The sequence below is a fragment of the Ipomoea triloba genome, chromosome 2 (assembly GCF_003576645.1).
Source record: "Ipomoea triloba cultivar NCNSP0323 chromosome 2, ASM357664v1".
Lineage (NCBI taxonomy): Eukaryota > Viridiplantae > Streptophyta > Magnoliopsida > Solanales > Convolvulaceae > Ipomoea > Ipomoea triloba.
This window is the reverse complement of record NC_044917.1, coordinates 6,900,961-7,013,330: the sequence shown is the minus strand read 5'-3', so window position 1 is coordinate 7,013,330 and position 112,370 is coordinate 6,900,961. Positions and strand designations below refer to the sequence as shown.

General features: G+C 34.2%; 11 protein-coding genes across 14 annotated transcripts; 4 read left to right on the top strand and 7 right to left on the bottom strand.

The window, feature by feature from the left end:
• The first annotated feature begins 12,887 nt into the window (after positions 1-12,887).
• Positions 12,888-19,239, top strand: LOC116010261 (MLO-like protein 14). Of its 2 annotated transcripts, none has more exons than XM_031249580.1 (16): positions 12,888-13,235; positions 13,428-14,063; positions 14,431-14,451; positions 14,595-14,830; positions 15,072-15,188; positions 15,856-15,916; positions 16,193-16,287; positions 16,410-16,484; positions 17,135-17,220; positions 17,414-17,463; positions 17,620-17,660; positions 17,788-17,958; positions 18,039-18,074; positions 18,223-18,290; positions 18,374-18,434; positions 18,640-19,239. In XM_031249580.1, exons 2-16 carry the CDS (start codon positions 13,985-13,987, stop codon positions 19,051-19,053), a joined length of 1,611 nt encoding a protein of 536 aa, XP_031105440.1. In that variant the 5' UTR covers positions 12,888-13,235; positions 13,428-13,984; the 3' UTR covers positions 19,054-19,239. The 2 variants fall into 2 exon arrangements, with proteins under 2 accessions (XP_031105440.1, XP_031105439.1); XM_031249579.1 differs by having other exon boundaries at positions 14,394-14,451.
• On the bottom strand, positions 19,073-23,644 carry LOC116010259 (choline transporter protein 1-like). Its single transcript, XM_031249578.1, has 10 exons — positions 23,303-23,644; positions 22,290-22,648; positions 21,906-22,051; positions 21,400-21,583; positions 21,191-21,264; positions 20,994-21,107; positions 20,470-20,823; positions 20,103-20,363; positions 19,640-19,867; positions 19,073-19,528 (listed from the first exon to the last, which is right to left on the bottom strand). Exons 1-10 carry the CDS (start codon positions 23,476-23,478, stop codon positions 19,343-19,345), a joined length of 2,082 nt encoding a protein of 693 aa, XP_031105438.1. The 5' UTR covers positions 23,479-23,644; the 3' UTR covers positions 19,073-19,342.
• A 10,583-nt stretch (positions 23,645-34,227) lies between these two features.
• LOC116011201 (putative F-box/kelch-repeat protein At1g15680) lies at positions 34,228-36,061 on the top strand. 2 transcript variants are annotated; one of them, XM_031250731.1, is made up of 2 exons: positions 34,230-34,345; positions 34,505-36,061. In XM_031250731.1, exons 1-2 carry the CDS (start codon positions 34,318-34,320, stop codon positions 35,812-35,814), a joined length of 1,338 nt encoding a protein of 445 aa, XP_031106591.1. In that variant the 5' UTR covers positions 34,230-34,317; the 3' UTR covers positions 35,815-36,061. The 2 variants fall into 2 exon arrangements, with proteins under 2 accessions (XP_031106590.1, XP_031106591.1); XM_031250730.1 differs by having other exon boundaries at positions 34,228-36,061.
• Positions 36,062-45,804: 9,743 nt separating this feature from the next.
• On the bottom strand, positions 45,805-47,122 carry LOC116003784 (expansin-A12). Its single transcript, XM_031243711.1, has 3 exons — positions 46,928-47,122; positions 46,523-46,835; positions 45,805-46,277 (listed from the first exon to the last, which is right to left on the bottom strand). The coding sequence occupies exons 1-3, from the start codon at positions 47,070-47,072 to the stop codon at positions 45,968-45,970; spliced, it is 768 nt and encodes a 255-aa protein (XP_031099571.1). The 5' UTR covers positions 47,073-47,122; the 3' UTR covers positions 45,805-45,967.
• Positions 47,123-51,810: 4,688 nt separating this feature from the next.
• LOC116007703 (E3 ubiquitin-protein ligase RMA3-like) lies at positions 51,811-53,952 on the bottom strand. Its single transcript, XM_031248458.1, has 2 exons — positions 53,720-53,952; positions 51,811-52,889 (listed from the first exon to the last, which is right to left on the bottom strand). Exon 2 carries the CDS (start codon positions 52,882-52,884, stop codon positions 52,135-52,137), a length of 750 nt encoding a protein of 249 aa, XP_031104318.1. The 5' UTR covers positions 52,885-52,889; positions 53,720-53,952; the 3' UTR covers positions 51,811-52,134.
• Positions 53,953-55,854: 1,902 nt separating this feature from the next.
• Positions 55,855-58,758, bottom strand: LOC116010170. The gene has a single exon (XM_031249447.1). The coding sequence runs from the start codon at positions 58,756-58,758 to the stop codon at positions 55,855-55,857; it is 2,904 nt and encodes a 967-aa protein (XP_031105307.1).
• A 1,390-nt stretch (positions 58,759-60,148) lies between these two features.
• Positions 60,149-65,216, bottom strand: LOC116010422 (probable ubiquitin-conjugating enzyme E2 26). The gene is made up of 8 exons (XM_031249828.1): positions 64,774-65,216; positions 64,602-64,698; positions 63,838-63,927; positions 62,723-63,745; positions 62,578-62,641; positions 61,664-61,803; positions 61,276-61,587; positions 60,149-60,759 (listed from the first exon to the last, which is right to left on the bottom strand). The coding sequence occupies exons 1-8, from the start codon at positions 64,818-64,820 to the stop codon at positions 60,454-60,456; spliced, it is 2,079 nt and encodes a 692-aa protein (XP_031105688.1). The 5' UTR covers positions 64,821-65,216; the 3' UTR covers positions 60,149-60,453.
• Positions 65,217-77,068: 11,852 nt separating this feature from the next.
• Positions 77,069-84,314, bottom strand: LOC116010289. Its single transcript, XM_031249626.1, has 9 exons — positions 83,266-84,314; positions 82,852-83,097; positions 82,444-82,657; positions 82,220-82,329; positions 81,466-81,665; positions 79,249-79,352; positions 78,740-78,927; positions 78,462-78,661; positions 77,069-77,506 (listed from the first exon to the last, which is right to left on the bottom strand). Exons 1-9 carry the CDS (start codon positions 83,516-83,518, stop codon positions 77,285-77,287), a joined length of 1,737 nt encoding a protein of 578 aa, XP_031105486.1. The 5' UTR covers positions 83,519-84,314; the 3' UTR covers positions 77,069-77,284.
• A 4,489-nt stretch (positions 84,315-88,803) lies between these two features.
• Positions 88,804-95,862, top strand: LOC116010149 (protein SPA1-RELATED 4). 2 transcript variants are annotated; one of them, XM_031249423.1, is made up of 7 exons: positions 88,811-90,705; positions 90,787-90,944; positions 92,395-93,355; positions 93,438-93,584; positions 93,725-94,036; positions 94,575-94,634; positions 95,173-95,862. In XM_031249423.1, the coding sequence occupies exons 1-7, from the start codon at positions 89,854-89,856 to the stop codon at positions 95,362-95,364; spliced, it is 2,682 nt and encodes an 893-aa protein (XP_031105283.1). In that variant the 5' UTR covers positions 88,811-89,853; the 3' UTR covers positions 95,365-95,862. The 2 variants fall into 2 exon arrangements, with proteins under 2 accessions (XP_031105284.1, XP_031105283.1); XM_031249424.1 differs by lacking the exons at positions 94,575-94,634; positions 95,173-95,862 and having other exon boundaries at positions 88,804-90,705; positions 93,438-93,637; positions 93,725-93,824.
• Positions 95,863-98,048: 2,186 nt separating this feature from the next.
• Positions 98,049-101,190, bottom strand: LOC116011427 (beta-glucuronosyltransferase GlcAT14A-like). Its single transcript, XM_031250988.1, has 5 exons — positions 100,971-101,190; positions 99,485-100,241; positions 99,331-99,406; positions 99,126-99,241; positions 98,049-98,772 (listed from the first exon to the last, which is right to left on the bottom strand). The coding sequence occupies exons 2-5, from the start codon at positions 100,026-100,028 to the stop codon at positions 98,273-98,275; spliced, it is 1,236 nt and encodes a 411-aa protein (XP_031106848.1). The 5' UTR covers positions 100,029-100,241; positions 100,971-101,190; the 3' UTR covers positions 98,049-98,272.
• Positions 101,191-102,836: 1,646 nt separating this feature from the next.
• LOC116010169 lies at positions 102,837-103,838 on the top strand. Its single transcript, XM_031249446.1, has one exon. The coding sequence runs from the start codon at positions 102,837-102,839 to the stop codon at positions 103,836-103,838; it is 1,002 nt and encodes a 333-aa protein (XP_031105306.1).
• Positions 103,839-112,370: the final 8,532 nt, after the last annotated feature.

Sequence of the window (112,370 nt, the reverse complement as noted above, 5' to 3'; positions counted from 1 at the left end):
TCCATTGCTGATTTTTCTACTGCGTCGCATGCAGTCCAGTGAAGGTATTAACGGAGGTGGGTTTATTGAGGGTTTGGTCTGTCTTTACTTCTAAAATTACCCCTATTGGCTATTGGTTGGTTGCTGGGTCGAGAAAAGTCTGTCTTTTTCCAAGAAAATCCAGGCAAGATTGCAATCCAAATGAAAGAATTGAAATATAATGTACCGTACCTGTGTCTATGTTTTGTGTCATTAATCAATGCTTTTATGGGTAGAGATGATGTTGAGGCATAACTGATAGGATATGTAGGTCTCGAGGGACCACAATAATAAACTTATGAACTAAGTTATCAGATTATACATACGGTTGTAGACTTGTAGTAATAGGTCTAAATAAAGTTGGTCTTTAATTGTAATTTTTAAATAGAATGATTAACTTAGGGTGTGTTTGGTTTGGAGGGTTTTGGTATAATGTATGGGTATCAAAGTGATTATTATTGTTTGGTTGATAGGTTTTGAGAATGTTATTATGGGTTTGGAATACCCCATTAATGAGAAAATCCATATCCTTATTAAATAAGGGTTTCATTTCCCTTCTTCATTCTTCCCCAACTATTAATAATGATTCTCATTCCACCCAACTACCAAACATGCTAAATACTTCTACCATAACCCATTACCCTTACCAAGTATTTGATACCCATTCCGATTCTGATTCCCATATACGAACCAAACGCACCCTTAGAGTATATTAGATTTTGACATTTTGTAGAAGAATGAAGTAACTCAGGTTTTAGAAAAACAAAATTCACCACCATCCTTCCGTTGCTTACCTTTTTTACTACAAAGAGTTTACTTTTGAGAGTTGAGACATTAAGAATGTTGGCTAAGGATGGATTGTCAAATCACAGCATATTGGGAATTTGGAAGGCTTAACAGAATGGTGAAGTTGGAACCAACATGGTAAGAACAAGTGGGGATAAGAGGTAAAAGCAGCATTGCAGAAGGATAACCACAAAACATATTTTATAACAGATAGATACTTAGCATAGGCACCTGATCGATATTACCTAGCAAGTAGTCGGACTCAGTATTCGGACTTGACAGTTATCACCCGGATCGTGATTAGTCGGCTCCCTAACTATCCTTCCATAACCCGCAATTTATTACACAATTAATGTGCCTTTATTATCCAATTATTACCCCACTACCTCCCATTTATCACCCATTAACCACTAATTCATTGCCTATTATTACCCATAAACACTCCATTATTAGGGAATAATCACTCACCATGTGCACCACCCTCTATTCTATTATAAAACAAGAAGAAAATCAGAGAGCAAGGGGGCTTCAACACTGAGAGACTAACATTTTCTTTAGACTAGTACACAACAAAACAAAATATGTACAAGGATTCTATCAATAAAATAGTGAGTTTCGGTTTGGTACCGCCCAAAAAGGCCTGTGGTTTTTACCCTTTCGGTTTCCACGTCAAAATACTGTGTCTTACTCCTATTTTTGTTGATTTATTTTTACATTATATATATCAATCGGTTGTGTTGGCCCGCCGAGTGACCACCCCGGGGTCACAAAACCATCAATAACCATCAACCAACGAAGCTGTTTTTTATTTCTTTTTTTTTTTAATTTTAAATAATTATTGTTTTAAAATTATTTTTAAATTGTGGTAACTTGTTAGAAAACTGTAAATTGGACTAATTGAATGAAATGTGTTAGTTTATGGACTCAATTGTAACTTTTTTCAAGTTCAGTGGCTTAATTGCATTATTGTGTGTAGTTCAATGGCCTATTTGACCCTTATTCCTATTTATTATGAGAGAAAATTTTACTTTTTGTCTCCTTACTATTATATACATGAATCACATTTGATCCTTAACTATTAAAATTTTCTAATTAGGCCCATACTATGTAATTTGTACTCCGTATCACATTTGGTCCTGCCATCTAATTTTCCAGTCAATTGTTGGTTCTTCTTCCGAAATGAGCTCATCCGGCAATAGTTGGCTAGAAAATTGGACTAAAGGACCAAATGTGATACAAATTATATAATCATTGACCTAATTAAAAAATTTTAATAGTCAAGAACCAAATGTGATTCATGTATAATAGTAGCCGATCCGAAAGTGAAATATATTCTATTTATGAAATTAACTTATATTTTTTTTTCTTAATTTTTAACCATTTGTAGACGGATAGATCTTATTAGTTTACAGATTCTTAGGAAAAGTCTAATTTTCATTTCAACCTGAACACACACATATATATACCCAAGCGGGTTCTGGCCTATTTGTGACTGAGGTACGAAATAAGCCTAAGTTCTCTTTGAAGCCCAAACCTTAAGAATAAGAAATGAATTCTGCAAAGTGAAAAAGTAGGCTCATAATAAAGAATTAATGGTAGGCCCAACACATAAAATTAAACCTATCTTGTGCCCAAGTTCATTGTTCAAATCAGTCTCATGAGTCATGAATAATAATCTATAAGATCATCTTACAAAAGTTTTGGCAAAATATATTATGGATTCAAGTTGTTTTCAAAAAAAAAAAAATATTATGGATTCTAAGTTCATTATAATAATGACAAATTATACTATGAATCATGGTTCGAATTATAATATGTATCACTAATATAAATTTATTTTTAATGTACTACATGTTCATTTTAGATAGTATACTACAAATAAATTCATATCACAACATAATGAATTTACTGAAAATGAATTTGTAATACAGTAAAATAAATGTGTATATCAGTACTATGTCTTGTAATGTGGATCGCTAGAACCTCAAGCAATAATATTACTATATATTTTTCTACAGATATTATATACATCCATATCCATTAATGGTGGACATGGTCTCGATAAAACTATCAATAGAAATACTGAAGGTTGATTAGAATAACACCAATTAACCAATTATCAGTTAAATATATTATCCTCTTTTTTTAGATATATAAATAAATCAATGTATAAAACAAAAAAATTTGTTGAAATTTTTTAAATGACACCAATACTATTATATTTTTTAAATATATCGTTTCAATAATTGTGTGATAAACTTATAATATTGACTTGCATAATTAATTAGAATTTTAATCGTTTTACAATAATATTAATTTATTAATAATTCTTTTAGCTTATTTAACTAAGCATTTCAAAATAACCTAATCGATTACACACAGTTTATTAATATCATAGTTTATTAAATATTAATAGGGAGTAATTCTTTTAGCTTATTTAAACACACATTTTTGCAGTATTTATTAGTACTTACGGAACCTTAGCTTGAAAAAATACATTGGGGCAGCAAATTAGGGATCAGTGTAGCGACAAAGGGACAAGAAATGCATGGCAGAATATGGCTCTTGTCGATCTGGAACTCTAATTTGATCAAAAAAATTGCAGCACCTCTGATCCAGCGGTTATTGGAACTTGGAAGAAGACATTGGCAGTGCATATCAAGCATTCTTGCAGGTTCGTATGGTACTGCTGACAGGTATTCACGGATATATCAATTTTTAATCTATTTGGCATACTAATTTATAAACTAGTTTAAAACTGAAAGTTTAAAAACTAGTCGCTACTAGCTTATTTTGAAACGCTATTTAAAATTGTGTTTCAAAACGCTACTTAAAATTGCGTTTCAAAATAAGTTTTTATTTTAAATTCTTCATATATGTTTTATTAAATAGAGCTTATGATTTACTTGTAGTTTAAACTAAAATAAGTTATAAGTTATAAAATAAGCTCTATTAAACACAATCAATGTTTGGTACGCTTAGCAGAAAGTTGAAAAGCTAATAGCTACTCTATAATAAACTAACTAATTGAAATTAAAGTGTTTGGTAAAATTAATTATTGAATTAGCTGATAAGTGTAAAAAGACATAAAATGATAAACTAAGATATAAGATTTTGATTAATGAATGGGTAAATAGTGTCATTTTTGTAAATTAATAAATATTAAAAAAAATAAAAACTAATAGCTTATTTTTAAACAAAACTTGAACATTTGGGGTAACACTTTAAAATAAGCTATTATATTTTTTAAGTTCTCATTTTTACCAAACAGATATTATAGTTTATTTGTAACGTAAAATAAATTATAAGCTCTACCAAACAGAGCTAATATGTTAATTTGTATGTACACAATCTGATGAATCATGGTCCACAACAACATAATTTGTGCAAGATAATGATAACTAACGACTAACATAATAGCCCCCACCAAAAAAAAAAAAAAAAACGACTAACATATAATAGACTAACATTAAGAATATATATTGCACAACTGATCTGTTGCTTCGCGTTTGGATTGCTTGCCCTCTTTATACATTGATGGTAATGTGGGTTAGGAAGCTAGCTAGTATGCAATTGTAAAGTACAACTTTGCATTGCATCTAATAGGAAGCTAGTACAATGATTCAAAATTTATCCTTGGATAAGAATGCATATGAATTGATTTATCGCCACCTTTTATATAGGCTTCCAAGGTGGTTAATTGCTCAACTCAACACTCCAAAATGTGGGACATGCTAACCAACTGCATGATTAACCCACAACACATGGCACACACCAAGCATTGCTCAAAACTAGTACGCAATTGTGCACGATCGTTGCACAAGCAGTGCACAGTACCTTTACTTCTTCTTTTTTTTTTTTCTTTTTTTTTTTTTTTTTTTTGCAATACAATATGGAGGGGGAAACCCCAGGCTGAGTCTCATAAACAAAACAGCCTACACCGTCTCAAGAATGAGACGATCGCAAACAGCCCCTAGTTGATCGTTATACACAAAGTTAATGCATTCGGGAGGGGGTGAAACAAAAAGGGTCATGATCTCTCTAGAATTGCACCCATGCTTTGCTAAATAATCCGCAATAGTGTTTTGTTCACGGAATATATGCACCCCACTTTTCTAGATGAGATCTCTGCATTTAATCCCCAACTGCCCCATGTTGTTCCCTCCCCGACTGTTCTCATTAAGACACTTGGTCAACTCCTTACTGTCACTTTGAATCTCCATGTCGAGGATTCCTTTAGGTGCTGTCCATTGCAAGGCTAGATAAAGTGCAGTGAGCTCAGCCTCTAGTGGGTTACTGGCGTGAAAAGAAAAAGAGCAGCCTTCCATCCAGTTTCCTTTATGGTCTCTAAGAACCGCACCTCCTCCAACAGTCGAGTGATTTCCTGTAAAGGCACCAACAGTACCTTTACCTTTGCCCCTAACCCCAATCATCATCTTCTAGACCTAGGTATAATCCCTCCATCAATATATTTCACAATATACAATTGAAATAGATAATGAGTGAATAAGAAATTAAATTGATTCTCAAAGTATGTCTATAAAATTAAAAAAATAAAGTTTGATAAGTCTTTAAATTAAAGTAGCATTTGTCACATATTGAAACAGTAAATGTGTTTACACTACTATAAATACATTTCAACTTTATCGTTACTTTCTCAACCAAATGAAGCCTCCAGTAAGGCTCGAACCCACTCCATCCATGTGGGGTAAACCGAGTGTCACTAGACCACAAGGTCTTTGGCGAGTTAAAAAAGTGTAGTTAAAATATTCTCTACCGATAATGCAGATAGTGAAAGTCAAAATTTAGGAAAACCTAATCAGGAGATTATGACATGGTAGGAGTCACAGCTCGTGATATTGATGGATGTGATGAATGAATTGAAGTTGAATTCATAATGCATGTATGAGAGTACTGCTGGCTGCACCTATATATTTCTCTTCCATCTGGGATTCGGTAGATTAATTAGTACATTTCCAATTGCATGTGCATCTCATAAATGCTCCTTAGGCCTTAGTTTACAAGGACCCCATTGCCATTGCCATTCCAACCAACATTGCTATATGTAATATGTGGTTGGATTTTGTATTGCTGGTGGACTGTATCTTTCATACTTTCATTATCCTACTGTTCATGCCAAACTATTGGCTAGCTTCCGGATTATTGCCATACTAGAATTCAAACTAATAATTTGTCTGTCAAATATTTGACCAAGCGACGAAAAAGAATCGTATCTATATTTATCAGCAAACATGTCAAACTTATCTTCAAAATCAATAATGCACGACTTAATTATAGTACTTACCACTACATACTATGTTATTTTTATATTTGGTCTTCAAGTATTATTTTTACTACATTGGTGTATCGATTTCGTTTTTGTCACATTTAGTATTTCGAACAAAAATTTTGACAAAAAAATGGCTCCCATTCATCAACATTTTCAACTGAAATTATACCAACTTAAATATTTTGATGTAATCTTATGATTTTCAACTACAAATGCAATAAATTCTAATTATTTTTGACTAAAAATTTGATTGAAAGGTTGAAATGTGACAAAAATAAAAATTATGTACTAACGTGACTTGATGACTAAACTTAATTGTTGTAAATTTGGAGATGTAATTTGTGGTGTCGTGAAAGTCGGCAGCTTCTATGATATAACATTACAACCTCTCCATTGATGGATGCGAAATAATTCAAAATCAAATCGATATGATATTTAATTCTTCTACATTCTAAATTGAGTGATTACAAATCACAATGTCGTGTCTAATGTCTTCCCCTCAAATTTAATAATAATAATAATAATAATAATAATAATAATTATTATTATTATTATTATTATTATTATTATTATAAAAACTTTATTCTTTTTCAAAAAAAAAAAAAAACTTTATTTAGCATCCTGTTTTACAAATAATGTCTTCAAAGTCGGCAGGTTCTATGATATGATCTGTCCATTGATGAAAGCGAAAATATATCCATATATGATATGTATGTAGTTCTTCTACATTCTTAACTTGGTGATCACTAAGGCCAGGCCTAACTTTGTTTTGACTAACTCTCCCAATCACCATCATTTTATGTGATATCAATAAATAATAAAACTCTCCATGGAAGGCGACCAACTGCAATCAAAGCAAGTATTGCCGAAGATGGTAAAATTGTCGCCAAAACTTAATGACCTGCAGGTTATTTATTAATTTTTGAACTTCACTACTTCAATATAACATATTAAATGGTGTAATTGCATTTTTTAGAAGTCTATGAGTTTAATTGATTTTCAGGTAAAGTTTAGAGGCTTAATTGACTCATTTCCTAAAAATAATTATAAGTGGTAGTTGTAATGTGTAGTATGGTGAGGTGGTGGTAGTGGTACACTGGTGTGTGGTGCTGGAGGATGAGGTGGTAGTGGTAGTGGTGGTGGTGGTGGTGATGGCGGTGGTAGTGTTGGTGTGGTGGTTAATTGTAATAATTATTCAGAAACTTGATTGAAGAGATCAAGATAAAAGAGAAGAAAGAGACATGAAAATAAGGACTTTAGAAAATGTCTTTCGACTAAAAATCTATGAAGACATTTTCCGTCAAATTGAGCACTTTTTCGTTGACCAAAATAAATATTTTTTTACCTCATTTTCTTTGAATATCACATACACAAAAATCCAAAAAATGATTTTTGTAAGTTATTTTCTACGTTTCAAAACAAACCCTTAATGAATCATATTTAATTTGGTCTGATTCGCATCAACATTGGGTGTAGCACCCACACTGTGGCTGCTAAGGCTCTCCTTGCTCACAATCTACAATCTAGGAACCAACCAATCAAGTTGCCCGTGTGGGTAAATGTATGGAATCTCAATTCACACAGATTTTCAAATTCAAATTTGAAATGAAGGGACTTCTAAAAAAAAGTTATATATGGTAAAGGGTAGTAATGCTATTCACCCCTTTTGAAAATTTTCACCTCGAATCTTCCCCTTTTTACATGTTAAATTTTTTTTTAATTTGACAATTATCTTTCTTTTTAACTAATGATGGGATCGCCCAATTCATAGGCACCAATGATTTTAAGCCACATCATATAGAGAAATATTAGGGAAAATTTTTGGAAGGGAAAATATCTTTTTTATATGATAAAAATCATAAAATATTACATGTAAACTCGAGTTATACTTGAATAGATATGAAACAATGTCTACTAATAAACACAATAATGACAATAGTATTAAAGCAAGCAATAAATTTTGTTAATTTTTTAAAGTCTCATGTTACATTATTTACTAAAAGCATTTTAGAAATGCTACCATTGTATTAAAATATTGCATGAATCTCTTATTAACTTATGGTGGAGTACCTTAAAAAAAATCATGGTGGAGTGATTACTTCATAAATAACTAATAAAAATAAATAGCCTTCATTTTTTAAATAAATTGCAACAAGGAAGCACAATATGACAAAATGAAATCATTTAAATTATTTTGAAACTTTAGGCAAATAAAGATAAAAGGAAAACAAATTAAATAAGCTCCATAAGTTGAACAAATAGAGCAATTGATCTTTAAATTGAAAAACAAAAAAAAAAAAACAAAAAAAAAAAAACCAAACATTCAAACNAAAAAAAAAAAAACAAAAAAAAAAAAACCAAACATTCAAACCCCATAATTCGACAAAAAGTGCAATTGAAACTTAATTTTACATGTTTAATAGGTTTCCCTTAATTTGACAGTATATTGCTTCTATGTGTACTTTTATTAAAATGTAGCACTGATTTGATAAATTAACTGAAAATCTTACAGTTAAACAAATAATGAAGATTATGATTCAACTATACTTTTTGTTAATTTAAAGGTTTGGGTGGATCTTATTAGCTAAGGGTTAGATCAACTACATTATTTATTTGACTTGAATTTTTTCTAAGATAATATTATTTTGAATTCAAATGAAAAAAGAAATTATGATTTTTAAATTCACGAGAAAATTTATGCTCCTATGTAAGGAAGATCATGTGTGCGAGGGCTAATGACAGAAAAGGAATTCATTGGCCAATAATTGACAAAAATATGAACAATTTGAAACTGGGACAAAAATAGAAAAAATTCATTTGGGACATGAACATGCGTTTGAAGTCAGAAACGCATGTCCCATTTGCATTCTATTTTTATTTATTTTTTTGAAATACCAAATCTAAACGCAAGTGGGACTTGGTTTGACATATAATATACGTCAAACGCAAGTACCACATGCGTTTGACGATAAAAAAAATTAAAAATAAAAAATAAAAATTATCACCGCCGGCGATCATGGTTGCCTTCTCCTTCGCAGGAAAAGGTAACCAGCCTTCTCCTTCAAATGCATATCTCAAATGAGTTTTTTTTATTTTTGTCTTAATTTTAAATGATTTCTATTTTTGTCAATTATGGACCAAGGAGTCCCATTTTTGTCATTAGCCTCTGTGTGACAACTGACAACGGTAGCCAAAAACGAGATGTGGAAAAATGTTAAGCAATATATATAGAGCCAATCCTTTCTATAGTCAACAGAAGTAGAGAACATTGAAGAATAATATTTAATGGAGGAGAGTACTTTAATGAATATTCACTATTCAGGTCGTCTTTGTCTTAGGGCCCAAATGTCATGTTCTCATAAGTCATAACCACTCAACCAAAGAAGTTTGCCATGGAGGCAGTTTAAGAGAAATTATAATATATTGCTTTTTTTTTTCTTTCAAATTTTAAATAGAATGGCCCACCAGTCATGTGCAACTAAGAGACTCAATTTTTAAGAATTTTTTTTAAAAAAAAAAACAAACAAACAAAGAAAAGAATTGGACACTCCATTTATTCTTAAAAATTTGCCCTCCTATTGGGTTCTCAATTTTTTTTTCTATAAATAAATACAATAACATTTATAACTTATTTATTAAAAAAATGTGTACTCTACATTTATTATAAGCAAAAGTAAGAAAGAAAGTCCATTTCAGTTGTTATGACAAACAAAAACGTAAATATATATATCACTTAGGGGCGTTTGGTTCAAGTTATATAAGATAACTGAGGTTATATTTGTTTGGTAATATAAGATTCTCATGTTTGGTTCAGGTTATGTAAGATTCCCAGGGAATGTAACATAACCTCCCGATAAAGTTTTTAGCTATTGGAAGGGAATGTGAAATACACCCCGATTTCTTAGGTAATCTCACATTCTCTTATCTTATTCCTAATATTGAGCTTTTGAAATTTTAATCAATTTATCTTATTTCCGTTGTCTTATTTACCTACTTCAATTTTAAACCAAACACAGGAATCTAACATTCACAGTTATTTAACATTCTCAGCAATCTAACATTCCCTAAGGTAATCTAACATTCCGTAAACCAAACGCCCCTTATTAGTTAATACATTAAATATACTCTCATAAATGATAAATCTATGTGTCCAATCAAAGCAGACAATACTTTTAGAATGAAGGGAGTAAGATTAAAGTTTATGTTTGTTAGTATATATACTTTTGTTTTAGTATAACCGTGTTATTGAATTTATAATTATTTTATAAAAAGTCTATTATTTACAAAGATATTAATTTAGTGATAAAGATTATAGTAAAAGCATGAGGATATTAAATTGTATTTTTAAGCAAAATTATATATATATATATATATATATATATATATATATATATATATATATAAAGAAACTGAAAATAAATTATTAAACCAGACTTGTTCATGATGGATCTATCCGAAAACAAATTATAGTATTATACTCCATAATAATCCTAACAAGAATGAAACATCATATCATGAAATGCGCAACATGCATGGAAGATGGACATGCATAGTATACGCCATTGTTGACTTATAATAACTAATCAGTGAATTCCCTTATCGATCCAGTCGAGAGTGGAGTTCTGAAATTATATATGTTAATTATTGCAGAAATATGCAGTTTTAATATCTGTTTTAATTTGCAACATATATATTTTTATATTATTGGATTAATCTATCCTACCTGGCTGCCCAGAATTTAGATAGTGAATCTTGTTTTGTGTGTTCATCCACGTTCTTGCACGCATGGATTGCCATTTCCACGTGCGTCCAATATTGTTCTACACCTACATATCCTTAGAAATAATATCACATTAGAAATACTACAATTAGCTCCTTACGTACTAGTTTGTCGTGCCATGCTCTAATTGATCTTAAAATAAAGATTAATATGTTTTGTATGATACCGTTTTATTATGTGAGATGTGTAATACTTTTTAAATTTAAATATAATATTTTTTTATGAGTCCATAGAAAATCATTACATTTTACTAGTAGTTAAAAAGTATTGTATGTTTTACGTAGTTGGTCTCACATAAGACCTATTCCAAAAAGATTGTTTCAATTTCTTTTTCTTTTTCTCCAATATAATTTGTACATACAATGAGATTTTTACTCATGAGAGTACATTTACAAGTTACATTTCTAAATAAATATTAAGAAATAATTTTTATTTTCAAAAAAAAAATAAATGCAATAAAATTTATATTGTGTCATGTATACTAAATATTGCCCACTCTAACAAATTTTACTTGTCATGTTTATTATTCATTGGCCATATATATTAATATTTTCTTCGCTTATTTTTTATAACTTTATAATTTTAGTTTTTTTATTTAATACTTCATATTACTTTTGACGTAAATTTTATATATTAATACTAAATTTAATATTAAAAAAATTAAATCATAAATAACTCCAATCAAACATCAAACTCATTAATTAAAACATGTACACAAAATGGGATGTAAAGAGTAACAACTTGTACATTGCATAAGAACTTATGGCCTTACATGGTCTCGTATAATTGGTCGGCTCATGTTCGCGTAAAAACTTATAAATTATAATATTTAAAAAGAAAAAAAAAAAAAGTAACACATTTTTTCCTTTTTTCTTTTTTTTTTTTCTTTTGGATGTAGTCAAACATGACACGGGAGCTTCATAACTTTTTTCTTTTTCTCTTTTGGGTGGAGTCAAATATGGCCTTAACAGCGTTAATTACGGGATGCAAAAATTAAATCTTTTGAATTAATAAGCTCACATGCTCCCAAAGCTTTTAATAGTTTTTGACTCTCCAACAATTAGACAATCCACATTATTGACGTTAACTTTTATGTACTTATTCAACCAATATAAATCAAATAAAGATTGAATAACAACTGATTATAACAACTTTTATTAATTAAAAATGATGTAAATTGTATGCAGTAAGTCGTCAAGTCGGTAATAAAAATTAGTATATTAGAATTGTAATAAAAAAAAAATTTAAAACAAGGCTAACAGGTTTTATATACTAATAATGTTTCAATTCAAGCACCAGATCTAAGTCAATTGTCACGCTACATCAATACTCATCACCAATCCTTTTTGGCACACTAATGTGTTGTGTTTTTCCATTGCTATCGTGCCTTGATTGTTTAACAAGTTATATATTTAAAGTGAATAACATCTTTTGAACAGAAAAATTAACTTCAAATTCTAACACACTATTGTTACACATTAATCAAAACACACCTCTATCAACTCGTTCCACATGAGGCTTACGGCTCATTCTTTCACTATGCTTAGCTAATTAAACTTGGCAAAACATACACATAAATTTATTTCGCTCGCCCCTAAACAAAAACTCACTTACAAAATTTTGAAAAAAGATGTATTTAGCCCGCACGAGCAGTAATGAATTATAAGACAATAACGCATGATCTATAGTTGACAATTGCAATGTAGAATTTACACCTAATCTGGAAAAAATTGTATTGACACTTGCCAGTTGAAAAAATAAAAGATTGGTGGTCCTAATTAATGGATCAAAATGTTTACACCAAACAGTTTAATACTCCAAATAATAATGGAGTAATAAAGAAAAACGACTGGTCGCTCCAAATTTGCCAACCTAAAACAAAGGGTGATGTACGTGTCTACCGAATCAATGCAGTGATATGGGTCCCTACTTTGAAGTTTTGGCCTGACTCTCCGCTCTCCAGGCTCCAGCATTTATTTACATCACAAGTTTCAAATTCACCACTCCGACGGTCCAACCCCGACAGCAAAGTGTGCTTATGCTTGGGAAAGGGAAAGGGAAAGAGAAATGGTGTAAATCTGTCCGGGTGAAGGTTCCATTCATTGTGTGGCATAAAAGCCAAAGCCAAGAAGCTACGTAGAAGCCCCATTTTTCTTTTACTCCAGGAGGTTTCAGGCTTCCAGCTCATAGCCTCATACATTTAACTTAGCCCCGAGAATCTTTGATACCTCTGCATTTTGCTATTCGCAATCCTTTCTGTCCCCACCTGCAGAACCTTTGTACCTGTAAAGTTATGTGAATCAACTCCAACCCATATCGTCCTTCATCACTCTAGTTTTCTGATTTCTCTGCTCCAAAAAGGTGGGTTCTTTTTGTTTTTATAGTCTTCTGTCTCTGTCGGAAAGCTATACACCATCAACATTTAGTTGTTCTTATGCTATATATCCAAGGAGTAACAGTTTCTTCTTTTTTTTTTTTTTTTTTTTTTTTTTTTTTTTTTTTTGTAAACCCGGGGATTACTGATTTAGTGAGATTTTGATTCCGTTATTATAGGTGTAGAAATCCAAATGTTGTTAGAGGAGCTGGGGATGTGCCAGTGAATGTGAAATTGGGCTAATGAAGGAGAAGAATGGTCTTATTTCTACTCTGGGTCTAATCAAGAATACCCCTTTTGCTTGTTCCACGTTTTTTGATGGTCCAAGTTGAAGTATTCTTCTTAAAGATTGGATCTTGGAGCAGGGTCAACTGTCAGTCCTCAGTCATGTTGCAATACTAAATTAGGGCTCCGAAGCTCATGGAGTAAAAATTTTAGTTACAAACTTTGCGTGCTACTAAATGTGAAGGTGTATAAAAGATTCACAGTGCAACTCCTGGTTGGTCATACCATCCTGGCTTTGTTTTTAGGTGGAAGTTTTGATTTTTGGGGGCATGAGTTGTCAGTGTTGCTTGTACTGACATTGTGGAGTTGTAGAGATTGGTTTAAGTAAGGGTGAGGTTTAGTTGAGGGTGTGAAGTTTGTGATAAGAGTCATTTGTGAAGATGTCTGAATCCAAGTCATCTGAAACGCCAGAAAATTCTATGGAACTTCGATCATTGGCATTGACACCAACATGGTCTGTTGCTACTGTATTAACTGTATTTGTCGTAGTTTCACTGCTCGTGGAGCGATCCATACACCGATTGTGCAATGTAAGTGATAAGCTTTTCTCACTATGAGCTATTTTTCTTGCACGGCTTGCTGGCAAGGATAAGTAGTCCTAGAGAGACTTGACATATTGAACCATGGTGCTGAAGATTAACATTTCTGTATATTAATAGTAATACATTTCGTTTGTATCTTCTCCTGTTTTTGCAAAGTTGTTCATTTTGACAAATTTGTATTTTTACATATTCAGAATGGAAACTGGTAAAAAAACAAAGCAGTAGCTTACCATACCCTGCATATTTGCCTTTGTGTTAATGGTTTTCATTATGGTTTATATAAAAGAAAATATCTTAGAAGAAATTCTATTTTGTCAGTGGCTGAAGAAAACTGATAGAAAACCTTTGCTTGCAGCTGTGGAGAAAATGAAAGAAGGTACTTCCTATTAATTTATATTGCAATTACTGAAGTAATTCAACTCTTTGACATCTCCTGTCCTCTCTCCTTCATCCCATTCCCCTTTTAATATTTTTTTTTGCAACTCTAATCCAAAACCTTGTTTGAATGTTTGTGAGCAGAGTTAATGCTACTTGGCTTCATTTCTCTCCTACTTACGGCCACCTCAAGCATTATATCCAATATTTGCATCCCATCGAAGTTTTATGATGGTGTATTTGCTCCTTGCAAAAAGTCCGAAATTGAAGAAGAAAATGAAAATGAAGATTTCAAGGAGCGAAAACTTTTGATGGACCTTGTTTTCGATCATCCATTAAGAAGAATGCTTAATAGCTTGAACAAAAATACCTGTCCAGAGGCATGTCAATTTTCCTTCTGAAATTATAAGTCTACACTCGTTACGATAAATTTTATGTTATGTTATTCACTCGTGCTGCAATAACATGAGTGAACAACTAAATTTGAAAGGACTAGAAACTGATTCATTAGTTCGTCTGTTCGTTGCATCTTTACTCCACCCTGTCTTTCCCTCTATCCATACTTTTTCTTGCTTCCAAACAACCAAAGGAGTTAAAGAAAAAAAACTTCTTTTTCTGCAGAGTCATGAGCCATTTGTATCATATGAAGGCCTAGAGCAGCTCCACCGTTTCATCTTTGTCATGGCCATTACTCATATATCTTACAGCTGCTTAACAATGCTACTGGCGATTGTCAAGGTTGTATTCTTTGTTTGGGTACACTAGCTTAAGTAAAGTCTGCTTCTGAGTGTTATCATGTCATTCCAATGTGTCAGATTTTACTGATCTTAGTTGCTTGGTATTTGAAGGGGATGCTATTTTTTCATGTATTCATTTCAAAGGAGGAGGTTAAGTAATGGAAAGAATGGTGGTCCTATTTATCATTCTAAACATTTGTTGTTTGCATGACAACTTTAAGGCTAACTTTTGCTTTGTTGCAATCTTTTGCTTGTGTTATTTATGTAAAGAGTGAATGTAACTGCACAAATGTATGATGAATGCTTTAGGGTAGAACTTGCTGTTAGTTCTTGGTTATATGGTCTTTGTGATACTCTATTTAATGAGATCTTTCTGCAATGAATGAAGTTCTTAAGTAGTTAAATTTATAATTTACCTTCTAGTGTTCTTCCCCAGTGAATGAGCTTCTTTGTGAAACCAGAATAAGTAGATAGGGTGCTTAGTCTCTATAATAATGCCACGGCATATACCTGATAAATAATTTGACTCATTCTTGGGATCAAACTTTTGCTGCTTCTACTAGTTACCCGATGGAATTACCATAATTGTTCTCCACCTCCTGAGGTTAATTGATTTTTGTTCATGTACTCGATGTTGCTTGTCTTTTGATGCCTAAGATTCTTGCCAGATTCACACTTGGAGGGTTTGGGAGGATGAAGCTCACATGGACCGACATGGAGCATTAACTGGTAAGTTATCACTGCGAGGTGGAACCTACTAGTCTCCAATTTCTAGACCATGCCTCATCTGTAAGGATATGCATTAATTCAATTAATTTAGACTCTGAATTTAATATACTAGCAAGATTAGCAAGCATAAAGACTTGTAAACTTAATTCCTGATTTCTTGTACTATTCATTCCTTTTGGTAGGACCAATTTATGTGTTTGAGCAAAGGAAACAAATGCTGATACTCTTCTTATCTTTTTTGTTTTTGTTTTGTATTTTTTTTTGTTGGTCTTGCAGATAGGACAAGAGCAATGACAATGCGAAGGCAGTCAACTTTTGTTAGAGTCCATACATCAAATCCTATGTCTAGAAATAGTGTTCTCATTTGGGTGGTATGTGTAATATATGTCACAATATTAATACATGCATTTCCATTGCCAACGCATTTGACACACACACACACACATATATATATTCTAACACATTGCTTTGGTAATACATATACATTCTGCAGACATGTTTCTTCAGGCAATTTGGGCGTTCAGTTGTTCGTGCGGATTACCTTTCACTACGGAAGGGTTTTATTATGGTATGCAAACATTATAGCAGTATGGCTAAGGCATCAATGTACTTTATGTTACTGATAGTGCACTCTGGGCAACAACCTTGATGTGGTTTTATTTGAGGAACTGCATACATTACACTATCTTGGTTTCAAGTATGCAGCTAAAGATGGGTAAACATGTTTCCTTCAAACTCAATAAACATCATACTTTCGCACAAATTCCAAGGAAAAAAATGTTAGACTTGTGTATCTGTGTGGGAAAGAGAGAGACACTACTTCCTCGAAATGGTTAGGTTCAATGCCAATTTTTTATTGCTCCTGAAGTTTGGACAATCTTCTACTGAGATTGATGGAACTTAAATATGCCATTGCAAGTTTATAAACGGGGAAGAAGGTCAATGGGTTTGGATAGTACATTTTATTGGAACTAGTTTTAACAGGCGTTTATTTGTTGTGAATCCGTTAGAGCATCCTCTTAACATTAACAGCTTAATCATTTTCCTTATTCTCGAGCATCGTCCTTATATCCATCATCATCCAGACAGTTTGTTTTATGCTCTACTTTTATTTTACAACACAAGCTTTTGTTTCCTCGTAATTTATTTGTACTGTAATTTCAAAGTTATGTTGAATTATTGATTGTTATAGGCTTTGTTTCTTTGAATTCCTGACAGAACCACAACCTTACATCAAAATATGATTTTCATAGCTATATGATTCGATCCATGGAAGAAGAGTTCCAAAGAATAGTCGGTGTCAGGTAAGCATAAACATCAGAAAAGCCGACATTTATGTTGTATCTAGAAGACAATTGCATTTCTTATACATTTTTCCTCCTCATACCTAACCTTTGTGTAATATGATACAAACAAAATGATATAGTGACAGTATTTTGATAATATTGGAGATTTTGCATAGAATTGTTTTTGATACTCTATCTTGTATTTTTGTAGTGCACCACTCTGGGGATTCGTGGTTGCTTTTATGATGTTTAATGTCAAAGGTATAGAACATTACTCCATATCATTTATCATGAATATTCAAGTTGGAAGAACTGTTAATTCATGCTGTTTTAAATTAATAAGGAAAGCTCCCCGATCCATTGCTGTAGAAATTAGACCTTGTTGATATGCTCATCCTCGTTTTATTTAATTCGCAGGGTCGAATCTTTATTTCTGGATTGCACTATTTCCTATCACTGTGAGTTCAGATCCAAATGGACCGTCTATTACCTTTGTCTTTTTGCTTGAAGTGAAAATGCAGCACTTGCGCCATACATCGTGCCAATTTCATTCAATATTCTCCTGATTTCGCCATTTCTTGGCAGCTTGTTCTACTGGTAGGCACAAAACTGCAACACGTGATAGCAACATTGGCATTGGAGAGTGCTGGAATAACTGGCTATTTCCAGGGAGCAAAGCTAAAACCGAGGGATGAACTTTTTTGGTTTAAGAAGCCAGAACTACTGCTATCCCTGATTCACTTTGTCCTCTTCCAGGTTGATACTAATTTATTCCTCATTTTTTCTTTTCGACCGTGAGTTTTTTGTGCTGAAATGTATTGTGTCTTTCTTTGCAGAATGCGTTTGAGCTAGCTTCGTTCTTCTGGTTCTGGGTAAATCCCTTACTCCTATTTCTTTTAGTTCTGAGATCAAGATGAGTTAGCATTTGACTGATCTTATTTTGCAGAGTTATCAATCTACTTAGTATATATATTTGTAGTTTTTGGCTATAATTCTTAATGAAGCTATTTCTTATTGCAGTGGCAGTTTGGCTACAATTCTTGCTTTATATTCAACCACACACTAGTGTATCTACGGCTAATATTAGGGTATGCAACATTTTCAATCTTTTTCCTCGTGACACGACTTTCTTCATGGTAGTCTGAGCCTAATTCTATCGTTCACCACTCAGGTTTGCGGGGCAGTTTCTATGCAGCTATAGCACCTTACCACTCTATGCACTGGTTACTCAGGTAAAGACATGAAAATTATGGTTAAAAATTGAAATTACTTTGAAAATAATTTGAGATTGCGAGAAAATGTGTAAGAGCAATTGAAGTATGTGCTCCATCTTAACTAAAAGCCTAAGCTGATAGTTGGACTGCACATTTATGTTTATATTATATTTATGCTCAACAAGAACGAACTAATCGCGAGGTGTATTGCTCTACTCACCAGATGGGAACGAACTATAAGGCGGCCCTTATCCCACAGAGAATAAGAGAAACTATGCACGGTTGGGGGAAGGCAGCGAGGAGGAAGAGAAGGCATCATCATCGCAGCATGTATGATGATTCGACAACTGTGCACACTGATGCAAGCACGGTGTTGTCTGTTGAGGAAGACGATGATCACGGGTCGCTTGATAGCCCTCGAAAGAGCTATGGCCCGAATGCAGGGATTGAGTTGCAGCCTCCCAGTATTGTCACAGAAGGTGCTTGCATGAACGTTAACGAGGCCTCAAGTCGTGCTGTTACACCTCTCATTCGACCGTGTGCTTCTATCTCTTTCACTGATCCACCGAGGTTCCTTACAGAAGTAATTTCGAGATCCTCTTCAATGCCTATAAGAAGAGATCTGGAAAAAGATTGAATGCGACGAGAAAGAGATGGAAACTGGAATGATTCCCACTAATACTTTGATAGATTGTATGTATGGTGTTGAAAAGAGAAACCTACTAATGTACAAGAGTAGCTCATAGGTACAACATTTCTGCCTCCTACTCATACATATACTTCTAATATTTTTGTTCAAGGAATATAGCATTTATTAGAAGCAGTTTACCTCTAAAATGCATACATTTGAGCACAACATGGTTATAACCATTCCATTCCATCACTCCATATTTTACCTGACATGATGCGGTTTTGCATCAAAATGATCATTCTGCAAGTCCTTGCATCTCATTTTGGTCATTTAAAGTCTGAATTAGCAAAGGATGGGCGTATTGGGCAGTTCCATGGTGCAATTCAGAGTCTTGGCAAAACGAAAGGATGATGGTATCGATTGACATCTCCACCACTGCAAAGAAAAGGGAAGCCACAACATACCCGAGGCTCCAGCATACCTGTTCAGATCACGAAAGACCATCAAAACACACTCACAACATCTATACCTCTTAAATCAGCGTTAGTTATCTTTGGAATGCGATTCTTGCAAGGGAGAAGCATAGATGTACCAGCACAGGAAATAGCGGGGAGGAGATCTTGTGATGTGTGGACTTGTACTTGTGAGCATCCAGCATGAGAAAGCCGAAAAGTGCACTTGCAAGACTCACGCATAGTTTCCCGAGAAAGAGGACAACATCACCAATAACATTCACCTTTCCTATCTGAAGGATGTTACCTATAATGAGTTCTGTGGCTGTCTCAGAAGCTTTAAAGAAGCTCTTTCCCGTAATAGCTATCTGTAAGAATCAGGTAAAATTGCAACTCTCATGCACGTATGCTAATAATTTTACTTTTCCACTTGAAGCATGAGTTCTAATATGTATAATGATGGCAGAAGATTCGGATTATATTAGGCAAAGAAAAATCTAATGCTCTTGCTCAAGCATAGAGATGTGGTACCTAAGGTAAATATCGTTGGCTAATATGTAAACACAAAGTGAATTATGAGTAAATGCAATAATTCCTACTTACCATTACATAAGCATTACGGTTCACAGATTTGACGATCCAGCTAATGCACTTTAAGCAACCCTGAGAGGTATAAAACACCATCCTCCCCGCCCAGTTTTCTGATGTAGAACTAGACGCTTTAAGTTTGCGACGAAGTGCTTCAAGTATGAACCGGATAGACTCAACTAAGGATACTATCAAAGAACCAAGAGCAACAGACCCAATGCTGTAGCGTAGAAGCTCCTTCGTTGAGGAGAAAACTGAGACAAATGGACTCTCTGGCTGCATTAGGAAAGGAATTAACGCGAAGGTTAAACAATCATGATCCCAATGAAAGAGGGCTACTGAACTTGGGCTGCATAAAAGTCATAAACAAAAGACGCCTCACCGATGTTTTGCCTCGAGACCAATAATATGAAGCAACTGATCCTGCAACAATAGCAGAAGAGCATGCCACAAAAAACTGTGTAGCCCAGTAGCAGCCAAATACGTGGAAAAGAATTGCAGCGGCAATATGTGGAGTCTGTTGGATGCTATAGCCACAGCAACCATCACAGCTCACCCGTTTTGCTTTAAGATCATAAGCACAGCAATTAGCGCTACATTCATTCTGGACAACCCGCCCAGAACTGAAAAGATGGAAAGCAGCCGAGAACCAAAACGTGTAAAAGATTGCAAGGACAGCATATGGAATTATGGGGAAGATTATTAGCGCTTTTACTTCAATGACTTTTGCAGCAACCTGTAGGACATGTTTTGAAGCATCACAATAAGGTACTATGATCCTAAACCATAAATTAACTCTAACTTTTGACAACAAGATATGTTCTGTCACTACTTGCAGATAAAAAAAAAAAACAAAAAAACGCAATATTTATTTACTGCTTGGGAGGGAAGATATGATGAACTTGCCTTCAAAACAGATGTTGCCATAAGTATACGTCGGACTATGGCAATAGATGATAAAAAGGCAATAATCATGACGGCAGTCATAATAATTGCAGCAACATGGAGATGAGTTACCTCCTAAAAAGTTGAACAACCAAATAAATAGCAGAGGAAGATAATGAAAAGCAATTAAAGAGAAATCAAACAGAATCCATGTATACCCTCGCAGATACATGATAATATGGATCATGTTGTCCAATTATGGGGGATATCGCATCATTTCCAATCCATCCCGCTGGAAATAAGAAACATGAATACACATTTACTACACTCCATGAAAGGCATTTACTGTATTCAATCACACAATATATATATATGCAGGGAGCTATCCTAGATCATTTACCGGTAAATACATCTCCTAAGTCCTAACCTTTTAAGTAGTAGAACATTGTAACTGATATAACGAGGATATTGAAAAGGATAACTGTTATCCATGGCATAGCAGCAACAAAGTGATGGATCATCAAAAGCCATATAATTGACAGGAATACTGGCAAAATTCCTCCACAAACAATCAAGACAGGCCATGATTTTGCAACATCAGCTATATATCTCTGCAAAGAGAAATCAAATAAGATAACATCGAAACTTTATTAACAAATCCTGATGAAATGAAGAAGCAGCATATGTGTTTCCTTAAAATTCAATATTCTATTCACTCTCACAAACACCACTTATATTTTGAGAGTAGTGTTAAATTAACATGAAGAAAAAGAAGAGCACCAAGTTTAGGGGCAACCCATTTATACTTTCTGTTGATTATTAAAAACAGAAAAGTGGAAGGAGATAAAAAAGAGAGGTAAAGATCAGTAAATATTTTAATGTAATATCTTTTGATAGAGCAGCAAAGATGTACACGGCGTTAAAGTAACTTACCTTTAGGACAGATGACAGCGAGTTTATGGAATTGTGAATGTATTTATCTATTACAATTTCTTCTATAATGTCTACTCCACCCATCTCCTTCCAATGCCGCAAAGACACATTTGATGCACGGGTGATAATTTGACAGCTCTTATAAACTGGCATGGCAAGTAAAGGGTTACACACTACTTAAACTTATATTCTAGTACAACATTCAAACTTCCCTCCAAAATTAAAGGAAAAAAAAAAAAAGAGTACAATTAAAATTAAACCAATTAGAATTAAGAAGCAGGAGGAGCCCAGAGCCAAGAGATTTTCTGAATGAAAACTGACAAAATAACCTTAGTTTTTAAACATTGAATGATACTTTCTGACCCAAGTAGGTTCTTAACTTACCATTAACAGTAGGAAATAAGACTGGGTAGCAAGGACCCTGAAGCAGAAGAGAAGTGTTCCTTAAATCAGGAGTAAGGTCCTCAAAATAATCATAGTTTCTATCAATCCAGTCATCAACAGAGAGATGAATGTCACCCTCTGGATAGTCACAGACCCAAAATAGCGAGTCTTCTGAGGGATTAGGGCAGTCCATCAAGCAAATACTTCGGGCATTGGCAAGCTGGACATGGCTGCCCTTCAACCCACTTTGAAAAACCACATTCGGGTTTAACCAATATCTGAGTTCCAACTCACGAAGGTCAAGTTCTGCATGTCTGTCATTGCAAATGTTGCCTTTATAGTCCAGGTCATAAGTTAGCCTGCCAAACCAAACAAAGCACAAGCATGAGTGATTACATGCCCAAGCACAAGTTACAAGGGGCACATACATGCTATACATGCCTACATATACTGATATACATATACATATGTGTGTGTGTGTATAGTATGGTTTGAAAGAGCAAGCAAAACAAGCTCTTCAGCACATGGATCAATCTCCAGACTGCCAAAAGATTTATAGATTTCAAACCCAGAAGGTATGATTTTTTGAATTCATCAAATTTAGACACCACCAGAGAGCCCATTTTAGGCTTATGTAGGTGCCACTCCACTCTTATTAACTCAAAATGTACTTAGTCTTGCGTACACACTGTGAAAAAACAACCACACTTAAAGTAAATTTGTCTAACATACATAAAGCCCAACATTTGAAAACTACTCCGTACTTTAAAAAAAAACAACAGAAACTGACCTGAAGATTTTTTTTAAAAATCATAATGCATATAAAGGAACATCAACTCACCATTGGACTTATAAAAGAATAAACAACACAACTTTCTTACAAGAAAGACTATAATCTAATAGTAAATGATCAAAATGCATACAGACAAAAAGCATGAAGGATTTCAATAAATAATAGTACAACAAAAAAGGAAGAATTACAGTAAAAAGCAATCAGCTTTGAGTTGTTATACCTCAATGGGTTTCCTTGGTTGAACCCAAAGCTGGAATTGACAATCATAGCCACCCAGAAGGCAATGAAGATGACCAGAAACGCCACATCTCTGCATTTCCTCTTGCCTTTTACAATACCCCCACTGCCACCGTCCACTTCACCATTCCCTACCACTGCACCAAATGGACCTTTCATCCTCTATAGATCCCCCTCCCCACCTCTACAAATCAAAGGGTCTTAAGATATATAACCATATAGGAATACACACTTGTAAAAAGAGAGAGATGGAGAGTGAGAGTGCAAGTCTGGAGCGGGACAAAAGCTGAACTGCTGAAGCAGGAGAGAGGGAAAGGGGAGCCAAAACCCGGCAGGGGTTTATGCAATCACTATGCCTTTCAGAAATATATATTACTATTTTTTTTTTTTTGACATTATAAAATTGTTCGTATTAATATATCTTAGTAAAGAAAAAATGTAATTTGTCAAAAGCTATTTTGCTATTAAGACAAAGATGTTGTTGGATATTCTTTCTAGGAAATAATGATGGTATGAAGTATGTAGGATAACAACGGCACCTCTATGACCTCCATATATTGAAATTCCCGTGAGGCATAGATTTTTTTTTTTTTTTTTTACAAAAGTCATTATCACCTCCACTAAAGGTTGAATTCACCCCTTTTTATATAGGGGTGCAATCGAATGTCACTAGACCACAAGATTTTTGGCAATGTGTTACATAGATTCTTTATGCTTCAGGAAAAAGTAATACTACATCTGTCCCAAAATAGTTGTCTGGTTCGTTTAATGAGGCTTGACTGAAGTAATTTTTAATCCAATTTTTCATATTATTAAGTTTAGCATTAATATATAAAATTTATATATTTAGAAACTACATTAAAAGTACTATTAAACACAAAAAAATAAATTTAAAAATAATAAAAAATTACTAAAGAAAATAAACAAAGAAGGAAGAATTGGTTTGACCAATGAATAGTAAATATGACAGGTAAAATGGGACAGAGGAGTATTAGATTATAATAAATTCAATAGTACTACACCAAGCAAGTCATTATTACTACTCAATAGATTAATTGCATTTTCAATGACCCTATCATAACAGCTTAACAAGTCTACTTTTTCATAATAATTCTTTTTATTTTTTAAAAAGATGGCCTACACTTTCATAATGATAATGGAGTTTTTATTTATATACTTAAAAAAATGAGCAGGTATTAATAACCAATATCATGAGACAACATCAATAATAATAAAATCAAAGAAAGTAACATGTGGTCACAATCTTTTCTCAATCAAGTTAGTTAAGGTATTTATTTGATAACTACAAAGTTACAAGTTCCACTCTTAATGAGAGCGGCTTGAATTGCCATTAGGACGTCTATATCACAATTTTATTTTATTTTGTTGAAAGGACACAATTTTATATTTAGTTTTGAAAGAAAATGATATTTATTAATTTAAAATTAAAGGATGTCCATTATGGCATTTGGTAAGAGAGTCAAATAAATTCTTGAATTTTATACGAAAAAAATAATTATATCCGTAATCTTTAAAAAATTACAATTAAACATGGTCAAATAAGTTGTTTACCAGTAGCTGGCATGATAACTGTGCAATTAAACATGGTCAAATAAGTAATTCTGCATCTATATCAAGATTTTAGATTTAATTTTGAAAAAAAAAAGAAGATGGAATTTGCATATATAAAATTGAAGGAAAAGAGTGAAATAAGCTCATGAACTTTGTACGAAAAAACGATTAGATTCATAAACTTTAAAATAGTTGCAATTAAACATGATCAAATAAGTCATGTTTACCGATTATCAATAAGTTATGATGACTTAGCATGATAACCACCATTGGTAGTCGTTTAACGCAACTGGTTGATAACAAAGTCGTCACCATTCACCGAAAAAGGTGCGACCAACTGGTTGCTTCTTTAGTGACAATGACGAATGTTCGCCGATCACCGATTTCATCATCAAAATCTTTATGACTTATTTCATGTGGATAAGTGACTATTGGGTCTATATGCATTAAAATTACAAGAGTTTAATTAAGTTTTTAAAGATCAATAAGTTCATTAATTTATCGTATAGAGTTGCATGGTTCATTTGACTTTTTCTCTAAAATTGATTCTAATTTTAAACATTTAAATTTAAGTGAGAGAAAAAAAAAAAAAGGGGAGAAGATATCACATTATTGAATTCTTTTTAAAAAGTTTTAAATGTGTGTAGTATTAGGCCTATTTTAATCATAATGTATGCAATATTATATTATTTATATTGCGGTGTAAACTTTGTTTGACAACTAGCAATACAATTGTTGATTGTGTGAGTCAAATAAAGTTTGTCTTTACAATTTACATAGTGCAAATGCATATGTTATACATGACATATATACAAAGTTATAAATAAATATCATTCGAGCAAATATCTTATGTTTAAGTCTCAACGCGATTGGTCAATAATTTTTCACATAATGTATAATCTAGGTTTTAAAATTTAAAGTGTGTTTTATACAATGAAATTTTTAATTATTGGCTAGTTATCCTTTTTTTATGCATATCATTTTATGATTTGTATGGTCAAGTAACGTAGGGAAGACAAGTTGAGTACATGCTCAAAGCACTATGCTGGAAACAGTGGAAAGGGCCTTATTATGGAGTTGTATTTTATTTTTTAATAAAGTTTTAAAATTTATTTTATATACGGAAATATTTAAGTCATTATCATAAATTTATTGTTTAATACCGTTTCCATATAATCATTACACTCTTTTGAAATAATAATAATTCAATTACAAAATATATATGAAGAACATTGGAAAGTTTATAGACCCAATACTTGAAGGGTTCCTTGATCCAAGCTAGTCCAAGAGGTTTTTTTCTTTTTTTTTTTCTTTTTTTTTTTAAATAATATAGTCTTAAAATATGATTTTTATTTAAAATCATTTCATATATTAAAAGCGGATAAAAGCTCATTATTTTTATTTTTCTCTATACATGTAAAATGATAAGATCTGCCTTGGTGGATGTAACTTGTAAGTTAGTAATTTAAAAATTTAATTACTTATAATTTAGTGATGTAACTTCATAAATCTTTGATGAATAATTTGACTTAACGTAAAATTAAAGTTGGAGTTCGGCTCAAAGGGAATGAAGTTCAAAAAAGCCCAGAACTTAGCCCAACATGGGGTTGGCCTAGCTCCTTAACCCACCACACTTAGGCCCGCCGACACGTTCAAGCCCGTAAATTATGATATGGAACTATGGCAATCGTTATACCCTGCACCACGGTGCACATGGCAATGTGCACCACGTACGTTAAACGACGTCATTTTGGTGTTACTGGACACGGACGCGAATGACTCCAAGGAATTCATTATCTATAATACACATAATCATTATCTAGAATACACAGAATATTGACACACAATACACAGAACTCATCCTCCTAACATTTGAATGCACAAACACATCACAACCTGTGTTAATAACATGAATACACAGAATATTGACACAAAATACATAGAACTCATCCTCCTAAACATTCGAATGCACAAACACATCACAACATGTGTTACTAACATGAATACGCATAACGGTTGCCTAGAATACACAGAACGGTTGCCTATAATACACAGAATGATTGCCTGGAATACACAGAATATTAACATAAATACAGATATCGGCCGAAACGGGAAACGTGATTTAAAAAAAACGGACGATTAGTTTACAATGCTCAAAACGACGTCGTTTAGGTATGTGGTGCACGGTATAATTTGCCGAACTATGGAAGGTGGACCATATATGTGTTTACAATTTTAAAACTTTATGTTTATACTTTCAAAATTTTATGTTCACAATTTTAAAACTTTATATTCACAATTTTAGATCTCAATATACAAAATTACATTACTTAATATTCATAATTTTGTTATGTAGATTCAAAAATTGTGTTATACTATTGAATCTAGAGTTATAAAATTTTGAATATAGAGTTTCTGAAATTGTGAACATAGAGTTCTGTAATTGTGAGCATATAGTTCAAAAATTGTGAACATAGAGTTCAAAATTTGTGAATATAGAATTCTAAAATTGTGAACATGGACCTGACCCACCTTGCATGGTGGACCCGTCCATGGCATAACAACCGCTTCAAGCCTTCAACCTTAAAAAAAAGTGCAATTGAAAAATCACAAGTCTAGTTCATGACAAACCTTGAGTCTAGTGCATAAGTAAACATGTGGTTCTATTACCAAGATAGAAAATTGAGAATTTTGAGTACGTGATTAACAACATCATTTTAATGTTATTTAAACATATTTGTTAACGGATGACCAAAAATGGTCATGTCACACTAATGTTAGGATCAACATGGACGTTTTTTAAAAAAGAGTTAATTCCAGCAATGGTCCTCCGACTATGTTGATTTTCTAAAATTAGTCCCCGACTTTTAATTTGGACAATTTAGGTCTCTTGACTTTCAAATTCTTTCCAATGTTGGTCCTTTCGTCAAATTTTGGTTAAGTTGAGGTCAAATGAATGGGTAAAATTGTCCGTTCACCTATTTAGTGTATTATTACTCGTATTTCTTCTGTTCTATACGTTGTATATATGAATATAATCTCAGTGAAAGTCTCAATCGAAGCCATATAATCTCAGTCGAAGTCTCTTCGACTGAGATTATATTCATATATATAGTGTATAGGACATGAGAAATACGAGTAATGATATAGTATACAGGTGAACGAACAATTCAACCCCTTCATTTGATCATAACTTAACCAAAATTTGATGAAAGGATCAACATTATAAAGAATTTGAAAGTCAATGGACATAAATTGTCCAAATTAAGAGTCGGAGACTAATTTTGAAAAATCAACATAGTCAGATGACTATTTCTGGAATTAACTCTTTAAAAAAACAAGCTAAGGACTAAAAATGAAATGACACATAAATGATAAATCAATGACCAAAAAAAATTGGCTTAATACTTAGTGTCATTTAAGTGGTTTTTGTTGACGGATGACAAAAATAATTTTTTTTAAAGGATGAATGTTTTAAAAAAATAATTATACCACAATAATATTAGGATCAAATGAAAATGTTTAAATAAAATGATTAAAAATGTATTGACACTTATAACTTTAGACTATAAAAAATAAAATTAACTATTATTATTATTATTATTATTATTATCTGTTATTGTCGGGTTATTGTCGTTGTTCAATTCCTAGGTTCATGTACTTGTAACTTGTTTGTAAAATCTTAAAGTCCAAAGTCCACGACAAAGCTTCAAATTCCTTCCAAATGTTTTCCTTAACTTTCACTAATTGCGGCCTAAGAACATGCATGCGTGTATCATTGATTCATTGAATGCCACACGTAATCACGTATTACTTGCCTTAGCCCACCGCACAACTCGCCGATTCCCAAATTTTAAATTCCTTACCGTGTAAGAGACCAACCCAAAGAAAGGTCAATTGTTATACGGTACTTTACATTTAACAAATTTTATATTTTTAAATTGTAATAGAGTTAATTGTATTTAAAAAAAATAAAATTACAATGCATATAAATAAAATTGAATTTGTCTCATATATTGTGTTTATATTATCAAATGAAATTGTAATTGAGTTGAAATGATGCTTTGGTTGTGTTGAAATGAAATTATATTATGTATAAAAAGAAACTGAATAGCATGTATCACATATTGAATGTATATTGTCAAATAAAATTGCAGTTGAATTAAAATGATACTTTAATTGTGCTAAAATAAAACTACATTATATATAAAAAGAAACTAAATAACGTGTTTCACGTATTGAATGTATATTATCAAATAAAACTGTAGTAATATCAAAATAATATTTTAGTTATGTTATAATTAAATTACAATTTGTATAAAATTAAATTGAATAACAGTTTGATATATTTGAATGTATATATCTAGCCAAAGAGAGTTAGACCTAAAATGGGTAGAAAAAATGGCGGTCAAATTATTTAATTAAATGGATGGTTCAGATGAATTATTTAATCAAATAGATGGTTAAGATAATTCAGATTAATATTATTAATAGAGATTACCTAATTTAACCTTACTTTTATGATTATACGTTAAGTTTTCTGTTAAATATTCTCTTCTTCGTTAATATTCCGTTAACTTTTAACTTACTCATTAATTTCTATAAGAAAGGTCTTAGGTTCGAACCTCATCTCAATCAAATTTGACATAATTAAGTTTCTCACTCTATTTTACTCTTATTAAATTAAATAAATTAGTAGCTACAACAAAAAAATGATACATATGTATTTCTTTAATTTAGAATTATGTGTCTACAATACCTTTATTTGAAAAAAGTATTCATTGTCAAAAAATTAAATTAAATAAGAGAAATAATTTCATTAGTTATATTGTCTTTATTTTCTCTCACGTAAAGATTCTTTACATTCAAATTTATCAATTGATATTCATTACATTGTCCATTATCTTATTTTTACAATATCTTGTAATTAAATATCAAAGTTATAGGCCCTGTTTGGTAAATAATCAGCCTATCAGCCAATTTTGGCTTATTTGATAACTATTAGTTGTTTGGTTAATAAGCTTTTTGTAACTCCAAAATGCTAAAATTCAAAAGGCTACTCAAAGTAGCATTTTCAATTAGCTTTTTGAGAAACAAATTATACCAAACAGCTATCAGCTAACAGTCAACCCAATCAGCAAACTTTTTACAATCAACTAATGTTATTAACAAATCATACCTTCTAACCCAAACAACCAACCCAATCAGCCAACAACTATTTACCAAACAGGGCCATAGTACAAAATAATGTTATATATTTGTTTACCAAGTATTTTATTAATACTATGAAAAAAAATTTAGAATAATTTGAAGCTAATTATATTAACTACTTGGGGATTAGTTGACAAAGAGAGTACTCAAATAATAACCCAACAAATTGAAGCGGAATCACTCTATTTTATTCTTATTGAATTAAATAAATTAGTAGTTAACCAAAAAATTATATATATGTATTTCTTTAATACCATGAAAAAAATAAAAAAGAATAGTTTGAAACCAATCATATTAACACTTTGGGGGATTTGTTGACAATGAAATTACTTAAATAACCCATTACCCAGCAAATTGAAAACAAGAAACTACCTTTTAATATCTTTGGAATACATAATATTTTAAATTTTCAAATTTTTATTAATTTATTTAATCTTTTTTCTTAAACTAGGAATTTCTTTATCCACAATAACTCATTCAATAATAATGGTTGAACCAAATGAACCCCAAGCAGAACACCTAAAGGAAAGTCCATAGCTCTTATATCATAATTTCATTGCATGACGTTGTCATCTATGCTACCAACAGTAACCGAATTGCGAATAACACACTACCAACAAAAAGGAAGAGAACAAATAGTAAAAATGAAGACAATGACAATGTTACTCAAAAGAGAATTAAGAACACTTAGAAAAATTCAAATTAAAAGTAGTATTTATTTAGACTATCATTTTTAGATCAAATATTTAGACTATCGATTTTACAAGGTTACAAACATTTATTTTAGTAATAATTATAATGAATTTTCTATATTATCTTGGATTCATATACTTTGAGTTAAATATTTAAATAAAAAAATTCGACATTCAATTACTCATGTATAAACTTCTCGTATATAATCTTGCATTGATATACTTTCAAATATTTATTTAAATATAAACATTGGGCATTAACTCATTCGCGCAATTGCGCGTATAAAACTAGTTATCCAATAAAACTTAAAAGATGAATTTAACTTTTTTCAATATAATAAGAATAAGGATGCTTCAAGAATTGGACTAAGCTTAATCAGTGGCGGTTATGATTGGATAACTTTCCGTATGATATAAAATTCAAACGCGTCCCAGAAAAATTCATGACGCTTCCGCATTTGGTTACTCGCTAGCGTTTTGGCGGTGAATGATCACGTATTTTATTTCCTCGGTTCATGTGCTTCTTCATGTTAATGTGCACAGTACACAACAGAGCTTTTAGATTCCTTAACTTTCACTAATTGCGGGCCTCGGAACATGCCTTTATTATTGATTCTTTGGTATTACTTGCCTTCAATCCACAACTAATCATTATAACAATAAAGGACCATAATTCACTTTATAAAACATCTACAAACATATAATTTCATTTTCAAATATACTAAATATTTATTTTTAATTTATTACATGTTATTTTTAATATATTATTTTAAAATAAATTTTTAATATATTACAAATAAATATTTATTATTGCTCTGTTAATTTTATCCACGCTAATACGCTATAATTTGGCATCCACGACAGTGCGACACAATTAACTCACCGATTCCAAGAGACCAACCAAAAGAAAAGGCATCCAATTCATAATATCACAAAGCATTAGTGCTATACAGATACTTTCTACTGTATTGTTATTTTTTTTAATCATCAATCAAATTAACTTTTTTCTATCATCTTCTTTAATATTTTTTTTAATTTTAAATTATTATTTTTGTTTGAACATGACTTTTAAGGTAATTTGAAATGTATAAATTGTATTTATTAAAACAAAATTATTTATTAAGAAATAGTTGTAAATTGTAAATAATTTAAAACAAATAATTTAGTTATCCAAGTAATATATATATATATATATATATATATATATATATATATATATATATATATATATAGTGTCGACAAATATATCAAAAAAAAATTATAACTCAACTAAGCACTTGTTGGTACAATGTCATTCATTGCTTAAAAAAACTATTTTGTTGAAAAAAAAATATACATACATATTTAAAAGAATATATTTGAAGTTTTCAAAAAAAAAAGGAATAAATTTGAATAAAATATTTATCTTGTAAATAGAGTCGATAGTACTCAAAAAAATTATTCATAAAATCACATTTTTCGTCTTCTAGTTATACAATGGTATACACTTAGTCCCTGGGTTAAATGCGTGACTATCTTTAATCTTTAAGTTATACATGTGGTGACGATTTTAGTCTTTGAAAGACGAAATCAACCACTTTATTAAATAACAAATTGGTAGTGAAAATAGTCTTCGAATGACTAAATCGTCACTACAACTTAAAGGTTAAAGATGGTTACACATATAACTCAAGAACTAAGTTTGTACCATGAGCACAACTGAATGAGCAAAACTACATATTTTCCTTAATTTAAAAATAACTATATCTTTAGGTTTCTTTGAATTGAAAGAATAACGTCGTACACGGATATTGATTAGCACGAACGAATTTGTTAAGTATACGACATATACGATTAGTTGTGCCGAACTGCCGTTGTATCATGCATGATGCATCCGTTGTCCAATTGACCAATTTGAATCAATCAATATATGGTCCATGCTATAAACAATCTCCAATATAATATTATCCCCTTCTATTTCTCAACCATTTGCAATAGGAAAATATTACATAGACTCTCATTTTTACTCTAAATTTCTATTTTCTTATACAAATTATTGATATAAACATTTTTTATGATGAAACCTACATAATAAAAAAATAGTTATCATTATTTATCACATTATAAAATTAAAATGATGACTTAGAATTTGAGAGTAAATGTTCATATGGAGTAAAACTTGAATAGGATTGATTGATTGTGCCATCACCTTCAACCATTTGGCAAGTGGTTCATTGTTCTCTTTTTCTTTTTCTTTTTCTTTTTCCAGGAATGACAACTTGTGTCAGCTAGATGTTGAGATGGCCAAAGAAAAGTAAGAAACAGTTTCAATCAATCTAACTGCTCCATTAAAGAAATTTTAGACAAGTGACACTTTTTCATCCTTCATCTTAATTCTTCAACAAAATAAGTCATTTAATTATGTTAAATAAATGGGTCACACTTGTGTGAGACCCTCTCATGGATCATTATTCGTGAGACGGGTCGGGTCGGGTCAAAGCACCATGCAAATGTCATACTTATATGTGCAAATCTCATGCTTAGATGCTCAAATATAACACTAATCAAAAATACAATTTTTGTTACTTATAAAAGAAAAAGTAATACATTTTTCATAATAAGTAATGTTGACAAGTGCCTCTCACTTATAAGGGCAAATATAATACTTTTGAGGAAAAATGTAATACTTTTAAATCGAAATGTAAAAGTATTGTATTTTCCCTTAAAAGTATTACATTTACCCTAATAAGTAACAAAAATTTTATTCCTGATTAGTATTACATTTGAGCATATAAGTATGACATTTGTGCATATAAGTGTTACATTTGCATCGCGACCCGACCCGACCCGATTCGTCTCATGGTGAGACGGTCTCACACAAGTTTTTGCCTAAATAAATTTGCAACATTCTTCTCTCTCATTCAACTAACTTTACAAGTTAAAAAATGTAACCAGCGATACTTTGGACAACATGAGCGGCTCAGTTGGTCACAAAAATAAAATTTGAAAAAAAAAAAATCAGAGATTAAGTTTCATTAACGGCAGTGTGAAAACAATATCTCAAAGAGACCATGATTTCTTTTGAAAAGCTTGACTCATATAAAAGCTCCATATCAACCTTTTCATAATTAAAATTGTTATTTTTTAGACAATATTACACCATCAACATATTTCGATAGTAAAATTCTAAAATGTCAAAATATATTATTATGCTTATTACACCACCATCAGCATATATTGATGATTCTTTTTATTTACAAAAATGTAATTATATATATATTTTTTATTTATAGTAATAGTCTAATAGATAAAGTATCTTTCAATATTGCTGAAAATAAAATAAAATAGGAAATTATAAATTCTTTTTTTTTTTTTGTTTTGTTGAATCAATTGTTGCACGTCACTGTAGAATAAAAAAAATAATAAATGGAAGGAAGATACTCATTAACCGCCCACGGCCCACCGCCTGGGCGCCACCTGAACGGTTGAATCTGAAGAATCCAACGATACACTTACTGCATATTAAATATTAAAGGGCTCAGGAATGAACTCTGTTCCATATCAATATATAGGTATTATCCACCATTTATTTTCTTCTGATTTTTCTCCACCATATACTAGTCTTTGAATATCATCTTAGTTTCCTGTATGTCTTTGGTTTATTGAGTCTATGGCTGTTAAAAGCATGGAAATTTCCAGAAAATTTGATGTTCTTGATGTTGGAAAAGTAGTTTCAGAGGGAAAGAGAAGCGGGAATCTTGTAAAACTGGAATCCGAGGTTGGGTTTAGGAATGGGTACATTCCAGAATGGATGCTGATTGAAATTCTGTGTAGATTGCCTGCCAAGTGTGTTTTCAGGTACAAATCTGTTTCAAAGCAGTTGCTTTCTTTGATTTCCGATCCTTCCTTTGTTCGTTTCTATGTTTCTCGATTTCGAGAAAATCCTTGGACACTTCTTTCTAGTACTCTCCATGTCGACCCCTCCGGAAACTCTAATTTCCCCAAACATATGTTGTTGTCGGCCGCGTTTTCCGGTGACGAGAACTGCCCTACTCTCTCCGCAATTTCATTCCCCGGTTCACCGGAGGTTTCGGCGGGGCAGAGCTATAACGTCGTGGCGGTTAGCGATGGGTTTGTACTGTACGCTCAGCGCGTGTATTTGGAGTGCGGCGTTACCACGCTGACTAACTACACTGTCTACAGCCCCACGACGGGGCAATGCGTGGCGCTTCCGCCGCCGTCGCGGCGGTTCATGTTGAGCACCGCCGGTTTCGTGACCCGAGTCGAGGGGGGCGCTCTGAGGAGCTTCAAAGTGGTGAGGCTCGGCTGCTGTCTCAGCCGCTGCCACGCGCTGGAGTTGGAGGTGTTCTGTTCCGAGAGCGGCGCGTGGAACGACGCCGTGGTTCGCACGGATCATGAAATCGAAATCGCCTGGCGAAGAACGCCGGCGTCTTTCAACGGGAATTTGCACTGGGTCGATCGCCGGTTAGGGATTGTTGCTTACGATCCTTATCACGCGCCGGATCGTTGCCGCATCATCGCGTTTCCGGGCGGGATTGATGAGCAGTGTAACAACTCCATATATAACGGGATTCCTAGTCTCTGCGTTGGACATCAGGGAAATTTATGGTACCTCGAAGTCCTGGTTACATCCGAGGATGATTTTCAGTTTTCAGGTTTCTGTTCCTGGGTGCTCGGGGATTACGAGGACTCCAATAGTTGGTCATTGTATCAGAAAACCAAGATCAACGACATCTCATTTGACGAAAACCTGGATATTGACGTGCTAGTGGGGTTCATCCCTGTTCCAATCGCCTTCCATCCATTTAATCCGGACATGATTTACTTAGGATGGGGCGACATCCTCGTCTCTTACAACATGAAGACGAGAAAATTGGAAGCTGTTGATATCCCAAACGGAGAAACGCTTCGGAACGGTGGCCTGAAAGGGGAGCCTTGTTGGTGGCAGACATCCCTGTTTGTGCTCCCGACATGGCCGACATCCATTGCTTATGATCCGAAAAGTGAAGTTATATATTAATTCTTTAATGATCCTTAAAACATTCATAATATATATGTGAATTGTGATCATATATTTTGTTTATGACTTTTAAAGTTTGGTTGGTAGCTTATTATGATTCATGTAACAGGATTTGTTATATTATGTAGTTTACTATGAACTCTCTACGGTTTTGGTTTTCCATCTAGTTGTATTGCAACTTGCAAGGCATAAACCGTGATGGTATTTTTGTCTGTAAAATTAAATATGTAGAAGTAGCTTTCCCAAAGATTTGTCTGGGGTCCAGCCGGGTCTGATACATAAGCAGGCCATTCAAAAGGATAATTATTTGTCTTAAAGATAATGAATAAACAAAGTATTGCTCACATAAAGTGAACTAGTGGCATTTTATTATTAATTTAGCAAAGTATTGACCCAATTTTTATTTTTTTTTTGACAAAAGTATTGACCCAATTCAATACATTAATAAATTAATTTATAGTATTTATAGATTACAATGAAATGGCACCCAATCCGGTGCAAACAATAATAGATAAAGACACAACTATGTTGATAGCTACCTGTTTTCAAAAAATGTTGATAGCTACCTATTTACGGATATTAAAAATGGAGATTATTGGTGTCCTAACTATGAGGTAGTCTGTCAGCAGGTAAACACAATTGAATTAGCCGACAAGTAAAAAGAATTTTCTACTTCTCTAAACTAATGAGTTTTCAACGTCTTGCAATGTGTCGTGCTTAGGACTTCTATACACGAATAAATGACTTCTAAAAGGAAATAAATCACCTCTTTTTTTAAAACAAAAACAACTCATATTAAAGCATCAAAGTAATCCAAAATACAATCTGGCGGATAGTCACGACTAACAAAATTAAAACTATTGCAAAGGTTTAAACAATCAGTCTCCAATATGACATTATCCATGTTGCGTCTCTTGATCCAGCTGAGTACTTCCTTGAGAGCCATTGTTTCAGCAATATATGGATCCTTACTACAAAACAAATGACCTCCATACGCAGCCACAAAACGACCTGCATGATCACGTAGTACAACCCCAAACCCAAACATATCTCCAGCCAAAGAAGCGTCAATATTGCATTTAAGATACCCAGCTAGAGGAGCACACCAGACATGCATTGCAGCACTTGGAGAGGCTGACGTCAAAGAAGGCAGTAGACCATAAGCTTGGGACCACGAACTAACAGAGCTATCTACATTCCTCTTTAAATCATCAAAGCTCCCAGCCTTGGCATTCCAAAGCTTGTCGTTCCGCGCCGACCAGATGGCCCATAACCGTGCCGCCATTTCAATAGCTTTGAGCGGAATAGCATCACACAAAAATCTCTCCAAAACAGACAACACGGTATCGCCCAAAAAGTCTTCGAAACCAATCCAAAGTTGCGACACTAAAGGGCAATTGCAAAATAAATGATCAATGGTCTCAGCAGCTGCCTCACACAGGCAGCAGCCTCCGACAGCCTCCACTCCACGTGATACAAGAACTGCTCTAACAGGGAGGATATTCCGTGCACAGCGCCATAAAAAATTACGAATATTTGGCGGAACCTGGAGCCTCCAAAGTCTCTTCCACTGAGCGAAAACCAAATTATCTTCTTGACGCATCATCTCTCTTATATAGAAGATTATATCCGTGCTTGACAGTGTAATGACCGCGCAAACCTCCCTTCCAGTACCATTCATCAACAAACTCTGGAGAAATAGGCGTTTTCAGAATTTTTGCAACATCCTGCTCATCAAACAAGTCATGTAACGAGTCGTGATCCCATGCACCAGTGTTATCTAAAAGGTTAGACACTCGAGTCCCTTCCAACTGTTATGGGCAGACAGTGCGAATATACGGGTCGTCCCGATCGGCAAGCCAAGGACAATTCCAGACTAGAGTCTCCTTACCATCCCCTACTCTACGAGCAATGCCCTCACGGAGAACACTTTGCCCAGCTAGAATACTGCGCCACATAAAGCTTGGATTGTTGCCTAGGGTAGCGTCCAAAAAAGAAGCATTAGGGAAGTATCTCGCCTTTAGTAGTCTGCTTACCAAAGATTGAGGATTGGTAAGCAACCGCCACCCTTGCTTGGCTAATAAAGCAATATTAAATTCACGGATACGCTTGAAACCCATGCCACCATAGCTCTTCGGAATAGCCATACGCGACCAAGAAAGCCAGTGAATTCCCCTTGAGTCGCTAGCACTCTTACTCCACCAAAACCGATTCATAAGTTTCTCAATATTATCACAAACACTAGATGGAAGAAGGAATACAGACATAGTAAAAATGGGCATGGATTGTGCAACACTTTTGAGGAGAATTTCTTTTCCGGCTCTAGTCAAAAACCGCTTCTGCCACATACTCACCCGGTCACGAATTTTCTGCTCAACATATTTAAAGACCGCCACTTTATTACGACCTAAAAAAGATGGTAAACCAAGATAGCGTCCAAAGTCTGGGGTTTGTTGCACTCCAAACATATAAGACACATGAGTGCATATCTCGGGTGATGTATTGGGACTAAACATAATGCTGGACTTGGTGTAATTAACTAGTTGCCCCGAAGCATTGCAGTAACTTGTAAGACATTGTTTGATTTCTTGAGCTTCATTCGCTGTGGCCTTAAAAAATAGTAGACTGTCGTCGGCAAAAAACAAATGTGAGATAGGCGGAGCCCCTCTAGCTACTCGAATACCATGAATACTGCCTCGTGCTTCTCTCCGTTGTAACAGAACAGACAAAACTTCTGCACAAACAATAAATAAGTAAGGAGACAGAGGATCTCCTTGACGAATGCCTCGGGAAGGCAAAATAGTTCCCACATATTGGCCATTAACCAATACGTTATAACTGACTGTAGTAACGCACAGCTGAATAATATTGACCCAGGTACTAGAAAAACCCAAAGCAATAAGAGTACCTTTCAGAAAATTCCATTCCATTCGGTCGTACGCCTTAGCCATATCCAGCTTTAACGCAGCCCAGCCTACATTCCCCAGTCGCTTCCTTCTCAAAAAATGACCAATCTCTCCTGCAATGATTATATTATCTGTGATCAATCTATCCGGAACAAACGCACTTTGTGACGGAGAAATGATGGTGTCCAAAGCTTCTTTCTTGCGGACCGCAATTACCTTAGCCAGGACTTTGTATGCAACATTACAAAGAGCAATCGGACGAAGGTCCGAAACCCTCTCCGGTTCTTTCTTTTTCAGAATTAATACAATATTAGTGGTATTAAAACCCATAGGCAAATGGCAATTGTTAAAGCAATCCGAAACAAAATGAACAAGATCAGTCCCAACAATCGGCCAAAAGGACTGGAAAAAGGAAGGTGACATACCGTCCGGGCCCGGGGCCTTATCTGCCGCCATAGAAAACAATGCACTTTTAACCTATTTCGGCTCGATCGGACGAATCAGCATAGCATTTGTTTCCTGGGAAATACGAGAGCGTACAGCCTCCAGAATATCCAAATTGCAGCTTGAAGATTTAAAAATAGTTGAGTAGTATTCCAGGATTTCCCCATTCAATAGCTCACCCTCCACCCATTCATCCGAAGCATTTTTAAGGCGTTGGAGGTGGTTCGTCCTCCTTCTATGAGACGCGAAGCCATGGAAATATTTAGTATTCAGGTCACCCTCCTTGAGCCACAACTGTTTCGAACGTTGACGCCAATATAACTCTTCTTGACTCAGAAGAAGCCGAAGTTCATCCTCCACAGATTTAAATAACCTCACATCTGCCGCTATTCGACTATCTCTGAGTGACTCCAACTTGTCTCTAAGGCGTTGAATCTTGCGTCCAAAGTTGCGGAAATATTCACTGCCCCACTTCCAAAGATCATGGCTACATTGAGTTATCCGATGTTGAAAATCCAACGAAGCAGAAAGTCTCCAAGAGGATTCCACAACATCTTTACAGTTCACATCAAGTAACCATGCAGCTTCAAATTTAAAGCTCTTACTACCCCTGCGAGCACACGAACCATGCACATCCAAGAATAGAGCACTATGGTCAGACGTGGTGGATAGCATATTCAGAATTGAGGCATTGATGAACAATTCACGCCAATCATTAGAAGCAACCGCACGATCCAATCGTTCTTCAATCCAATGGTCAGTGCCTCTTCCTCTCTCCCACGTGAATCTGTGACCCGTCATTCCCAAGTCAAATAACTCACAATCAAGCAGAGCCTCATTGAAGCCATCAATTAACACGTTAGGATGTGGAGTGTATCCCCTTTTCTCAGAATGACATACAATGTCATTGAAATCGCCAATGACAAGCCAAGGAAGATTTGATCTGCTCTTTAACTCACGAAGCAAAGCCCATGACTGTTGCCTTCTTGACCTTTCTGGGAAGCCATAGAAGCAAGTAAGTCGCCAAGGGGGTTTACCATCCTCTGTAACATTCACATCAATGAAATTATCGCCATAACCAATTAATGTAGCCATGTTGGAATCCCTCCAGAATAAAGCTAGACCTCCTCCCAACCCCACTCTGTCCACTGTGAACAAACCTTCGAACCCCAACCGCACTCTAATTCTTTCCAACTGCAATGCACGAGCCTTCGTCTCCATAAAAAAGACAAAGTTGGGTCGCTTTATGGACACATAGCCCAGTAACTCTCGAACTGTCCGAGGGCCACCTAAACCCCGGCAGTTCCAGCTTATCGTACTCATATGGATGGGCGGGTCTGGACCCCGGACCCGCCAAAGACAAGTTTTTTGGAACCTCATTCATATCAATATCAGTAGCTAAAGAAGGTAGAGCATCATGGTCATCTTCCCGACGACGCTTCAACTCCCCATGCATAACTGTAGTATTCTCCGCCAGAGTAGGGTTTGTCGCTGGGATAGCTGGAGTAGAAGGCACATAAACAGCTTCATGAGGAAGGTCAGCAAGGATCCATTTAGCTCCCACAGGTTTTGGTGGGCGGCGGATACCCGCCCTCATCCAAGCCCCATACAAGAAATCCTTAGGTTCGATACCTTGTTCAAATACTTTCCGACAGAAGCGATCCGAATGGCCAATGAGACCACAACAAAAACAAAACGTGTTCAACCGCTCATATTTGAAGGAAACCCATTGGCAAAACGTGTTCAACCGCTCATATTTGAAGGAAACCCATTGGAAGGATCCGTCTCTCAACCTCAGCTTCATGCGTCTCTTCAACGGCTCAAACAAGTTTAGACAAACACGAATACGCAGAAAGCTCCTCCACGTACCTCCAAAATTGTTGGGGTCTGACGATTTGAAGACACCGACATAGTTACCGATCTTCTCCACAAACTCGCTGTTCACGAACAGATTAGGAAGATCGTGGATTTGAACCCAGAAGTCCAGAGTATCAAGAGTCACCGCTTCAGGTCTCACCCCGGGAGGAATCTGCTTGCACACTAGGGTGTTGTTTTCAAAAGACCAAGGGCCCTCATCAATCACACGCTTCAAATCTTTAAGGTGCCAAGGGCCCTCATCAATCACACGCTTCAAATCTTTAAGGTGCGGGAATTGGAAAACAAATAAGTTATCCTCCAAAGGAACCATGCGGACCCCCATAACCGGACGCCAAACCGATGCCATTACCTGTAGCATGTGCTCAGCTTTAATGGTGCGATCCGTGAGAAAACGTCCGATGTGCTCAGCTTTAATGGTGCGATCCGTGAGAAAACGTCCGACCAACTCATAACATGTTATCCTTCCACTTGCTTGATAAAGGACAGGAGCATCCAAGCCACCCTCATCTTCATCATCCAGAGAGAGTACGACATAATTGGCTTCTAACGTATGAACATCCATTGTTCAGACAACAAGAACGACGGAAACGGAACAAAGATCACAGAACGAAAAGAAAAAAACTGTCGGAAAGCTCAGCGATAAACGAGGGAAGAGGAGAAACCCTAAAACCAATAGGGAGAAAGCTCTCTAAGGAAAACCCTAGAGAGAGGGCCGCTAAAATTCGCGTGGCGTTTTCAATCACCTCTAAATCTGCCCAAAAATCTCTCCCTCATTTGTCTCCTTAATTACAATTGAATTACATTCTATAAATAAGATACATTCTCAATTTATTAAATAAAATTGATAAATTTAATTTAATAAACAAGTGACTTTGTAGTCCAGCGGCATGAAGTGACTCTCCCAAGGAAGGTAATGAGTTCTCGCCTTAGTGATGGCGATATTACCTCGTTGGGCTTCGGTAGATTGAGAAAGTATATATGAACATTTTGGTGTTCCTTTTTGTCCTTTTTGTATGCACGTCCGGTTGCTTACACTGACCAGCTGAGCCGACTCCATCACCTAGTCAAGTATATTTCTACGGCCATTATCTAGCCCTCACTTTCCTACGACTCACCTTATTTTACCCATCCTCCAACCTTTTCATGCTTTTATTTCCTCTTTTGCCGACTTCTTTTACCAAGAACGGTGAGTTGACCATGCACTGACTCCCTTTTATGCCTCTGGCCAATTGCCTAACTTTCAAGTTCCAACCTAATATTTTATTTTTGCCAACTTCTTTTTCAAAGAGGGGTGAGTTGACAGAGCGCCGACGCTCTTTCCAGACCTTTCGCCGAATTTTCAACCATTTTCTTTTTGCTGATTCCTTTTTCAAGGACGAGTAGGTTGACCAAGTGCCAACTCTTTTTTCAGGTCTCTAGCTGCCTTACTTCCAACCTTATATCTTCTACATCCTTACAATATGCTCTTACTTTAAAATATGATCTCACTTTCACATATATTATAATATAATAATAAATTAATAATAAAATAATTTTTTTTAAAATAGTAGCCTTTTGCAGGCTTTGAAAGCTTTCTAAATTACAATACTTGCAAGCCACATGGCAAATAAAATAAAAATAAAAATAAAAATAAATCCACATAAATTTCGTAACATAAATTACTAAGTAATCGATGTTAACAACGATTAGTGATATAAATACTTGAGTAAAAGATAATAAATTATAAAGAAAGTCTTGGTCACTGAAAGAGTGAAAGTGAACTAACGACCTTTTATTATTAATTTAGCAAAGTACATTAATCTATTATTTTTAATTTGAAATGAAATCTAAATGTCGAGTCACAGGCAAATGGCTGTTGATCTAACTAAAAGAAAAAGTATTTATAGATATGATATCAATAGAGAATATGTATGATTTATAATGTGTTTTCTATTCGAACTATTTTATCCAATTAATCAAGTTTCATATTTTGTTATGAATATCATTTATCACGTTTTAAAATATTTTAATTTATTTCTCCTGGTAATTAAGATTTCATGCTCAATCTACTCTTATTTGTAATTAGTTGTGTATTATGTTTTTTATTAATAAATACTTTATTATTTATTATAAGAACAATGTGATTGTTTATAAGCTTATTTCGTTTTAAATTGTCTATTCGTTTTTATAAACTATAATTCTTTATTCATGAAGACACATATATATGCCCTTATTGAATATTTTGTATTTTTTAAGCCAACAAAGAAAAATTCATTCGTAACTAATGAAAGCATGCATCTAGAGTTGTTTTCATTATTATTATTGTGTATGCAAAATTGTTAAAAACTTATAAATCTTATTTCAAATATTAGTTTTATTCCATGTAACCACACACACACCCATATATATATATATGGAAAACACTTGTGTGAGACAGGTCGGGTCGAGTCAGGTGAAGATGAAAACGTAATACTTATACGCACAAATATCATACTTATATGCTCAAATGTAATACTAATCAAGAATAAATTTTTTTGTTACTTATAAGGGTAAATGCAATATTTTTAAGGGAAAATATAATACTTTTACATTTCCATTTAAAAGTATTACATTTTTCCTCAAAAGTATTATATTTTTCCAAGTAAGGACACTTGTCAACATTACTTATTATGAAAAATGTAATACTTTTTCTCTTATAAGTAACAAAAATTGTATTCCTGATTAGTATTATATTTGAGCATATAAATATGACATTTGCACATATAAGTATGATGACATTTGTATGTTGCTTCGACCCGACCCTACCCGTCTCACGAATAAGGATCCGTGAGACGGTCTCACACAAGTGTAGCTTTATATATATATATTAATCTCATGTAGGGCCCATTTTTTATGCTATGCCCCGGGCCTATAAAATGATAGGAACGGGCCTAATGTTAGAAGTGCATTATTGCCTGCTCGTTGGGGTGGCCGGACTATTGCTTAATGATGTGTACGTTCGACTATATATCTCTAATTTTTTTAAAAATATTCAGTTGACTCATGAAAAATCATATCTATATCTCTGATTCTTTTAAATATTCAGTAGAGTAGTAGACCCACGGAATGACGAAAAACCATATTTTTTACAACAATTTTTACTATTTCTCTCATACTTTCTTTCTCCGCCACCTTACAAAAATCTTGAACAAAAAAATCCTCTTTGGGATGTTCAAAGGAGGCCATTGTTGGATGGTTTGGAAGTTGGAATCCTGGAGTCCTGGACTTGATTGCGTATCCGGCCATGCAGTGGAACACAAATAATACACAATAGTAGGTAACATCAATAACATCATGATTATCCTTGGGCCAAGACACTTATATTTTGGGCTTTGGGCTAAGTAGTTTAAATTTAACCATTTTAATTAAGTAATCAGGTCAGCTGAATGTTTTAAGATAAATTTAATTAACCAAAGAAATTCAAGTAGTACTCTAAATTTCACTTTTAGTTATCAACATTACAGCATTAGTTTTATTTTATTTAGAATTAATATCACAAATGGTCTTTTGACTATTGAGCTAGTACTCCTTTTAATCTTCAACTTTCAATTCAACCAAAACACATACCTTGACTTTTATTTTTGATCACAAATAGTCTTCTGTTAAAATTTATGTTAAATGAGTGTTAAATCTAAGAGTATTATTGTCAAATCAGTTAATTTGATTATGATTACCTCTTCTATAGATTATATGGATTAATTTAATATGAATATGATCCATGGATTGCTCCTTTAGCCTAATGTCACGCTTATGCCGAATCCAAGTATCCCAACACCATCAATTATAATTGTTAAATAAATGCATTTTGGGGAAACTCTCAGCTGGATGGATTGGTTAGACATTGACTTGGTTGATAACGACAAGCTTTCAAGATTGATTCTCAGTAGGAGCTACCTTTTCAATTTAGGGTTGGTGAAGGGAATGGCAGGTTTCTGAAGTATGAGATACTTTTTCAATATACTCTTTTTTTCTTAACTAAAATTTTGATATATTTGATTGGAAAATACTATATGTACTCCATTCTCTACTCCCAGCCTTTCACACTTAAAATTTTGATGTAGATATTTTTATAGGGACCCACATAAATAAGATACCTATCAGCGCCCGCTACATTATGGGGTAAATTTGAGAAAGTAAGATTTGCGAGTACATATAGTAAAATTCTATTTGATTATTGTAATTTTAAGATTATTAAAATTAAGGATAAAAATGAACACATTAATTTAACCTAATAATCATATTAACTTGTTAATCAGCATAGCACTGCCATACAAAAAAAAATATTAATGTGGTCATATTATGTTTTCTACTTAGATTGTTTATTTAATTTTTATTATATATTAATTTGATTTTATAACTATTAAAATATATATAAAAGTTGAAGTAGATCGCTTCGCCATGTGGTCCACGTCAATATATATTTTCTAAGTAAATAAAACATTTTGATTTCCATACGGTAGTATTTATTGAAGGAAATTTTGAGAGGACCAATTCTAATATTAACATTGACCAAGCCAATTCTAATATATATTTGTAGCAAAAATATGAAAATGGAAATATATATATATATATTTTATACACTTAACATGTTTATAATATACGCTCAACAATTATGTCAAATTAGGTGAGATTGCAAATAAAAAGTCAAATCATATAACTAGAAACATAAATTTAAAAGAACTTAAAAGATTACACTGGCTTTTGGAATATTTTTTCCATGTGGGATTATATGATTATGGCAAATAATGCTTTAACAAATTTACAAGCCCACAGACCAGCCATAAAAGAAACTGTATAACAATGATTATAAAAGAAAATATATAATGCATCTTTCGGAACAGATAATGCATGCATCAAAATAAAATGTGTGCATGCATGCATGGTGTTTGTGGTATAAGCTTAGGTATCTAGAACTGGTTGCGGGAGGCAAAAGTCTGCCCAAACTTCCAAGAAGAAGGTACAACGTTGTAGAAGGCCATGGTCTTGCCACTGGTCAAGGTTACTCTGAAAGAAAGGGTTTGGCTTCGAATGTCGAATCTGGTGCTCCAATTGGCTCCCCAGTTTCTAATCATAGGCACCCATGTTCTTGTCCCAGATCCCCTCATCCATGCACTCTTTATATCTCCACTCCCTCCCACGTTTGATATCATCACCATGTTAAAATTGGATTGCCCTTTCAACGTAAATCGCACTCCCCCTCTCCTCCTACACCCCACCCTGCACCAATAATAAATAACTCTTCATCACAATCTTTTCACCATAATACAATAAAGTTTAAATAACTGGTAAGGGTAAAGTCCAGTGTCCAGTACCATGTGGCTACTGGAATTATTGGACAGAGCCCAGTAAAGGGTCAAGTCCAGCACATGACTTTTAATGAAAATGTGATGACAGTTGATAAGTGAATAAAATTGTACATTGGCTATTAGTTATAGTTTTTGGTATAAGTGGTAAGGGGTTACCGTCTGTAAAGGACGGGGACAACGCCTTCGTTGGCTTGTCGGGCGATGCGGAGGAAAGCGGGCAAGGACATGTCGAAGTGGTGGCGGGGGGAGTCGCACCAGCCGCCGTTGCCGTTGGGGGGACAGAAGTTGGTGGCGGTGACGGTGACAAAGGCGCGGGTGGGGAGGCACCATTTGGGCGCCACCCTGTAGTTGCACCTCACTTGGTAGCACGCGCCGCATGCTTCCCCGTTTCTGAACAGCGCAGCGCTCAACGCCGTCGTGTGTGCTCCAAATCCGGCATGATACGGATTATCATAACCACACGCGCCACCTACATATACATACATTATATTCATTATATTCATTAACCATAATAGAGATGATCATTGAATCGTAAAATATATTAATGGACAATTTATTTACCGAAGGTGGAGGGATCTTGGTTGACTCCATAGAAGGTTGCGTGGCCATTAATCCAACGGTTTGTTTGGCCGTTTATCCCATGGATAAGAACACTAATAATACTTATTACTGTAAACTCAAGAAATTGCCGGATCGACATGCCCATTATAATACGGAGTATCTAATAGCTTGAGACTGAAGCTAAGTGACGACTTATAGGATGGTTTGTTGGAGAAGAATTGAATTGATGAGTACTATATCATAAAGCTGAGTAGTTGAGCTCCATTTATAATGAGCCCATTCAATAGCATCATGTTTTTAAATTTTAATCATGCAAGGTCGTATAGGTACAGTGGGACGCGGTTTGTCGGTGATTACACCCAAAAAGAACCAAAAAAAAAATAAAAAAAAATCAAAAGTAATCCTGCATGACTGCATTGCATGTGCCATGATGTTTACTCAAGTCTTTTACTTTCTAATAGTGTAACATGTTTGATTGATATAAAACACAAAATGAATTGTCAAATTTTATTTATTTTTCTTTTATAAACATTAGAATATAACACATGCATGAGTTTTCTCTTTAAGATCGCACACCTAAACATGTAACCTAGCCAAGCAGAGCCCGAGCTCTCACTGCTTAAAGCTTGATTCAAAAAATTGAAGTCTGACTCAACTCAAGCACGAGCCTAGCTAGCTCAACTCGAATGAGCTCAAATTTTATATTTCTAATACAAAATATTATAATAATAAATAAATTATAGTCAAATATCATAACAAAACTTAAGATTACATCTCATGATGATTTTATACTATATAATTAAATATAAATGTATAAATATATTAACTAAATTTAGGAAAAAATGGTCATAGGCCATCCAACTTTACAAGAAAAGACAATTATGTTCCTAAATTTTTGAAAGTTGCAATTAAACACTACAACTTATTAAAATTGGTCAAATAAGTTCAACTTATTAGAAACCAACATGTTACTGGTTTATAGGCTAGGCCATCATTGATAGTGCCATTGATCGCCGACGTTGACAACAAAGTTGTGGCCGTTTACAAAATTAAAAGTCAACTGTTGATCGACCGGACTGGTTGCCTTCTTTCAATGGTTGAATAATACAACCAGTTCGGTCGCCTTGTTAGTTTCATTCTTTAGTAGATCGATGTCGTTGACTTCTTGAAGAAGAAGGTGACCGATGGTTGTCTTTTCTACTTAAGGCAACCATTCCAATTGCCCACTTCACAGACAATGGCAACCAGCGATTGTTTGTCGATCGCTAATTTTACTGTTAGAATCTTATTAACTGGTTAATCTAAGTGAATAATTGGTTATTAGGTCTAAATGCACCAAAAATTCTAGTGAAGGTGACCTTCTAGCTGCCAAATTCACAGGTAATGGCAACCGACGATTGTTCGCCGATCGCCAATTTTAACGTTAGAATCTTATTAATTGGTTATTCCATGTGGATAATTGGTTATTAGGTCTAAACGCACCAAAATGACAAACTAGCTAGAGTATATTATTGCAACTTTCAAAAGTTCAAGGGCTTAATTGATTTATAATTTCTCAACTTGTTGAGGCACAAAGAGTCAATACGGCCTCCATTGAAGCTCGATATCATGACCTCCCATTTGTGAGGCTTATTTATAGTTCAAATTGTATTTTTTTTTATTTGTAAATTTGGGATTTTTTATAATGTAGATTGAAGCTAAGTGTGATTCATATCAAAGTTTGAAATGTATTTCTATTTGAGTAATTTACTACTTATATTTATAACATGTGTTATTTTTTTAGTTTTATAAATGAGTTATGTATGGTAAAAATTATTTAACTTGATTAATTAATTTATATGATACCTATTTTGTGATTCAATTGTAAAAAATATTTTAAAAGATAGTTTATTTTGTATGAATCATCTAGTCATCAACGTAATTTAGAAATTTTTATTGTATGTCATTGTATTGAAATTAATAAAAAAAATTAAATTGATATAATATTAATAGAGAAGATTTATTGTGATTTATAATGCATTTTCTATTCAAATCATTTTATCAAATTAATTATATTTCATATTTTGTTATTAATATTTTATCACATTTTAAAGCTCTACTCATGTTTGTGGGTTTTGTTTTATAAATTTTTATTAATAATTAATTTATTATTTATTATGATAATAACAATGTGACTATTTTTAAACTTATTTGATTTTAAATTGTTTATTCAATTTTTATAAATTATAATTGTTTATTTACGATGAGGTTATTGATTATTTTGCACTTAGGAAAGCACATAATTTTTTTTTGTTATTGTTGTTTATGTAAAATTATCAAAAACTTGTAAATCTTATTTGATATTAATATTTTTTCCCCACAGAAAATAATAGACTTGCACCGCTCGTAAGCCTATCGTTTTCTAAAAAACAAAGTCTAAAACAATGTAGTATTGAACTATTGATTAATGTTTTGAGTTTGCGCGTTATTTGGCGGTACGGAGGCGTACGTAGAAGGACATGGAGCACCGTAACATGTTACGTTGAAAATAGAAAGGGCAAGAGCATGTGATAACGCAGTTTCATATGTTTCTTAACAATTTTGTTTGTCGGTGATAATCTTCCGATCCCTTGTGGAAATGTGGAATATAATCTGTTTTCATATTATTTATTGAATTTTCTTAGGTTGACAAAATAATTTTAGCATATTGCTATACTAATTAATTCAAATAAAATATTTCTCATATATATATCTATCTGTATGAGAAGTACTTTTTTTTTTAAATAAAAAAAACCATGTGCAATTAATGATATTTGCAGAATTTATAAAATTAGACTGTTTCTAAGCATTGATAATTAAGATATAAACAATATTACGGTGATTATAAAAAAGTGAGTGCATGTAATTAATTAAATTGAAAAAATAAAAAAAAAAACTAAAATAATTATAAAAAGAAGTGCATCATTCAAAGTAGTATTAAGCTCGATGATGAATTTAGAGCATCTTATAATAACACAAGTTAGATTTACACTTATAATTCCAAAAAATAAAAAAATAAAAATTCAAAGCATAGCTAGAAGCCTAGAAGTGAAACTTTTGATATCCAAATAATATAATGTCATTATAAGATTTGATGATATGTTTGAGATATATAGCTCCCACAAGAATATTGTACAAAATGTAAAAATGACACAATAATTGAATGATTAAAAATTACATTGTAATTACTATATATGGTATATTTTTTGGGTTAACTTAATTTACATGTAGAGATTTATAAAACAATATTAAATGTTTTTTAAAGGCATTTTTGGTGTGTGAACAAAAGTATAGTGTCTATAATTCACAAAGTAGTCACATAATACATGTCCTAGAAACTCACAACCATAAATATTGAATTTTTGATCATCTAAAAATAATACGGAGTAAAAAAACATATGATTTTAACAAAACATAATATTTCTGCCTTCTAAAAGAAACATAAAAGGCGCGCCTGACAAACTTTAGTTTATTAATTTCTTTTTCAAATTTCTTTTGTTTTGTTTTTTGTTTTCTTCCCATCCCATTTTCTCTATCATAATCACACTTACAAAAACTTTTCAAGAACCGTGAATAAACTCCATTGATAAGGATGATACTCTATTACTCTTAGAAACAAACAACTTGTTTTATTCCTTTTAATAGAAACTCCTTTTTTTTTGGTTGGGGGCAAATAATTTCTACTAAAAAGTCCTTGGTTTCTCCAAAAAAAAAAAAAAAAAAAAAAGAAGAAGGCCCTGTTTGATAAATGGCTGTTAGCTGATTGGGTTGGCTGTTTAGGTTAGAATGTATGATTTGTTAATAACATTAGCTGATTGTAGAAAGTTGTTTGAATAAATTAGCTGTTAGCTGATAGCTGTTTGGTATAATTTCTTTTCTCAAAAAGCTAATTGAAAATGCTACTTTGAGTAGCCTTTTGAATTTTAGCATTTTGAAGTTACAAAAAGCTTATTAACCAGCACTTATATTGATTTTTTAACCAAGTCAAACAACTAAAATAGTGATCAAATAAGTCAAAATTGACTGATAGACTGATTATTTACCAAACAGGCCGAAGACTTCTACAAGCCGGCTTTACTATCTTAGCTTCCTCTACTACTACTTCTTCATATTCTTTTCCTTCTTGTTTTTCCTCTTCTTCTCTTTCTTTCTTCACTATATACTCTGTATAAATAAACAAATAAATTTCAAAATTTGAACCACTTTCATCTCAAACCTACAACTTACCCACCAATCTATCACTACCCCTTGATAGAAAACAACGCTATTTTCTACTACTCTGATCTGTGACTTTGCAATGAGTTGAGTCTTTTTTGAATTGGTTGTTTTCCTTCGATGATGCAATATATATCAACTTACAACAATCTATATGAAAGGAGAAAATGGGGATGAAAATGTTCAGAGGAAAAATGATTAATTAACAAATTCTGCTTTCTTTCTTTAATGCACCTTCAACTTATAGAAAGATGAAGGGAAATAATATAGGGAATAAAAGTTCTCCGAACAAAAATGATGAATTGACTTAACTGTGCTTTCTTGAAATTGAATACAAATACATGCATGGCATAGGGATGAAGAACAGATATGTCACTCGCTAGTATATTCTCAACTTTTATTCTCACATTATGCAATCACTCACACAAATGGAAAACTTTTATTCTCACATTATGCAATACTGCTCATCTTCAACTGCGATCCAACACTTATTGTGTTTTTTCTTTCTTTCTTTGGAATATTATCACACTAATATTTTCTTCTCTTTAAGGGTGAATTTACCCAAATATTGCAACTTGTAGGAAGGCTCTTTGTACAGATTGCTTGCACAAGATTAAAAAACAATTAATAGTCGAGAGACAAAAATAATAAAAAAAAATGTATATTTATAAATATAATATAATATAATATATTACACATAACCACCCATATAACTGGGCGTCACAGAGAATTTGAGAGCAAACAACTATTTACAAGCTTTGACGTTGATAAAAGTGTCTGAATGTAAGACGTCAAACAATCGAAATCAGATCACAGAAGAAAAAGCAACCTTTTTCTTGAACAATGTCTTTGTTCACTGTAATCTCTCCTGGAAAGCTAAGCTACATATATATATTTCAGTAATATCTACGCTGCAACTGTTGGCAAGCTCAGATATGGAATTTATAGTGGAACGACTGTACAAGGGAAAGAACTTAGAATAGGAGAAGGCATACGAGAAGGCAGCAGAGGAGAAAGATGTACAATCTGTTCAGAGACTTGTCCACCTGCATTTCTTGCCTCCTCATTCTAGGGGTGGTACCATTGGAATTTGGATAAGCAAATAAAGTTGTGTCCATGCTTCCAGACGTCCTTGCAGAAAACATTTCTCCAAACATCCCAATGGTGGGGCTGAAAAAACCAGGTGCCGTTGAAGCATAGCTGCCAAAGGTATGGGGGAAGTATTGCTGATGGTACAATGATGGTGGTGGCCGAGGATGAAAATGGTTGGGCTGAAGTTGTGGATTTAGGATTGAGTTCGGAGCTGAAGTGTTTAGCAGCATGTCCACACCAAGAGCTGGTGGCCTTTGAGGAATGGGCAAGTCTAGCTGAAACTTCTTGGAATCGGAGTCTGATGATGATAAATCATGGCCATAAAGGGGGACAAAGGTGGATTTTGAGATACATGCCTTACAAACAGGACATTTAGGTTGCTCCGCAGATTCTGAGGAGGAGCTCTGGACCTCGAGCCATTTGTAAATGCAAGGCCAGCAGTACAAGTGACCACAAAAAGTAACCACAGGATCATGGGCAGGATCTAGACAAATGTTGCAATCAAAATAGCTCTTAACATCTTCTGAGACCATTTTTGGAACAGAAGTTGCATCCTTCTTTAGTTTAAGGGAAACATCTCCATCACTTCCTGAATGCATAATGGGCTCACGAAAGCCTTGTTCAAATGCCATGATATCTGCTCAAAGTAAGAAAAATAGCAAATAGATCATATACTTGGCAATTGGCATATGAAGTATATACTGAATAATTTTTCTTGTCATTTATTGGAAGCCAACAGGTTGCAAATGTGAAGGAATCTTGGACTGTAGCTATGATGTTCAAAGAGAAACTTGAAGCCAAACAATATAAAAACAAGGGTAGTCGTAAAAATCACAAAATGCCAAAGACAGACAAAAATGGCATACCCTGGGAATCACTTCATTTGACAATTTTATCAACTTCAATCACAGGCAATGGCAATGCACCAGCAACAAAGAAATCAACTTATTCATAAACTAAAGGCAGATTTTTCAGATAACAAATAAAGCCTCAAACCGCCTGAATTTATTTGGTCTAACACCAAGAACATGTGAACAACAGTATCCCTTCCAAAACTCTATTGAAATTGGCCTTGAATCAAAACTTGTGATATTCAAATTCCATTCTAATTACTAAGCTTCTAAGTTAGCAAATATAGAATGAAAACACCGTTGACAATAACCTCTATTAACAAACAATGTTTTTCCTGTTCTGGTTAACGCTAAATACAACGGAGTAATATTTTTCCACCAGCTCAAACATCAATTCCACGTTTCAATTGCTTAAATCTTAAAATCTTTCATTTCGATTATACCAAAACCCTAAGAAGCAAGACAAATGCAACAATAACAAAGGCATCCAAATAATCAGAGACGAGATCAATCAATCATCGCAATGTCGCGTTTTTGCTCAATTTTAGAACGGGAAGCGGATAAATAAAACAAATACATAACATGAATGGAATGAGAGAGGAATTGAAGAACGTACCTGTACAAGAATCAACTGGAAACGATAGGTCGAACGGAAATCGGCAGAGGTCGTAGAAAATTTTGTTTCAACTCCGGCTAGTCCGAGAAGGAGAGAATCAATGGCGATTGGAGAATGGAGAAAGAGAAGAGGGTGAATGAATAGGAAAGGGGAAAAAGATTTAAAGGATGGAAGCGTTTTAATTCTTAACCCCGCGTAGCGGCGAGGAAATTGGACAGAGATGGAGGCGCGTGTGACCGTTTTTTACTCTCCAACTGACAGTTGGACTCAACGCCTCAACCCACCCGCGCGTGGAGCTATTTCTTTGTATTTTGATTTTTTGAATTTTGATTGCTCCCTTCAACTATTCATAATTTCACTTCCGCTTTGTTACATGCCCCCTAAAGATCTACCAATTTATAAAAAGTACTGGAAGTAAAATTTTAGCTATGTATTCTTATTTTATTTGAGAAAGAAAGGATAAAATAAAAATTGTTGCATAATAATTTGTATAAGAATTTTGAAAAAAAACCCTAATGCTGCCTCCCTTTTCTCTCTAAAACCAAACACCTTTCTGTGCTGCTCAACTTTAGCTTCCACCGCCGGCCTCCGGCCGGAGCTCTAATGGAGCTTTGAGCCGGCGGTTTTGGTCACTTTCTATGTTTGCTCTTGTTCTTCTTCCGCCCCGACCACCGTCGCAGTTTCGTCCGCCTCCGACCACCGCCACAGATCTTCTTCTTCCGTTTTCTTTCCCTTTGAATAAAATAATAGTAGGTAGGTATTGGGGTTTGTGTTGGTAGTCTTGAACTCCCAACCCTACTTTGACTTTACCCACTTTTTATTTTCTCTATTATTGTGTTTTCCTCTCGTTACTTTCACGAGCATTTTTCCTCTTTTTACTTTCACGAGCTTTTCGTATTCATTAGCATAAATCGTTTAGTTTGGTTTCGACAATTGTTGATCTTATCCTGGACGAGCAAAAAAGAATGATGACGAAGACCCAGATCTTTGATGAAGCTTTAAGCTCCCTGAAGGAACATAGAACATAGCTTCATAGTTATGAAACAGTCTGCGATCCAAGTTTTCTATAGCATAGTTAGAAAAGTTGTTTCTATGTCTGACTGGAAGGAATGATTTACCATTTCATTGATTGTTGATTGATGTAAACGTTTTATGTTATGAATTAATGAAATAGCTACGTTTACTTTCAAAAAAAAAAAATTGTTGCTAACTTTTTTTTAAACCTTTCAATACATTTCACGGCAATTAAATAAAAAACTAAAAAGTATAAAATAGAGTAAAAGAATGAGTCAATATAATATTACTTTACAATGTTTACCTATATATAATATTACTCTTCTTCTTTTTTTTTTAATAAAAATCTCATTTTGTCAACATCACCAACACAAAAATCATTAACAATTGAAATCAAGATGTTAGGATCTTTGGTTTTTGAAAATTCCCTTCATCCATTCACCCTTTAACAAGTATAAACAAAGGAATTTTCAAAAAAAAAAAAAAAGTATAAACAAAGGAAAGCTTTGAAGAAATCCGTTAATGACTTCTATGACAATCGCTAAGATGGATGATAACAATCTTCCACTGATGATACTCTAATATTTTTTTTCTTTGTACTCTAATTGTGTTGACAAAAAACTATTTATGAGTAAATTGTTTATAAAGTGACTTTTATTTTTGTCCAAGAGTTTCTAGAATTCAATATGATCACTAGCAAACAATTGAAAGATGATAAAAAAATCGCGCAGATAATATCGTTAAATACAACCAATTCCAAATACTTCAGAAATAAAAAATTGTCTTTTCTCAAAAAGAAATAACCAAACTATTGATGCTTAATCAGGGAAAAACAAACATAATGGGTGTTAATTGACAAGCTACGCTGTTCATGGTCACTGGAAACAGCCAAACAGGTGGAAAATTATTGTTTCTTCTTCTTCTTTTCTTGTTCACAAAAGTTTGCCAAAGTGAACTAGTTAGGACTAACAACACAATATTTATATCACTGCAAAGCAGATAAAGTGCAGGTCTAAACAGTAAACACACAACAACACAGTCAGAGCCAGAAAAATGGCTCTGATATTGAAATGAGCTTTGTAAAGTCCTAAAACATCATAGGCAGCTTGAAATCACCACAACTATGCCCTGCTATCATCATCAGCCACTACTTTCTCATACGCCACAGAATCTCTGAACCTCCGGGGAAGCACACACCGGCCACCGAACCGCTGCTGCAACCAAATGATCACAGCCAACAGCATTCCCAGGCAGGGAATGACGATATCCCAAGCCGTGGAGTAGAAATCCGCCCTCGGGTTCGCGTACAAGTACGAGCCTTCTACTTCCATGGCAGCATAGTTGTGAACCCTGTAAAGATCATACGCGTGTGGCAGCAGGCGCACTAAGGTGGTCCCCATGTAGAACCATCGCGACAGCGCCCCCTCCCTCGAGCTGTGGAAGATGTTGAAGAGGACCTGTGGGAACAGAAAACCGTCCAGGATGAATCCCGCGTATGACCTTAAACCGCCCCAGGTGGAAGATTGGGGATTGCTGTCCTGATAGGGGGAATAATAGTAATTTGGAGAGGATAGTGTTGTCCCTGACAGGTTTCTGTTCCACATCCATTTAACCAGGATAGTGAGCAATCCACCTGCAATGTACATAGGGAAGGAAACAAACACTGTTTTCCTCTCTGATAGCCACAGCCCTATTCCATTTCCATTTCCAATTTCCCATTTTGCGCTCCATGCTAGCTGCAGGAGGCGGGCTTGAAGGAGGAAGGCTACCATTGTAATCACCCTCACAATCACCTCGTTCACTTCGATCCATCCATCCGCCCCAAACATGGACCGTCGTCTTCGTTGATGGCTGCTCAAGAAGAGGGCTTCAAAGTTGAGCACCAGAGGGATCATGTGGCCCAGGGTGAGGACAACAAGCATTAGCAGTGACATGAAAGGGAGCATTTCAGGGTGGCGTTTCGCATAGAAAAGCTGTAGCGCGATGAAGATGCAGGCGAGGGTGTTGGAAATTAGTACCATTATGATCTCTAAATCCATCCTCCATATCGATTCCCTGGCGTAGGAACTGTAGTAAGCATTTGAAGTAATGTTGAGCTGGGCAAAGTGGAGAGGATCAGACGCCTTTCGTGTGCTTCGTATGCTTCCTTTCATGATTCTTCTCCTCCTGGCGTTTACTGAGGGGAAGTCGAATTCAACAAGAATCTCACAGTCCTGAGAATCTTGTTCTGGTTTCTGAGTCTGAAATTCCAGCTTTCTGCAGCCAACCATGCACAGATGCCCATTTTTGCCATGGTAAATCCCCTCAGCAACAATCTCTACTTGACCTATAGAATTCAGAGATAAATTTAGCGAGGCAAACTCCTTTGTGAAATTGATATAAGATGCCTCGAAGTTGATCAAGTAACTCATGTTCAAAGGGCTGCTAGAATTGACTTGCTTAGAACTTCTGTCAGATTCAGAAATTTCAGCTCCAAAACCGCCAATTTCATAACTTCGAACATAGTTATTATCTTCAGAGAGTTCATCACCAGCAAAGATTGGAATTGCATTGCCCCAGGCCCAGGCATTTTGTTCTTTAGAATATTGGACAGAGATATCAAGTCTCATATCACGAGAATTCCCATCTGGGAATTTCTCCCCCTCTTTCACGGAGGCCTTGGGTGGCGGGCATTGCTTTGTTGCTCTCTCTATTTCTGTGTACTTGTAGCTCAGACCTGGAAGAGAACGATAATAATATCCATTCATATCGTGGTCAGTGCTTCTGAACTTCATCATCTGGAAGTATCCAGAATCCTGGGCTGTCTTGTTTGTCCAAATTTCTCCAACACCTCTGTAGGCATTTCTGATTGTCCAGACAGCAGGGTACCTCAAGCTCAACCTTAAAGAACAATCCCCCACACCACCATCTCCCGGTAGATTCAAGATTCGACAAGCCACGATGCAGAACTGATTCTTGCTGTCGTCCCATGATCCCTCTCCAACAAACGTTGAATTGGGATTAAAGCCTCGGTAATAATCAGTATAGCTTGTGTTTTGGAACTTTACCATGAATCTCACCTTTCTTTCTCCATCAGAACATTGAATTAGATTCAGGGACATGAATCGAGGCGAGTATCCCAAAACCCCATCCACAGGGCTGCAGTTCTTTGAAGGCTTACAATCCCCGGCATGCTCCAACTCAAAACTAGCGTAATTCTCCCGAATTGCAGAGCAAAAGCTTCTTCGCGGCACGCTAAGTGATTCGCCCTTCTGAGTGGTGATTCCGCCTTTACAGACAGCTCCAAGATCCTTGGTGGCCAGTGAATACTTGTAGGATTCAACATCAGTGAAAGCAAATATCTTAATTTCCTCAAAATACCTCGAATCATTCCTCAGGCTCTGCAGGCTTCCATTAACAAAACCGTTGGAGATGTTGGAATTCTTCTCTGCAAAAGAGAGCCTGAGAACGGCTTCAACATACTCAGGCTTGCCTTCCTTGGAATACCACGAAGCTGAGCCCACCATACAAAGCTTCCCAGAACTCTCCGAGAAATAGCCGCTCAAGAGGAACGACAATTGCTTTGGCTCACTGTAATTCCCACCAGCATAATACGACCACCCATAGGATCCATATCTGGAATATCTATAAGAATCATCCTCCACATAAGAGGGTCTGAGCGTTAAGTACGCTTTAAGTTTAAAAATTTCAGGATTCTCTGTTTGGTAAGCGGATTTCTGGGTGGGCTGGAAGGTAAGAGAATTGGTGGAGGTATTAGACAACTGACCAAGTGATTTCCTGGTCCATAAACTCTCACCGCCATGGTAGTAGCTACTCACAGTGGATAGGTAAGGTAAAATGTCAGAATGATGAACACGTTGAGTCGGGGTAGACTCAGATACATATGAAGAGCAGTGATCAGAGTATGAAATTTCAGGAATATTGGAAGAAGAAACTGAGGCTAAGCAAAATATTGAGAGAAGTAAGAGAACAGGTAAAGGAAAGATTACAGAAGAAGAAGAAGAAGAAGAAAGGTGTATAGCCATAATCATGCAATGGAGAAAGATGAAGATTCCTGCAATATACCAAATGGAAATCTTTACTTTATAGTGCTTGTTCTACGCATCCAGCAAGACTTGGCAGCCCCAAGTCAACCCCACAGTTTCCTTCCACTTTCTTCCATTTAATTTTGGATTGAATGAATATGGAAATCAGTGGCACATAATTTTCAACGTTTCTGTGTCTCTATCATTGAAAAATTCGCCCACTCCCGGCGGACCAAACAAAAGCCACCCCAGGTAGCATAGAGCTAAGGTTGCATTATATTAGCAATTTATATCAATGTTGGTTTTATGATTTTGAGTAGTCAAAGCCAGGCCAACACCACTTGTTGGAATAGCAAGAATATAGAAAATATGTAGGAAAATATAACGAGAGAATATAAGTATTGTATTGCTCGGGCCTCGAGCCCTATATAAGGAGTAAGAATCCTGAACTGCCTCATATTGGGAGTCCGTGTTATATTACAACTAATAAGCCCTAATCTTGCTAACATTACAAGTGCTAAGTCCAATCCTTATCCAACTCTTTTGTAGCTTTGGGTTGAGGGTCTTTGGGCTTTCTTGATCCAATTGCTCTCTTGGACCATTCAATGTAGCCTCGGCCTAGTGTATTATCCATCATCCAGTCCTCTACTTTCTTGGAATTTTGTGAATACAAAGTTTCTGGAAAGTATAATTGTGATTTTCTATCTGCAAATAAAATTATTTTTTTTTTGCTTGCCTATAAATACACAAAAAGTCACAACACGTTATGTATTTACTTATTTTTTAAATCTAATTTGCGTATATAATTTGTTTCAGGCAACATAAAAACAAATACACATGCACCAGAGTCCACAATGCACTGTGAACCTGATGTATAGTATAAGGATTGCATTATAGCTTAGTGATGAAACCTATCCTGGACTTTTTATCCTTTTACCCTAATCTTAAGCAAAATAGGGTGCACCAATTATAGCTTAGTGATGAAACCTATCTTGGACATTTTATCCTTTACCTTAATCTTAACCAAAATAGGGTGCGCCAAAGTCCATACAGGATTAGTCCACAATGTGGAAAATAATAAAAGACTTGACTTGGGCAACAGACAAGTAAATCAAACGGCACATGAGGACATTTTTGTTCTTTTCCAGGGGAACAACATACTGAGAATCTTCAATTTCCACTAATCTTTCTTTTCACATCTAGTCCGCATGACAGGTTTGAATTTAAAAACTCCATTCGTGGTGGTGATAAATCTTCAGGTTTTAACGCATAACAAATAATTATAATTAAATTAGATACTCATGACAAGTATGAGTATAAAGTGGTGCCTCAGTGAAAACTGAAAAGTAAATGTAAAAAATTTTAACTCGAGGTATGATGGATAAGATGGTGAAAGTAACACCTGATCAATTGAACCGAGATAGATACAACTTAGAAACAAAAAATGCAATATCAAGAATACCCAAGAAGCATCTTTCCATCATGCAACTAACCATTCCCATACACGATTCACTATGAGTAAATCGATTAACTTATAAACAAAACATCATATACAGCTTCAATTCAAAAGAGAACAGTCAAATCTGATTTGTAATTATCAACATCAAGGCTAGGCTGTTAACCTTAAATTTCAAGCTGTCTTTCTGTGTTTAAAGACCAATTTCTCAGCCCCTCTACTCCCTTTAATCAGGTCAGTCAGTAATAATGATAACCATAGGAGGTTAGAGATGCAGAAACAGGCACGGTCGCTTTTTCTGCTAGATATAGAAATTTATCACAATCCTTAGCGCCAACCTGGGTAAATGACTCTACAAGTGTCTTGATGAGGCCTACTACAGAGTTCTTGAAAACTTCTGAACAGCTTTTGTCACCTTCATCAACATCCTGCACCCCTCCACTAACTAGGCTACCTACTTGAGCACCATCTATATATGTTTTGCATGCCACCAGAATATCTTGAGCATGCAGAACAAAGTGCCCCGCGACAAAATCCTCAAAATGCTGCCAAAAACAAAAAACAAAACAAAAAGACGAGCAAATCCTAATGAGTACAGCGATTAAACCGAAAACTTGAAAAAGGCCATCACTATCACAATGAACAAGTTACAGATAACAATTACAAATGCTCAATTCCTCCAAACTCTTGATTCCTTTCCAGTTGTTGGTATGTGGAATTTCTTCATAATTATAATTCCTTATCCCTACTCCATTTGTTAAACCCATACCCTTTTCCTCATTAACTTGTGAAGGAAGTAACCAAACTATACTTTCTTGCAAAAAAAATTAAATTTGATAATCTATTGAGAGTTGAGACATAGAAGTACACAACCTTTCCTCTTCACCCATAAGCTCATCTAACATTTTATCATATTCCCTTTTTATTCCATTTGAATTTGTTATTCCAGCATACCAAAGACAGCCTAAGACACTCAATTAGACAATTACACTTACAGAATGCAAAAAAAAAATATAAAATATCAAAGCAAAATTTATACAAAAGGAAAACATGTAATGCACCTTCGGTGGCTTCCGTATGGAGTAAAGCATTGTTCTCAGATTTGAGATATATGTGTTCTCATTGTATTGTAGCGAGCTCTGCTCCCCTGGAACTGTCCCTTCAGATCCAGCAAATCCTGGCTCATTAAAATAGGGCTTTGCATTCAAAATCAGCCCTTGTATAGAAACCAAAACCTGCAGCATGGTTGATTCACGAGGCATCCACTTCTCCTTCCCTTGGCCACTCCAAGTGTTGAGGAGGCTCAAGCATACTTTTCCACAGTTGTACAAATTTGGATTAATACGAAGACCACCAGAATGGTAGTACACTTGCTGGGAACAGTTTTATTGAAAACTGTTAGTCATAAGATAGTGCATAAGAGAATAGACAACATACCATGTGACGTACCGGTGGAACATTAGGATAGCTGCTAGGAAAGTAAACATCAAAGAAGAAAAGCCCATCATGGTAGGGAGTTCCTGCAGCTCCAACTATAACTGCTCTCAGAAGATCCATTCTTGATTCATAGACTCTAACAAAGATCGAATCTGCTCAATAAAACATGATTTTGAGTAAGGTAAAAATCAAGGCAACTGCAGAATATTGAAGGTTACCAAAATTATTATTGATTCCGATTCCAATGTTTATACAAAAAAGATGGCATATACTAAAAGTCATAACAATTACTAAGTATTTGATTCTAATGATCTTTTCAAATTATATGCCCTTTGATAGAAGCTTTGTGCCAGTAATCTGTATATTATTTATCAATTTCCAATCTGTAGCTTTTGCAGGAAATGTAGTTTCCCTAAAGCTAAAATTGTCTTTCCCATAATGTAGCTGCAGCAAAATAGGGAACCAAATTGATGGCTTCTGAACAGAATTTCTTACAAAGGACTAAAATTGGCATTGTTGCGATAGTGGAGTACCAAATCTCATTGATTTTAAATTCATAGACTAAAGGTGGAAAAACCACTACCATGCAACCAAAAGTTGAACTAATTCTTCTAGTACATAACCACCAACCATTATATTCTATGATTGAATAAATGCTAGACCAAACCAAACTGATTTTTAGTAACTTACAGATTTTTCTTTATACATCAACCCAAACTTAAATTTTGGGGTTTGAGTTTGGCACTCAAACCAAATCGAAATATTTGGTTCAGTTTTGGTTTGATAAAAATGCCAAACCAAAATATTAGCCTCCAAACCAAAACAGACCACTAGATGACTACTCCTATTAATGAACTTCAAAAGGCTCATAACTGGAATTCCATCTGCTAATATAAGGAATTTTAAAGAGTGAAAATCGAGGTTACCAGGCAGATCTTTCTCCAGAATCTTCCACTCCTCCTGTATTCTTTTGACCCAGGCTTTTGATGCCTATAACATGAAGATTAATAAATATAAGAAAAATTAGAGAACATATATTGAAATGGCTTCAAAGGACAAAGATAGACCTACCGCGTTCACTTTTCTGGAAGCATTTCTAGAATAATGATGTCCTGCATAATCCTGCACAGTGTCAAATTTTTTGAAAGCATGGAATCTCTCAACAATTTCATCTATATTTGTAGACTGAATTGGAGCTGGTGCATTTTCTGTAGCATTTGTATTCTTGTGACTTGTGACAGGATCTGGGTACAAGGAGACAAATCCTACAGGAGGCAAAAGACCATCAGGAAGAACGTGAGAAAATAAACTTGGAGAATCTGCAGTAGAGTGGTTTGTTGAATTTGGGAGGACATTCATCCAATCAGCCATCCAAGACTTTGCTGTTACTTTAGGAAAATAAGGCTCCAGAGGAGTAGATAGGTTATGTGAACCAAAAGAGGTGGTTGCACGTGGTGACCTCTTTTTAGATTGAGAGAACCCACGAAGACCTAACTTCTGCCCTTGCCCCTGGATTGAAAACTCTAAAGAATCTTTGTATGTTGAATCAGTGTCAATTGAACTACCAGTTGCAGCTGATCTCTTCACCCCTAAAGCAGGTTCTACAAATGGCACAGATAGCCCAAGCTTCCTGGTCCTACCAGACCTATCCCCAAATGTGGAGCCACTTCTTGAAGTTACCTTCTCCTTCAGCTTGTGAAAGTTAACTGACTCAGAAGGGTGAGTGGACATTTTCCCAGAAGAAATGCTTGCAGCTTTCATCTGCCCAGGAGACAAATAAGATGGAGTGCTGCTACAGATTGAACTCAATTTATCCCCACTAGGACCAGGCCACCAGGGAATTGATGCCTCAACTCCTGGAGGAACATCCATTCTATCAAGGTACACTTGCAAATTTGTGTACTGATCAAGCGTTGACTCATCATAAAACATGTCCATATGCTCATTATCTCCATATAAGTCATCAGAGTCCTCTAGGTTTATTACATTTTGTGGTTCAGAAGTGCAATTCTTATTTTTAGTCAGAAACCCCTTGACTGTTGCAGTATTTTCTGAACCACCACCGGTACCAAGTGAAAGATCGACAAATATCTCCTAAGAAATAGTATTATTGGACAAATGTAAGGCCCATAACTAAGATTATTATTCAGCAATATATCCCTAGTAAAACAAGAAACTAAAATTACCTTCCCTTTGCCATTTGGTATAAAACTCCCTTCTCCAAGCCGAGCATCATTACAATCTTCTTCGAGGTCAACATCAATTATATCATAAATCTGGAAAAATGGGTTCCATTATTCGTGCCACCAAGAGAAACAAATCAAATGCTAAGGGGGAAAAAAAGATTTAATGTCATTTTAAGATTCAAAAAATCTTTAGCACTTAGAGTTCCTTTCCACAACTACTTCAAGAAAAAAAAAATGTTCAGGACATTAGTGGATCCATATTATAGGGGATTCTCTTAACAAGCATGCTTTAGATGACAGGTTTACAACATTACTCAGTTCCTAAAAATATTGGGTTTTCAAAATATAAATGAAGGGATGGCTGAGAACCAAAGTGAGGAAAAGCACATTCTGATTTTTATCCAAGAATAACTTCATCTAGTGCCAATTGCTAAAAGAAGAAAAAGACCTCTCAAACCTTGATTACAAGAGCCAAAAAAATTTCTTCCTCCCTATTCCCATTTCAAAGATGCACCAATATCAAATGATCACACCAAAACAATAAAAGCTAAAAAGAAACTAAACCCAGTCATCAACAACATTATAACAGACGAATTTGTGGAGCCATAAAACAAGATAGTTCCAACTAAGTCCCATGCTTAATAATCCACTACCAAACATATAACCAATTCTAAGAGAGAAACTGGGGAAGAAAAAATCTACATAGCACGATAAGATATAATAAAGTTTATTGTTTTGAAATGGCGTGAGTGAGCATTTCGTACCTCCTTCCGTTTAAGAGAATTCGAAGTCCGATTAACCGGCGGCGGAATTTCAACCACGTCCTCTTCCATTGAGCTCCCGCCGGGAAACACTCTTTTCCTGCACCAAAACCACAACACCGATAAGTATATAAAATAAAATAAAATTCAAAGACTGGGTTGTGTGCGCCCTTACTTAGAAGTGTGGGGAACGTATCGAGCGAGCGGCGGCGGAGATTCCATGGGGTGATTTCTAGAGAACAAAAAGAAGAGTTCCGAATATAGAAGAGGCAGTTAGGGTAAGGAGAGTTTTTGGGCTGTGTTTAACAAAACAATCTCTCCCCTTTTTCAGATAATCATCAGAAAATAAATTCCCGAGGATCCCTGCATACATAAAAAAAAAAAAAACAAAAAAAAAAAAACAAAAACAAACAAACAACCCACAAAAGAGAAGCCCGGAAATTTCTCACTCCATCCCTACCCTACCCTTTCCTTCTCGGGAGAATCTTGATTTTCCGACAGTGGCTTCGCGCCTGCTAAGTAGAGGCGGTCGAAGGTGGCTTATTCAGACTGAAAAATGGGAATCATTTCATTTCTTTATAAAGGGAGACTTTCCTTTGTTTGTTTTGGTTGGAATTCTGATCATTTTCTACACTCTTTTGTACAGTTCTACTCCCCCCCGTCCATCATCTATTCTTGCTGATTAAGTAAAAATTTATGGAAAATGTGCTTACTTTAAAAATTTATCAAATTGAGAATTATAAGATCTTCGAGGGACTATTTTGGGATCTCAAATATAGTATTCATTTAACGATTTTTCTAATTAGGAACAATTACAAATGAGCAGAATAGGTAACTTTTAAAGTCAACGATAGAATTATGTAATTGTGCATGAATAGATGATTAGGTGATGGATCAAATCGGGTATTATTGTGTACAAACTCAACGAAAGGTAGGTTAGATTTGATTCCATTTTGGATTGAAAGCTATAATACTCACAAAACACAAATGTTTGATTTGTCAAATTTTAATATATATGTATAATTGAGTATAATTGTCACAAAACACAAATATTTAATTTTTTTATCAAATTTTAAATATTTCGATATAAGTATCACATTACAATGGTTTTTTTACCAAGCTAAATGTTTGGATATAGTTGCTACAATGTATAAAAGTTTGCTTCTTTTTTTTTGCGCCTAAAATTTATTTGTCAATAATATACTTATATTATCATTATTATATAATACTAGTATTTTCACCCGTGCGATGCACGGAATGGATTTGTTGTAATATATTAAGAATATTTGGATCGATATAGAATTATATAAATTATAACATCAAATATTATATAGTGCAATTGAAGATATGGTTTGAATTGATTATGTTTTCTGATGTTATCCTTGTTTGAATTCCAGTAAATAATTGCTTAATTAATAGCTAATGTGTAGATGTACGCATGCGGTGTTGGAAGTTTAGAGATTTTATATATCATTGTTTATAATTTTATGAATTGGGTAAATATGCTCGTTCTCTAGTAACTCAGTTATATGAATCAATTGTTATTCTAATTCATATGTATGGAAGATATATTTTTGTGTAGATATATAGCAATTTTTTCATCTTGGAAAAAAACATAATATCACCGGTTGTATTTACACATTATTGAAAATCTCTTTGTAGACAACATTGGTAGTAACAACACAATCTTGTCCATCCCTGTCTAGAACTAATTAGCACTTTCAGGATATCATGATGGGTGACTCAAGAGAAAGCCATGTACAATTGACTGTGATTAAAAACTGATTTTTTCAGCAATAACCCAACGTGAGTTAGTGTTCGACCCTGGCTTTTGTTGATAGTCATGGCATATGCAAGCATCAGTGAGAATTATTTATGCTGGAACTTAAAGGGAAATCTCGTATTAGAAGGAGTGAGAGACATTCGAGGGATAAGAACTTTGGTTCCATCATGTGTCCCATTTACTATTCTTGCTTCAACAATGTGATCTTCCAATTTTGTGATGATGAGTCGCGTACTGTTTTAAAGACCAAGAGAATGGTCTATTTTCCGCAATAACATAACATGTGCACCGACCTTTAATTAATGTCAATGAATGATTAAGAAAATCATACAATCTCAAACTATTAAGAATTTATGTGTGTGTACTTCTAATAGATTTTCACCGTCAGGTTCTGCCTTACACAAAGAGCTACAACTTAAATATGTTCATCCTTTTGCAATATTCATGTCGCACATGTACTGATTAATTTGATCAACGACATCTAAAGTCGGCGAGCGAATCACTGACTTTCGAGCTGCGACTCATCAAGCGTGTCATATCTTGAGTTTGAAATTTTTAAAAATCACTTTTAATGTAATCAAAGCATTGAGTCATAACGATTTTGACACTGAAATTTTAATTTTATAATCTACATGTATATATTCTGTGATTTTTTTCCATAAAATTAGTTTTGATAATCAAACTGTAAAATATATTGATTTTACCAATCACTAAATTTCAAAATGTTTCAAATTCTCATGTATATATAAGTAAAACTCACATCTAAAACCTAATTGTTTTTGTCAATATTTCATACATATAAAGCAAGTCTCTGACTATTGTGAGAAGTTAGTAACCTTGAGTCTAACATACAACATAAAGCATTGTGTGATAGTGGGTAGTAACTTTGAGGTACGACAATTCAAGCATATAAGCATGATTCGAGCTTGTTTCTATGCTCTCAAAATTCAAATCATCATATTGGCATCAGACAATAAACAAAAATATATCAAAATGTATGAATCATATATCTAAACTGTTAATCAAAACTTCACTCCAGATTACCAAATGGAGTGTATGACTTTTTGAAATGATGTCATCCAAACTGTTGAAATGCGATGTCCATAACCATTGATTGACATACTACTCATGCTTCATATTTCATCAAAGTATCCGTTTCTTATGATATTATGATTTATAACATATAAAAATCGACAAATAAACTATAGTATGAGTCTTCCTTGCATGCAACAAATATCACAAAAATTCAGTGTTCTAAAATAAGTGTATAAATGCAATATGTAGATAATTTGCATTGCATTATATATCATTAATTTAATTACTTTTCGGTTAGTTATTGCAAGATCTTGAGGTACGCTTATATTTTGATATTCAGTAAGTATAACTATATTAGAGAAAAATTTACATGGGAATAATGGGATAATCAGTTGAGTGATTGTTGGTTGACCGTAGAGCGTTGTGTTGGAGGAAGAAGATGATATATATTGAAGATGATATTGCCCTTCACTATATATCATCTTCTTCCTCCAACACGTTGATATTCTCTGGACAAATAACTGTTGGAAAAAATTAGCATAAAATGGCATTTTAGTGGCAATATTGTGGTACAAATATATGTGGGGTCCATTTTTGATTTGGGTCGGGTCAAAGTAGATTCGTGTTCTTTGTAGTTAGACGAAAAGATTGATATATTGTACGCTCAAAACTGATAATGGGTGAATGAGAAATTGGTACTCAAAGTTGACCCATTTGAGTTAGAAAAATGGAGAGAAAAACCTTTCAAGTAGCTTTTGTCCCACATTGATTTGATAAGTGGTTTGCACCACTACTTATACAAGAGTTTTTCTAAGGCTTATTGAATTGTATAGCATAGAGGCTCTCTCTCGCGCGTAGGGGGGTGCAAATTAAATCCCAAAATGAACTTAAAAAGGCTTGACTCATGTGCGCCGACACCTACATGCACGAATATCGTTAAGCAAATTGGTTGGCCTTGCGTGTTGAATTATGTCAAATTTTGTTTACAATATTACGCAAACCATAATAGTATGAGTGTTTTGGGCGTGAAGTTTAAACCGAGAATATTGTTTTTATTAATAGTATAGATTGCATCGCAGAGAAATATATATACTAATAGTATAGATTGCATCGCAGAGAAATATATATACTAAATGATTACGATTAGTAATTTTAATCTAGAATTGTATTACGAATAGGAACGTAGGGAAGAATATATATATTTTATTAGGAATTTTATTTTAAATTACAATTGTATTACGAATAGGAATTGTATTACCGTATTTTACAATATAACGCAAACCATAATAGTATAGGAGTGTTTTGGGCGGGAAGTTAAAATTGAGGATATTGTTTTTATTAATAGTATAGAAGTATAGATTGCATTGAAGAAATATATATATGCTGAATTATTACGATTAGTAATTTTAATCTAGAATTGTATTACGAATAGAAATGTAGGGAAGAATATATATTTTATTAGGAGTTCTATTTTAATTTACAATTGTATTACGGAATTTACAATTGTATTACGGATAGGAATTGTATTACCGTATTTTACAATATTACGCAAATCATAATAGTATAGGAGTGTTTTGGGCGGGAAGTTAAAATTGAGGATATTGTTTTTATTAATAGTATAGATAGATTGCATTGCAAAGAAATATATATATATTGAATTATTACGATTAGTAATTTTAGTCTAGAATTGTATTACGAATAGGAATGTAGGAAAGAATATATGTGTTTTATTAGGAATTTTATTTTAATTCACAATTGTATTACGAATAGGAATTGTATTACCGTATTTTACAATATTACGCAAACCATAATAGTATAGGAGTGTTTTGGCGGGAAGTTAAAACCGACGATATTGTTTTTATTAATAGTATAGATCAAATATTTTTTTTCCCTTGAGAAGTATCCGATATATTAAGCTAGTTAATTTAAAAGTTACATATTTTATACTTAGTAAAGATTTGCAAAGGTTAAAGTGATGCCTTCTTATTATATAATTATGTTGCTCTTTAAAAAAAAATTGTTTTTAGGCGAGGCCATGAAAAAGGAACAAAAAACAACATATATAATGGAATTAAATAAATTATTTATTAAGAAATTATTGTTTCTATTTCATTTTGTGTAAAATTTATTTTAAAACAAAAAACAAAAAATAATTAATGAGTAGTTTATTCAATTGACATTATTATTTTTTAGTTTGTTTTGTCAATTGAAATTCACTAAAAACAAAAAATTCAAGTAGTCAATGTTGAACCTGTATGTGACCTCCATTGAGTGAGCCATAATAATTATGTTTGATTATATGGTCTTTAGCAAAATTTAATAATTTAATTTTTCTATGATCTTTTGAAAATACTATTTCAACTTTACTAAATTTTATCTTTAGTAGTTAAAATATGGTAAAATATATAAAGTTGAATCAATGTAAATATAATATACTAAATATTGAGTTTAATAATCTAAATTATACCTTAAATTATTTCATTTATTTGTTTATCACTAGCGACCTAATACATATTTCTAAATCTTATAAAAAATTGTGATACATAAACAAAAATAAAATAATTCTTTTTAATCATGAGCGGAAATGCGTAATAGAGAATCTTATACAATTCAAACTTCTAGAAGAGTTGAATTGTATTTATACTATAATGCAAACTCATATCTATCTCCAATGTGGGAGGCAAATTATACAATAAACCAGGGTCTACCTTACATTGTAGACCTTTGTTTAAAAATAATTTTAACATGGCGTTTGGTTGGGAGGAATTACAATTTCATTCTCATTTAATTCTCACCTAATTTCAAATGCAACAAAATTCTTCGTTTGGTTGGAAGGAATTACAATTCCTTCATTTTCATGGAATTATAATCTCATGCCCCCCTAGGATTCTAATTCCATGGATTTTAGGAAGAAAATAAGGTATTCCTGAGACAAAATTACCCCTCCTTTTTTTTAACCTAAAATTGATACATGACCTTCCCTTCTAAATTATAGCGTGTATTATTCTTCGATTTCCCTTTGTTTATTTAATTTAAATCTTTATATGCAACAACTATTCAAAATTTGCATTCTTTATATGCGTTATTTAGTTGAACACATTCTATACCCAGTACATACAGTTGACAGTTTTTGTAGATGTAGCTATCATAATATGTGTTAGCAATTATCAAGTTATTTGTTTATATGTAAAGAAACTGTGAACTGTAATTACAAAATGTGTTAACTGAATGTACATAATTTTTTTTATCAAGGTTTACAATGCAATATGAACATTGGTCCATGGTATAAGTGTATAACAATTGAATGTGAGAAAGATGTTACTTAAAATCCCTTATAGGGCCCAAGCTCTATTTTTTCAACTCAATTGATATACTTTGAAAATTAATTGTTTTTATTTGATCATTATCTGTTTTGGGTGTATAATATATCAAATTAAACATCCTACTTATAAGAACTCAAATCCACTTTTGATCGTACCCAATTTGAAAGTAGACCCCATATTACCTTAAAATGATTATTTAAAATGTTATTTTAGCTAATTTTCTAATATTATTAAATAAAATCAGTTAAATTAGGGGGGAATCATAGAATAAAATCAATAAATACTCACATTTTGAGATATGCACCATTTTTGCATTCTAACAAGTGCAAACAAGTGGGGTGGGGAATTGATTCATTCTATGAGGAATATGCTGACCTAATGCGCCTCAAAAAATTCATTAGAGAAAAATTATAATATAATAAGTTGATATTAATTACTTTGAAAAGTGAATATTAGATTATCAATATCATCCATTTACCCTTCATAAAAATCATATTCCAAATTCCTCAACTTCACATAACTTGAACAACAAATATTAGAAAATCTTGTGAGGTTTTACTATCCACCAACAATAAAAATCTTTTTGTAAAGGGTCAAACATGATTCCCTTCCAGTAGGATTGCCTAAAAGAATGGCACATAATGACCTAAGAAATATTTGTCCTATATGAAATGAGAAAGGGGAATCAACTTTTAACTTCACACATACACCTTTGTGCTTATTCTAGGTATAAGTTTGGACATTGACAAAAGTAGAAATTGATAAAAGTGTTTTTGATTGACAATTGTGACATTTGGATTAGAATTTAGAAATCAACTGCAAAGAAAGAGTGAGGAAAGACTTATTAAATGTGCTTTAACCAATTTGTGGTTGTGGAATAACATGCAGGAACCAAAATCTTTTTAATGATTCACTATTGAAAGAATTTGGAGCATGATAGAGGATTTTACTAAAGTAAACAAAGTTTGTCACTGTCAGGTGCTGAAAGCATGAATTGATGATAGTTTTGTCAATTGCCTGAGTTTTCAGGGTTTTTTTGGCTTACCAATTGGTGTAAGCTTTGGGTTCCAAAATGCTTTTGCTTCGCAACTTATAATATAAACCATGGTTTACATTGCATTGTCAGAGTCTCATTTAAAACGACATTCAAATTATGTACTTGCAATTAACATATTATGTACATTTCGCCAACATATTATATACCTGTAAATAATTTTTACATTTTATCTTTGACGTCTTTTTTTTTTTTTTTTCAGATATGAAAAGGCCATTAGCATTTTGGTTATATCAACTAAATTATTTTTAAAAAATCAACATGCAATGTTACAAAAATTATTTTTACTATTTTTTTTAGGCAAAAACACACTAAATATAAATACATTATAGAAGGCAAGCGACGATACTATATTTTCTTATTAAAATCAAAATGAATTGAAATTTATTACAATTAAAAAATCATGTGAACTAAAAATAAACTTGTAGTTTGTAGAGTTTTACCTACCCGTTATTACATGACAAATTTTATGTGGATCATGATCTCAGTAGCAGCATCAACCAGGTAGAAAAACGACGTTGTTTGAAGTTCTTTCCGTTAACAATGATAGAAGGCAAACTCCGTTATGGTTTATATAGCAAAATCTCTTATTATTCAGTTTCATTTCATTACCACATGATACTGTAAAATACAAACACCAAGGAAAACCGGAAAACACGATCTTTTATTAGCTCAAGGATCCAAACCCGGTTACAAGTCAAGATGTGCTCAAAGTGCTCGGCAGGTCGGCAGTGGGCTTCCCTACTGTCCGAGCTCACTTTAAGTCTTAGTTTAGAAACAGCCAAACAGATCCTCCTCTCTCCTCATAAATGCACTATTTATAAGGGAGAGAAAGTGCGGTTGCCGGACCTCCGGCATGGCAGGAACGTGGCGCGCATGCGCCCGCCTCACTCTTTGCCCAAGCGGGAAGGAGTACGTGGCAGTCCTTGGCACGCCGCGTCGTGAGCCCGTCGGGGGCACTATTCGGCCCGTGACGGCCGAGCCCACGTCAGCCTTCCAACCAACCGAGTCCCCGACCGCACAACCTCTGACCGGCTCCGGAGTGCATCCGACCGGTTCAGGAGTATATTCACTATCACCACACTACTAAAGTATCATTATAATTCAACTACAATTTTATTTGACAATATACACTCAATATGTGAGACATGTTATTTAATTTCATTCTATACACAGTTTAGTTTCATTACGACACTACTAAAGTATCATTCTTCTTCAACTACAATTTCATTTGACAATATACACTCAATATATGAAACTTGCTATTTCGTTTTTTATACACACTATAGTTTTATTACAACACCACTAAAGTATCATTTTAATTCAACTACAATTATATATGACAATATACACTAAATATGTTAGACATGCTATTCGATTTCATTTTATACACAATTATACCAAAACTGACTTGGAGGTGATGCTTGCCCAGCATTCATAATTATCCTTATCTCACTATTAATATCCTGAAATGCAATATGATCTAATCCGACCTTTTCTACACAATGAAAAGACATTGCATTATATTGCTACCATAGTCACCTCTGCATTATTCCTAAGCATCTGCTATAAGTAATGCAGATCAATGTATGTACGGGCCCAACAAATCTGAGCAATTTCGCAAAATTTTATGGTGAAATCAATCCTATTGTTAAAAAACTAAAAAACTGTCAATTGCATAGTAGAGGTACTTCGATTCAATCTGGCATATGCTTCTGTCACCCAATTTAAACATTGAAGCCTTCCGCGCGAAGGCATTTGCGATGAGCCTCTATCCATTTCTTGCAAGCAGATTCACCGTGCTCCACTATGCATTCATCCCTTAACTTCTTAGTGTCGGGGCAAGCACAACATATCTTCTTTTTTGGCTTAGAATCAGGCCCCGTGGACGTTGCTGGGCTCTTGTCTTCTGGTGATTTTGGTAAAGCTATTTCACATGATGAGCTTTTTATTTGCACTCCACCCATTGTGAAGATAGCCTGAATGATATCGATATTTAATAAGAAAATAAGAGCGATGCCTAAACAAGTGAGGTTTTTCAAATAGAAGCACAACCATCGAATGCCAAACTAACAAGTAACAAGCAAACATCTATAACAGTAAACAGAACAAGAATGTATTTATACAGGGAAACCAAAAACACATATTTGAATGTATACTTTATCTTTCCAGCATCCGAATCTTATATCTCTTTTGTGATATTTGTATGACTTTTTGAAACTTCAATGCATTGTTGATAGTAACCAAAATGCACTTTCATTCAAAGGAAAAATCAGCACTTATTCTGGACAGATTTGAGTAAAGATTGTTTTGAGATCGTCCGGATTTACTCAAAGGAGCCTTATGAGTAACCCAGTTAGAGAAAATAACTGCCAGTGGTTAATCTGATTCTAGAACATCAAAACTCCTCATTGCCCGGGGATGAAATTAGATGCAAATGTAGTAGGTGTACATGGCGACAAATGGTTCTGAAAGCAATCGAGATCCTATTACATCCACGAATTCATCTTTTGGCATTACAAAGATAAGTGAACTTCTTAAGAGAAACCGAGCCTAACATTAATAAATCTACAACCACCAAAAGATCACAAATCCACAATCCCTGGGGTGTGAGTGGGGGAATCATTGAAAAGCACCCAACTTTTACCATTACTTCAACTATCAACAAAAAAGGATGAACCTTTAGCCTTAAGAACTCAAATTGTAACCCAAGAAGATGCATGGTACTAATAGAAAATAATTTACACTTGCTTCAACTTCATCTTACAGAGACTACTACTTTGTCCACCTGTTCTACTAAGATTCATAGATATTCTAAAGAGAGTGGGTGTTATGTGCTTTTACAGCATTTTATTGACTATGATCTAAGCACTAATCTCAGCATCAATGTTAATCCTTTCTTCCCAGCAAGAAAGTAACTAGACAAATCAGGAATTGCGCAGAACTACAATCATATTATTTGATTTTTATCCTGTTTTAGTATATGAAGCATTGAAACCATCAGCAAAACCAACCTTCAACAAAACCATCTTTTGCACCTCTGCTTTGGAATTCCATGCAATAAAGTAGGAGTTCAATAAGCAGGAAAAAAAATCATAACTTCAACAATAACCTTGTGCCAATGACCTTGTGGTCTAGTGGCAGAAAGTGTCACTCCAAAATGGGAGAGGTCATGGATTCGAGTCTCGGGATATTGACTCTTTTTGCTAGGTTAAGAAGGTAGTATGAATAGGTACTACATCTCAAATAAAACTTCAACAAATAATTTAAATAAAAAAAAAAAACAGTATTGCATCATAATTTCAACAAAATTACAATATCGCAATGCAATTTCGAGGAGGAAAAAAGAAAATCAAATCCGGAAAAGGAAAATTTCAGGTGAATTAATAGAATGGGAGATACTCCAACAATTAAAAGAAAAGCAGTATGCACAAATAACTCATGTTCTTCAGATTAAAAAATAAATAAAAATATAATTAGAAAAGGACCAAAAAAGAACCTTCTTTGATGTTCTGCTTCAATCTTGCTGTTCTTGAGTTGATGGATGGGTCGACTAATACAGCGTACGAGCGAGGCGGAGAAAATTTTATGGTCAGAGGCTTTACATACAAGGTTTCTACTTTCTAGGGCCGACTAACCGACCTTTAGGCTTAAGTGTGAAATGTCATATTCGCCCCAACATTTGTAATAGGAAATAGAAAATACATTTTTAATCTCTGAATTGTTTTCTGTTTTAATTTCTAATTTATTATTATTATAATTTATAATATGCACTCTTAACTTTTAAAAATTTACAATTTTAACTTGTGAAGTAACAAAATTACTAAACTTTATTAAAATTGATAATACATGGACAAAATGCATGCATTTTTTGTTTTATATATAAAAAAGCATTAATAAGGAGCTTTTTTCTCCTAATATCCATAACCATTGTTGTTAACCGTCTTCTACTCTTCGTATGTTTCCTTTTCAAAGCTCTGCTCTTCTTTATCTGTATCAAGTGATTGCAAAACCAATTTCTATCTCCATCACATATCAATTGAGGATTATTTTCTAATATGTATTCTCTGAATCTAATTTTAAACTGTATAACTTTACACCTTGATGTATATAACTTTTCACATAAAAGTGCATAACTTTAGACCTTATGTGCATAACTTTTCATTTTGGAGAGCATAACTTTGAAACTTCAGATCATACCTTTAAAACTTAAGTTGCATAACTTTTCACAGTAGTGCATAACTTTAGACTTTAGGCTGCATAGCTTTGCATTTTGGGAGCATAACTTTGAACCTTTAGGCCAGGTGTATAACTTTAAAATGTAAAGTGCATAACTTTGTATGGTACGGTGCATGAATTTAACTCATAAGGTGCACAACTTTGATTCCTTGATTGTCTCATATTAAACCTTAGAAATAACGACTTTCACCCTCTGGGCTCTGCTCGCTCGTATACGCTCCGACCCAGACATATGAGCCTTTCCTTACCAGCATTACGAAAAAAAATTGAAATAATGAATCAAGATCTAGATGGAGGGTTGGTTTGGTCGCAATACTTCTTCGTGAATCTCTAAACAAAAATTTTATTTTAAGTCCAAATACTCATAAGTTTAGGGACGCCTCTCGTTCCTCTTCGCCCATTTTAAAAACGTTTCCCCCCCCCCCCCCCCCCTCCCAGCATTTCTAGAAACTCCAGGTCGCGATGCTGTTTCTCCATAGTTTTCGTGGTGCACAACTTTAAAGCTTAGGGAGCATAATTTTTCAGCTTAAGGTGATAACTTTAAAGCTTAGCATAACTTTGATCAGGGATGGTTTGGAGGAGATGACTTCGCCTGAAGTATTAACTTTCTTCTTGCTTGTGAGTTGTGAGTGATCGAAGATGGTTCGAAAATGCAAAGACAGAGCATGTAGCAATGGGAGACTGAGTGGAGAAGATGACATAATGGAAAAGGTTGCTTAGTTTTGCTTTAGATTTTTTTATTACTTTTTTACTCCTCAGTGTGCGAAATTGCTTTGAATCAACCGCCACTTTAAATTCACAATCAACGGATGCTTTGATGACCATTAGATAGATGATTGAGATTCAAGCTCATGTTTTACCTAGGACAATAACCACACCTGATCTCTCTCTCTCTATATATAATTTAAATTCGATTCCTCAATAGTTTTCCAAGAACCAAGCATACAAGAAATTAACAGATTTCAATGGCAAGGCATACCACTGTATGTCTGTATATCCTCAATCTGTTTGGTAAAATTTTAAAAAGGCAGCACCATTTGCAAGAGGAAAATCAATGAACCTATTATTTCAATTAATTGGTATCTACAGTGTAAACAAATTGATATTCACATTTCACATCATCAAACAAAAATTAGAACTAATGTCTTTTCCGTGTAAGAATACTCTATCAAAATTGTTCTTCCCTTGCTGCTCAATATAGACAAAAAAACAAACAGAGCAAAGATTTGACTTTGCACAAAAGAAAAAAGAATCAAATTGATGTGTTCATTGTGTTGTTCCTCTTTCCAGCTCCAATTTTCCGATGCCGCCTAGAACCAGACTTCCTATCACCTCTTCCGCGCCTGGGGCTTTTCCTAGCTGAAGATTTCACAGCCACTGCTGACCTATCACGAACCAAAGCTGGTGGAGGATGAGAATGAATTCTTACGGTTGCCTCTTGAGCCCTTTGCTCCAGTAGATCTCTATGATATGCCTGCAAAAGTTTGAATGCAGAGACTGAAATTTCGGAAAGATATAGGCATATAGCATTGCACTGGAACGAAAGTAGACACAATTTCACTTCTGAAACATATAGCTCCAAGGACAGCATAGAAAGTAACTTACAGTCGAGAGAATTCAACAAACATGTTCTACTCCTTGATCAAGTTTACAGGACCAACAACCTCATTGTCTATAAATGGTTCTTAGATTGAAAACAAGTTCAACCAGAACACTGACAAGTCATTTGTGTGTTGTAAAAGAACATACTCTTATACTAAGAAATGCTATCTATGTACACTTTTGACTCCAAAAAAGAAATATTGAATACTTCCAAATCATTATTCATTAGTAGTGCTCCTCTTACCACTATTCCTAGATACTGATAGTTAATTATCTGGTTCTAAACTGGTAAACAGAACAATCTAATAGAGCCAACAGTTAAAAGCATCAATAATCTGGGGGGAAAAAAAAAACAAAGAGCCACTCCTCTAGTAGTCAAATAAATCTAACTGTGCCATTCTCACCCTATTCAGTATCATGTACACAACAAATGTGCATCTCCTTCCTTCTGGAATCCAGACAGGCATTTATGCCTCAGAAGTATATGTGTTGTATATATAATATTTATATAGAGTGGGGTGGGGGTTTGTAAACATCAAAAGGACAACTGAACAAGCAATTGTACAAACATTTAAATAACAAATTTCATAAAAAGTGATAAGCGGGTAAAGCATTAGAATATACTTACTCCCCCTCCCCCAAAACACCTGCCTATCTCCAAGGTTCCAGTGAGGGAAGGAGAGCAGGATGGATGACTACAACTCAGATGTCCCATACTAGGCCTGACAGAAACATCAGAATCTTTCCACACAGGTCTAAAGAAAAGGGAAGAAAGCTAAAACACAAAGGAAAGAACTAATTTCCATTTTGGGATAGAAAAAGATTACCTGTAGCACAAAATTTCGCCTTTCACAATCCAAAAACATATTGACTGTCCAGTTTGTTTTTGCCATCACTCTATCCCTTACAATGGAAAAGCTCAACTGGTCCCGGGAGGTAAATCTATCAACCTCATTGAACCATAAACAGGTAAAGAGATTTGTAATAGGAATATGCTCCCTAATGATTACACATCCTTCAGGAACATCTGCAGAAGTTGGATAAGGAAAGAGTAAGTTTTGAGACACAAATAAACTGAAAAATAAAAAACAAGAGAGTGACCTACCACTTGTTATAGGAAGCTTAGCCTCAGAATATCGCGTTAAACCCTCCCGTTTATAAAAATTGATCTGGTAATCAATGGATTCATTATTGTACTTTCCTGCAGCTTTATTAGCTTCAGCTTCTTCAAATACATCAAACCGTCTATAATGCCTTGAAATAGCAAAAGTAGCATTCTCTCTCCACAAAAACCTGAGCATCAAATGAAACAAAAAATTGTTAAAAGCAAATGCTTTGGAACAAAAAGAAAAGGGGGCTGGGGGAATGAATCTGAAAAGTTCCTGATTCAGCCTTCCGTAAGTACTGCAGGACGGAGAATCCAAGAATGTGATATGCATGAAACTTTACAGTAAAAGCTTAAACAAAATACTGTATAAATTGAAAACAATATTACTAAAATTTTAAAAAATTATAGATGCCCTAACCATCACACACGAGCTCTACCAAACCAAAAGAACACTCTTCAGCACATATGAAAGATGAAAGGCAAATCAAGTTAAAGAGCTGACATGCCTCTCAAGAATTTGGTATGGATCCACCACAAGCTGAAGCTTTCCATCAATCCAAATCGAGTAGCGGACATTTGGAAAGAGCCTATGAAGTAAAAGTTTTGGTACCTGCCACACACAAATGCTCTGTCATATGCAATTCAAAGACCATAAATGCTTATCTTTTTCCATTCAGTTGATTTTATAACTTAATACATTCTGTGCTGAGCATCCCCTGAAACTTTGGATCACCACCTTTTCTTTGCCCAAGCCTTTTCCAGTCAGATATGACACAGGTCCTTTTATTCAAAGAAGTTCACTTGAGTTGGCTTACAAAGAAAACTAGGACTCAAACTGGCCTTCAGATGACTTTTTCTCACTGTGGTTACTATAAGGGGGTATTTGGTTCACAGGATGTCAGGTTATCTTAGGAAACATTAGATTTATGGGAATGTCAGATTTCTAGGAAGTAGGAACATGCTCAAATTGTATTTGGTTAAGATTGGAGGTATAAAATATTAACATGTTAATATATATTCCTTTGTCTGTGATTTTTAAAATTATTAAAATAAAAAATTTATACAAAAAATGAAAAAATAAAATAATGTCTCCACCTGGAGACAAAGAGTGAGAGAGGTGGAGACAAATGGAGACGCACAGTTTTTTTGTTTTCTTTTTTTGTTTTTTGTTTTTTTTTTTGGGTAGAGAATGAGGAAAAAAAAAAAAAAACTAGCTACAATGCAAGGTAATCTTAAATAACCTTAGAAAACCAAGGGAATCATACACCCTAAAGAGAAGAGAAAAAGTTGCGTGCCGCATTCCCTTGGAATATCAAATAACATGAGCCAAACACTTGTTAATTGTTGTATAATCTCATATTACTTGTTATAATCAAAGGTTAGGCCAAGGTCACTCAATTGGGTTATAATGCACATAGGCCAAACCACACTAAAAGACTGAATCCAATCAATTAGCTAGTCTAACCCGTGGCCTTATAAACCCATATGTTCTCTCTTATTTTTTCAATGTGGGACTCTTAACATTACTTAAACAAAACACCCCTTAAATTTGTTGCTTCTTGTGGTTTCTAATATAAAGGTTATACGGTATTCGCCCACTCTGGCTATTCTACTGACGACTTTTCATAAAAGATACAGAGAATTCAAATACATGGTAGCATCTTGCTAGATCATCAATGTAGACCCTAAGGCTACCCTAGTTACAGTTTTGTAGCTCTTTCGCTGCAGTGTCATCCCCATGTATTATTCACTATTATGTTTTAGCTTGAGAAAAAAAAAATTTACATACAAAAACACTAAATATTACAGGGTTTCAATAGAAACACATCAACAACGAAAGAACAGTCACTGGATCTCAGGATTGCTATTCATCTAATAGCATGTGAACAGTAATATCATTGAGCATTAAGGGTGTGTTTGGTTGACAGGTTTAGTTATCAGGAATGGATATCAAAGTCATTGTTATTGTTTGGTTGACAGGTTTTTAGAACACTACTATGGATTTTGATTACCCCATTAATTGCAAAATTCATTCCCTAATAAAATAAGGGTTACATTTCCCTTCCTCCTCCTCTTCCCCAACTATTAATAATCATTCCCATTCCACCCTACTACCAAACATGCAAAATACTTTCACCAAAACCCATTACCATTACCAAGTATTTAATACCCATTCCAATTCCAATTCCCATGTGCGAACCAAACACACCCTAAATGATTATTGACTTTGGCACAAGAAAAAAATGTGCAGAGGAAAAGTAATTGGGTGCTTCTTCAAGGTGATTAGAGTCTTAGACAAAAATGCTATAGTAACTAATTTGAACAGTCAACACCAATACGACTTGTGTTGTCAATTAACTTATGAAACAACATTTGTTCTAAAATGGTTAACTGATAGAGACCCAAAGCCAAAACAATTTCATATGCTCACTGTAAAAGGATAAAGGGTCCATTAAAAAGAACCACATTTTCTTTCCCTATGAAATTCAAATGTTCCAGGTATAATCACATCTTGCATACTCTTTTCACACCAGTAGGTTTCTTGAAAAGTGATTCAAAATAAAGCAATAAGATAGCAACAAGGTATTTTTCAAAAGAAGTTATCTATTTAAGATCCATTCTGTAACCTATCCTTAAAAAGCAGTGTATGTGCCAGGCTGCAAAACTTAGCATTTTGAAATACATTGAAGGAAGAAAGAAATATATGAAATAAGTGGACAAACCTTCCCATTGCGTCTTGCATCAGTGTAAGGCACATTGCGAACTAGAATTATCCTCCACAGTCCAATCCTATTGTTGCGGTCTAAATGACTAGAATTCCTCAAAGATGCTTCTGTCTCTTCATCAACAAACATGTAGAAGGGAATGGTTTTTCTTGCAATGTGACTGACATTCCTTGGTTGTTGAATCACATCATAGTTTCCTGTGGACAGTTTATGCCAGCACGTATAAGCAAAAAGCAAAGAAGCAAACCATTCCTCCTGTGTTTAAGTCATGTCAGGCATCTTATGCTTCACATAAGTACCAAAACACCATTTGAGTGATTTGACTAGAGTAAAACAGAAGTGAAACTTCAATTACTATTTACTACTGCTTAACAACTCTAACAAGATCTTTACAAAAATATACTGTTCAATAAGTGATCAAGCAAGATTATTAGATTTACTCAATCATCTAGTTGTAGAGGACACCTAAAAAACTAGGAAAGAATTTCCTCTTGGAATACAAATATAGCATGACATTGAAAATTTGGACCTTTGCCAAAAATGAAATCATGACAAAAGTAATAAAAGGTAGAAACATTATGCGTTGTAGAGCATCACTTTTTAATGTGTTTACATTTTGGTTTTCATATACCACTCCATTTAGCATTTTACTATTCATTAGCATTTTAGGTGTTCATTACACCATCAATTCCGAAATACCATAAACAATTCTACAATGAGACTCTCAAGTACATCTTCTGATCAACAATACCAAATATGGCCGATGCAACAATAACTTCATGGAACTCCTCCATCTCCCTTAGATCAGAAGCATCAATGTCAAACCCAGTTCGATCTCCAGGTTTACATCCTTTGACAAATCTAACAAAAAATAAGTAAATAATTAAATAAATAAATATAGAAACATATTTTGCAAATATGGAAAACAATCTTGAGAATATCAATTTATAATGAGAAGAAGGGTGCATCTTTTACCCACAGTGTACCGTCATTGATTCTTTTATGTCAAAAGAATCGTTCCTCTGCATCAAAGAAGGATACCCACCAAAGTCTGAACCTCCATGAGGCTCACTCTTTGTAGGATTTATTTCATGAAAATAAGTTAGATGTTGAAGCACAGATGATGGTGAAGGAGCTCTAGGCATTCTAGCTATAGCCTGGTCCACTGGGAGATAGCATACAGGGCATGCTGAAAGAGAGAGAGAGAGAGAGAGAGAGAGAGGGAGGGAGAAGAAGAAGAAGAAGTGAAGAAACTATTAGTCACATTTTCATACAGTGCATGACGCCAAAAATGAAAAGGGGATGCAAAATTTAGAATCTAATATTTGTATGTATCAATGTCATTGCAGCATCATTTACAGCAAACTTCTAGGTAAAACTTACGGCGTGGTCCAATCCGCTTCCTCTCACCAGGTGGAGGAGGAGGAAATGCAAAATTTCTGCATGGATGAGTCATAACAGCAGTAGAGCCAATAGAAAGCAGTGCGACAGATGCATTGGAAGAAGGCATCTGGCTCTTATTTTCAGCACAGGTCACAGCCTTTCTGGTCAACAGTGAAGATACATAATATGTTTTACTCCAAAACCTTTCTTCGAAGTCTAAATGTGAGCTTCTTCTCGATACATCCTCTGTAGCAATACATCATGCACAGCTTATATGAATCAATTGCATAACCATTAAGAAAAGAGATAATAAATTAACGTTAATAATTGCGCCTTACAAAAACTAACTGTTGAATCAAGTAATAAGGAAATGAAAAGGAAAGAAAAGATAGTCATTATAGTAAGAATTCAAACCTTTATTAACTGTCAAGAATCCTGTCGTAAAAACCAAAAGTGCAAATGTAATCAAAATTACCATCCCCACTTGTCTTCGAAGTACAAGTCTGCAAATGTAGGGAAGAAACCTCTCCTTCTCCCGGGAACCAGAGAGTGACATCTTTGGAGGCTTCCGCAAAACAAATCCATGTTGAGCATGCAACACCCCATTTTGTGCCTGTGGCAATGATCCATAGCTCCCAGTACGAACACCCAATGATCCCCCAGTCATTGTACATCCGACCACAATATATCACCCTTCATTTTGTTCTTCCTTAAAATACCCCTTCATTCACTAAAGCCCACAAGTCTTCACGATCCTAAAATATTCCGGAGTCCAAACTATCCACTAACAAACAGTATCTCAAACAAAGTACCACCAAGTCAATGCTTAAACTTGAAACAGCACTTCAAATTACCATTTTTAAATTTGATCACATGCTATCCAATGGTACTCAATGGAGGAAGAGTTACAAAAAAGATTTAACCCTACACTCTTCACCTCGTCCTCTAAAACATAAAGGACCATAGCTGAGATTTAATACACCAACATTCTCTCAAAATCGCGATCTCAATGTGAAGTGACTAAATACGAAACTGAATCACCAATTGAACCCCACATTCAAAAAATCGAAACTCGCTTCAATAATGCACAATCTAAGCTACAAACACAAGGCACTCTGGATTTCAGCAGTCTAATGCACTAAATTCCCATCGAATGAAAAACTCAGGCATCAAGGCAAAGCTCAGCAGGTTTCATCAGCAAATTTAATACAAACTCCGAAGCCAACTCCAAATCTGGGCGCAAACAGATCAAGCCCCGGAAAATCAAAACACAAGCAAAAGAGGAAAATTGAATCACCTGTATTGCAAACTGATTAGTGAGCAATCTGAGAGAATGCTATTTTGAAGATTTTACGGGAATCTGGCAGCCAGCGGTTTCTTCGTCTCAAAAGGGAAATCCTTCGGATAGTGTTTGCTTCCTAATTCGGGCACTGTTTGCACTTCGCTCCTAATTGGTGCACTGTTTGCACTTCGCTCCCTGGGCTTTTCCATTTTTCTGTTTTGGCATACAATATAGTAATTTCCTTTCCTCGGGACCCAACTCCCCGTCTCAATAATTTGCCGTCTCCCAGCTGGAGTTCCCGGAGGGAGAAATTTGAGAGGGAAATAGGGGCTTTAAAACATTATCTACCAGGGAATATAAAACCCTAATGCTGCCTCCCTTTTCTCTCTAAAACAAAAAGCTTTTATCTGCTGTTCAACTTCGGCTTCCACCGCCGTCCTCCGGTCGGAGCTCTAATGGAGCTTTGAGCCGGCGGTTTTGGTCACCTTTTACGTTTACTCTCGCTCTTCTTCCGCCCCGACCACCGTTGCAGCTCCGTCCGCCTCCGACCACCGCCACAGATCTTATTCTTCCGTTTTCTTTCCCTTTGAATAAAATAATAGTAGGTAGGTATTGGGGTTTGTGTTGGTAGTCTTGAACTCCCAACCCTACTTTGGCTTTACCACTTTTTATTTTCTCTATTATTGTGTTTTCCTCTCGTTACTTTCACGGGCTTTTTCCTCTCGTTACTTTCACGAGCTTTTCATTATCATTAGCATAAATCATTTAGTTTAGTTTCGGCAAGTGTTGATCTTATCATGGGCGAGCAAAAAAGAATGATGATGAAGACCCAGATCTTTGATGAAGCTTTAAGCTCCTTGAAGGAACATAGCTTCCTAGTTATGAAACAGTCTGCGATTCAAGTTTTCTATAGCATAGTTATAAAAGTTGTTTTTATGTCTGACTGTAAGGAATGATTTACCATTTCATTGATCGTTGATATAAACGCTTTATGTTATGAATTAATGGAATAGTTACGTTTACCTTAAAAAAAAAACATTATCTACCAAGCCTTGAAGTTGCAAAATATATCAGACCAACACATTATAGAGGCTCAATAATCCATTTGGGCCCAAGTTTAATGAGCATTTTTTTACAGTAACGATTTTTTTCATTAAAAAGGTCGAAATAAAATACCACTCAATAGAACCAGGCAAAGAAACGACTTCCCTAGCCACTGTGGGAGGCACGGTATGCTAACCTCTTAACAAAATCAAAGCTCACGTCAACGAAATCACTGGAAGTTTCCTTAATATCGGTGATGATAGCCCCAAACTGACTCTTCTAGCGGTTGGCTAACTAAAGCATTAATCACCCTCCGCGAGTCAGTCTCCATATCCACCATGTCAATCTCCAAACTTTTCAATCAGCTAAGGGCTTCCTTAATACACACAACTTTGACTTTCTTGGCTTGGAAGACTCCACTACAAGGTACCCCTTTCGCCCCGATAAAATCCTATGTTAGGTTTCAAACCCTTTAATGAAATAAGAACCAAATAGGCATCAAACATAATAAACACTACTATCCAACCCATAAACTACTTTACTCACTCGTAATATAAGAACAAAGGACATGAACATTCATCAATAACACAATCCAACAATGTAATAAGCAAATAAAGATGGAAAAATAACTTCAACAAACTAGAATCCGAAAAGATAAACACAATAACAATATAATATAAGCTAAAGCAATAAAAAAAAATACTCAAATGTAACAATACAATGGCAATAAAATAGTTAAGGAAGATAGAAAATACCCTGCAAAATCCCTACAACTACAATACTCATATGGCAGCTCTCTCAATGCAAAAGGAGAAAAAAAATCTATTTATAACATATCTCTAGGGTTTCAGCGCATGTGCACCGCATGGGCGTGCCACTGCACGTGAGGTTGCATGGGCACGGCACGAGCATGATGTGTATGTGTGGATGACAAGTCGCGCCTGTTGTATTATGCACAGGCGTGTCATCGCCTATGCGTGACTTTGTCTTCACGCCACGTCCTTTCTAGATCCGCTCATTTGGTCGTTTTCTTCTATAAGCCTCTCAACACTAGTCAAACAAATTGATGAGTTTTAATAACTCGGGTGGCCCGAATTGATAAACTCGAATATTTTTGTAGGATATGGCAAAGGTAAGAACTGGACAAGAAATATGTAATCGTAGGGCAATAAGGGTATATCACGGAAATAATCTTGTATTAATAATAAATAATGCTATTACAACTGGGAGAATCGTGTAATAACAAGACAAGTATGTTATTGGGACAAGATGTGTAGGTCTCTCCCCTCGAAGTGATTTTATACTCTAAATCGGCCCTAAATATCCCGGAGAAGATGGTGGGGAGTTACAACCGTCTTAGACCGAACAAACGCTGCAAGACTCAACCAACGCGAAAATCCTTCACTTGGGTGACTAGGTGAGCATGGGGCTCGACCGAGTGCTAACCTCGGCTGAGGTGGTCCACCACGTGGCCGATCTCATGGCCAAGCACGGAGCTTGGCCATGCCTGGGTCAGTTGAACTCGATTCCGAGTTTCCTCCCGTGCTTCGGACTTGGTCTGCTTCGTGTTGTCCCGCTCCGAATCTGTTTGTAATTATTCTATCACAAATAAAAGTCAATTATGTAATGACACAAAATGTAGGACTAAATGTGACAATGACACAATAATAATAACTAAAAGTGAAATTTGCTCATTTAGATTCTCAACTAGCATTTCAATATATGAGATTTGTTGAAATTGAAACCTAAACTTTATAGGGGATGTTTGGTTCCGCTTTACAAATCGAATTACATTGATATGCATTTCTCTTCACAATTAATTGGATTTTTAGACACAGATATATGTCATGTATTTATGAATTATGACTTATATGATCTGGCGCAAAACATGCGGTCACGAATGAATGATGTATGCTCTAGTGCATGCATTGTAGAAATGGGAATTGTTCTGCATCATTTTCTTCACTTAAAGGAGCAAATTAATGTTTTATACTTTTATTCTAATCTTTCAAATTGTATAACTACTCTAGCCGGCCCGATCAATTTAATTTAGAGATGATGGCTTTGGTTTTGCCATAATGTTGCTTTATCTTCCTTTGAGTGTCATCATCATCATCAAGAAGTTGGACCAGAAATGTGGATTGCATTTTCCTTATTGTAGCAACCTTAGATATACTTCGAAGTTACTTTTGTTTATACTTTTTTTTTTGTTTTTTTTTTTGGTTTTTTGTTTTTTGTTTTTTTTTTTTTGGATTCAATCATTAATTAGTTTTTCTTAGACAATTCCTTGGTCCGGATCATTAAATCTTCAACTTGTGATTAAACAAAAATAATATGATAATGATTTTAGGTTGTAATTAGTTGGGTGCATGCAAATCAAATTTAAAAATGAGTATGAAAAAAACTTGACTCACTTTGTTAATTTTAATCATTTTATTTTTTTAAAAATCAATTACGTAATTGCATGTGTTATTTTCAAATTAAATAATCAGTTATGATGAGGGTTACAACCTGATTTTAAATAAGATGTTAATGACATTTTAATGCTATTAATTTTATCGTCCTCTATAAATACTTGTTTTGGACATAATATCTTTGTAGCTATTTTTTGAACAACCTAAAACCTATGGTTTTACTTTATCTAAAAAATTTCCTTTCTTCCTTGAAGAAATTCTACCAATAATTTGATCTAAATTTATAAAGTGCTCACTTTGTTTTAGTTCGTCGAAAAAATTATATTTGAGTGATCAAATATACTATTGTAATCCATTTTATAATGTGATACTAACGATATAATGCCCCTAACATCATTGAGAAGTAAAAAATTGATTTTAAAGATAATGTGTGGTACACATGACTTGAATTTTTGTTTAGAATTATTTGTCTAAGAAATTCAAATCCCGTTATTATAATTTTTTATATATAAATTTTATTGACATATCTCTTCCCCGGGACTTAGAGTACGTAGTTGGTTCGCCGTTAGACTTAAAGGTTATGAACACAGATGGCTGTGTGGGGTTCGAACTCAAGGAACATGTATGAGAAAAATGTTCAAGAATGATAAAAAGTCATGAGGATTTGACTGGTGGGTCGATAAAGTTAGAATTACCTAAATTTTAATAAAAATTAATTGATAATAGGAAAATGAACTTGAAAAAAAAAATCATTTACTAAATATATAGAGTAAGCGTGTTGATAACAAATTATAAATTATGTTATTTCTAATGAATCCTTGTTAAAAGCCAAAAAAAATATTTACAATAATTTATTTACGGAAATTATTGTTCTCGTAGTTTTAATTTTCTCTAGGTATTTCTCACTTCTCGAGTAAGATTGCGATGTTCCACAAGAAATTCCAGAAACATTATACTATATAACTCCATAAATACATTGGCTAGATTAGGGTTTTGATAAGAACTAAGAAAGATTTGATGGTTTTGAAGATTAATTTATTAATTATGATGTAAAGAGGTAAAGGTGGGTGCTTTTCATGATTAAATAATAATATCTCGTAATGGTGCCATTTTAATACTACATCTATCTCTATATTTTATTCATTAATCTCAGTTTCTGAGCATTATTCTCACATTGGCAAAAAGTTTTTGCTTCTGATTCTGATACCGGAATTGGAAATTGGGAATCCTTCACGTATACGGCCGCCTGCTGGTAATGGGTCCGAAGCTAAGCTGAATTTACCATTTTGCCTCTGGGTTTTCATGAAAGAGCTTTGAGGATGAGAATGAGCCACGTTACATGCGATGGAATAGGAGCGGGAATGAACGGGATGGAGATAAAAAAGAAGCCCACTAGGGTTTCTGAAAATAAAATCTTCGTCACAGTGTTACTGCGACCAATACCAATGTAAGTATAGTTTATACATACAGGCGGCATACACGAGTATATGACTACATGAGGGGTCCTGTGTTTTCTGTGGGATTGGAAAAAAGATTGTTATTTTTTTCTTTTGAGTATATGACTATATGAGGGGTCGTGTGTTTTCTGTGGGATTGGAAACAAGATTGTTATTTTTTTTTCTTTTGAGTTAATGCCCTAATAATTTTAGTCTTAAATAACTATTAGCGTTCATTCGAATTTTTTATCGGGTTTCACAGTTGTAGGAAATATATATGGTAATATGGGAAATTCGTGAGGCTGCGGTGCATCCTCGTAATAAAAGCAGTGTTTTATTTTTCATTTTATATTTTTTTGAAAAAGTTGAAGTATTGTTGTGTGGTTCTTGTTCTTTTGTTTGCTCTGGCTGAAATAGGAGCAGCTGGGCTCCTTCTCTTGTGTAGGAGATACTCTGATATTGCTATAACTGCTATCTCTCTCTCTTTCTTTCTTTCTCTCTCTCGCTCTCTCTATAAACACATATGAATGTGATCAAGAGCATTACAGTTCAGTGGTTCATTGGTTTTTTTTGACTGTGGGGTTATTTCTGTTTTCTTGAGAGATGAGATTAGCGTGTTCTCATTCTTGTTGCTTTCACAAGGTCGCTAGTGATCTTATGGGTTTTGTGAGATGATGGGATTGGGTGGTTTTTGATGTTAAAGCTATTTTCTTTATTAGACATCGCTATGTTGCAAGTGAAAGAATGTTTTAGGAGTCTGAAAATTCCCCAATTTCTTGATTGTGTGAGTGTGCATTGGGTTTCTTGCAATTACACGTAGATAGGAATGGAGGGTTCATCTGAGTCTGGTTGGCAGAGGTCTGACAGTTCCAGAGGGCTGAATTCCTTGCCCTTCAGTGATAGAAATCTGAGATTGCTTCATGGAAGCTCTATAAGGTCATCTAGTAATGCATCACTTGATTCTGGGATTATACCAGCAAGAAAGGGAAGGGAGAGAGTTCTGTTACCTCAAACAAATAGACTTAGTGCCCATACTGGGTTTTCTGAGGATGGGCTAGCGCCTGGTAGAGTTAGCAGTGGCTTAGATGGTAGGGAGGTTAGTTTGAGAAAGTGGTTGGACAATCCAGAAAGAACAGTTGATGCACTTGAATGTTTGCACATATTCACCCAAATTGTAGAAATTGTTAACATGGCACATTCTCAGGGAATTGTTGTTCATAATGTACGGCCCTCGTGCTTTGTTATGTCCTCATTCAACCGTGTTGCTTTTATTGAATCTGCGTCCTGCTCCAATTCCTCTTCGGATTCACTTGAAGATGGATTAAACAGCCAAACCGCACAGTGTAAGGGTTCAACTTCACCTCTGCCTCGTGAATCTGTACAAGAAGGAAGGCAGTCGCTTACTCAAAGATTGCAACCTGGGAGGAATACTACTAATCCTTCTCCCATAGTGTCTGAAGCCATTTGCCAACAGCAACAATCAGGCCATGCTATGCCTTGTTCTGATGGCAATAAGAACCAGCAGACGGAGGAGGTGGAGGAGGAGAAGAAGCATCCATTCCCCATGAAACAGATATTGCTTTTGGAAACTAATTGGTACACTAGTCCAGAAGAGGTAGCTGGTGCTCCAAGTTCTTGTGCTTCAGACATTTATCGACTAGGAGTCCTCCTCTTTGAGGTTAGTAGCTAATAGAGTGAATTTGGTCTGGTCTACATATTGTTTCTTAGCCTCATAGATGAGTTTTTCACTTTTGAGCAGCTATTCTGCACATTCAGTTCACAAGAAGAAAAAAGTACTACTATGTCTAGTCTGAGACATCGAGTGCTCCCACCTCAATTGCTTTTGAAGTGGCCCAAAGAAGCTTCATTTTGCTTGTGGTTACTGCACCCTGAGCCCAGTAGTAGGCCAAATTTGGGGTGAGCCTCTTTTTGCCTCTTGTGATCTTAATATGCAGTTCCTTGAATTGTTTATTGCCGTATGTTTCTTACTCAATGCCTTGCATATCTTCTTATCCACTCTAAATTGTGTTATATGTTTTGGTCAGTACTAGAGTTTGTTGGAAAGTAGTGTCATTTGTTGCAATGCAATCTTCTGTTCTGATTTTTACCATATATTTTTAGTTATGGGATACTAAATTGCTAGGTGAAGTGATGTCTTCTTCTGGCAAACTTCAGTGAATTGCTTGTTTGCCTATTGTGCATTACTGCTGTCATGATGATTCAAACTGTATTTGGAAGGCTAATGCCCACAAAAAATTTAGCCTTTTCTTTCTCTGACTAGTTACCACACTAGTTACCACACGCTCATTGCGCGAATAGTCTGATGCCTAATGCATATTTTTTAAATTAGTGTTTTAGAATTTATCAAAGTATCATTCGGTATCCTGGCGTATATCAATGCAAGATTATCAAATTTTTTCATAAAAAGTAAATATTTCAAGAATACATAACTATGACTTGTGGCAGAAATGTTGGATTAACTGGTGCAATAACAATTTTAGAGGGAAGCACCCTCATCGATAGTACCCTAAGTATAGTTTTTGCAATACAAAACCTTATTAATTGATGTGATCCATGCTTCCTCTAGTTTCCACTTCCGCCAAAAATGAATTATTGATTTGATCTAGTCCCATGGTGTGCTTCATTGCAATTTTAGTGCCTTGGCGCAGTGCATCTTAAAAAACAGAACCAAATCCTCCTTCCCCAAAAAGACAATGATAATAGGCATATTTTCTCATGTGTTGAATATATACCATAAATTAGGTGTACTGTTTCATCAATGCCCAATGTGTGATTCTAATTAATTGACCAAAGTTTTAAATTTTATATTGTATTTTTTTAATACAATCTAACATATCCATAGTATATGTTTAACAATTATTCCAATTTTGATTGGGATGGGGTTCAAACCTAAGACTTTCCTTATGAAAATCAATGGGTAAGTTAAAAATAATAAATAGTTAATGGAATATTTTGTTACTAAAGCTTACACTGACGGAATACAAGGGTATTTAGAAAAAGTAAATGATATAATAGAGGGCAAAATAGGAAAAAAAATAAAAAATAAAAATAATATGAACCATTCATTATTTCATTTCAACAAACAATTACACCAACATTTTTTAGTTCCCGTCAGGGTTTAACTTTATTGGCTCTTATTAGGTTTGTAGATAATATGGGACAAAATGGATTTGCTATGTGACCTGTCAAGCTCATTAAACTCCCATGATCCATGAATTTTGAATTGGAATTACATTGAAGGGGATCTTAAGAGATTCTATTGCATGCAATTGTTTTATATTGAACTTTTAATTCCACCCATGCCTCCATATTTACATTCTCACACTCTCTTTACCAATAATAACAGTGAGTTGCTACAAAGTGAGTTCCTTAATAATCCAAGAGAAAATTTTGAAGACCGGGAAGCAGCAATAGAGCTTAGAGAAAAAATAGATGAGCAGGAACTGTTGCTGGAGTTCCTTTTGCTGACGCAACAGAGAAAAGAAGAGGCTGCAGATAATTTGAAAGAGACAATATCTTTTCTCTCTTCTGATATAGAAGAAGTTACAAATATGCAGACTGCCCTGAGGAAAAAGGGAGGATCTAACATGGAAGTAGGCAAAGATCCAGCCTCAAACAGGACTAATAAGACTGATGACGATGATTCTGGGAACTCTGGTTCTAGAAAGCGATCCCGGCCAGGCATTTGTACTTGCAATTTGGAAGAGTCTGGTGACCATCCAGATAAGTATCAGATATCCAAGACAGGTGTTGAAAATCAAGGGAGCTTTCTCTCAAAAAGTTCCCGATTGATGAAAAATTTCAAAAAATTAGAGTCAGCTTATTACTTGATGAGACGCAGAGCAGTAAAGCCTACAGATAAACCATCGAATAGACATTCTCAAATAAGTAGTGATGGCAGGGGTTCTATTGTAGCAACTGAAAGAAGTTCTGTTAGTAATTTGTCATCAAAACCCAACTCTGATAAGGAGACACCAAGTGGATGGATCAATTCATTCTTGGAGGGCTTGTGCAAGTATCTCTCTTTTAGTAAGTTAGAAGTGAAGGCAGACTTGAAGCAAGGGGATCTTCTAAATTCTTCAAATCTTGTATGCTCTCTCAGCTTTGACCGTGATGGTGAATTTTTTGCAAGTGCTGGTGTAAATAAGAAGATTAAGATTTTTGAATACAATTCAATCTTAAATGAAGATCATGATATTCATTATCCTGTTGTCGAAATGGCTAGTAGATCAAAGTTGAGCAGTATTTGTTGGAATAGTTATATTAAAAGCCAAATTGCTTCAAGTAACTTTGAAGGTGTAGTGCAGGTAGGTCAGATTCCTATGTGTCATGTTTGCTTTTCCCGTTGAAATTACACAAAAATGAATTTGTCTATAATCTATTTTCCAGGTATGGGATGTCTCAAGAAGCCAACTTTTCATGGAAATGAGAGAGCATGAGAGGAGGGTTTGGTCTGTGGACTTCTCAGTAGCAGATCCAACTATGTTGGCCAGCGGCAGTGATGACGGTTCTGTTAAACTTTGGAACATCAATCAGGCAATTCTACTTTTGAACTTGGTGGATTGTGGATATCATCTTTGAAACTAAACGTACTACAATTACTAGATATTGTTGCAGTATAGACTGAATTCTCGATTTGGAGTAAGTTATTTTTCTTGTTTGCATTGCTTTTGCAGGGCGTTAGTGTTGGAACCATCACAACAAAAGCAAATGTATGCTGTGTTCAATTTCCTTTTGATTCTGGCCATTCTCTTGCATTTGGATCAGCAGATCACAGGATATATTACTATGATCTACGAAATGCTAAAATGCCTTTATACACTCTAATTGGGCACAACAAGACGGTGAGCTATGTCAAGTTTATTGATTCAACAACACTTGTCTCTGCATCAACCGACAACACGATAAAGCTTTGGGATTTGTCAATGTGCTCATCTCGGATTCTTGATTGCCCTCTTCAGTCATATACTGGACATATGAATGTAAAGGTATTTTTTTCCACCCACCCATAATTTTCTAATTTAAGTCCTCCACAATCCAAATACTAGTTAGTTAAGCAAAATGGATAAAATTGGGTTTTTTGAGACAAAATTTGCTAAATATTACTTATGCTTAAATATTCCCTGTGATTCTATCCTAAATTCTAGTCTAGTAAACATAATTGGCAACTCCAGATTATGAGAAGAGAAAAAGGATCTTGTTATGACACCTAATATGAATTGTAAATCTAAAACCACTGAAATCGTGTTTTATATTTATCAAGTACCATTTTTTTTTTTAACTGAAGAAGATGGATTCAAAAATTCGGATGATGAGCTGCTCAATGTGTCATCTCATGTGTTTTCTATTAATTAATTAATTAAGTTATTTATTTATTTATTATTTGTTGCAAAACACTGAGGTATCTGTTTCTTTTCCTCCTACAATATTTGTCTTCTTATGCCACTTATAACGATCAATTACCAGTTAAAGTAAGATATATTTGAAATATGCTTCAATGCTAATGAGGGGCATTCCTTGTTTCAGAACTTTGTTGGCCTGTCCGTATCTGAAGGTTTCATTGCAACTGGATCAGAAACAAATGAGGTATCATTTTTATTCTATACATTGTTTTAGAAAGTCATTCAATAGAAAAGCCTTCAACGAAACCTGGTTTACCATTTACCATTTTTACCATATATTTTTTGTTCTACTAGCTACCAAATGTTGAAACAAATTCTTAGCTGCTTAACATTTACCAACTAAATGTCCCCGAACATAAACCTGCACAAAGTTGTCTTTTAAAAGAAACTCAAACTGCAGTGGATGGTATAGAATGAGAAGGGTCGAAAGGGTACATTGGGTTTTGAAAGACAAAAATAGTACTCTTGTTTAGATTGGGATCTTGGTGGAGGTTGTCATATGATACGATGTGCTACGGAAATTCAACATATCCAACTACAAAGATTACAAAGCCTAACTTGTGTAGACTAGTTTTGTTTTTTACCCATTCAACTTCACGTTGAGCTAGCTTCTTGTTCTTCCATCATTTTGACATTTGTCTATGATGACCAAAACTATTCATTTTCTCAAATCAAGAATTGTGACCAGCACTCATATGCTTCTTCTATGATACGTGGTACAGGTTTTCATATACCACAAAGCATTTCCAATGCCCGCATTTGTATCCAACAAGTTTACAAGCACAGACCCGCTTTCTGGGGACGTGGTGGAGGATGCTGCGCAATTTATCTCATCTGTTTGTTGGCATGGTAAGTCATCCACCTTAGTTGCTGCCAATTCAATGGGTAATATCAAGCTCTTGGAGATGGTTTAGATCTCTGGAGGCGTAAAATGGACAGGGATTGACTGGGACTGTAAAAAAAAAAAAAAGAGAAGTAAATGACTGCAACCAAAGGTATTGTGGCACCTGAGGTCAAATATAGTAGGAACTGTAGGCTACAGCAACACCAGAACAAAAAAAAAATTGTGATTAAAAAAAAAACTGATTTTTGTAAGTAGTTAATAGCGGAAACAACTAAATTGGGGTACGAGAGTTAACTTTTGATGAAATGTATTATAGATAACAGTTAGGAGAGGGGTGAAAGAAGATGAATGCTGAATATGCAGTTTTGTGCCCAAGACAAACACATTATTGTTGCCTGCCTAGTGCCTATATTCTTCTTATATTTGGTACTATTGTACTAATATCAGTTGAACTGCCTCAAGATGACTTTTATTTGTACTAAGATCAGTTCAACTGACTCCAACATGTCAGAAATTTGTTGAAGGTAAACATTTATATACACCGTACATGCCATCATTTTTGCCAAAATCATATCCAAATCCACTGTTCTGATTGAATATGGAGCAGAAATGCTTTACATAATGGCCTTGTTTGGTAACATAACTTGATTAGTCACTTTTGATTTGTTTAATTACTATTAGTTGTTTAACTTGGTTAAATAGTTAATATGAGTGTTTGATTAATTAGTTTTTTGTAACAGTTTATTGATAAAAACGTTAAAATTTAAAAATTTTAAGCAGCTTTTTCGATAAGCTTTTTGATAAAGTTATTTTGCATGTAATTAGTTATCAACTAATTTACCAATGCTATGTATTAACTAATCCAAGCAGCTAACAACTAATTTGCATGTAATCAACTAATGTTATGAATTAGTCAAACGCATTAACCCAAATAGCTAACAACTATTTACCAAACACAACTAATGTATATTTGTATTATAAAAAACATAAAATATGTAATGAAGTTGGTATATTAATTTTTTTTTTTTTGGTAAATCCGCAATGGAGGAGAATCGTTACTTGTGGGAATTGAATCCTGATTCTTTTGAAAATCTTCCACATAAAAAAAGCTCACTCGCCACTTGAGCCATTCCATTAAATTCAATTGGTGCATTATTATTATTATTATTATTATTATGAAATTAGAAACTTTTAAGGTATAAGTTGAACTTAGTATATACAACTATACATGGGTAAGTTATAGAATCATGGTTCATTAAAAAATATGTACTCCGTATCAAATATGAGCATAGAATAACAATTTTGTAGCTTTATTAAAATAACATCACTTCACTAATTATCACTTAAATATATTATTCTCTATTTTTTAATAAATAAAATCAAGGTCAATAAATAAATGAAAATGTCTGACTTAAAAAATGAGAGTACTTTAAAAAAAAATAAAAATTCCCCTGCTTCATTTTTCATTCCAAAAAACAAAAGTGAAATTTCAAAATGGAATTACTCTTTTCATTCCTTCATAATTTGAATCCATTTCAAAGAGAAAAAATAATGAAATAAACAAGATAATAGAATTGATGTCGGAAGTCTAATGACTTGTAATAGCAGGTCATGCATTTATCAATTTTTAAACTTCATTACCTTTCTTTTCAAAAAAAAAAAAAAAACTTCATCACCTTAATATAAGATATTAAAAGTTATGATTGTACTTTTTAAAAGTTTAGGAGTTTTATTTATTTATTTATTTATTATTATTTTTTTTAAGAACCAAACTCAATTAATCAAGTGAGAAATACAAAGAGGGGAACATCAAACCAACTATGTAGATCAACATATGAACATGCAACCCAAGCTAAAAGTTTAGTGCTTATTTAACCATTTCTCCCATAAAAAATCTTGAATTCACCACTTGTAATCTAGCAAGAGAGGGGGATGTTTGTGGGGGCTTGTTTGGATGATTGATCCAACTTGAAACCCTACGACGTTCAAGTTTACTGTGACTCATTTGGTGGGGTCTTTATATTTAAAATATTTATTTAAGCTTTTCATTTATTTTTTGGACATTGTTATTGATTATTCATTATTATATATTTTATAAATAGAGATTTTATACCTTTTAGTTAAGCATATCCAAAGATGGCAATCAATGGTAGTTGAGTAAAATATTGTAGCATCATTGGTATAGACTGAGTATCTTTATTATTGGATTTACTATTAGATTTTAGTAGAAATGACATTAAATTAAGTAACTCCAAGTATGAAGTATCTAGCCTTCTCAGATTTTGTTAAAAAGAATTCAAATAATTTATGACCAATATAATATAACGGGTAATATTCATCCAGGTTTAGATAGGCGCAAATATATTTGATTTTTAAAAAAATGAATAAATAGACAAGTATCTAATCTGTAACCTTCCCTAGCTATGGGTTTTAATGATTCAACAATAATGTTCCTAGCATTTAATCCTCTTAATGGATAGGCAGGGACTTGGGACTTGGGAGAAGACACGGGTCAATTCTAATGTTGACAATTCAGAATTTTAATCAATTTGTTCTCCATATTGCCTGGCACAAGAGTCACATTTGACATAATAATCTTAGCCACAAGAATTTTCTATGCCATGTGGAAAAAGGAATCTCATAATCATTCAAGTAGACAAGTAGTGTTAAGGCCACAAAATAGGCCTAAATCTAATTTTGTTAAAGTAAATTTGAAAGACAAGAAGATTTGTTATACGTGCTTACACAGTCACATCAACCCTAAACATATTTTTATTTTTTTCACAACATCCTAAACATATTATCAGATTATAAAAAAAACATATTAACACATGGCACATATTATCAAAAAAATGCAGAAGCATATTTTACACAACATCCTAAACATATTTTTATTTTTTTTCAGATTCTTTGAATGAATCTTTCTAATCCACCTGCTGCTCTCATTCCCAGTGAGTGGATGAGACATTATAACAACTCTACTTACATTGCTGCTTTCTAAATTTCTCTGACAAAACTATTTTACCTATGAGACTGCGAAGCCTTTTAGCACCTGAACCCGGTTTAAGATTCTCAGGATCTCCAACCTCGGAGCAAGGAGGATTACCAGCACACCAACCGCCAGGAGTGAAGTTCACATTTTTCCTGCCCAGCAATTTCTTGTCGATCTTATCCAAGACGGGATCACCTTGGTTGAATTTGCGTGCAAAGGCAGCATCGCTTCTAATCATTCTCCGGGTATCGTTTAGGGTTAGTGCGTGAGGATGCTGCTGGGGAGGAACATCCCAAGAAATATAGTGCATGTCATGGTTCACAACAGTTGGTATAAACTGCGGGGTATTACATATGACGGTCTGAAAGTACCCTTCGGGAGAAGACACGAAATTAGTGTAGTACATAAGTAGGGTTCTAGGAAGATTATCCCAACCCTCTATGCAGTAATCCACGAATGCCCGGGAGAGGATCATCCATGCAGAACCTGCAGATGGTTAGTTTTACCATAATTTTTAGATTCCTAAAAGAGAGAATTGAAATGCAATCAAGAGGTTACAGAACCAGCCAATCAAAGTTTTGAAGCTCAGTGGAGGCGATATTGGCTCTTTGTGCTTCATTTGGTTGAGAAAGTAGCTATGAACAGATACTATATTGTAACAGAGTCAATAGTACTCAAAAAAAAGTTTTTAAGCTCAGTGACCATAAGAGTTACAGCCCGAATATAATTTTTCAAATGATCAGAGCGGTTTAGCATGGCAACAATGAATTTGGACATCTGAATAATAGAAATCAGAAAACAACTTCTATATCAGTTAAACATAGTTACATGATACTGACCGGTAAATAGTTTAAAAGATGTGGGCAAAGGTCTCCCTGGTGTGACCCAAAATATGTCAGACTTGGTATCCTTATAGAGCCCAGGATCTACGATCAATGGCATTGCCCTTTGACCCCTGCAACATTATCATATACAATGATGCAATAAGATCAAAGCTTTTGACATCTTTATAACTACAGATGAGGAAAGGGAGAGTGAGCATACTCCTTCCAGCCTAAGCGGCTTGTGTGCTCGACGAAATTTAACTCTCGCTTTAAATTGGCGAAAGTGTAAAGAAGATCTGAAAGAAAGCACAAAAACACAGACAAATCAAACACCTCTAATCAAAGAGAGAATTCAGAACAACAAATGAACTAACCATCTTGAGTCACAAGGGGATAATCTGAAGCGCTGAGATTTATAAACCAATCCCAATCCTGATACTTCTTGAGAAGAATGGCACATGCGTGAAGAGTATTAGCAACCATGGTAGGCCCTCGGTAGGTAACGATATTAGCTCGGGTAATCATGTGGACATTCCCGACCTCAACAAAAAGGGATTCTGTTTCTACTCTGTAGGCAAGCTCCAGTCTCTCCTCCACTGACGACTCTCGGTCCAGATGGACAACATAGTAATTCCGTGGATGGTACAAGGCTAGCAACGCTCTCCAAAGCTTTTCTAAATCGCCTTTGGAACCCGACACCAAATAAGCAAAACGAGGAACGGAAGGACTGCCAGGAGGCAGAGGTTGCTTAACTTTTACTTCAGCATAGTAGGAATTTGTTTGATTCAATGAAACACGAGATGGGAAATTTGAAGAGATCATGCCCATGTTGAAGAAGGTAGCTAGAAGAAATACGCATATGAGCGCGCTGATAGCAAAAGGAAACACCCACTTCTTCTCCATGTTCAAGGACCCCATTGCAAAACCTTAACATGTGATCTCACTGCCAAAATTCAGAGCAAAATTGCTTCTCTTCTCCTCTATCGAAAAATCACACACCAAATTAAAGGTCGCGAAGACGCGAAAGGCAATTCCAATAGTTGATGGCAGCTGATTCCTATTGTAGTGAGGGAAAAATATGCATCTTATGTTCAAATCAAATCCCCAAATTGTACTCTTCTAACACAGATTCTGAATCAAAAGCCACCATAACAAATTCAGCCTCAGCACATCAGACAATTAGCCATCATAAAGACACAAAAGATTCTGACCTCCAGACAAAACATAGAAAATATTGAATGAAGATAGAACAAACAAACATTAAAAGCTATATATATATATATATATATAGTAACATGTAAGCATACAAAATAGAGAAGGATAAAGAGGGTGAAGAACTAGTAACATTAAACAAATACTTAAGCCGAACAGACAGGCATGATGCATAAGGAATATCAAAACGGCTAATATAACAAGATTAAACAATCCCTTCGAAAATGATCGGATATCAAACACGCTCTTTAGACTGCCCAGTTTTCTAACCTGATAAAGAAACATATTCAATAAAAACAAAGAGGCCAGATAAAGAAAACCCAAATTGCATAATTTGATAAAGATTGAACCTTTGATTTAATCATCATTAGCTAAGTCACCGCAGCTTAAAATTTGTGCAAAAATTCACAGTTATATTTATTTATTTAAAAAAGAATGAAAACTTTAGGCATAGTTGAGATGCAGAAAACCAAACAAAAGCTCAAAAAAAGGACTTCTTTTGCGCGCGCACGCACCTACTACATCATTATCAATACATTTCTTTCCAAGAACGAAAGCATATAAGTGAATCTAATTGAAAATTAACGTGCCCATGTTGCATGTGTCTGAAAATAATCGTGGGTGAAGAAGAAGAAGAAGAAGAATAACCTTTAGAATGTTATGTTAGTTTTTGTGCGTTGAGATTCTAGAAGTGCAAGGCCGGTCTTGCGTTGAAGGCGGTGAAGAAAGAAGAATGAGAAGGGAGAAAATTGAACGAAACGGAAATGAAAGAGAAAAAGAGTGTGAAAGCTTTCCTTCCGAGAAAGCATAGGAGAGTCTGTTTCGGATCAATTTTTGGGTATAAAAAAACAGAGAGCCACCGGCCACGTTTATCAGTTTCTTTGCTTTCATCCAAATAAACCAATTATGCTAATTTATATTATATTTTCTTCTTCCCCTCCCCCCATAAACATTTCTATAAAGCTATGATATAAAAACATAATTAAAATATTGAGTCTTGTTCTAAATATAATAAAAAATTAATTAAATAATAAAAAATTGACCTAAATTATTTTTTAAAAAAATATAAAAAAATAATTTTCAAGGTACCTTATTTGTAATCTTCGGTACTCAACTTTGATAACAAATATAACTAAAGTTTACACGGATGAAATGCAGAGATATTTAAAAAAAATTAATATAATAGAAGGTAATATGAAAAATTTAAAAAAAAATACTAAATTTCATTATAAGCCTAAATTTATTGGATCTTATTAGCAGATTAAACAAATAATGAAACTAATAATGACTCTCTATAACAAGATGTTCGTTTATATAATGTTGACCTTAAAATTATTATCTTAAAAAAGACGTTGAAGTTTTTTTTGTTTTTTTTTTTAATTTTTATAATTAAGTTTAAAGCATTTTTTTCATGTCCTTTCATTATATTTCTTGAACGGATTTGTTAGCCACTCTCTTACTCGTACAGTCGTACGGCAGATTCTCAAACCGGTTCATCGATATGAATGCATTCCGTGATCATTAAATGCTATTAGCATGGTGGGAAAATCATTAAAAATTGATAACTTTTGAATATAAAAATTAAATAAAGTTTTCAATTTTTATCAAAACAACAATTAAACTAGATTTAAGTACACTATTAGTCCTTATATTATTAATAAAATATTTAATTTAGTCATTGAATTATAAAATTAATTAATTTAGTCTATATAGTACTAAAAATAGAATAATTAAGTAAAGTTATTAATGTCGTTACCTCGTTAGTTTAACGATTAAACTAAACTCTAGTATTAAATTATTAAATTCATAAAATCTCCGAATACATACATGAACTTACAAAAATAGTGCTATGGATTACTTAATGTTAGTTACGCCGTTACGGGTTACCATTATGACATTTATGTGTCAAACTACAGTTTGTTATGAAACAAAAAGAAATGTGGATGTCTAAGTTGAGTTTTGAACCCTTAACCTCATATGCAAAAAATTGAAGCTTTGTCCATCAGGCTACTTCATCTATAAGGGTAATGTATCTGTAAATAATGAATATTATTATATGGAATGGCGGTTCTCAGCTTTCAAAAGGATAAATTCAAGTTCCAAAGCAGTTGCTGGGAATGAAACACATGACCACAAGCATGACAAGGCAAGGCTACATTCTGATCAGCCAACTAGACTAGCTTTGACACTTGTTTACCCTATGCAAATAATATATTTGTTTACTCCTCAATCTGATACTATAAATACCCCCTCACTTCTTTGTTCTTGATTACACATGATATATGAAATATTAGCAATCTTCTAAATTCTCTCATCCTACTGATTCGCTGCTGCTATTCTGCTTCTTATTAATATTATTATTATTATTATTATTTTCATATCACGTTATCAGCACGAAGTCTCGAAGTCAAGTCAAATATTATAAGGTAAATTATATATATATATATATATATATATATATATATATATATATATATATATATATATCATAATATTTTATCTTAAATCACAAATATGTCAAATCTTGCAAATCTTGAATTTGTTGGACTTGATATATCTGGGAAAAATTATCTATCATGGGCATTGGATGTTGAAATGCATCTAAATGCAAAGGGTCTTGGTGAAACTATTAAAGAGAGTAATGATGCTTCGATACAAGATCAGGCAAAGGCGATGATTTTCATACGCCATCACCTCGACCAAGGGTTGAAAGATGAATATCTCATAGTGAAAGAGCCCCTTGAGCTCTGGAAAATGTTGAAAGAAAGATATGATCATCAGAGAACAGTAATTCTCCCAAAAGCTCGATATGATTGGATTCACTTGCGATTGCAAGATTTCAAAACTGTGAGCGAATATAATTCTGCTATGTTCAAAATCAGCTCTCAGTTGTTATTATGTGGAGAAAAAATCACTGATGAGGATATGCTTGAGAAAACCTTCTCTACTTTTCATGCATCCAATATTGTGCTTCAACAGCAATATAGAGAAAAGGGTTTTTCCAAATATTCTCAATTAATTTCATGTCTCCTTGTGGCTGAACAAAATAATGAGCTGTTGATGAAAAACCACGAGGCACGACCTACTGGTTCTATCCCATTTCCTGAGGCCAATGGTGTGTCATATAACAATGAAAATACAAGAGGCCGTGGTCGTGGTCGTGGTCGTGGACAAAACCATGGTTATAATCCCGGTCATGGACAAAATCGTCATGGTGGTTATAATTTCAAAAACAAAAGTTACCACCGAAAATGGGAAAATAATGGTGCAAAACATGACAAAGAAAAGCATGGAAATCCTCCCAAAAATGTTGAAAACGCATGTTATCGTTGTGGCATGACTGGCCATTGGGAGCACACTTGTCGTACTGCAAGGCACCTTGTGGATCTCTATCAAGCATCCCTGAAAGAGAAAGGAAAGAATATAGAATCCAACAATGTTCTTGTGAATGACGATTTTGACATCACACATTTGGATGTGGAAGACTACCTTGGGCCAATAGAGAAGAAAGATTGATGTTATTTACTTTTGGAACTTACTATATCTATATGTTATACAATTGTTGTTTTTGCCTTTAAGTTTATTAGATCTATATGTTTGTTTTGTTTACTGCTATGTAATGTTTCTAATTAAATATATTTCCCTTGCTTTATTATATAGAAACACAAATGAGCATATCATCACTTGTGATTAAACCAAAGGCAAATGAAGAAGATGTATGTATTGTGGATAGTGCAACCACACATACAATTCTTAAAAGTACAAAATATTTTTGCCTTTTGGAAAAGAATGATGCATTTGTCACTACAATATGTGGTAGTGCAAAAATGATTGAGGGTTCTGGAAGAGCCAATATATTATTGCGTGGAGGAACAAAATTGATAATAGAAGATGCATTGTTCTCTCCAAAGTCTCATAGAAATTTATTAAGTTTTAAAGATATTCGAAATAACGGATATCATGTTGAGACTATAGAAGAAAGGAATCAAGAATTCCTCCAAGTTACAAAGGCAATATCTGGAAAGAAATATGTGTTAGAAAATTTTCATGCTCTTCCACAAGGTTTGTATTGCACAAAAAGAAGTGCCATTGAAGTCAATCTTATTGTAAACAAAAAGTTTACTGACTTAAATGAATTTAAGGTTTGGCACGACCGATTAGGTCATCCTGGATATGTGATGATGAGAAAGATTATTGAAAATACTTATGGCCATACCTTGAAAGAGCATAAAATATTTCAAGGAAATGAATTCTTCTGTTCTGCATGTTCTCAAGGGAAATTGATTATAAGGCCATCCCCAACCAAAGTTGGCATTGAATCACCTGCATTCCTAGAACGAATTCAAGGTGATATATGTGGACCTATACATCCATCATGTGGACCATTTAAATACTTTATAGTCTTAATTGATGCTTCAACTAGATGGTCACATGTATGCTTATTATCATCTCGTAATATGGCATTTGCGAGATTACTTGCTCAGATAATAAGATTGCGAGCACATTTTCCTGACCATCCAATTAAATCAATCCGCATGGATAATGCTGGAGAGTTTACATCCCAAGCTTTTAATAATTATTGTACATCACTTGGGATTGATGTTGAACATTCAGTAGCACATGTTCACACACAGAATGGTCTAGCAGAATCACTTATCAAAAGGTTACAATTAATAGCTAGACCATTACTTATGAAAAGCAAACTCCCTTCTTCTGTGTGGGGACATGCTATTTTGCATGCAGCGGCGCTAATTCGCATTAGGCCGACAAGTTATCATAAGTTCTCTCCATTGCAATTAGCATTTGGTCATGAACCAAATATTTCCCATCTGAGAACATTTGGATGTGCAGTCTATATTCCTATTGCTCCACCACAACGTACTAAAATGGGCCCTCAAAGGAGATTAGGAATATATGTTGGCTATGAATCTCCCTCTATAATTAAATATCTTGAGCCATTAACAGGAGATCTATTTACTGCACGCTTTGCTGACTGTCATTTTGATGAAACATCATTTCCAACATTAAGAGAAGAAAATAAAGTTGTGGAAAGAACAATAACATGGAATACTCCTTCATTGCTTCATCTAGATCCTAGGACTCAGCAATGTGAACAAGAAGTTCAAAAAATAATCCATTTACGAGATTTGGCCAATAGATTGCCAGATGCATTTGCTGACCCAAAACGGGTAACAAAGTCTTATATCCCAGCAGCTAATGTTCCTGCTAGTATTGATATTCCAAAAGGTCAAACTAGCAATGAATCTCAAGTACGCTTGAAGCGTGGAAGACCTATTGGTTCGAAGGATAAAAATCCTCGAAAAAGAAAGCTCAATACAAAGAATGATCTTTGTGAAAATAATGACATTCATGAGAAAAGTCAAATAAATGAATCTGATGGGAATGAAATCTCTAGAGAAATTCATTCACCAGAAATTGAGAAAAATGAAGAGATTTTGGTAAATTATACTAATGCTGAAAATATATGCAATAGAAATGAAGTCACTTTGGATGACTATTTTGCATATAATGTCGCATTGAGTATCATGAATGATGATATGGATCATGAACCAAGATCCATTCATGAATGTCAAAATAGAGACGATTGGCCTAAGTGGAAAGATGCTATACAAGCAGAATTAAAGTCTCTTGAAAAACGAAAAGTATTTGGCCCAATCGTCCGAACACCTGAAAAGGTAAAAGCTGTGGGGTGCAAATGGGTCTTTGTAAGAAAGAGAAATGAGAAAAATGAAATTACAAGGTATAAAGCAAGACTCGTAGCACAAGGATTCTCCCAAAGACCAGGTATCGATTATGATGAAACATATTCCCCTGTAGTGGATGCTGTAACATTACGATACCTCATTAGCTTAGCAGTGCATGAAAGGCTAAATATGCACCTAATGGATGTTGTAACAGCTTATTTGTATGGCTCACTTGATAATGACATTTACATGAAGATCCCTGATGGATTGAAAATGCCTGAAAGACATAAAATGAGTCCTCGAGAACTTTATTCAATAAAGTTACAAAGATCGTTATATGGACTGAAACAATCAGGGCGCATGTGGTATAACCGACTTAGTGAATATTTACTAAAAGAAGGTTATACCAATGACTCAATTTGTCCATGTGTTTTTATCAAGAGATCTGGAAATGGATTTGTTATAATTGCTGTTTATGTTGATGATTTGAACATCATTGGAACCCCTGAGGAAATCCCAACAACAGCAGATTATTTGAAAAAGGAATTTGAAATGAAAGATCTTGGGCAAACAAAATTCTGTCTTGGCCTACAAATTGAACACCTAGATAAAGGAATATTTGTTCATCAATCAAATTATACCAAAAGGGTCCTTAGGAGATTTTATATGGACAAAGCACATCCATTGAGTAGTCCAATGGTTGTTCGATCTCTTGATGTGAAAAAGGATCCGTTTAGACCTCAAGAAGATGATGAAGAAATCCTTAGTCCGGAAATGCCATATCTTAGTGCAATAGGTGCACTAATGTATCTTGCTAATAACACAAGACCTGATATTGCATTTTCTGTTAATCTGTTAGCAAGATACAGTTCTTGTCCAACACGAAGGCACTGGAATGGTATTAAACATATATTACGCTACCTCCAAGGAACCATCGATTTGGGTTTATTTTATGAAAAAGGTCCCAAATTAGACTTGGTTGGTTATGCAGATGCCGGATATCTCTCGAATCCCAATAAAGCGCGATCCCAAACTGGTTATTTGTTTATGAGTGCAGGTGCTGCTATATCTTGGCGTTCTACCAAGCAGACAATTGTGGCCACTTCTTCAAATCATGCTGAGCTAATTGCTATTCATGAAGCAAGCCGAGAATGTGTATGGCTTAGATCAATTACTCGGTACATTAGGAGGACATGCGGGTTGTCTGTAGATGATACTCCAACAATAATATATGAAGACAATGCAGCATGTATCGCTCAGTTGAAGGAGGGATATATCAAAGGAGATAGAATAAAACATATTTCGCCAAAGTTCTTCACTCATGACCTTCAGCAGAATGGTGAGATGAATATTCAACAGATTCGTTTAAGTGAGAACTTAGCAGATCTATTTACCAAGGCATTACCAACGGCTACATTCAAGAAGTTAGTTCATGGAATTGGTATGCGCCATCTTAAAGATCTTTAGTGATGTCGTCATCAGGGGGAGCATATTATTGTACTCTTTTTCCCTTAACCAAGGTTTTTTTTCCCACTGGGTTTTTCTTTGGTAAGGTTTTTAACGAGGCAATATAGTGTTCCCCTGTAGACATCCAAGGGGGAGTGTTATGAAACAAAAAGAAATGTGGATGTCTAAGTTGAGTTTTGAACCCTTAACCTCATATGCAAAAAGTTGAAGATTTGTCCATCAGGCTACTTCATCTATAAGGGTAAAGTATCTGTAAATGGTTCTCAGCTTTCAAAAGGATAGATTCAAGTTCCAAAGCAGCTGCTGGGAATGGAACACGTGACCACAAGCATGACAAAGCAAGGCTACATTCTGATTAGCCAACTAGACTAGCTTTGACACTTGTTTACCCTATGCAAATAATATATTTGTTTACTCCTCAATCTGATACTATAAATACCCCCTCACTTCTTTGTTCTTGATTACACATGATATATGAAATATTAGCAATCCTCTAAATTCTCTCATCCTACTGATTCGCTGCTGCTATTCTGCTTCTTATTAATATTATTATTATTATTATTTTCATATCACAGTTAAAATTATGGCATTTAATTTGCAAAAAAAAAAAAAAAAAAAAGAATATATCGAAGAGAATCATGATTACCTTCGATCACTTTTCTCTAGAGCAAAGAGCTTAGCTATTTGTATTACTGTTTTTAAATTTTAAACAACAACAACAACAATAATAATTCGTTTTCAAAAAACAATAATAATTATGAAATTATTAAAACAATAATACGTGCCTACGTAAAAATTAATTAGCAGGATCCTATATGTCATACGACTAGTGGATTATAATAGTTACAGGTTATTAAATATTCATAAACTAAAACCCTAAAAAAGGTTAGGCAAAAATTCGTGTGAGACCTTCTCACGAATTCTTGTCCATTAGACTGATCAAGTCGAGATGAAAATATAATATTTATACTGTAAAATATAATACTAATTAAAGAATAAAGTGTTTATTATAAGGAGAAGTGTAATATTTTTGAAAAAAATATGATACTTTTATATTTTGATGTAAAAGTATTATATTTTTAAAAAGTATTATATATTCGTTTATAAGTAATATTAACAAATGTTTGTTATTGTAAAATTGCTTGTTATTCGAAGTTTCTAGCAAAACCCACCAAGTGATACAACACTATTATATTGTGCTATATAACAATATAATGTACATATAACAATATAATGTACACCAAGACGCCACAATATTTTATTGCCGGCCTTTGCGCAGTACCATTGATGTTTACCTTATACAATTAATCTTTTCCAATGAACAATTAAGGCTATCCTTATCCCTGCAAATCTCTCACATTTTTTTAAAATGAGTCCCACTTCCATATTATCAAATTTGTAAATTATACATTTTTTTTATTCTTCATCCCTGCAAATCTCCCTCACTTTAAAAAATGAGTCTCACTTTTCTATTATATTATAAACATAATACTAAAATAATATTAACAGAAAAAATCAAAATAAAAAAGGAAACAAAAGTTGGGTTAGCAGCACAAAAGGTGCATCATGACAAATTAGCAAATTCTCTCTCCTATTGCTAATTTAGCCAATTCTCTCCCCCTTGTCAATACACATCAGCTTAAAATAAAATAAAAAAATATTTTTCTCTCTTGCCATGTCATATTGACAATGTTAAATTTGCAGGGATAATGACAGCCTAAGAATCTCATACTTAAATTTATATATGTTTATTTATTTCTAACACACTTCACATCTCCTTAGTTTAACACAAAACTGACTGCCAACTATTATTAGGTTTAATTTACTATTTTCTTTGTAAATATCACTTACTTAACTAAGAATAAAATAAGCAATCTATAATTGAGAAAATTGAGTTTTCTACATAAACAGTGCTATTATTGCAATCACTGTACGTACTACGGAGCAGAATGAGAATATAACCTCGTCACGTTGACTTTGACCGAAGAAATTTCAAAGGAGAATTCTTACTCCACGAAGCACGTTAGGTAATACAGTGCTGGCGTGTAGCGTAAGATAATGGCTGCTCTTATGTGAAATCATCTGCTAATCCCATATATCATAAAATTCAAATTCTCCTTACCCAACTCCTCTTTCAAATTGAGACCTGTGTGATGGTTTCACAAGAAAATTTAACTAAAATAATTAACCTTGTTGTGTATGGACATTCCTAGCTTTGCCTTTTCGTCTATGGGAAATTAATATCACTTTCTAGTTTTTGATTATTTTTAACCGTACATTTGACGATCAACACTCTCTTCTTACTTGCCCAGTTACTCATAAAAGAGAATTCCTTCGTTCATAGGCTCCCACACGCCGACCTTACATGATAGTAGAGAGGTAAATCACGGCGATAAGTGGTCAATTAAGTGAAATTAAAGTACTAGTGTTGGGTGTTACAAAAAGCTTACCATACTGAGTATAACTCTCACAATGCGATTATCACGACTCGATCTTATGTTCTTACCATAATCTATCATTCAAAAACTAATTGAGATGTATGTTATCTTCCCCTGTGATGGGTCCGCTGTTGTTGGAGGAAATAATACGGAGTAATAGAGTAGATCACATTTTTGGAAATTTAAGAAGCAGACTACTCCGTATTTTATTTGCAATTTGACGACAAATACCATTTGGAAAATGTTTTTAAATAATCAAAATTATTTCTAATATTTACTTTATAATTAACAGTATTTACGAGGTTAAGAAAAAGTAAAAGAGATAATTTTAGTTTTGTTTTCCTGATTATTTACATTTTTTCACTTTTAATCTTAATACTATATTTGATTTAAAATCGAATGGAATAATGATACTTAATCCAACCCAATCGATAAGTCCAGTTATTATTATTATATTAAAAGGAACGACTTAGATTCAAAGGCCTATTCCAACATACATTAGTGTAAACTCAAAATGATACTTAATCCAACCCAATTGAGAAGTCATCGATCACCTTGACTCTAGCGAGCAGTCATTTTTGAAGGGAATTCTTGGATGAATAGTATATCCAATGCTATAATAATGATCTTATTCTAAGTGATAAGGACATAGGCTAAGTAAAATATAGCCCAACATATATGACTAATATTCTTATTTTGATAAGATGCATTTGTCTCGGAATGAGACTTATTATAATATAATATTTTTATGCATGATGCGCAAAAATAGATGCTTAATATTAGTACTTTATATTAAAATTTTAGACTTATTATATTTCTCTTATAAAAAGTTAGATTACAGTGATTTAAAATTCTACAAGAATACATAGAGAATTTTCTACAACTTTCATATTTTGAGTTTTTCAAAATTCAAAATTTATCAAGTTTAAAATCAATCTCGAAGTTGCTGTTAGTGTATAATTACAGTTCGAGCTCATATTAAAACCAGTATAGTCGAGGACTATATTAGGTGTTAACTCATTTGGTTCGATAAAGCCATCACTATAAAATTTTAATTGTGGAATGTCAATGAGATTCGATGATTTTTTACTAATCAACTGCAGCACATATTGGAAGCCCGGCCCAAAGGATTGGGCCGATTCACAGGCAGAAATTGCAATAAAAATTGAAGTATCCATTTGAATTCGACATTTTTGTGGCCCAAAATCTTAGACATTGGAACGCACTTAAAAACATAGTATGATTGCAGATAACAAATTAAGTGAAGTATGAACCCAAACTCCGAAATGGTAATGAAATTGCGCATAAACCTCACAGGTGGTAAAGGGAAAATTAGATCGTGTCCATATTACAACATGAATCACAGATAAATGTTTATATTTAATATACTAAAAATTTATTTTTAATGTACTAAAAGTTTATTTATATATATATACTTATATAGTAAACCAAATAATAAACTTTCAATACATAAAATGACAAAATATGTACTTTAAAAAATAATCAGTAATAATGTATTAAAAATAAACTTCAGTGGTTATGGTCAATGGTATAATAATCAGGCATTAAAGGTGTCACACTTTTTTTTTTTTTTAAATCTGCCATAAGAACATTTTCTACACATAGTTCTCAACCTCGAAGCACCAAGCTTACGGCCTAGAAGAATTTTCCAAAATACTCTGAGCCTCTGAGGAGAATCCATCATAATCTGAAAACCTGTAGCATGTCGTTTATTTAAATAAAATAAAATAAAAACAAAGGATTCATATACGAATTCAATTTTTTAGTATCACCTGAAAAACTCAAACTTATTTTGACCTGACCCAAATAAAAAATATACCTCACATATATTTGTAACACAAAATACCATTTTTTACTATATGTTTCTAACATTTACTATATGTTTCTAACGAGTACTCCGTATTTGATTCTAATTCTTATATGTTACGTTGTAATCTAATTAATCTTCATGATAGATAGTAGTAGTAGATAGAAGTATGTATTAGTGTAAAAAATGTTAGAAAGCAAAAAACATAAGCACAAAAGCTGACAGCAAGATTTCGTCACGCCGCAATGAAGTTTGTTCATGAACCTGTACTGTGTTGATATAGAACCAGAAGTGGTCCTCACTTTATCATCACATCTCTATAATACCGTGTCTCTCGGACTGGGGACCTCATCAACTCAGATTCAGAAATGCTACTTTTTTTTTTAGTTTTTTCTATAATAATATTTATACTTTCTGCTTGAACCACCTGCTGTACATGGCCTTTCACATGGGTTTTTGCAAATCTCAATGATCTGATCTGATGTAGAGTAGAGGCACCCAAATGAAGTTGCTTCATCTGTTCATTCTTCCAGCCCTTCTGAATGTTGCGTTGTGTAAGACGAGGAGGATCTGATTTCACGTTGTTTTATGTTGTGGGTCTGATTTTATC

Coding starts and splice junctions, on each gene's coding strand:
- LOC116010261 (XM_031249579.1), top strand. CDS start 13,914: ATGTCTGAATCCAAGTCATCTGAAACGCCAGAAAATTCTATGGAACTT. Junction 16,288..16,409: donor ATAGTGTTCTCATTTGGGTG/GTATGTGTAATA, acceptor TACATTCTGCAG/ACATGTTTCTTCAGGCAATT. Junction 18,291..18,373: donor TATCTACGGCTAATATTAGG/GTATGCAACATT, acceptor TTCACCACTCAG/GTTTGCGGGGCAGTTTCTAT.
- LOC116010259 (XM_031249578.1), bottom strand. CDS start 23,478: ATGAAAGGTCCATTTGGTGCAGTGGTAGGGAATGGTGAAGTGGACGGT. Junction 21,265..21,399: donor AATGTTCTACTACTTAAAAG/GTTAGGACTTAG, acceptor TCTTATTTCCAG/CGGGATGGATTGGAAATGAT. Junction 19,868..20,102: donor ACCGTAATGCTTATGTAATG/GTAAGTAGGAAT, acceptor TGATTCTTACAG/ATAGCTATTACGGGAAAGAG.
- LOC116003784 (XM_031243711.1), bottom strand. CDS start 47,072: ATGGGCATGTCGATCCGGCAATTTCTTGAGTTTACAGTAATAAGTATT. Junction 46,836..46,927: donor CCAAGATCCCTCCACCTTCG/GTAAATAAATTG, acceptor ATGTATATGTAG/GTGGCGCGTGTGGTTATGAT. Junction 46,278..46,522: donor GTCCCCGTCCTTTACAGACG/GTAACCCCTTAC, acceptor TTATTGGTGCAG/GGTGGGGTGTAGGAGGAGAG.
- LOC116007703 (XM_031248458.1), bottom strand. CDS start 52,884: ATGGCATTTGAACAAGGCTTTCGTGAGCCCATTATGCATTCAGGAAGT.
- LOC116010169 (XM_031249446.1), top strand. CDS start 102,837: ATGTCAAATCTTGCAAATCTTGAATTTGTTGGACTTGATATATCTGGG.
- LOC116010289 (XM_031249626.1), bottom strand. CDS start 83,518: ATGACTGGGGGATCATTGGGTGTTCGTACTGGGAGCTATGGATCATTG. Junction 79,353..81,465: donor ATGCAAGACGCAATGGGAAG/GTTTGTCCACTT, acceptor TGTGTGTGGCAG/GTACCAAAACTTTTACTTCA. Junction 77,507..78,461: donor GGCGAAATTTTGTGCTACAG/GTAATCTTTTTC, acceptor AAACTTTTGCAG/GCATATCATAGAGATCTACT.
- LOC116011427 (XM_031250988.1), bottom strand. CDS start 100,028: ATGGGGTCCTTGAACATGGAGAAGAAGTGGGTGTTTCCTTTTGCTATC. Junction 99,407..99,484: donor TCCCCTTGTGACTCAAGATG/GTTAGTTCATTT, acceptor GCTTTCTTTCAG/ATCTTCTTTACACTTTCGCC. Junction 98,773..99,125: donor ATCTTTTAAACTATTTACCG/GTCAGTATCATG, acceptor AACCATCTGCAG/GTTCTGCATGGATGATCCTC.
- LOC116010149 (XM_031249423.1), top strand. CDS start 89,854: ATGGAGGGTTCATCTGAGTCTGGTTGGCAGAGGTCTGACAGTTCCAGA. Junction 94,037..94,574: donor CTGGACATATGAATGTAAAG/GTATTTTTTTCC, acceptor TCCTTGTTTCAG/AACTTTGTTGGCCTGTCCGT. Junction 94,635..95,172: donor CTGGATCAGAAACAAATGAG/GTATCATTTTTA, acceptor TACGTGGTACAG/GTTTTCATATACCACAAAGC.
- LOC116011201 (XM_031250730.1), top strand. CDS start 34,444: ATGGCTGTTAAAAGCATGGAAATTTCCAGAAAATTTGATGTTCTTGAT.
- LOC116010422 (XM_031249828.1), bottom strand. CDS start 64,820: ATGGAATCTCCGCCGCCGCTCGCTCGATACGTTCCCCACACTTCTAA. Junction 61,804..62,577: donor TCTGGAGAAAGATCTGCCTG/GTAACCTCGATT, acceptor TTTATTGAGCAG/ATTCGATCTTTGTTAGAGTC. Junction 60,760..61,275: donor CCATACGGAAGCCACCGAAG/GTGCATTACATG, acceptor TGTTTTTGGCAG/CATTTTGAGGATTTTGTCGC.
- LOC116010170 (XM_031249447.1), bottom strand. CDS start 58,758: ATGGCTATACACCTTTCTTCTTCTTCTTCTTCTTCTGTAATCTTTCCT.